Source organism: Equus przewalskii, chromosome 7, assembly GCF_037783145.1.
Source record: "Equus przewalskii isolate Varuska chromosome 7, EquPr2, whole genome shotgun sequence".
NCBI classification, from domain to species: Eukaryota; Metazoa; Chordata; class Mammalia; order Perissodactyla; family Equidae; genus Equus; species Equus przewalskii.
The window spans coordinates 81,727,502-81,856,061 of NC_091837.1; the positions used below are offsets into that span (position 1 = coordinate 81,727,502).

At 39.8% G+C, this 128,560-nt stretch overlaps 3 protein-coding genes across 10 annotated transcripts in view; 1 reads left to right on the plus strand and 2 right to left on the minus strand.

Moving 5' to 3' along the window:
• Window positions 1-871, minus strand: part of LOC103542279 (serpin B4-like) — an 8,831-nt gene extending 7,960 nt beyond the window's left edge. The window contains exon 1 of the mRNA XM_070627815.1: window positions 758-871. The gene's annotated coding sequence lies outside the window, so the exon portion shown is untranslated. The remainder of the gene's footprint in view (window positions 1-757) is intronic.
• A 20,913-nt stretch (window positions 872-21,784) lies between these two features.
• Window positions 21,785-85,685, minus strand: LOC103545418 (serpin B3-like). Of its 7 annotated transcripts, none has more exons than XM_070627823.1 (11): window positions 85,556-85,670; window positions 33,389-33,652; window positions 32,751-32,794; window positions 31,963-32,153; window positions 31,298-31,354; window positions 29,927-30,055; window positions 29,047-29,164; window positions 27,797-27,936; window positions 27,344-27,499; window positions 25,517-25,756; window positions 21,785-22,429 (listed from the first exon to the last, which is right to left on the minus strand). In XM_070627823.1, the coding sequence occupies exons 2-11, from the start codon at window positions 33,469-33,471 to the stop codon at window positions 22,418-22,420; spliced, it is 1,170 nt and encodes a 389-aa protein (XP_070483924.1). In that variant the 5' UTR covers window positions 33,472-33,652; window positions 85,556-85,670; the 3' UTR covers window positions 21,785-22,417. The 7 variants fall into 7 exon arrangements, with proteins under 7 accessions (XP_070483924.1, XP_070483921.1, XP_070483919.1 ...); XM_070627820.1 differs by having other exon boundaries at window positions 21,785-22,432; XM_070627818.1 differs by lacking the exon at window positions 21,785-22,429 and adding an exon at window positions 40,986-41,112 and having other exon boundaries at window positions 25,014-25,756; window positions 85,556-85,672.
• Window positions 85,686-96,888: 11,203 nt separating this feature from the next.
• On the plus strand, window positions 96,889-119,419 carry SERPINB11 (serpin family B member 11). 2 transcript variants are annotated; one of them, XM_008523369.2, is made up of 9 exons: window positions 102,316-102,390; window positions 105,132-105,301; window positions 106,395-106,579; window positions 107,668-107,727; window positions 108,885-109,013; window positions 111,621-111,738; window positions 115,257-115,399; window positions 116,079-116,234; window positions 118,551-119,419. In XM_008523369.2, the coding sequence occupies exons 3-9, from the start codon at window positions 106,412-106,414 to the stop codon at window positions 118,953-118,955; spliced, it is 1,179 nt and encodes a 392-aa protein (XP_008521591.1). In that variant the 5' UTR covers window positions 102,316-102,390; window positions 105,132-105,301; window positions 106,395-106,411; the 3' UTR covers window positions 118,956-119,419. The 2 variants fall into 2 exon arrangements, with proteins under 2 accessions (XP_008521590.1, XP_008521591.1); XM_008523368.2 differs by lacking the exons at window positions 102,316-102,390; window positions 105,132-105,301 and adding an exon at window positions 96,889-97,361.
• The last annotated feature ends 9,141 nt before the right edge of the window (window positions 119,420-128,560 follow it).

Here is a 128,560-nt window from a genome sequence, read left to right on the forward strand (position 1 = left end):
ACAATTGATACCGACCCTATCAGTTCCCCTACATCAAACCGAGCACATATGGGGTTAAAGCCGAAAAGCGCTCAGCCCCCTCCCCTGCCTCTCTAAGTTACATAAACTTGTAAATATTAACTTTTATGTTAAACCTTTTTATCCCTGAGCTTCAGGAGGCCAACAGAAGTTACAAATTGTCAGAACCATGAAGGTGGCTTCATGCTAATGTTTTGGCTAGTTATGGGTCTTTTAAAGTTTTATTCCAGGGAAACTGATATCCAGAGAATATCAAGAAACGTAAGCTTCCCAGAGCCCAATTCCTCAGTTTCCTGATACTGGAATCCACCATCCATCATGGATGCAAACAACCAAAGACATCCTTCTGCAGATTCTCTTATCTCTGCCTCCTCCTACCTACAAGCAGCCTCACAAGGCCAAACACAGGCTGATGGGAAAGTGCCAACCAGCAAGGCCACATGCTCCCCCACCCCAAAACCCCAAACAAAACCCCTTGCTTATAGTTTCTCAGGGAGTTCAGGATTACAGCATTAGCTGCCCATTACCCTTGCTCAATGCTTTGCAATAAAACTCCTACTTTCTTCCACTACATCCAGTGTCAAAGATTGGTTTCCTGCATGATGGGTGAGTGAACTCACATGAGGTTCAATATCACAATCAGAATGAACAGAATGAACAGATTCATGATATACAAGACATCACTAATATTTTCAATAATGATTCATGTTGTTAAGTTGGAGCAGCGAGAAGTGCTTACCTGTGTTCCTGGAGGAAGCAGAGGTGGGCAGGGAGCCTGTAAGCCTGTGTGTGGTGACTGGTGAGATCCTGAATATATACCTCTCTCTTGCCACCTCCCATTGCTTGGTGCGGTTGGTATTTCAAGTAAATCAACTTTTGATTTCTTAACCAGGCTGTCAACTCCATGAATGTGAAATATTTATGAGGAAAAAAATGCTTATTGTTCTATTCCTGTACTTCCTTTTCACCTGCAGAAAAAATTGTGGACTTGCAGTCACTGGCAATCATTGACTCATATGAAATGCATGGAGACGCCTTTCTAACACCAATGAGAATAAAGGTAAAATCCAACTTTCTGCCCAGCTCCAAGTTCCACTCACCAGGAAATAATCCTTAAGGAAATCTTTCTTACCTAGATGTTGAATAGTCTTTAAGCCCCACTTAACACACAAACAATTAAAAAGCTTATATTTCTACTTAATGTTCTAAAACGACTTGTTCAACCTGTCGATTTCCTTAGCAATTATTGTGTATAACTAGGAAAAGAGCTCAAATTCTCAGTCTAGAGAGACACTGACGAGGTGTCACAGCAGTACATGGAGAACAGGAATCTGTTGCTTTCCCCTAAAGGCTGTACCTTGACATTGGTCCTCCTTGTTAGATCCCCTGCATCTTTGCAGCCAATCCCAGACTTCCCCCGTTTTTGAATGAGTGGGAAACTATTCACCTTGCAGTGTTAACCAGCTCACAATGAGAACAACAATTGATTCAGATAGTGACATTTTGCATGGCCACATTGTATTTTTGGTGTAAATATGAATTAAAAAATAAATTGTTCCAGCTCCAGAATCATGGCGTTTCTCTGCCACCCTGCTCTTTAGCACAACATCCCCAGATTCATGGAATGGACACTATAGTCAAATGTCTGTGAGAAACAGTAGAACCAGGTGTGGTTTGAATGCCATGGTTAATTCTGCTATCCCTGTGGCCTCATTCTCTTCATGGGCATAGTGTTCCCACAGGCAGAATAATATTAAAAAATATTTAAAAAAATATTAAAAACACTTTTATTGAGCAGGGATATGTATTCACCCAATTCCACTATTAACATCTCATTGAGGCAGGTCTCTTTGTTATCCCCATTTCACAGATGACAGAAGTGAAGCACAATACAGTTGGACAGAAGCCCAGGTTTCTACTGTGGTGAATTGCACCGTGAGATATCCAGGCAGACAGTCTGGCTCAGGACCCTGCAGTGTGGATCCACCACCCCAACTGTGTCAGACAGACTCTGGGTTTACAAAGACACATCTCCTTATGTTTAAATGCAGAGAACTGTTTTCTGCTGCTCTCTCAGTAGAGATGATTCCTGGACAGAATCCAAAGGGGTGGGAATGGGTCAAATGCTCAGCCCCCCAAACTCTCCTCTGTGGGTCCCACTGTCACCAGGACGGAAGGCTGGCCTTTCAGGTACCATCTTGGGTTCCATCCTGAGAAAAACAAGAACTGTGATTGGGAGTGAATTTGGGCTGATTTCCTCTGAGTGTGGGGCTCAGAGAGAGTGTGAAATCATGCCCAATCCTCCATTCTCCCAAACAGCTCTATCAAGCTGGGGTTGAGTAAATGAGAAACTCTGAGAGGGAACGGAGGTGGACAGAGGAGGTGTCTTTCCTCACATTGCACTGTCCCTTGAGGCCTAGCTGTGGCTGGGGAGAGGGCTGTTGTTCCAGGGCATCCATCCTATTATCTCCCCTACCACAGGGGTAGGGGTGTGTGCACTGGGGACCGAATTTCTAACTGAGATATAATTCATACACCATAAGGTTCACCTTTTAAAAATGTACCAGTAACTAGTTTTTAGTCCATTGACAAAGTTGTGCAACCGTCACCATGGTCTTATTCCAGAACAATTTCATCGCTCCCCCAAAAAGCCCCCTCCACAGTCCTGCCCTCCACCCAGTCCCTGGAAACCACTGATCTAATTCTTGTCTCTCTGGGTTTGTATCTCTGGACATGTCATACAAATGGATTTGCACAGTATGTGGCCTTTTGTATCAGGCTCTTTTCACTCAGCATAATATTTTCAAGGTTCACTCATTTTTCAGCATGTGTCCATGCTTTGTTTCTTTATGTGGCTAAATAATATTCCCTTGTATGATATATCACTTTGTTTTTATCCATTCATGTGTGGATGTACATTTAGGTTGTGACTACTCTTCGGCTATTGTGAAAATGCTGACATGAACTCTCATGTAGGAATTTCAGTGTGGGCATAAGTTTTAATTTCTTAAGTGCATACCTGGGAGTGAAATCACTGTATCATATGGTAAGTCTATGTTTGATTTTGAAGAACTGCCCAGCTGTTCTCCACAGTGGCTGGGCCATTTTAAGTTCCCTCCAGCATATTATGGGAAAATGTATGAAAGTCTGATTTCTCTACCCCTTCCAGCTCTTGTTACTCTTTTGGGTCTTTTGACACCTGTCATGAGTACGGTCTCTTGTCTTAGCACATCATGTGTTCACAGGAAGATTCACCTACTGCAAGTTCCTGGAAGCACAGAGGATGGAGGTAAGAGGTGGACGGTGAAGGAGATCTTTCTAAGTAAAACTGAAGATATTTTCTGTCTGATAACTCACCCGCCAGCCATGCTGCTGTTAGATCTCTTCTATCAATATATGTATTGTGAATCCCTGAATGAGATTGGTATGTGAAAGATCCTTGAGTTGAGACGAGGTGGGGGTAAGGCAGGACGTAGACTACTGGAGATTTGATGAAGGAATACATCCAAAGGTAGAAGAGCACAACAAGAGAAAAGATGCAGGACGAAAAATGAGAAACAAAAGGAATAGGAGCTTCTCAGTCTAGGTTACATCACAGGCCATGGCAACAAGATAGAAGTGGAAGTCCCTAGAGCAGTGGCAGGATGAGTTTCTTTGGACTCAAAGAGAGAGGGACCTGACCCCTATAGGACTGAAGCAAGAAGCTTAGCCTGGGCACAGAAAGAAGACATTTAGTGAGAAATTAGGCTAAATTGGCCTTCAAAGGAACTTCTGACTAAGGCTGAATTCTCCTGAGACTATGCTACCAAGATTTCTCATGCTTAAATTGATTGACTTTGAGTAAAATGCACTCATTGATAAAGACCAGGAGTTTGCTAAAATTTAGAGAGAGCTTGAGTTAGTTCCAATGAGAAATCATTTCATAGTTCTTTTCTGTTTCTGAAAAGTGCTCCTGGCATGTAATAGGCAGGATTATGACATCCTGATGTCATACAGTGTCACAGAAGACTCAGAATTTTGAGAAATTTTTGCTAGTGAATCCTTGCCAATTTATGTCTTTGGGTATTGCTAAATATACACCAACATCAATTTTTCTGGGAATCCAGACACCCAATAAAACTCAAGAGGAAATTGCACTTTCAGGAACCATCCTGCTACTGGTTAAGAAATATCTCCTTGGTTTCCCCAAACCATACTTCCTTGTGAGTGTGTGAGGATCTGTCAGCACTTGAGTTGCGAATCCTAGGGGGCATTTTATTCCTTCCTTCTTACAAAGTATGTGGTTGTATCTGTGTACAAGGAAACTGCTTGGTTCAGAAGATCCTTCAAGCATCCAATAATAGAATATCATCCAATTACCGTATTTCCTGCAAGTATGGATGTAGATATAGGTATGCATGCATTGAATAATGTGAGAATGGGGTTAATTAGTATTTCTTTTTAATTTTCACAGGGGGAAGCCATTCCATGAAGATTTAAAAAGATGTTAGTAAATTGGTCTCGTATGTAGGTATATCATGGAAGAATGAGACAAATTCATATTACCTACTCCCTTCCCCCATTCCTTGCCTCTACTACCAGGCAGGACAGTTGTACTTGATGCTCTCAACCAAATCCAACGCTGTTCCTTACTGATTTTTTATAACTGCTTCCCGACCTCAATTGATCCACGTTGGCATTTCTGTTCTTTTGCTGAGAAAGACCACTGTTGGCTATCTCTTTTCCTAGAACTCTCCCTCTTTCTCTTTGCCTTATCTGAAATACGGATTTTCCCCATGACTGTGTGTCTGTTGATTTGTTCTCAGGGGAAGCAACTCACTCCCACATTTTCACACTGTGAAGCCGGAGAACTGGCTTTCTCTTTCTTTTATTCCCACTGACTTTTCTTACCGTTGTTCTTTCCCTGTCTTCAGTGCCCTGCTTTAAGTTTGGGGCCATGGGAGTATACTACATGTGCCTACTTACCATCTTGTGTGTTGCTTCTTAATATTCACTAGGTAATCTGTTGTCTCTCCATCCTTTTATGGTTTTCCTCTTTATCCTAACTGCTTCCAGTATGCTGGGTGGCTTCAAACTTTCATTTCATAGGAAACAAATAGACTCAATTCTTGTTTTATTTTACATCTCTATTTTAGTTGAATCTCTTCCTTTGTGAAAATCTTGTCAGGTCTCTTCCTTGTTGTTCCCTGGATCCATGATGTTTCCTTATCTATTTGAATATGCCCTTTATATAAAGGTAATATTAGTTATTGTGGATGCCTGTCTCTGGAGTGTCAGTGGAGATGCAAAGTTCTAGAGGGATAAAGAAATTTGATTACATGGGTGTGGATTTGCTGTGGACCACTTCTGACCCAGCCCCATTGGTCAGATGGTGTGTGTGTGGTTATATATATAGAGAGAGGCGGGGAGGAAGACTAGGAAGAAGGATGAGGGTAGGGAGGTAGAGAGGGAAGGAAAGACAGAGAGAGGAAAGTTAGGAGGGTAGCTAGAGATAAAGAGAGTGTGATAGAGTGTGGAAGAGAGGAAGACAGAGAGAGACAGGAACAGAGAGAAAGAGAACATGAATGCCACTTAAGTGGATGGTGGGTCATGGAACCATTATAGCTGAGTGTATCTGGGGAAGGGAAGCTTCTTCTAACCTAAACATCTTCTAAGAAAACGGTTGTCTTGGACTGGCCCCAGTGGCCTAGTTCTTAAGTTTGGTGTGCTCTACTTCAGCGATCTAGGTTCAGTCCCCTGGTGTGGACCCATAACACTCATCTGTCAGTGACCATGCTGTGGCAATGGCTTACATAAAAAGAAGAAGAAGATCGGCAACAGATGTTAGCTCAAGGCAAATCTTCCTCAGCAGAAAAAAAGATAAGACAGTAAAACAGTGACCTTCAAATTAGATTAAAGCTAAAGGTGTCCACAGAGACTGTCCCATTGTATGAGAATATCTAAATCTCAAACGCATATGCTCTCTTCTCCAAAATTTATCTGCCTGAAAATATCCAGTGTTCACAGTGGCAGGTTTCCCAATTCTTCCACATTTCAGGAAAGAAAAGCAAATTTGTCACCCACCTCATCTTATTTCAGTGAGATGCCCAGGAGCAACAAAGACAAACTCACATTTAATGATTAGTCAAGATACTACAGGTCCACCTAGAAGACTTCTGTGTTCTCCCATTTTATACTGATTCTTGTAAACTGTGAAGGATGGAATTTCAGGTGGGAATTTTTTTTTTTAGCTCATATTAAGTTGTCCTGAATTACAAATATATATAAGTCAAGTGAATGTGGTAATGAGAATAATGACAACTTTTCAGTAATAACATAGCCTCTTTGAAGATTTGACTATTGTAAAGATTTCGTTTTTCTGGAGATTAGATCAGAAAAGCATCTCAAAGGCTACTGAACACTATGATTTTTCTGCTCATGAATTTACATGTGACAAATTCTTTTCCGGTACTCCTAATACTTATCCCAGGCACAAGGAGACATGAAATCACTGGGATGTTTTAGTGAGTTGTATATTTTTAAGGTACATTGAATAACACCTATGAAATTTTTCAGATTTGATGTACTTGACTCAATTAATTTATAAAATCTATTTGATCAAATCTCGTCATGAATATATCCTCCTGTGAAAGTGACTCCTCATTTTATTTCATCTCTAAAAGTGTTTAATGGTGCTATTAACAAAATCCAAACAAATTCTATGTTACACGCAGAACCCATGAACTTTTAGTAGTATACATTTATCTTAATTAAAAAAACACAGAGAAAATTTACTCTGATTCCTCTTATTAAGAAATGCTTCTCCAATAAAAAATTAGCTTTTGAGTTTAATAATTACTTATCAAATTTTTAATGTATTTATTTTGATTTTTTTTCAATTTTATTCTAACGGTAAGTATAGTGATAACTCAATCCAAAAGAGGCTTTAAACATGTAGAGCAATATGTTGATGGGAAATAAGAATATTTCATATTTTAAATTTATAAACACTTTCTGGAGCAAAGGATGACAAAATTATCAATAAAAGGCTTTCATATATAAAAATAGTGAATTATGGTGAAATTCCTGGAGAAAGTGGAAAGGAAATATAATTTACATGTAAAAAGGAATGCTGTAAAATATCCAAAAGTTGAAGGGCTTGTTTGCGTGTTTTAAAAAGGGATGATAATGTGTATCATATTGTTATTTTCACAGGATACATTTAAAAGAGTGATGTAACAGCTTATTTGAACATAGCAACACTCATGACATAAATTATATCCTTTATAACTAATTATCTTATGGACAAAATTTTAGACGTCAACTGAAAAACGTGTTAGGTTTAAACAAAAGTTAGGAGTTATAGTTGAGCAAAGGGTTTGGAGATCCCTATTTCATGGGTCCAGATCCAGGCCACGGTGTTGCTGCGTGCTACCAAGTGCAGCACATCCAGGCCACAGCGCTAGTGACACTGTGTGGCCAAGGCTGCAACAGCAATTGGTAGTACAAGATTTCCTGGGGACAAAATAGATGGCTGGCTTTTCCTCGTTAAAGCAAGTCGAAGGCTGACTATCTCTCTCCACACCCAAACTGGATAAATATCCTGGGTTCTTGTATTTATTAAGAGAGGGAGGGCCCAGGAAGAGAATACCATCTTTGATAGACAGGGTGGTGAATAGATTTCATTTCATCTGATTGTGAAAAGGAATGTGGTATTCTTTTGTATTCACTAAAAAGTCATGACTTCTCCTCCACCAAAAAAGTCCTGTTAGAATGGCTTCACTGTTGATTTCTACCAGATATGTAAAAAATTGACACCAGTCTTTCCAAAGTCTTCCAAAAACTGAAGAGGAATATGAATGAATGAAGAGTAATAGGGATGAATAATTCATTCTGTGAGGACAGCATTACCCTGATGTCAAAGGAAGATTAGACACTATAAGAAGAAAACTACACACCCATGTCTCTTATAAATATGACAGAAAATTCCTCATGAAATACCAGCAAATTGAATTCAGCAGCATATTAAAAGGATTATATTTCATGACCTAGGTTTTATTTCTGGAGTACGAGGATAGATCAGCATAGGAAAATCAATCAATGTACTATACCGCAGTAACAGAATGAAGGGCCAAAAACCATGTGATCATCTCAAGTGATGTAGTTAATCATTAGACAAAATTAAACTTCTTTTTAAATAAAAACATTCAACGAATTTGGAATAGAAGGATATTTCCTCAACATGACAAAGCATATCTATGAAATATCCCAGGCAACTTCACACTCCATAGTGAAAGACTGAAAGCAGTTACCCTAAGAACAGATGCCTGCATTTCCCACTTCTGCTCAACATAGTACTGGAAGTTCTAGCCGGAGAAATTAGACAAGAAAAAGAAATAAAACGAATTCAAGATGGAAAGGAAGAAGTAAAATGATGTCTATTCACAGATGACATGTTCTCATATGTAGCAAATCCTAAAGATTCCACAAAAAATCTCCTAGAAATGATAAATAATTCAGGAAGTTTCTAAGGTGGGAAATCAACAAACAAAAATTAGTTGTATTTTAATACCTAAACCAGAAAAATCTGAAAAAGAGATTAAGAAAAACACATCTGTTCACAATAACATCAGAAGGCATTAAATACCAAGGATAAACTTAACTAGTAGCCAAAATATCTGTAGATGGAAAACTTCGAAAAAACGTTGATGAATGAAATTAAAGAAGACATGAAGAAATGGAAGGATATTTTGTGTTCATGGATTGGAAACATAACGTTGCTAATACGACAATGCTTTTCAAATCCATGTACAGATTCAATGCCATCTCTGTCAGAATGTCAATGATTTCATTTTTTAGAATAGAAAAAAGCCATCAAAACATCATGTGTAGTCTCAAGGCATCCCCAGTGGCCAAAACAATGCTGATAAAGAAGAGCAAATTTGGAAGTTTACATTTTCTGACTTCAAAGCTTCCTACACACTTACAGTAATTCAAACAGTGTGGCATAGAGATAGACTATATACCTATGCAACAGGATACAAAACCTGATAATAAACTCTTACATACATGGTTACATGATTTTTGACAAGGAAGCCAAGACCATTCAATGGGGGAAAGGACAGTCTTTTCAATAAATGGTGCTGGTAACACTGGATTTCTACATGGAAAAGCATCAGCTTGGACCTTTACCTTACACCATATTCAAACTCTAGGTCAGAATGGATGGAAAGCCTAAATGTAAGAGCTGAAACAGTAAAGTCTTTAGAAGAACACATAGTGGAAAAACATGACATTGGATTTGGCAGTGATTTCTTTGATATGCCACCCAAAAGAGGGAAACAAAGAGGAATTGATACTTGATCAAAATTAGAAACTTTTGTGCATCAAAGGGCACTATCTAGAAAGCATAAAACAACCCACAGAATGGGAAAATACATTTGCAAGTCAGGTATCTGATGAGAGATTAATATCCATGATATATCAAGTACTCCTTCAGCTCAACAACAACAAAGCAAAACTGAATTGAAAAATTGCAAAGGACTTGAATAGACATTTTTCCAAAGAAGATTTACAAATTCCTAGAAAAGAAAATAAGTGTGGCAAAGATGTGTAGAAAACAGAACCCTTGTGCATTGCTAATAGGAATGTAAAATGGTGTAGCAGCTGTGGAAAGCAGTTTGAGGAACCACCGTATTGACGATGGCTGCACAGCCCGTGAATGTACTTAATGCCACTGAATTGCAGAGTTAAACGTGATTAACATGGTAAATTTCATCTTGTGTATATTTTAGCACTCTCACACACACACAGCCATGCTTTTTGACTTAAACTCTTCTTTTTATTATGTTAGGTCAACTCTCTTTTACATTCCCCTTAAAGATTCTTTAAATTTTCTTTTCCTTTCTCAAAATCTCTTCTGATGCTGTGGCTTTATCACTTTCAATTAATGTCTTTTCCTTATTTAATTAAAGAAAAACAGAAAAATTTTTTCTACTTCAACTTTTCACCATCCTCTAAACTTCAGACTTACATGCCCTTTCACCCTTCCTTCTTTTCCCTGTCCTCTTATTTCCAGCTTCTATTTTTTCTAGAACCTTACTTTCATTAATGCCACACTTTTTCCAAATGAACCTCTCTAACTGTAGTGGAGCACTCTCCTGGCGTAAATACACTGAAACTCTCTCTCATTCTTAAGCAAGCAAGCAAATCACTTTCTGCTAGTCACTCCATACATATAATCTTCTTTTGACATTCAAATTTCTGAGAGCCTATATTCCATATTTCTCCTTGTTCACCCACTGCAAACTGACTTCTTCCTCAATATTTTCAGGGCATAGTTTTTGCTTAAGTTCCCTATCGACTTTCTGAATTCCTAATCCAGTAGACTCTTCCAGGGATCATATCTGAACAAAGGATTCTTCTTGAGTCATCTGCAGACCCCGGGTGGTGCCAGACCACAGGGTCAGAACCAGTTCCATAATAACCCAAGACATTATTTGCTTTTCCCACTATGTTGAGATAGACATTGTGATGCAAAAGCAATGATTTCTAAAACTTCTGGAAATTTAGCATGAATCAAGGTTGTGGCCCCCAATCATATCTGTATATGGATTCTCCACTACCCACCCCCACCACACACACCATTTTCAACTAACGTCCTTTATGAATTAGTAAAAACATTTAATTGAAGATTTATTTGAATCTCTCCTTTGAGTACACATCATTTAAAATTAGGTGAGTTGAAATGGGAATGATACATAATGCAATAATACATCTTTTCAAATTTTTTCCTAAGTATGGGATTATTCTTAAAAATAGATTTTAATAAACAATGTTTCCCCTCCACATTGTTTCAAAGACAATAGGTACTGTGTGTGCTTTATGCAAATCTTCTCCTCTTCCTGATTCTTTATCAATTTGATTGAGGTGTAATTTACATGAAAGCATAAAGTGCTTGTCTGGGGCCCCATCTTCCTCTATGTTCTGCTCCAAGCAAGTCAGTGCTTGCGTCTCTCCTCTGGAGGCACTTGTCTTCCACACATTGCATTATAAAAGTGCAATGACTTTTGAGAAATATAAGCAGCTCTGTGACCGCCACTCATTCAAGTTGTCAAGCATTCATTGCAACAAGCAATTTTCCTTGGACTCTTTTACCATCAATTTCCTCCCCAAATCCAGCCTTGGGAAATCACTAATCAGCTTCCTGTTATCACAAGTTTTGTTACCACAAGCTAGTTTTGCCTGTTCTAGGACATTATATAAGTGGCGTTGCCTAATATGGACTCTTTCTGTCCAGCTCCTTTTGCGCAGCGTAAAGAGGCACCATCTTCTGCTCTGCAATTAGTGTGGGATACAGAGTCATTCTAGATGGGATTTGAGCTGTGTTTGGATTTTGTTGTTGTGATGGTTGCCTTCAATGTGGTCCTGGCTTTAACTCCTTAGCGTTACCTCGTGTAGGGTAGAGGCCTGATTGCTGGACGGTTTTCCCCATGTTCTTGCTCCACCCTCAACTATCAGCCTTCCTTATGCACTTTGACCTCAGAGGGGCCCTTTCTGCCTGCTTGGAGCTTTTGGGGTTAGCCTGGGCTGAGGGAAGGGGAGTTGTTCTGTCTCTCTTCTCAGGGTTGGGGCCTGGGAGAGTTTCATGCCAGTCTCCAAGGAGAAGAGGGTGTTTAGTTTGTCCCTTACTCGGTCACGTGTTATCACCTCTGCCTTGGGAGAGAGGGTTACTACCATGTCTCAGCATTTAAGGACATTTGTTTCTTGTGGAGAAGAATCTCGTGGGGCTTCTTGCCTTTTCTGCCTTGGCCACCCCTTCTCTCCTCCAGACTCATACCACTGAGGATGTCTTGCCCCCAGTCTTTCTCTTGAGCACCCAAGGAACCTGTGTGGAGAAGACTCAGTGTGTATAACCTCCCCCTGTGTCTGCAGCTCCCAGGGTTCTCTACGCTTGTGCTACCCTCACTTGACCTTCAGCACTGGTCTGGGGTCCTGTCTTCCTCCATGTTCTGCCCCAGATAAGTCAGTGCTCAATCTGTCTCCTCTTGGAGGGCCTTGTCTTTCCTTAGATTTCAGGCTGGGTGGTGTCCCTGGAACCATGGCCTTCTGATGGCATCAAGAATCTGCGTGTTATCCAGATTTTTCTGTTAGTGGAGCAGCACTCTTCCAGCTTTCTCCATCACAGCAGAAGCTGGAAGTTGTGTGACCCCTTGCGTGACTCACCCCTCTGTGCCCCTGAGGTCCCGGAAGCTGCCTGATGCTGACCTGGTGTGCCCAGGTCCAGTTATTTCCAGAGAAGACGTGCTGTTTTCTGTATTCAGGGTGAAGTTCTTTCCTGTGAGACATGTAATTTTGCTGAGCCTTCTGAAATCTCTGCTGCTGAGCCCTCCTGTCTCTTCTTGCTTTTCTCCTCTCTTCCTCCAGGGCCTCCTGCTCACCCCCAGCTGCTTTCACCTTTGGCAGCCTTGCCATGAATCATGAGACCATGAATTATACCAGCCTCCAAACTTTCCTGAAAAAGGAAGGCACAGAGATATTTTTATTTGCTTATTATGACTTGCAAAGGAGAATGAGGAGAAAGATACTGAGAACAGAGCCATTTTCATGTGGGAAATCCCTCTTTAATTTTTTTCTTGTCCTTAATTGACCAAGGAAGTTTCTCATCTACAGCTTGATCTGTGAACTTCAGCAACAGGAAGGAGTTCCCAGGTACAGTTAGACACAGTTTATGGTATGATTCAATTTATAAACAAATACATTGACATCATTGATTTGAAATACATAAATGAGACACTTCTGGGTTTGGGTCACATGAAACCCCTTTCAGGAAGTACTTTCTGCCCTTCCCAATATGTCTCACCCAGTCCAGTCATCCCAGAGTGCTTGGTGAATTTCATTCATACTTAACTATGTTGTAATGATGTTTTCTGTTTATATGAGTCTCCCCCACTAACTATAGTCATCTTTGCATGCTCAGCATCTACATCAATGTCTGGAAATGCAAGTGCTCAAAAGTCTGATTAGTTCCTCATTCCACTGCATCTTATATCCAGTGTTTTATCCACCAACTTATTGGAGGAGCAAGGAGATAGCATCTAATGGCAAGTTATCAATGAAGAATAAAACTGTCCTAAGGGAAGTGGAAATGTGTAGCTCCCACATCATCAGTGAGTCATGAACTGCGGTGCAATCAGCAGTGGGTCTGTTGACAATGGCCAAAGGGCAGTGATCGGCGAATGGGTACCCCCGGCCTCTGCAGTCAGAGCTTTCTGAGGATGACAGATCATTGCCTGAGTGGGCAGCATCACATGCAACATTAAATTCATCAACCTGGTGGAGGGAAGGAAGCAAAGTGAAGAACAGCAGGCCTGGAGTCAGGAAGCTGGAGTTTCTATCCCAGCTCTGCCTTGACCTAACTGTGATTGAGAAGACGATACTTAATTTTTTGGGAATTTTGTTTTATTGCTGCTTAAATGAGCACAGAATTGTATAAACGATCTCTACTATCACTTCTAACATTCTATTGGTGGCTACTCCCTATGAAATGATCCACTATCTAATTATAATGGAAAATAATTGATTCAGAAATAAAGAGGGAATTACAGTCCAAAACGTAAGCAAGAAAAACCAATTTTGTTCATTTCCATGTCTAAAGCCTCCTCCTGTGTGCCAACTTTAGAGTTTGACAAACTGAATATCAATCTGGGCTTTGGGAATAGATATATGGTTTTGAGTAGTTCATCTTTCTGAGTCTTGGTTTCTGTTTTTGTTTTTTTGTTAGGAAGATTTGTCCTGAGCAGACCTCTGTTGTCAATCTTCCTCTTTTTGCTTGAGGAAGACTGTTACTGAGCTAACATCTGTCCCAATCTTCCTCTGTTTTATGTGGGATGCCACCACAGTGTGGCTTGACGAGCAGTGCTGTGTCCTCACCTGGGATCCGAACCTGCAAGACCCAGGCCACCAAAGCGGAGCATGCCAACTTAAACACTACATCAGTGGGCTGGCCCTATGGTTTCTTCATTTTAAAAGTGGGTTTTATAAGAGTTACTTCTTTACTGAGCTATGTGAGGATAAATAGAGTATGTGGTTATTAAAGAATCGGAACAAGGTATGTATCCAAGAGGTTATCTGCTGTTTTCTTTGCCATCACTATCATATCACCACCACCACCACCACCACCACCATCAATATCATCGTCATCATCATCGTCATCGTTATCAACAGCATCATTCTCTAACTTTGCTTGGAAACCAAATCGTGGCCATTCTGTCCTTAGCCACCATATTAGAATCTAAGCTGTCATTTTATCAGTTCTAAAATGTTGGTGGATTCCAGGTCAGAGAGGCATTTTTCTCCCTTTTTGATTTATGTCTCGTGTCAGTATTTGGACTGAGTGCTCAAGGAAGTTGTACACCAATGTGTGCATTAAGCCCATCAAAGGTGTTCAAAAGTTCTGGCTCCTAAGCTTGTGCACACCAATCTTCTGGGGTTTGAAAATAATCACTTATGATGCTATATTTGTGAGGCAGTCTGCACTCATTGCTGCACCCTAAGTCTGTCACTGCAGGAGGTGTCAGCAGAATAAGTGGTTTTAAACTTGACATATGTACAAACTTCCCCTCAATGTCCCCCTCTGGGGGTCAACAGAAGGTCCCAGGACCTCTGAGCACTTATCTCACTCTCTGTATTTCTGCAGATGTGCATTAGGAAGATGGGGCCTTGAGATGGAGAGCTTGACCTCCCCAGCATCACCATTTGTGTAATCGGGGATTTGCTCTGGAGATTAAGGAATCAGGGCTGTTGGGATGCATGGATCTTGGGTGTTGGGATGCAGAGATCCCCAGTGGCAGAAGTAGAGAGATGCTAGGATCCTGTGCAATAGCTGCTTTGGCATGGCCTTTGAGGTCATTGATGTGCCACCCTGGGAATGGACATGAACATCACTTCCAGGAGGTGAAAATGCAGACATCGCTCCACCTGTCATGTGAAGTTTATCTAACCTTGAACTTCACCTTAGTGTGATCAATGTTTAACTCAGAGCATACTAAAAAAATGGCTGCTTTTGTTTTTCTTAAAATTAGTGTTAGACAAAAAATGTAGGTAAAAAAGTTCTTCCTGGGGAGGAAGCATTTGCATTCTTAGTCTCAAGTGAAACATGAATTATTTGGGGCAATATTTTGTATTATGAGTGTTTCTGGTTTCCATACATCTGGGCAGATAATTATCAGCAACAGAGACAGGATAGTCTTAGATGTTAAGATTCTAGAAGGGAAGGGCTTGGCCCTGGGTTCCTATGTCCTGAGATAGCTTTATCCTCTGCAGAATCACACACACACACACACACACACACACACATACACACAGCCTCCTAGTTGGGCAGGACCCTCAGTGAGTTCTGGTCTGTTTCAAATGTCTAGCAAGATTTCTGAGTTGGCCTCTTTTATGGTATCCTCAAGTTTTGTGGATTTCTACTTTTCTGATTGCCTACCAGCTCAGCTGTTTTCTGACTGATCTCAGGCACTTCCTTGTATATATTGCATCCATACTGCTACTCTTGTTCCAGATGTTGAAGTCTGCCTTGAGCATGAACATTAGCACATTTTTCCAAGTTCTGGCCTGCTTGTGTTCTGAATTCAGTTCCCCTCTTCTGGTCTTCACGATGCTTGGTTTATTTATCCTTTTTCGTCACCCTGTTTCTGAGAACCCACTGCCTAATCCAGCATTGCACATAGAAGATGCAGAATAAATGTTCTTTGAATGACCTAAATTAAACCACATACAGTGAAGCCAATTATGTATTTTATGCATGTTTTTGATGTCTTGTGTAATACAAATGCAAATGAATTCTTATAAAACAAATGATAGCCCCTGTGTCACTTACAGAGAATGACTCAATCATTCATTCGTCATATAGTTGCTGGCCACCTGTGTGTGATGTAGGTATACAATGCAAATGATTCTGACAGAGCCAGATGGAGCCAAGAGAGTATCCGCTGAGAGCTTTCCCCAGAAGAGGAGGATATTGTTTCCTAAGGAAAGAAGGCGTGTATCCTTCCACTTATATGACATAAGTGGTTTGGCTTTCATCTTTGACTATTGAGAATTGTATCAAAAAACTGATATAAAGATAGGTTTAAATACCATACCTTATCCAATGACAATTAATGGAAAAATATCTGGACATGAATTTCTTGTTAAACTCTTTCTAATCTCAAACTAAATTTTAAATATAGTCATTTTCAAACCCTTGATCAGTAAAGACAACTTGGTAGATCACAACTCACAAAACTTTATTTTTTAACGTGTGGTTTCGTGATGCTTCTTGCTCCATATTACAAGGATTTTGGTGTATTATTCAATGTATTTAAACGTATGTGAATAAATTGAAGATTGGCTACAAGTTGACCAAAACGAAGTTGTTCTTACAAACGTATTTAATTAAGAAACATGTTTGCTCAAATATTTCCAGAGGCAAAGTAACTATGTGTGATTTGTCCAGTTTGCTTCCTCTTCCTCCCCTTCCTCCATCCCCACCCTCTTTATTGAGGTATAATTTATATAGAACAAAATTCACACATTTTAAGTGTACATGTCAATGATTTTTGAAAAATGTAAGCAGCTGTGTAACTACCACTCAATCAAGTTGTAGAGCATTCGTCTCAACCAGAAATTTCCCTTGGACTCTGTTATAATCCATGTCTTCCCAAACTCCAGACCCAGGAGAGCACTAATCAGCTTGCTGTCACCACAGGTTGAACCTCTTGTATGTGGAACTATATAATCCGTGCTCTTTCTGTCCAGCTTCTTTTGCACAGAGAAGTGTTTGAGAGGTTTCTCCATGTTGCTGCAGGATTCAGTAGTTTCTTCCTTTTTATCACTCAGTCCTATTCCACTGTTTCTCTATCCATTCACCTGCTGATGCAAATATGAGTTATTTCCAATGTTGGCCATTGTGAATAAACCTACTACGAATTTTTGTATACAAGTCCTTCTGGACACACGTATTTTCAATTCTCTTGGGTAAATATGGGAGAGGCATTGCTGGTGAGCAATATGGTAAGCAAAGGTTTAATTTTATAGAAATTACCAAAGTGATTTCCCAGCCTATGAATTTCATAGTCCCACCAGTAATGCATCAGATTTCTCCTTGCTCCACAATCTCTTCAGCAGTTAATATGGCCAGTTTATCAATTTTAATTTTGGCCACTCTAATAGGTGTGAAGTATTCTGTGGGGAGGGACTTTGAAAGTACATAAATATCGATTCCTTTTAAAACTTTTCATTTAGTCATTTAGTTATTTTACATCAGTATGGACTCGTGATCTGTTTTATTCAACGAATTATAATCTATTGTTTTACAAAACAAGATCCTAGATTTGAGTTTCTCTTCAATTTCTCTTACATGTGGCCACAGTGCAGGAGTAGTTGGTTCTCTGACTGGCCCAAAATATACGGAAGTTTTCAGGTCTCAGAGCGGGATGTCAACCATTTCCTCTACCTGATATGACTCAAATTCCTGTGAGTCTTTGTCTTAACTTGTTTGCTTTTATAAAGTTCCTTTTGAAAACCCAACTAAAATAACGAGTAGTTGAAAATTATGGTCTAAAGGCATTCTAACCATCAGTTCTTCAAACCCCCAAATCTCTATACCAGTGTCAACTTCATTGAATCATTGGAAATTAATTCTCACCCATAGCCACACTCTGAGCTTATTTATTACCTACAATTTTCTATTTTAAGATACACTTCAAAATCCCAGGTCCTGGATCAAACTTCTGAACCTCTGATTGTTCTCACAACCTCATTCCCATCATTTCTGTTCTTCAGCCTTGTTAACTACTCCACTGCCTCTCAGTTTATCAAGGTACCCGCCTCCTGCCTTGCCTTCCCTTCCCAGCCTGTTCACTGCATGGTTTACTCATGTTACCCACTCTCTTGCCAGTCTGTCGGTTCCCTTGACCAAGTCTCACACTTAACGGTGAAACGTCTTCCTTTGCTCTGTTCTTGGGCTGCTGCATTCTGCTGAAGAAAATTTAGAGCTTTCTCAAGTTTATGACTTGCAAAGGAGAATGAGGAGAAAGATACTGAGAACAGAGCCATTTTCATGCTGGGAACTCCCTCTTTAATTTTTTCTTTTCCTTAATTGCCCAAGGAAGTTTCTCATCTACAGCTTGATCTGCGAACTTCAGCAACAGGAAGGAGTTCCCAGGTACAATTAGACACAGTTTATGGTATGATTCCATTTATAAACAAATACATTGACATCATTGATTTGAAATACATAAATGAGACACTTCTGGGTTTGGGTCACATGAAACCCCCTTTCAGGAAGTCCTTTCTGCCCTTCCCAATATGTCTCACCCAGTCCAGTCATCCCAGAGTGCTTGGTGAATTTCATTCATACTTAACTATGTTGTAATGATGTTTTCTGTTTAATACCAGTCTCCCCCACTAACTATAGTCATCTTTGCATGCTCAGCATCCACATCAATGTCTGGAAATGCAAGTGCTCCAAAGTCTCATTAGTTCCTCATTCCACCGCATCTTATATCCAGTGTTTTATCCACCAACTTATTGGAGGAGCAAGGAGATAGCATCTAATGGCAAGTTATCAATGAAGAATAAAACTGTCCTAAGGGAAGTGGAAATGTGTAGCTCCCACATCATCAGTGAGTCATGAACTGCAGTGCAATCAGCAGTGGGTCTGTTGACAATGGCCAAAGGGCAGTGATCGGCGAATGGGTACCCCCGGCCTCTGCAGTCAGAGCTTTCTGAGGATGACAGATCATTGCCTGAGTGGGCAGCATCACATGCAACATTAAATTCATCAACCTGGTGGAGGGAAGGAAAAGCAAAGTGAAGAACAGCAGGCCTGGAGTCAGGAAGCTGAAAGTAACCCATCCGAGCTCTGCCTTGACCTAACTGTGATTGAGAAGACGATACTTAATTTTTTGGGAATTTTGTTTTATTGCTGCTTAAATGAGCACAGAATTGTATAAACGATGTCTACTATCACTTCTAACATTCTATTGGTGGCTACTCCCTATGAAATGATCCACTATCTAATTATAATGGAAAATAATTGATTCAGAAATAAAGAGGGAATTACAGTCCCAAACGTAAGCAAGAAAAACCAATTTTGTTCATTTCCATGTCTAAAGCCTCCTCCTGTGTGCCAACTTTGGAGTCTGACAAACTGAATATCAATCTGGGCTTTGGGAATAGATATATGGTTTTGAGTAGTTCATCTTTCGAGTCTTGGTTTCTGTTTTTGTTTTTTTGTTAGGAAGATTGGCCCTGAGCAGACCTCTGTTGTCAATCTTCCTCTTTTTGCTCGAGGAAGACTGTTACTGAGCTAACATCTGTCCCAATCTTCCTCTGTTTTATGTGGGATGCCACCACAGTGTGGCTTGACGAGCAGTGCTATGTCCTCACCTGGGATCCGAACCTGGAGACCCAGGCCACCAAAGTGGAGCATGCCAACTTAAACTTAAAACGTAGTCATCAGTGGGCTGGCCCTATGGTTTCTTCATTTTAAAAGCTGGGTTTTATAAGAGTTACTTCTTTACTGAGCTATGTGAGGATAAATAGAGTATGTGGTTATTAAAGAATCGGAACAAGGTATGTATCCAAGAGGTTATCTGCTGTTTTCTTTGCCATCACTATCATATCACCACCACCACCACCACCACCACCATCAATATCATCGTCATCATCATCGTCATCGTTATCAACAGCATCGTTCTCTAACTTTGCTTGGAAACCAAATCGTGGCCATTCTGTCCTTAGCCACCATATTAGAATCTAAGCTGTCATTTTATCAGTTCTAAAATGTTGGTGGATTCCAGGTCAGAGAGGCATTTTTCTCCCTTTTTGATTTATGTCTCGTGTCAGTATTTGGACTGAGTGCTCAAGGAAGTTGTACACCAATGTGTGCATTAAGCCCATCAAAGGTGTTCAAAAGTTCTGGCTCCTAAGCTTGTGCACACCAATCTTCTGGGGTTTGAAAATAATCACTTATGACTGCTATATTTGTGAGGCAGTCTGCACCTCATTGCTGCACCCTAAGTCTGTCACTGCAGGAGGTGTCAGCAGAATAAGTGGTTTTAAACTTGACATATGTACAAACTTCCCCTCAATGTCCCCCTCTGGGGGTCAACAGAAGGTCCCAGGACCTCTGAGCACTTATCTCACTCTCTCGTATTTCTGCAGATGTGCATTAGGAAGATGGGGCCTTGAGATGGAGAGTCTGACCTCCCCAGCATCACCATTTGTGTAATCGGGGATTTGCTCTGGAGATTAAGGAATCAGGGCTGTTGGGATGCATGGATCTTGGGTGTTGGGATGCAGAGATCCCCAGTGGCAGAAGTAGAGAGATGCTAGGATCCTGTGCAATAGCTGCTTTGGCATGGCCTTTGAGGTCATTGATGTGCCACCCTGGGAATGGACATGAACATCACTTCCAGGAGGTGAAAATGCAGACATCGCTCCACCTGTCATGTGAAGTTTATCTAACCTTGAACTTCACCTTAGTGTGATCAATGTTTAACTCAGAGCATACTAAAAAAATGGCTGCTTTTGTTTTTCTTAAAATTAGTGTTAGACAAAAAATGTAGGTAAAAAAGTTCTTCCTGGGGAGGAAGCATTTGCATTCTTAGTCTCAAGTGAAACATGAATTATTTGGGGCAATATTTTGTATTATGAGTGTTTCTGGTTTCCATACATCTGGGCAGATAATTATCAGCAACAGAGACAGGATAGTCTTAGATGTTAAGATTCTAGAAGGGAAGGGCTTGGCCCTGGGTTCCTATGTCCTGAGATAGCTTTATCCTCTGCAGACATCACACACACACACACACACACACACACACCTACACACAGCCTCCTAGTTGGGCAGGACCCTCAGTGAGTTCTGGTCTGTTTCAAATGTCTAGCAAGATTTCTGAGTTGGCCTCTTTTATGGTATCCTCAAGTTTTGTGGATTTCTACTTTTCTGATTGCCTACCAGCTCAGCTGTTTTCTGACTGATCTCAGGCACTTCCTTGTATATATTGCATCCATACTGCTACTCTTGTTCCAGATGTTGAAGTCTGCCTTGAGCATGAACATTAGCACATTTTTCCAAGTTCTGGCCTGCTTGTGTTCTGAATTCAGTTCCCCTCTTCTGGTCTTCACGATGCTTGGTTTATTTATCCTTTTTCGTCACCCTGTTTCTGAGAACCCACTGCCTAATCCAGCATTGCACATAGAAGATGCAGAATAAATGTTCTTTGAATGACCTAAATTAAACCACATACAGTGAAGCCAATTATGTATTTTATGCATGTTTTTGATGTCTTGTGTAATACAAATGCAAATGAATTCTTATAAAACAAATGATAGCCCCTGTGTCACTTACAGAGAATGACTCAATCATTCATTCGTCATATAGTTGCTGGCCACCTGTGTGTGATGTAGGTATACAACGAAATGATTCTGACAGAGCCAGATGGAGCCAAGAGAGTATCCGCTGAGAGCTTTCCCCAGAAGAGGAGGATATTGTTTCCTAAGGAAAGAAGGCGTGTATCCTTCCACTTATATGACATAAGTGGTTTGGCTTTCATCTTTGACTATTGAGAATTGTATCAAAAAACTGATATAAAGATAGGTTTAAATACCATACCTTATCCAATGAGAATTAATGGAAAAATATCTGGACATGAATTTCTTGTTAAACTCTTTCTAATCTCAAACTAAATTTTAAATATAGTCATTTTCAAACCCTTGATCAGTAAAGACAACTTGGTAGATCACAACTCACAAAACTTTATTTTTTAACGTGTGGTTTCGTGATGCTTCTTGCTCCATATTACAAGGATTTTGGTGTATTATTCAATGTATTTAAACGTATGTGAATAAATTGAAGATTGGCTACAAGTTGACCAAAACGAAGTTGTTCTTACAAACGTATTTAATTAAGAAACATGTTTGCTCAAATATTTCCAGAGGCAAAGTAACTATGTGTGATTTGTCCAGTTTGCTTCCTCTTCCTCCCCTTCCTCCATCCCCACCCTCTTTATTGAGGTATAATTTATATAGAACAAAATTCACACATTTTAAGTGTACATGTCAATGATTTTTGAAAAATGTAAGCAGCTGTGTAACTACCACTCAATCAAGTTGTAGAGCATTCGTCTCAACCAGAAATTTCCCTTGGACTCTGTTATAATCCATGTCTTCCCAAACTCCAGACCCAGGAGAGCACTAATCAGCTTGCTGTCACCACAGGTTGAACCTCTTGTATGTGGAACTATATAATCCTGTGCTCTTTCTGTCCAGCTTCTTTTCGCACAGAGAAGTGTTTGAGAGGTTTCTCCATGTTGCTGCAGGATTCAGTAGTTTCTTCCTTTTTATCACTCAGTCCTATTCCACTGTTTCTCTATCCATTCACCTGCTGATGCAAATATGAGTTATTTCCAATGTTGGCCATTGTGAATAAACCTACTACGAATTTTTGTATACAAGTCCTTCTGGACACACGTATTTTCAATTCTCTTGGGTAAATATGAAGGACAGGCATTGCTGAATAATATGGTAAGCAAAGGTTTAATTTTATAAGAAATTACCAAAGTGATTTCCCTAGTGGTTGCATCCTTCATAGTCCCACCAGTAGTGTATCAGATTTCTCCTTGCTCCACAATCTCTTCAGCAGTTAATATGGCCAGTTTATCAATTTTAATTTTGGCCACTCTAATAGGTGTGAAGTATTCTGTGGGGAGGGACTTTGAAAGTACATAAATATCCATTCCTTTTAAAACTTTTCATTCAGTCATTTAGTTATTTTACATCAGTATGGACTCGTGTTCTGTTTTATTCAATGAATTATAATCTATTGTTTCAAAAAACAAGATCCTAGATTTGAATTTCTCTTCAATTTCTCTTACATGTGGCCACAGTGCAGGGGTAGTTGGTTCTCTGACTTGCCTGGAATATATGGGAAGTTTTCAGGTCTCAGAGCGGGATGTCAACCATCTCCTCTACCTGATATGACTCAAATTCCTGTGAGTCTTTGTCTTAACTAGTTTGCTTTTATAAAGGAACTGTTGAAAACCCAACTAAAATAACTAGTAGTTGAAAATTATGGTCTAAAGGCATTCTAACAATCAGTTCTTCAAACCCCCAAATCTCTATACCAGTGTCAACTTCACTGAATCATTGGAAATTAATTCACACCCATAGCCACACTCTGAGCTTATTTATTACCTACAATTTTCTATTTTAAGATACACTTCAAAATCCCAGGTCCTAGATCAAACTTCTGAACCTCTGATCGTTCTCACAAACTCATTCCCATCATTTCTGTTCTTCAGCCTTGTTAACTACTCCACTGCCTCTCAGTTTATCAAGGTACCCGCCTCCTGCCTTGCCTTCCCTTCGTAGCCTGTTCACTGCATGGTTTACTCATGTTACCCACTCTCTTGCCAGTCTGTCAGTTCCCTTGACCAAGTCTCACTCTTAACGGTGAAACATCTTCCTCTGCTCTGTTCTCGGGCAGCTGGATTCTGCTGAAGAAAATTTAGAGCTATCTCAAGTCCTCCAAAATCCTTGGTTTGTGTAATCAGCTGGGATTCCGTATTGACTGGGAAGGATTTGGAATGAATACAGTCCCCTAAAAAAATCTGTGTTCCAGAAAATAAAAATTGTCAATTCCCAGCCTTTATATATTGATGTACTTCAATCAATACTTTGGCTGAGGAAAATTGGCCCTGAGCTAATATCTGTTCCAATCTTCTTCTATTTTATAAATGAGACGCCTGCCACAGCATGGCTTGATAAATGGTGTGAACGTCCGTACCCAGGACTTCAAGGTCAGTTTTAAGCCCTCCTTTCTTATCACCTTATACTCTCTCCCTAGGATCTCATTTTTGCCTTTAGTCACCTTTTAAAAAGTTATTTACTCATTAACTCTAAAACTTTTGTGTTGAGCATCACAAGTTTAGAGCTTCAGATCATATCCTGCGTTTGCGCTAGATTCATATATTCATGTGATTACTAGACAACTCCATTTGGATGTCTCAAAAGAGGTTAAAATTCCACAAACACAAACCTAAACCAGGGATCTGATCATCTCTCCAAAACAAAATCTTCTCCCAACAAACTGGTTGGTTAGGCATGCTTGAAAATATAGGCATCATTCTTGGCTTCTGTCTCTCATTTCTGTCATATATAATGTGTTGCCAGAATTCTGTGGATTTTTCCTTCCTAAGCAATTCTCACAGGAATCTGTTTCTCTCAGTCTCCACTCCTGACACTCTAATGGTTTGCTAATTAATTTCACAGTATCCACAATCTTGCTCCTTCTCATCCATTTACATATTAATAACCAGAGATACATTTTAAAGATGCAGGTATGATGATCTCACTCTCTTCTTTGGACAAGAAATGAACAAAAGCTGTAATGGCTTTCCCTTTATTTTAGGATAAAATTGAATGTTCTTAACGTGTGCTACAAAGCCTTTCATGTTCTGGTAGCAGCCTACACTTCAGCCTAATCATTCCTTTTCGTATTTGGAATTTTCTTTTCTTTTCTTTTTTTTTTGTTGAGGAAGATTAGCCCTGAGCTAACATCTGCCACCAGTCCTCCTCTTTTGGCTGAGGAAGATTGGCCCTGAGCTAATATCTGTTCCAATCTTCTTCTATTTTATAAATGAGACGCCTGCCACAGCATGGCTTGATAAATGGTGTGAACGTCCGTACCCAGGATCTCAACCAGCGAACCCTGGGCCACTGAAGTGAAGTGCACGAACTTAACTGCTATGCCACTGAGCCAGCTGCTGAGTTTTCTTTTTGTATGTGATAATATATTCATGAATTATCTTTCCTATTTGGGGTGGGCTACTTGCACTTTGTTAAAAAGAAAAAGAAAAGGGAAGAGCAACAAATAATATGATTGTCACTGTTTTATGATCATGTGTTTCATAAAACCAAAAAATTTAGATATTTAAGTTCACAAATAACACCTATACTTTAATAAATGTGGGTGCTAGCATAATAAGTTTTATTAGTAGAAATGATTTTGAAATTGGAGATATGCTATTTCCAAATTAGGAGAAGATATAGTATTGAAATATCCCATCATCTTATCTTGAACATTTTGTCCAAAGGGAATCATCATGAGGAAATAAAGTAGGTTTACAGGTGTTTGTAGAAAGAGAGAGATAGTCAGTCATGCTATTTCAACCATTATGCTCTTAGTGATGACTATGAGATTGGAAAGGACAAAGAATTAAAGAGAACCTGTTATTTCTAGCTATCAACATATTAGAATAAATGTGAACTTCCCCTTAAAGTAGTAGCAGCCTAATTGCATCTAAGGAGAAGAGACTCTGCCCATGAAGAGGATGCTGTTGGTGTTATTGTGCTTGATGAAGAACAGGAAAGGGTGATCACAGTGGAAACTTCCATAAATTAGTGCTGATGTTCTACCACTAACTACGATGCCTGTAGCAGCTGTGGCCTCTGTGCCCTCCTCATTCACCTCCAAGAAGGACTTGTGTGCAACTTTTGTCACCAGGAGATCCCGGCTCTTTGCCATGCCCAAGAAGTTGGCATCCCATTCACTGAAGGCGTCCACTATCCCCATGGACATCAGCATGTCCTTGAGGTCATAGCTCTCTTCCACTTTGAACCGAGGTAAATGTAAGTCCACTTGTTTCTCCCTCATATTCTGTGAGCTTGTCCACTCTATTAGTTTCTCAGTGGTGAGTTTATCTTCAAGCTGTAACAATGGACAAAAGGAACAATGAAGTGATTCTCAGTGGACATTGAACATACCTTAACATTGGACTGAATCATGTGGAAACCTTTATTTTAACAGTAAATGTAAGTACAGAAGTTACATAGATATATAAATAATAATAAAGTGAATCTTCTATATTATACCTGTAAAATAAATGGTAGCTTCTGCAATATACACATACAATATATATGAAACATATATATAAAACAAAAGAAACTTTAAATAAAAATATTTTGTAAAAGATGAACTATATGTCCCCATTTCTTAAGCTGCCAGCGCACTTCATGTTTCACTTTTTAATAGTCTATTCTTGTTAATGTCCTTCTGTACACAGTTTTTTACATACTGCAATTATACCATACCACCTATTTTTATTCATTTTTCTTGCTTGGCCTATTTGTAAACTTTCACCATACAGATATATATTTCTCTAATCAAGTTTAAATTATTACATAATGCTACCATTAAATTGACGTTCATGTATATGTCTTTCCTTGATATTTTTAAAACATGTACGGTGTGTCAGTCCCTAAGCTAAACTATTGGCAACACAAAGATGCAGCATTGTTCTTTGTTTAGAATTTTTCATTATTTTGAGCCACTTCTGTCCAAAGGCTGTTGCCTTGTTTACATTAGTTAGTTTAGGATCAAATCCCAGGACTGTGATGTCATTGACAACGATGGCTGAGCTACAGGATGAATACCGTAATGTTCCTTCACATATGATTGCCATGTTACTTTCCCTGAGGATCTCCAATTTCTAGGCTTACCACAATATATATTTTGAGTGCACTCAAAGTTCACTGCAACTTCAGCATCATCATAAACTATTATAGTAATTGCAGATGGCTATTTTTGGAATGTTCTTAATATTCCAGATATTCTTATTGTTATTTTTCATGTTAACTTCAACCATTATAACAGTGCTAAGAGGAAAATTTCTTTTTTTTTTACTTACAGAAATGAGGCGCTGAATGACTTTTGAGCTCCTAGGGACAGAGTACTTCTAAACTGAGAAGTAGGCATCAAGGTAAATCTATTTGTCCACTGTCCCCAAACCAATGTGATTTAATGTGCAAAATGGTGCCCAGTGTTGTTTTAATTTGCTTGGTTTTGTTTATGAGTGAACTTGTATATATTTTCCATGTGTGACGTTCACCTGAGTCTTAGTTTCCTTGTCTTCAAATGAATACACTGGAATATATCAGAGGTTCTTCTGGTTGCAAAATAGTATAGGTGTGTGCCTAGGTGTATTTTATTCTGAACAGACATTTCATATTTTCATCAGAATATTAATGAGACCTCTGATATTAAGATTTTCTATATATTCTTCCGTATCACACTGTGATACTTAAGATATTTGTTCTATGGAATGCAGTATGATGCCAGGTTCTCCTTAACAATTCTCCTTTAGACTGCATGCAGAGAAGAAGAGTAGTCTATTCCTGAGCTCTGTTAGACATCACCAACAATCTGTGAGCACCACTTCAATGGACAGCCCGTACAAGCAGAGTGCTACTAGGAAATCAGGCAATAGTATGAAGAATTGGAGGTAGAAGCTGTTACCCTCTGCAGACCATCCACTTCATTTGGCAGCATCAACATCATGCTTAGATCTTTGCCTTTGTATGGTATTTCCAGGATCTTGGCTTGCATGTCCTGGACTTCAGTGAAATTAAAGGAACCAATTTGTTTCATCATCTGCACGGATTTGCTGGTATCCTGCAGCAATTAATGTGGGAAAGAAATGCGAAGTGAGCTGTGAGTCAAACAAACATAATACTGTTGAGATGCCAAACACATCCTCTTTCTAAGAGATGATCTGGGAAATCTTTGAATTATGAGAAGAGTTTCTTCAAGTATTCCTGACTAAATAAAGTCCAAAAAATGAAACAGGAAAATACAGCCATGTAAATTTCATTGCAACCTGCAGTTGTACATTCTATCAGATATGAGTTTAAATTGAACATTCCATAGGTAACTAACTATATTATTATCATGAAAAGTTATAAACAATACCTTGTTCGGCCAAAATTTTTCCTCCACAGTAGATTCTTTATCAAATTTCTTATCCCACTGCCCTTTGAAATAGACTGCATTCACCAGAACCAGAATGGCAAAATCAAGAGAGTCACGGGGAAGCAGATCCTTGATTTTTCCTGAAACAGAAAGGAAAACAAAATTCCATCATAAAAGTACAAGTGGTTTGTCTGAAAGATGCTTTGAAAGTTACTACTGATCATTCACTATTCACATGAGTCACCACTCTACAGACTGTCACTAATAGTTCACGAGCTGCAGCTTTCCTCTTGGCACCAGCCTGATGGACTTACCCCTGATGGGGTGGCCATTCTTTTCACTAGACATGTGTTCAGAGTCTCTGTCTGTGGGCGACTTCAGTCCTCTCACAATGAATATTGATAAACGGATTTCAGCTACTGTGTGAACAAATCCGTTCCCTCCCTCCCTCCCTCCCTCTGTCAGTTCTTCCAAACCTGCAGTCATCACCCCGTACTCCCTTTGTCCTTTTATCTTTTTTTAAATTTAGGTTCACTACTCAGAGGAAGAAGCCCTTGGTTTTTCTTTGGGAAAAATGGCATGAACTCTATTATCTGAAACACATGCCCTGTGCCATCAGACCCCACTCCCTGGGGTGTCTTCCTTTTCATTCTCCACTTTGAATAGCTGTTACGTTTGGCCTATTATGCGAGTGGGAGGTATGATAGGGGTTCACAGAATGAGAGTGTGTCAAGCTCTCTGCCCTGGATGGGGAAGACAGCTGGGAAAGTCCCTGCAGGATGGGGGGATGGAGAAGTGGGCAGGCAGCTCCAGCTGCAGGTGGCAAGGAGGGGAGTTTACAGGAGCGCTGCTTGTTTGCCAATTAACAAAGGACATGGGAATCATTTCTGACGTTTCCCTTATGGAACCATATATAGAAGTTAAGGCTCTGATTTAAAGTAAAGGATATGAACTCAAGATGGGGTCTGAGCAGAGACTTGGGGTCCACAAAGATCCTGTCATCCACTGCCATGAGCAAACACAGATTCCCAGCTGTGTTTTCACAAAGCTGGTCCTGTGACTCCTCCTGAGTTCTTCTTGCTTCTCTCTGCATTGACCTGGAACATTCCACCATCTGCAGTGCCCTCCTCCACCCTCTCTGCCACCTCATCTCAGCTGTCTCTCCTGACACCCTATGCAGTGTCCAGCACAGGGTTCAAGCAGAGCGGGGACTCTCTGTGTTCCTTTATGGGTGATCACTCATACTCTACCATTTGTTAGGTTTTCCACCCAGGAATTAATCTTCTTGCGACTTTCTTCTGCAGCAGTTATAAAATCAGCAGATTCCACACTGGCGAGGTAAAATTTCTTAACATTATCCATGTATTCCTTTGACATGGGAAGGAAGAAAGGAGGAATTAAGAGTTATTTATTATAACTGTGTATTCCCAAGTCGGTTATTTTCAATCTTAACAAAGTATAGCATAGGAATCCAGACTCTGAAGAAATCTGCATTTTCTTGATGATGCCTGTTTTTATACAGCTCTCTTGTGGGTAATGTGAAAAGGATGCAAAGGCTGGCATAAGAATGACATCTCTTAAGGGCAATACCATCTGACAAAGGCAGGAGCAGAAGAGGCTGTGGGTTGCAAACGGCAAAGCTTGTTGCTCCAAAGGAGATGGTGTGCTTCTGGGACTCCTCTCCATTGATATCAACTCTTAAGGTTCTCACCTTTGCTTATATCTTCCATTATGAGCAATCAATATCCCCTAGTACTTGCCCAGACACACATCAAGTTGGCCCAGTCCATCAATATCCCATCAACCATACATTTCCTTGGTCATTGCCTACCATGATTCACACTGTGTGACTGAATAGAGTGATATTGTTAGGGATATTTCATGGTTTACCCTGCTACTGTCCCTGCTCTATTGTCACAAAGTAATCCCTAAACCCACACTTTCTTGGAGGATTTCCAGGCTCCAGAACACTCCATTGGGTGTAGTTATGGCAAGGGAGTCTTGCAACCTGGGTAAATGCTCCCCATGGGGGTCAGCCAGGCTCATCTGCTCACTCTACTCCCTTTGTTCATTGGAGACAGAGGACCTAGGATGCAGATTAAAGGTGTGGCAGGCCAGTGAAAATTTTACCTGACGAAACTGAAACTTCTTTTCTCCATAGAGCCTGTTGGCAATACTCAGCTCATAGGCATCAGTGGGTTTCTTTAATTCAGTTAGAAGCTGTTGAAATTGGTGATGCACATTTCCCAACTTTTCAACCTTCAAACATCAAAATCAAAAAGTGAGCTCATTGCATTCTCTGCCAATGTAAATATTAAATCCATGTCAGTCTGTTAGATCCATACCTAAATTTGGTAACCCCACAGATGACGTTTGTCATTATTCCCTGATATTGGTGTACTTTCTCTCAAATATTCTTTAAAAGTTTTACATTCAATCTCTTCCAGAAAATTCATTGTTTCTTCTCTAAATATTCTGGTCTTTTCTCTTTTGAACTGCAGATGCAACACCATCCCACCACTGGGTTGTCTTCCAATTGGTACAAATGGTTAGGTCAAGCTTGCCAGCAAAACTTAAGTGTGTTAAGGGCTAGAACCATTTTCATTTTGACTGCAATCAATGGTATGAGAATATTGAATTCGTGTGTTTCAATGATCTTATGACATGAAGCCTTGTATACTCCTAGGTGGTATTCTCAGGTGAGACCTGTTGCCTGTGATGTATGTCTCTTCCTCATGATGGTTATACTCCAAGTATAGAAAAAACATGTGCCTGCTAAGGCTTTACATCAATATCTCCATGTCTTTAGTCGAATTCAGATGAAAACAAGAAAGCTCAGAGAATTAAATAACCTCTCCAAAGAGACACAAGGTAGTAGAAACAATATTTGAACCTAGGCTGTCTGAATCCGGAAGCTTCTGCCTGCTAGCTAACATTTTTGGACTATTAAGGCTATAACCTATATAGTTCATACACGTATTTTCCAAAATATACTTGGATGTATGCTTATTCCTATTAATCTCATCTATGAGTTATTTGAAGTTATATTAATTTATCATTATTTGGATTACTATAATTATTGTTATTTTATAATAATGACACATAACATTTATCAGGGCTTCCTGTAATCCAGGCATGGTTGTAATGTTTGCATGTATTTGCATGAATTGAGGCAGATATTTTACTACTGCCAGGTTACTGGCATGAGGTCCGTGTGTCTCAGAGTGGTTGTGCATGCTCGCCTTTCCTGTTTGTGAACAGCAGGGCAGGAATTTGAAGATAGTCTTTCAGTTCCAGACCCCATGCTCTTAAGCAAATGCTGATCTCCTCTCAAGAAAGAAAAATATGAAACAAATAAGTATGTAATATGAGATGAGAAACAACTCTGCTTGTCCTGTGTATTTAGCCCAAAATTTCTGCTAAAAATAGACTTTTCCCAGTTTGAACTCTGACCCTCTTGGATATGTTTCTCCTTCTAGATCCAAGTGCTCTGTGACTCACCTGAGCTGTTGTAGGTCTTTCTCTCGTGTTGTCTGTGACTTCATTAAAGTGAAGGACCTGGAAGAGAAAGGAAGTGGGACAAGAATATTTTGCTGAAAAGATCTGTCCAACTTAGGAAATTTTAAAGAAAGAAAGAAAGGAAGGAAGGAAGAAAAAAACAGAAATGGACCCAAACTAAGAAACAGAAGAAACTTCCAAACAGATCCAAAATAAAAAGAACAATAAAGAAGCAAAGTAAAAAGAAGAAAGGAAACTTCAGTGTAAGCATTTGCTCCTTGAAAAGCTACAGCTGAGTTGGTTGATCACCGGCCACTTCAAAGAATCCTGATTCATCATTCATTCATGGCTGAGGAATCATGTGAAGATGTTTCCCATGGATTTAAGTCAGTGCATCACTTTTGCAGGTGCTGTGGCATTCAAGCCTCTGCTTGCTGGGCAATTGTAGGAGCTGATCCCAGCTCCCAAAGAAAATCTAGGCACAGGGAAGCAGAGAGGGCAGAGCACTGGGAGAGGGCACATGCCCCCCACAGCCAAGTGCTCACCGGGTCATGGGAATGCTTGCCCAGCCTCCTGTGCTACCCCTGGGGACATCCAGATCTGTGAGCATCGGCACCCAAGCCAACAATCAGTCTAAATAGGTGAACATAAAGGGAGCTGAGACCTACCTTGCCCATTTCGAGCGCAGTGTTTCCTTGGGCCCCTAAGTACGTCATGGCTAATGCTGATGTGATGCTGAGAGGGGAATAGAAGATGTTGTCCTTCTTTGACTTTTTGAACTGTTGGAACAGATCAAGTGCGAAGTGGGTGTTTGCTTCACTGAGTGAATTCATGGCGGCCTTGGTGTGATCTGGAACTCCTGCAGAAGCATCAGGTTCATTGGATAATGAATTTAATGAAGAGAAGATTAGTCTGTAATAATTTTCTTAGAAGAAATGACTTATATTGGGGTTGTGGGATTCTGGCAGCTAAACTTTTTCATGTTTTTTACTTTTCAAGCCTTTTTCAATGTACATGTATAAATTTCGTCATTAGAAGATTATCAAAATTACTATTTAAAGACTTTTGTGAAAAATTAACGGAACTTCGTTGTCTTTCCTTCATCACTGGCTGTCCTAGGCGTGGGTAGAAAATGTTTTATAACAAGACCGTGATCCATGCAGATCACATCCAGCCAGCTCCCATGAGCCACCTCTCTTCTTTCTCCTTTGAGGCTCCATGGGGGCCAGACACCCTCCCCTCCATACACATGCTCCTAAGGGAGCATTTGCTTCATCAGAAGTAAGTACATTAGCTAAAGGATAAATCAGATGAAGAATGTGTTTCAATTTTGCCTTGGCAGAAAAAGTAAAATACAATTATGCAGAATAAATACATGCATGATATTAAAGACATCATTGTTATTATTTTCAAAAATGATTCATGCTGTTAAGCTGGAGCAGCTGGAAGCACTTACCTGTGCTCCTGGAGGAAGCAGAGGTGGGCAGGGAGCCTGCAAGCCTGTGTGTGGTGAATGGTGAAATCCTGAATATGTACCTCTCTCTCGCCACACCCCCTTGCTCAGTGCTGTTGGTATCCGAGTAAATGAACTTTTGATTTCTTAACCAGGCTAAACGTCACCTTCATGAATATGACATATTCATGAGTAAAAAATGCTTATTGTTTTATTCCTATACTTCCTTATCACCCACAGAAATAATCGTGGGCCTGCAATCATTGTCTCATATGAAATGCATGTAGGTGCTTTTCTAACATCAGCGAGAATTAATTTAAAGTCAAACTTTCTCTCGTTCTATGAGCTACACCTACCCAGAAATAACCCCTAAAATAACCCCCTTTCTTCTGTTGGATGTTGAACAGTCTCTAAGACCCCCTCCAAACCCAAATAGTTAAAAAGCTTACATTTTCTATTTAGTGTTCTAAAAGGGCTTGTCCAACCTGTTGATTTCCTTAGTAATTATTCTGTATAACCAGGAAAATACTTCAAATTCTCAGTCTAGAGAGAGACTGCTGAGGTGTCGCAGCAGTACACGGAGAACAGGAATCCATTGCCTTCCCCTAAAGGCTGTACCTAGACAGAAGTCCCCCTGTTACCTCCCAGTCTCCTTGCAGCCAGTCCCTGATTTTTCCTGCTTTTTTAAGGTCAGTGGGAAGGATTCATCTTGCCATGTTAACATGCTCACAATGAGAAGAACAATCGATACAGACAGGGACCATTTGCGTGGCAGCAGTCTAAATTTTGTTTCAAGATGAGAAAGAAAGAAATCGTTTGCTCTTCAGAATCATGACATTTCTTTGTCACCCTGTCCTTTAGCACACCACCTCCAGATTCATTGAATGAACGTCTGGGTCAAATGCCTATTAAAAAAAAAAGAAAACAAGGTATTATTTGAAGGCTATTTGTTTATTTTTAAATTTTATTGAGGTCACATTGGTTTATAACATTTGGTAAATTTCGGGTGCACAGGTGATCAGGTGTTCAGACTTCTGTGTGGACTGCAATGTATTCACCACCAAAAGTCTGGTTGTCATCCATCATCAGACATATGTGCCCCTTCTCTCCTTTCACCTTCCCACACTTTCTTCCCTTCTGGTAACCACCAATCAGTTCTGCATGTCTATGTGTTTGTGTGTTTACCTTTCACATAAGAGCAAAGGCAGATGGGAATTGTCTTTCTCCATTTGACTTATTTTGCTTAGCATTTTGCCCTCAAGGTCCATCCATGTTGTTGCATGGCATGATTCTGTCATTTTTTTATGGCTGAGTAGCGTTCTATTGTTATATGTACCACATCTTCTTTATCCATTCATCTGTTGATGGGCATTAAGGTTGCTTCCAAGTCTTGGATATTGTGAATATTGCTGCAATGAACATAGGAGTGAATTTTCTTTTCGAATTAGTGTTTTCATGTTCTTTGCATAAATATATGGTTATGTTTCTTATCACAGGAGTCATATTGCCTTTATGGGCACGGTGTTCCAATAGAGAGAACAATATGAAAAACTGTTGACATTTATTGAGTGGAGATATGTATTCATGCATTTTCACCTTTAACAACGCATTGATGCAGGTCTCTTTGTTGTCCCCATTTCACAGATGACAGAAATGACAGAAGTGAGCCACACAGTGGTTGAACAGAAGCCCAGGTTTCTACTGTCGTGAATTGCACTGTGAGATATCCAGGCAGACAGTCTGACTCCGGACCCTGCAATGTGGATCCACCACTCCAACTGCGTCAGACAGACTCTGGGTTTACAAAGACGCATTTCCGTATGTTTAAACTCAGAGAACTGTTTTCTTCTGCACTCTCAGCAGGGATGATTCCTCGACAGAATCTGAAGGGGCAGGAATGGGTCAAATGCTCAGCCCCCAAACACTCCTCTGTGGGCCCCACAGTCACCAGGAGGGAAGGCTCCCTTCCAGGCACCGTCTTAGGGCTCCATCCTGAGACACCCAAGAACTGTGAGTGGGAGTGGATTTGGGATGATTTCCTCTGAGTGTGGGGCTCAGAGAGAGTGTGAAATCATGCCCAACCCTCCATTTCCACAAACAGCTCTATCAAGCTGGGATTGTGTAAATGAGAACCTCTGAGAGGGAACAGAGCCAGACAGAGGAAGTGTCTTTCCTCAGATTGCACTGTCCCTAGGGGCCTGGCTGTGGCTGGGGAGAGGCCTGTTGTTTCAGGGCATGCAGCCTCTCATCTCCCCTACCGCATGGGTAGGGGTGTATGTACCGGGAACTGACTTTTTAGTTGAGATTTAATTCATACACCATAAGGTTCACCTTTTTAAAATGTACCAGTCACTTGTTTTTAGTCCACTGACAAAGTTGTGCAACCATCACCATGATCTAATTCCAGAACAATTTCATCGCTCCCCAAAGAAACCCCCTCCACAGTTCTGCCCTCACTCCAGTCCCTGGAAAGCACTAATTTATTTCTTGTCTCTCTGGATTTATCTCTCTAGACTATTGTTATAAATGGATTTACACAATATGTTGCCTTTGTACCAGGCTCCTTTCACTCAGCATGATATTTTCAAGGTTCATCTATATTATAGCATGTATCGGTACTCTATTTATTTTCATGGCTAAATAATATTCTTTTGCATGATATAACACATTGTTTTTAACCCATTCATGTGTCAATGAAGATTTTAGTTACATCCAATTTTTGGATATGTGAATAATGCTGATATGAACTCTTGTGTACCAATTTCTTTTGCTTATTTTTATTTTTTAAATTGATATATAATTGCCATATATCATTGTATTAGTTTAAGGAGTACAACATAATGATTTGACATATATTTTGCTAAATGATTACCACAATAAGTTTAGTTAATATTCATCACCACACATTGTTTAAGTTTTGTTTCTTCTGACGGGAACTTTAAGATCTACTCTCCTGGCAACTTTCAAATATACAATACAGTATAGGTTAAGGATAATCATTGTGCTGCACGTTATATCCCAGATCTTATTTATCTTATAACTGGAAGTTTGTACCTTTGACCACCTTTACCCATTTCACCTACCCTTCACCACCTACCTCTGGCAAGCCTTAATCTCTTCTGTGTGTCTCTAAGTTCAATTTTTGGAGTTTTAATTTATTTTTTAAATTTTTTGTTACTATTTCTTTTAGATTGCATTTGCGTGGACACATTTCCAGACCATTTTGCATTCCCACCAGAATATGGGGGCAATATATGTATAAGAGTTCTGATTTCTCTACACTTCTCCACAACTAGTTATCATTGTGGGTCTTTTTTACAATCAGCCGTGAGCAGGGTCTCTAGTCCCAGCACATCAAGAATTCACAGGAAGATTCACGTACAACAAGGTCCCAGATGGGAGGTAGGCAGAAGAGAGATGATCTGGGTTTCTCAAACTGAAAGATTTTCCCTGCCAGATCCCCCTCCCCAGGCCATGCTGCTCTTAGTGTCCTCCAACAATATATGCATAGTGATCCCTGAATGGGGTTGTCATGCAAAAGATCCTTGAGTTGAGACTAAATGGAGTGAGGGGCTTGTGGACTAATGGAGTTTTGATCAACTAAGGGGTATGATGTCAAGAGGTAGAAGAAAATGCCAAGGGAAAAGACGCAGGATGAAAAATTACAGACATGAGGAATAGGAGCTCCTCAGCCAAGGTTGCATCACAGGTCACTGTCACTAGATAGGGCTGAAGTTCCTGGAATAGCATCCAGATGAGTTTCTTTGGGCTCAAATGGCAAAGCACCTAATCCCCATAGACAGAAGCAAGAAGCTCAGGCTGGCATGAAAAAAATAGGGTGACAAAGTAGGATATATGGCCTTCAAGGAGACAGATCTATGGAAGGAAACTTTTGACTAAGGCTGATTTCTCCTGAGACTAAACTGCCAATATTTGTAACTCAAAGGTTGAGTTTGAGGAAAAGGCACTACTTGATAAGGATCACGAGTTTGCTTATATTTAAATAGAGCTTGGGTTAGTTCAAATGAGAAACCATTTCATGCCTTTTTTCTGTTTCTGAAAAGTGCTCCTGGCATTTAATAGAGAGCATTGTGACATCCTGATGCCATATAGTGTCATTGAAGTCTCGGCAATTTTCAAAAGTTTTACATGTAAATACTTGCCAGCTTATGTCTTTGGGTATTTCTAAATATGCGCCAACATCATTAGCTTCAGGAATCCAGACACCCAATAAAACTCAAGAGGAAATTACATTTTCAGGAACCACCCTGGTATTTCCATTCCCTTTATGGGTTGTTTAAGAAATATCTCCTTGGTTTTCCTGAACTATACTTCCTTGTGAAGATTTCTCAGCATTGTTAAGTTGCAAATCTTAGGGGATATTTTATTTCTTCCTTCTTACCAGGTATGTGGTTCTGTCTGTCTACAGGGAAACTGGTTAGCAGGGAAGATTTTTCAATCATCAATAATAGAATATGTGCCAATTACTGTATTCCCTAGAGATATGGATGTAGGTATAGATATGTATAATTTCAATAATTTGAGAACAGGTTTAATTAATTTTGCTTTAATTTTCACAGAGGAGAACTCATTCCATGATGATTTGAAAAGATGTTAGTTAGGGAAATGGTCTCATATGTAGGTATATCATGGAAGACCGAGACAAATTCATATTACCTCCTCCCTTTCCTCCTTCTCTGACTCAAATATCAGCCCAGACAGTCCTACTGGGTGCATTCAGCAATCCAACCCTGTCCCTCACTGATTTCTTATAACTACACCCACCCCTCCCCGCCAACACACAGACACCGATTCATCTTGGCATTTCTGTTCTGCTGCCAAGAAATACCCATGCTGGCTCTCCATTTTCCTAGAACTTCCCCTCTTCCTCCTTCGTTTATCTGAAATAGGGATTTTCCCCAAGACTGCATATTCCTTGATCGGTTCTCAGGGGCGGCTCCTCCCTCCCCCATCTTCCCCCCATAAAGGCAGGATACTGGCCTTTTCTTTCTTTTATTCCCACCCACGTTTCTAGCTTTGTTCTTTCCCTGTCATCAACACTTTGCTTCAAGTTTTGGGCCATGCAGGTACATCATTATGTTCCCACCTACCATCTTGTATGTCACTCCTTAATATTCACTAAGTAATCTGTTGTCTCTACACCCTTTCATGATTTCCTCTTCATCCTAACTGCTTCCAGTATTCTGGGTGACTTCAAAGCTTTCATTTCATAGGCAACAAATGGACTCAATTTTTGTTTTATTGTACATCTCTATTCTAGTCAAATTTTCTCCTTTGTGAAAAAAGTCATTGTACCTGCCCTTTTGTTCGTTGGATCCATCATGTTTCCTTATCTATTTGCATATGCCTTCTGTACAAAAGTAATATTACTTATTATGGATGCCTGTCTCTGGAGTACCAGTGGAGATCCAAATTTCTGGAGGGATAAAGAAATTTGATTATATGGGATATGGATTTGCTAGGGACTTTATTTTGCTTCTCCAGTTCCATCCTTCACTCTTTCAACCTCCTATGGACCCCAAGAGCTTGTAGGGAGACATAATCAGAGTCTTGTCCTCTGACAAATGTTTGCATTTGTCCTGTGGAAGGCAACAGGAGTAGATCTGTAGCTCAGGGAGATCAGGGTGCTGAGTCATCCAGCTCACTCTGAGCTTGGTTGCCAAGGGGTGACTGCGTTTCCTTACCAAATGCCACAGGTCCTATTTGGCTGCCTTTTCCATAGCTATGGCTAATTTCTCTGGATTTTGGTAACCATTCTTCTCCTTGCCATTTAGGTCTGGGGTGGCAATGTATTCCCACTGTTGCTAGCCCTGGGATAATCACTAGCTTTTCTTGGTTTCTCTTAACCCTGACCATACATTGTGTAGTCCCTGTATTAAACTTTCCTTAATTCCCCATTTTGACTGTGTCATTTGTTTTTTTGCGAGGCCCTTGACTAATACATAAGTAACTGGCTTTAGCAAAAACATCTTCAAATGGAATTCTGGAATGAGGTTGCTCACATATTGAGAAGCACTTGCTGAGAGGAAATGGGGCGCTAGTATCAGCATACAGCAGCATCAGATTATCAGGGATGGAGGCAAAACATGCAGTGAGGGTGGAAGACAAGGTGTTGGAGCATCAAATGGCTGTGGTGTTTACTTGCTGTAGTACAGCAATGATTATGAAAATAGTGGGATCTGGTGATTACTTCTGACAGGACTTGGAAATTAAATTCCAACTGAAATTTGGAAAATATTTATCATGAATCTTGACAAATAAGTCCTAAAATACTTATATACGTTTACAGTGATAAGATGCTTGATCTTTTTACATCAGGAAAGTGGCATTAAAACAACCAGGAGATTAACACCAGTAATGCTGACAATTCTTCAATACTTAGGACAGATTGTATGTGGAAGAAGAGCATTACTGATAAAACGCTAATGAAACTGTTAGTACAACTAATTTTAGAATATTTGGCAGTGTGTGGTTAAGATTCAGCAATTCTCTATTCAAATATACACCCTTGATATACTTACATGCCATTTTCAAGGAGACTTAAGCATTAATTGCGTTATAGGCCATTAATTGCAGTATAAGGGTGTTAATCGCAGTATAGTCGGCAATGGCAAGAAGTAGAAACAACTTAGATGTGTATTATAGATGGATGTGGAGAATGAATTACACTAGGTTCACACAATACAATATCCTACAGTGGTGAACATAAATGACCCCCATATTCACATATCAGAAAGCACAGATCTCCAAACGTAATGTCCAGTGGAGAAAAACATGTTGAAATAATACGTGTAAATATCATTTGTGCAGTGTTCGTGTGGAAATTAGGGAGACTGATGATTGAAATGTAATTCTGGGGAACTAGGGTGCATGCTAACTTGAGAAATGTAGACATGTTGCTGAGTATTCTATGGTGCCTGTCTGTGATTGATGACAATGAGTATCGAGAACCATCTGTTCTATGTATGATTTGTCTGAAGAAACACTGAGCCACATCAAGAATGTGTGTGGTTTACCCTTTTGGCCTTGAGGTTCTGCCAGATGAGTGCAGATTCCACATCTATTTCTGCATGCATTGTGGTCTAACCCCATTATACCTCAAACAATCCTGTTAAAGCCCATTGGTGACTTCCTAATAGCCTCCTGGTAACCCCTTCTTCAGTCCTTGACTGTGACTTTTCTGAATTATCTGTCATTGTTGACTTGTCTTCATGGAATTCTATCTTCAGTTCTCCTCTACATCTCTGACTTCCTGTCTTCAACTCCCTTTCCACTACCACCTTGTAATGCAGGCTTTTGCTTTTCCTAGGGTCTCCCACAGGCATTCTTCTCTCTACATTCTTCCTGGTCATCCATCCACTGGTACAGCTCCAATCCAGGAGTTCCCTGGTCCTGTTCTCTCAGCTTAGGGCTCTTCCCTTCCTTCTCTCCCGGCTGTGTGCTCCATCCCTCCTCTGACATCTCCCATCTCTAGGGTTGTTCATATAATCCTCTTGTCCATTAGTTTGGATTGGTATTTAACATTTTGACGGTTGATATTTTACATTGTTTTAATCAATCCTTAGTTAAAATTTTTTCTATAACTTCTCATGTTGTCCAAAAAATTATACTGCCTTTTGCATTTTCTGTTATGGAGCTGTGTTAATATTTCAGTAGAATGAGCATCCTTGGGACACAAAGAGAGATATTTTTCTCTATGCACCAAGCCTGGCAGTAACCAGGAATAATTGACAGTTGGCTGCTTACATTTGAATGAATGCTTCTTGAAGATTCACTTTGAATTTAGTGATGCTTACATAATATGTTTGATAACCATATTTTAAGGATTCTTCAGCGATCCATTCTCCATCCAATGGATTCTTTCCTATTTTCTATGACTTAGTACTGGGCTAAGTGTGTAGTCTCCAGCAGAGTGCCAGAAGCAGGGACTTATGGACAAGGGGGTTTGTCAAAGTTCCTTTACTTTTAGTTAACAAGTCGTTACTGGAAACAAACACAGGTTCTTTACCTGCCACACAAGAGGGCCCAAATCAAAACTGGAAAGCCAGGTTCATGGCAAGGAAAGGGTTTTTATTTTGGGTGACGTCAGCCAGGAGGCGAGAGTTAGACTTCAAATTCATCTCATCATCCTGAAAGATGGGAGGCAAGGGGTTTAAAGGTTTTGAGGAATGATGCTGCTTGTAGGGAGCAGTAGCCTGTGGCTTTGCAAGTGGGTACCTTTCCACCAGCATTTGGCCCTGTGAGGCTGCCTTCAGGGAGGTGGATGGTGAGATAAGGAAATCTCCAGGTGGGTGTCCTTAGTTGTCTGCCCCAGTGATGGGTGATGGATTCTGGCACCAGGAAGCTGAGAAGTAAGCAGAGAAATGGGATGGGTGCTTTTGGTTTTAACCCTGTATATGCTGGGTGTAATGTAGGGGAACTGATATCAGGGCTGGTATCAAAGTAACTTGCTAAGCTTTACCCACTGAACAAAGTTCTGGGCACATCTCATCACCATACATTTCCCATCTCATTGCCTCTGGACCCAGCTTCTATATTCCTAGAAATGATCCTGCCTTTAGCACATGTCTCCCCAGGACAGCCAGGTGCATTTATCATCACCTCCTTCAGACTCCCAGTTGCCCAAGCCTGATAAAGTCTACTCCCATCAGTACAGTAAATTATCTGTTAGGGCACAAGAAATTCCTGACCTTGAAATTGTGCCGGTAATGTCTTCCCTACACTAGGAGGATCATTTGACAAAACATATTAACTAACTGTACTTTATGTAAAAGAATTGTTCCTGAAATTCAGGGCATTTAATTGAATATTTGGTCAATATTCATTTTGATTTGCTATATGATTTCTACGATGCTTATCTTTACCTTTCGAAAGTATTTTTTTGAAAAAATTTCTGGAATGCTCTATGATTTATTTAGTAAATTAAGATAATTCAGAAATGTAGGCAGGACAGTATGAGAGGGAACGCCTCCTCCCTCTCAAGCAGTGTGTTAGATTCCCAGGACTGCCATCATAAAATACCAAAAACTGGGGCTTCACATGGCTGAAATTTATTCTCTCACACTCCTGGAAGCTAGAAGTCTGAAATCAAGGTGTCATCAAGACCGCCCTCCCTCCGAAGGCGCTAGGAGAGAATCGTTTCTTGCTTCTTTCAGCTTCTGGTGTTTCCTAGTGTTCCTTGGCTTGTGCATTCAGTCTCGGCCTCCATCTTTACATGATCTTCTCTGTGTGTCTCTTCTCTTCTTTTAAGGGCAGAAATCATTGGATTAGGACCCACCCTAAGCCACTGTGACCTTATCTTAACCAATTATGTCTATGATCTATTTCTAAACAAGGTCGCACTCTGAGATTCTTGGTGGACACGAATATTTGAGGGGTACTATTCAAGCCACTAGAATAAGCAATCCCATTAGCCAAAACGACTCACTTTTAACAGTTTGAGGAGAAACCATCCAAATAATTTTCCATAACCATAAGACATGTATTTGTATCCATGTGATCATGAACAAGCCTGAGCAGCCCAGAATTAGGAAGTCCATTGACACCAGACTGAACTTCTTCATGATTATCTATTGAGTGTGATGGGGCTAAGATAGCAGGTACAGACATACCTCCTTTGATTATGCATCACAGATATTGTATTTTTTACAAATTAAAGATTTGTGGCTCCCCTGCATCAAGCAAATCTATTGGCACCATTTTTCCAACAGCATTTGCTCGCTTGGTGTCTCTTTGTCACATTTTGCTAATTCTCACCGTATTTCAAAATTTTCATTATTGTTATATTTGTTATAGTGATCTGTGATCAGTGATCTTTGATGTTACCATTGTCATTTTTGGGGGGCACCATAAAACCGTGCACATATAAAACGACGAACTTAATTGATAAATGTTGCATGTGTTCTGACTGCTCCACTGGCTGGCCTTTCCTTTGTCTCTCTCCCTCTCCTCAGGCATTCCTATTCCCTGAGACACAACAACATTGAGATTAGGCCAATTAGTAACCCTACATTGGCCCCTATGTGTTCAAGTGAAAGGATGAGTCACACTTCCCTCACTTTAAATCAAAAGCTAGAAATGATTAAGCTTAGTGAGGAAGGCATGTTGAAAGCTGATAAAGGCTGAAAGCTAGGCCTCTTGTGCCTAACAGTTAGCCAAGTTGTGAGTGCAAAGGAAAAGTTCTTGAATGAAATTAAAAGTGCTACTGCAGTGAGCAGTGAATGATAAGAAAGTGAAGCAGCCCTATCGCTGATATGGAGAAAGTTTTACTGGTCTGGATGGAAGATCAAACCAGTCACAATATTCCCTTAAGCCAAAGTCTAATCCAGAGCAAGGCCCTAAGTCTTCAATTCTATGAAGGCTGAGAGAGGACGCTACAGAAGAAAAGGTTCAGGTTAGCAGAGGTTGGTTCATGAGGTTCAAGGAAAGAAGCCGTCTCCATAGCGTAGAAGAGCAAGGGGAAGCAGCAAGTGCTGATGTAGAAGCTGCAGCAAGCAAGCTATCCAGAAGATTTAGTTAAGATAATGAAGTGGCTATATTAAATGACAGATTTTTTTCTTTTTTTTTTGAGGAAGATTAGCCCTGAGCTAACTACTGCCAATCCTCCTCTTTTTGCTGAGGAAGACTGGCCCTGAGCTAACATCCATGCCCATCTTCCTCTACTTTATATGTGGGACACCTACCACAGCATGGCTTTTGCCAAGCAGTGCCATATCCACACCTGGGATCCGAACTGGTGAACGCTGGGCTGCCGAGAAGCGGAATGTGAGAACTTAACTGCTGCGCCACTGGGCCAGCCCCATAAATGACAGATTTTCAAGGCAGATGAAAACAATCTTATATTGGAAGAATATGCCATCTAGGACTTTCGTAGCTAGAGAGGAGAAGTCAATACCTGGCTTCAAAGCTTCAAAGGACAGGCTGTCTCTATTGTTAGGGGCTAATGCAGCTGGTGACTTTAACCTGAAGCCAATGCTCATTTACCTTTCTGAAAATCCTAGGGCCTTGAAGAATTATGCTAAATCTATGCTGCCTCTGCTCAATAAATGGAGTAACAAAACCTGGATGACAGCACATCTCTTCACAGGCATGGTTTATGAAATATTTTAAATGCACTGTTGAGACCTACTGCTCAGAAAAAAGGTTTCTTTCAAAATGTTACTGCTCAGTGACAATGCACCTGATCACCCAAGAGCACGGATGGAGATGTACAATGAGATTAATGTTGTTTCCATGCCTGCTAACACAACGTCCATTCTGTAGTCCATTGATCAAGGAGTAATTTTGACTTTCAAGTCTTATTCTTTAAGAAATATATCTGCCATAGAGAGTGATTCGTTTGATAGATCTGGGCAAAGTAAATTGAAAACCTCTGGAAAGGATTCACTATTCTACGTGTCATTAAGAACATTCAGGATTCATGGAAAGAGGTCAAAATAAACATGTTAACAGGAGTTTGGAAGAAGTTGATTCCAACACTAATGGATGACTTTGAGGGGTTCAAGACTTCAATGGAGGAAGTAACTGCAGATATGGTAGAAACAGCAAGAGAACTAGAATTAAAAATGCAGCCTGAAGATGTGACTGAATTGCTGCAATCTCATGATAAAACTTTAATGGATGAAGAGTTGTTTCTTATGGGTAAGCAAAGAAAATAGTCTCTTGAGATAGAAACTACTCCTGATGAAGATGCTATGAAGATTGTTGAAGTGACAAGAAAGAATTTAGAATACTACATAAACTAGGTTGATAAAGCAGCGGCGGGTTTTGAGAAGATTGAACCCAATTTTGGAAGAAGCTCTACTGGGGGTAAAATGCTATCAAACAGCATTGCATGCTACAGAGAAATCGTTCATGAAAGAAATAGTCAAATGTCATTGTTGTCTTCTTTTAAGAAATTGCCACAGCCACCCCAGCTTTCAGCAACCACCACCCTGATCAGCCAGCAGCCCTCAAAATTGAGGCAGGACCCTCCACCACCAAGAAGATTATGACTCACTGAAAGCTCAGATGATAGTTAGCACTTTTTAGCAATAAAGTATTTTTTAAATTAAGGTATGTATATTGTTTTTTAGACATAATGCTGTTGCACACTTTATGATAGACTACTCTATACTGTAAACATAACTTTTATATGTGCTGGGAAACGAAAAAACTCCTGTGACTCACTTTACGGTGATATTTGCTTTATTTTAGCTCTAGAACCAAACCCACAATATCTCTGGGATATGCCTGTATTAGGACTGCCAATCATTCTGGAGCAGCAAATGGGCAGGCCATGGCTCTGGCAGTAGGTGGGACATTCAGCAGCCTTGAAGGGTCAGCCAGAATGGTATAGAGTGACAGAGGTTGTGGCTCCTCATGATGCTTCTCCACCCTGTACCTCATGAAATGAGCTTAAAGAGAGCTGCGTTCTTGCTTCTTCATTGTTTATGGATCATTTCTGGGGGAAGCAGTTGAGAGACCATGGATGTTAAGTCCTAGTTTCAAGGGTGTAGATTGAGAGGACAGTACAGGAAATTGGCAGGTCATATGAATGGCCCTTCTCAAGACCTTATAGGAGGACTAGTTCCAAAGGCAAGATGTGGTTAACGACAGGCTGCTTCTGACCCAGTCCCCTCGGTCAGATGGTGTGAGTGTGTGTGGTTAGTGAAAAAGAGAGGGAGATGGGGGAGGGAGACAGTGGGAAGGATGAGAGTAGGGAGGTGGGCGTGGGGGGGGGAAGGAAAGACAGAAAGGGAAGTGAGGAGGGAAAGAGAGAGAGAAAGAGAGTGTGAGAGAGTGTAGAAAGGAGGAAGACAGAGAGAGACAGGGAGAGAGAGGAAGAGGGCATGAATGCCACTTAAGTGGATAATGGGTCATGGGACCATTAAAGCTGACTATCTGGGGGAAAAGAGGCTTCCTCTAACCCAAACATCTTCTAAAACAGTGATCTTCAAGTTAGAGTAAAGCTAAACGTGTCCACAGAGACTTTTCCATTGTACAAAAATTTCTAAATCTCAAATGCAAGTGTTCCTTTCTCTAAAAGTTATTTGCCTGAAGATGTCCTGTGTTCACTGTGGCAGGATTTCCCGATTCTTCCACATTTCAGGAAAGAAAAGTAAACTTGTCACCTACCTTAAATCTTACTACAGTGAGATGCTCGGGAGAAACAAAGATAAAACCTCATTTAGTAATTAATCAAGATACTACAGGCCCCCCCCCCCAGGGCTTCTGCGTTCCCTGTTTTGTACCGACTGTTATAAACTGTGAAGAAGGCAAAGTCAGAAGTATTTTAGTGCATATTGAGTTGTTCTGAGTTAAGAATGTATATAAATTAAGGCAGGGTGATGGTGGAAGTAATGAAAATTTTTCAACAATAACACAGCCTCTTTGAAGCTTTGACTATTGTCAAGATTGCATTCTTCTGGAGACCAGAGCAGAAGAGCATCTCAAGAGCTACTGAACACTAAATATGATTTCTCTACTCATGAATTTACATGTGACAAATTCTTATCTGCTATTCCTAATGCTGATCTCAGGCGCAAGAAAATACTAACCCAACTGGAATGTTTTACTGGTTTATATATTTTTAAGATACATTGGATAAAACCTATGAAATTTCTTTCAGATTTGGTATGCATTGTTCAATTATTACATAAAATCTATTTCATTAAATATCATCATGAATATTTTCTCCTATGAAACTGACTCCTTATTTTATTTCATCTCTAAAAATGATTAATGTTTCAATCACTTATTAACAAAGTCCCAGACTGTATGCTAGAGTAGAACCCACGAGTTTTTAGCAGTATACATTTTTATCTTAAATGAAATAGCACAGAGAAATTTCTGATCCATCTCATTAGGAGATGCTGCTCTAACAAAAAAAATTAACTTTCGTGTTTAATAATTATTTATCAAATTGTTAATGTATTTATTATTTTTTTTCAATTTTATACTAACAGCAAGGGTAGTGATAACTCAAAGACGTTTTAAACATTTAGAGTAATATGATCAAGGGAAATAGCATATCATATTTTAAACTTGTAAACATATTCTTTGGAGAGAAAGATGACAAAATTATCAATAAAAGACTTCGAATTGGGCCACTGGTAGCCTACTGGTTAAGTTCAACACACTCTGCTTCAGTGGCCCGTGTTCAATTCCCCAGTGCAGACCTACACCACTCATCTCTCAGTGGACATGCTGTGGTGGTGCCTCACATACAAAAAGAGGAAGATTGGCTGTGGATGTTAGCTCAGGGAAAATCTTCCTCAGCAAAAATAACCGACAAAAACCAAATTATAATATTATTAAATTAGGATGAAATTCTTCAGAGGAAGTGGAATGGAAATATAATTTCCATATAAAAAGGAATGATGTAAAATATTGAGAAGTTAACGGGCTTGTTCATACATTTTAAGAATGGATGATAGTGGGTATCATATGGTTATTTTCAATTGATGCATCTAAAAGAGTGATGTAACAGTTTTATCTGAAAATAGGAACACTCGTAATATGACATAAATTATATTCTTTGTAACTGTTTATATTATGGACAACATTTTAGATGTCAACTAAAAAATGTGTGAGGGTTTAAACAAATGTTATAAGTTGCTCTTGAGCAAAGGTTTTCTTTTTGCTTTTTTTTAAAGTCACTTACTTTAGTCACTTTATTGGCTGGGGCAAGCCCCAACATGGCTGGCCGCAAGGTCTAATAGCACACACCTGCTGCTGCTCTGCTGTTAAGTGAGTCAGGGCCAGTGTGGCTGGTTTCTAGGCTCAGGGGCTCACAATTGCTGTAGGCCTCCAGCCTGCCAGGCTATTGTCATCTCTCTCAGGAGCACAGTTAGGTGGAGCTGGCACCAGACATGGCAGCACACAATTGTTTCTGGTATTAGAAGGCGGGGCAGATACCCTGTGTGGCTATTTCAGATGGCCAGTGGCACAAGTCTGCTGTGGCCAACACACCCAACTGTGCATGGGCCCACACACCCTGCTAGTGCAGGCCCACCCTGCAAGCATGCCCCATCCCGCCTAGGCAGACCCACTTGCTTTGCTGCAGAGGTCCCACACACCCTGCCTATGCAGGCCCACTAGTTCACTGCGGGCTTGCTGGTGGCTGGGTCCAGTCCCTAGGGCAGGATGTCTCCCCTGACTGAGCTGGATTAAATCGGTACTCCAGTGGGTGGGGGAAACCACTGTGCTAACAGGCCAGGGGAGAAATCCAATGACATCTGCCAGAGTCTGTGTCAGCACACCTGCACTAAGTCACAATACTGGCTGCCGCCAGTGTCTCAGTTCTGGGGAGGTGGGCCCAGCCACGTCCTGTCTCTCTGAGATGTGCTCACAGCTTGTTAGGTGAATCTGTTTTACCAAAGGACCATGAACCTTTCTTTCTGGTGATTTTGTGTTGGTTTCTGGAATGAACAAATCTGTGCCTGGGTCTTTTAAGAGCAGGCTTTTCTTTCTCTAAAGTTTGATACTTTTTTGGGTATATTCCCCACTGGTTTTAAAAGCCAGCAAAGCCAGGTTTTAAGGGCACTCAACTCAGTTAAGCTGGATTTAAAGCCTGGGATGTTTATGGTGGCGTAGATCTCCCACTCACATCCCCCCACTCAATGGGAAAAGCTTCATGTCTTAAGATTGCTCCTGGCTGTGAGGCACTGTATGTAGGATGTGGTTCTTTCCTCAGCAGAGGGATATTTCTGCCTCTTCCACCCCTGTCAGTGTTGTCCCTTGTTGTGAGGGTTCTTTTCAACTAGTTTCCAGGTCTCTCTCAAAGGAAATTATTCCATAGGTAGTTGTAGATTGATTGTGTCCATGGGAGGAGATGAGTTCAGAGTCCTACACTACCATCTTCCCAAGAACCCTGAGCAAAGGTTTGGAGATTATCGGATTCAGGACAGGCCACCTCAAGGTGCACCAGTCTGCTATGCAGATTATCTTGAGCTGAAGACAATAAAGGCTCCGGAGACTCAGGAAGAACATTTGGCTTTCCCCCAAATTGCCTAAAAGAATTTAAGATAGAAAGCCTGATCCAGGAAGGAGCTAATACCATGAAGTAACTATAGTATGATGTAAAATAGCTGTGATAAGAAAGCCACCAACAAGACCATCTTATTGAAATTCTGTGTCTCGGGCCACATTCTCTATAGGCAGCCCAGTAAACAGTTGTCTAACAAACATTGCTTTTCCATCTCCGTGTGAACTGCCTTCCTCCCCTTTAAAGTCCCAATCCATTACCCCCGACATTCTCCTTGTCTTTCGTTGAGATAATATTTAATGGGGCAACTTTGGCCATTGTGTTAAGTTGCTCAGTTTTCCTGGCTTTCTCCCACGTATACAGGTTATTAAACTTTCTTTTATTTTCTCCTGCTAATCTGCCTTTCTAATTAGTTGACCAGCCATAATAACCTTAGGAGAAAGAGGTGAGGGGAATTCTCGCTCTTCTCCTACAGTTTTAATATAGCTGCCAGGATCTCCACTGGCTGGCAAGCTGCTTTCTCGGCTGGAAGAACTGCTTCCTCCCTGGGACCACTGCAGATGAGGAGATCCTGGGTCACCTGACAAAAGCTGGCAAAAGGTAAGATTTCTTACCACATCAGCCTCCCAGAATCTCTACTTGCGGGGTCCTGTGGAAGCAAGTGGTAAGAATGTTTTTCTCTTTCTATGTTTAGATTGGCAGGAGAAAATATTTGGGAAAATAGTTTCTTGTGCTGGTAATTTTGGTAAATTTGGTAGAGTACTCTTGGCTTTATTGATCATTTTCCTCCCAGAGATAACAACTGTTTTTTCTTTTGTCTCTGTCTTTTGTGACATGTCATAAGAAGGAAATACCATAGGGTAGGATGCAGGCATAGGCCCTATAATCCTGTTCTCTGGGCAAGCCCCACAGGCTGGTGAGTTTGCAGTCTCACAAGACCAGTGTCTATTGAGACAAACCTTTCTGTGGGTTAATATGCACATCAAGTGAAAGCTATTGCTAATGGCATCTTGGAAGCCAAAAAAGCCACAAATTTGCTGGGCACAGCTCGAACAGTTAAGAACCATTAAGGCACTTACTACCTCAAGAAGTCTCTGGTGGAAGGATAAGTTGGGTCACGGAATGGGGAAGATGACACAGGTACCCCACTATCTTCAAGAAAATGTCCATGCAATGACAAGGTACTCTGTAAAGCACACATGATCTTCAACCCTGTGGCACCTACCTCCTAGGTATTATTCTGGCTCCAAGAGACCCAATCTGTCATTGTGCATATAAGAAAAAAAAAAGATGAAGTTTTCCCTTCCCTCTTGTTCTATGTCCTGAGAACTTGGCTTCTTAACCAGTGAGAATATTCTCCTTGGTCTCTACCATACAGAAGGTGCATTTACCAGGGTGCACCTTGGTGTCCAGTCAAAAAGACTGGGATTCTGAGCTCTCTGCCCAGTGGTGCCAAGCTCTCAGGGGTTTGTCATAAAGGGCCCAGTCCATAACAGCATCTTTCGTCTCAACATTTGTTGCTTGATAGCGCTGGAAAAATCCCATTCCAGTAGCACTTGCCCAGTGTCACAGATCAGTGGGTCTGTGACTAGAGGCATCCCACTCTCTCATGGGAGATTGGAGACACCTTTTTCACTGCTCAATCCTTACCACCTGTGCAATGAAAGTCTTTACTTTCTCTGACTATCTTTGGGAGTGAAGCTTTGGATCATGGGGGCTACGTCATCTGTGCCCTCTCCAGGGACACGTCTTGCATCCATGGTAAAGATTTATTCTAAGCCTGGAAAGTTACATCTGGATCTTTCCTTACAAAGGCTTATTGGTTTGAATCACTATTGGAATGGATATACAGGTATACAAATGGAGATCCTACTCGTCAATGGCCAGGTGACGGATCTTTTGAATTGGAAAAACTTGTATATTTGAAAATATTTTTGAGAGGTCTCATCACCAGCAGCTGCCTTATTGGTATTTATGGGAAGATCAAATTGAAAAAAAAAACAATCCAAAAATATAATGGCTAGCCTTAGGGAATCTCTTAATAAAATGAAAGAACAGAAGTCAGACTTAGAGCAATTTTAACAAAAGTTCCCCTTCTCCCCACTTCTATGATCCCCCATATCCCCAACTCACTGTCCCTGATTCCCCAGAAGGTGTCTTGGATCTTTGGGTGCCTGGTTCAAACCCTCCCCCTCAGGACTTTGCTCCTCAGCCAGCTCCTCAGTGAGTTCCCTTAGATCCTAGAACTCCAACTTCTCCAAAGGGCATTCAGCTGCCTGTTTTAACTTCTCTCTCTTGAGAAGACTTGCAGGGGGCACTCAGGCCTGACTTCCAAGAGAGAGGTATACAGGTTACTTGTGTAAATGCTGAAAGCCAGGAAGTGAATTTAGTAGAAGCGGCCAGGAAAGGCAGGAAGTTTCACTTTGTTGTCCCTTACAACTCCTCTTACTTTCCAGGGCTCTATAATCAGGCTATGCCAGCTTCAGAGGTTTCTATACAGTGTCCATTGTGGACACATCCTGGGTCTCCGCTGCAGAGAATTCATGTCCCCTGGACAGCAGCTGATCTATTAAACTATAAAACTCTCCTGCCTCCATTGTCAGAAGATCCTACTACATTTAGAGAGGAATTAGAAAGATTAGTGGCCGTTCATATCCCCACCCACAGAGATCTTGACTGGCTGCTAAGGGGCCTTCTTCAGACCCATGATTATGCTGTAGTTATCAGATAGGCCAGACAAACCCCTGGAGAAAACCCCCCCCACAGGAGAAATAGATGGCCAGACCCTCTCCCAGATCCTCCTGCAAATGACCAGGAAGTCCCGCTTCTAGAGGCTGATACTCAAGGTTTAATAGGAGGGATTTTAGAGATATTTCCTCCTAAAGTTAATTGGTCAAAACTTGAGTTGAAGGGGAACATACAAAAGCCTTTGTTGAATGTTTTATACAAACTTTTCAAAGGCACACTGCAGTAAACCTGGAAGCCCCAGAACATGGGAATCTCCCAATTTCTGCTTTAGTTGGAAATTTTCTTCCTGATATAAAAAAAAACCCTCAAAATAGTGTGGTTCGTTGGTTAGGGAAACCATTAAGTGTAATAATGGAGGCTGCTACACAATTCTTTGAAAATAGCAGGAAAGCAAAAGAAAAAGAGAATTAAAGACAATCTTCTCATTTTACAAGTAGAATCTTTTGAGAAGCAAAAAGGCAACTCTGAAAGTAAACTAAAGCCCACTCAAAGGCCTCCCTATTGGCCCCCAGACTATTGCAGGTATTGCAAGAAACCAGGGCATTGAAAAAGAGATTGCCTTGCTCTTAAGAGAAGGGAAAATTTAAAAAATGTCCCCACTTGGCTCCAGCACCCCCAGAAGACTCATTTTCTCCTCCTGAGGGGCATTTCCCCCTAAAATGATGGGGTCAGCCCATCCTCAGTCATACCCCTGAGCCAACATTAGCCTTAAAATAGAGGTTGGGGAACTGGATTTTTTAGTTGATACTGGTGCGACTTTCTCTACTATCCATTCGAAGGATTTCTCTCTACCTGTCATCTCTGATTCTAGTCAATCTGTTGGAGTCTCTGGGCAGCCTATTTCATGGCCCATATCTCAGTCCACTCCAGCATCTTTAGGCCCCCTTAACACTCATCATGACTTTCTAGTCTCCCACTGTTCACCAGCAAACCTTTTTGGCAGAGATTTGTTATGTAAATTTAATGCCACTATAAATTGTAATGAAAAGGTGTTTTTACTTCCCTGCCCTCTAACCAAAACCCAGGTCTCCTACTTTTCTTGATAGAAACTCATCCTGATTTAAATCCTTCTGAAGAGGGTGAGTCTTTAAAAGATGTCCCAGTTAGTCTCTGAGCTACACATGCAAATGAAGTAGGATTGTTGCTTAGTGCAGAACCCTGGCACATTACTTGGAACAAGAATAAATGGTTTCCATCAGTAGTCCAATATCCACTCTCCAGAAATGCAGAGTGGGGAATAGAACCCATAGTAAACTCCCTTTTGCAACAGGGTGTACTAGTTTTCACTTCCTCGCCCTGTAACACTTCAATCTTGCCAGTAAAAGAAGACAAATTTGACTCAGATGGGAACCAAATCTGTAGATTTGTACAAGACCTTGGAACTATAGACTCTTTTGTAATTCCTTGGCATCCTGTAGCCCCTAATCCAGCTGTGATCCTGCTGATGCAGCCTGGTTTACTCACCTTTCTTTTCAATACCATTGCACACTGACTCACAATTTCTTTTTGCATTTACCTTTAAAGGGAGATAATTAATGTGGACTTGCATGCTCAGGGATATCGAGTGAGATCGCCCCAATATTTTCCCAAGTCCTTAAAACTCACTTAGATTCTGTAGCCTTTACTCAAGGCTCCACTCTTGTTCAAACTGTGGATGACCTTCTACTCTGTAATCAAACTGAGCAGGGACCCCTTACAGACTCCCTCATTCTCCTGAAAGCACTCGCTGAATGAGGCCATAGAGCCTCCAGATCTAAACTTCAGTGCATGCAAATGACTGTTACCTACTTAGGGCATGGATATCACAAGGCCTTCAAAAGCTCACCCCAAAATGCCTTGAGTAGATTTTGTCCATCCCTCTCCCCAAAATGAAAAAACAGTTACGTAAATTTCTGGGAGCAACTGGTTACTGCCACCAATAGATTCCTAATTTTGTGGCCCTTGCTAAACCTCTATATGCTCTTCTCCCAGAGACCATCCCAGAGCCTATTTCCTGGCCTTCAGAGGCATTAACCTCCTTTGAAGCCTTAAGATTAACTCTGTCCATGTCTCTGGCTCTCAGATTCTATAATTTTGACAAGTCTTTTCATCTATACTGTAATGAAAATAATAGAACTGCTGCAGGCATTCTAGGACAATCTTGCCTCTCAAATACATCCTATAGCATATTTCTCATGCCAACTAGACCCTGTGGCATCAGGTATGGCCTATGCCTATGTGCAGTGGCCGCAGCTGCCACCCTGATTGACAAAGCCAGTACTCTAGGTTCTCTCACTTATCTCTATGTTCCCCATGCTGTGTCTGCTATTTTGAAAGTTCACAGGACACAACAACTTTCTACAGGGCAACAGACAACCTATGAGCAGGCTCTTTTAACCAACCCTTCCATCATCTTACATCCTTGTAACACTTTAAATTCAGCTACTTTACTGCCCCTCCCTGATGATGGAAAGCTCCATTCCATTCCACATGATTGCTTTGCAACTACAGAAATGGTCTCAAAGCCATGGGAGGATCTCTTGGACATCCCTTTAGACAAACCAGACTGACTTCTGTTTTGTGATGGTTTCTGTAAATGAAATTTCCAGGGAAACATAATAACTAGTTACACCACAGTTTCCCCACATGAAACGCTTGAAGCTTATTCTTAGCCCACTGTAAAAGCAGCCCAAGCTGCTGGACACATAGCTCTTACTAGAGCTTGCACATTAGCAGAAGGAAAAACTGCCACTATTTACACAAACTCCAGATATGCTTTGGGAGTCTGCCACGCTATTGGCACATTTTGGAAATCCCATGGATTCTTAACTTCCACTGGAACTCCTATTGCTAATGTACACTTAATTGCTGCCTTATTACAAGCTATTCACCTCCCTTCTAAAATTGCTATTGTTCACTGCTCAGCCCATACTAAGGAGACTGATGTCATATATTTAAGAAATGACAGGGCTGACAGAGCTGTTAAACATGCAGCTCACAAAGGACACCTTTATCCTTTTTCCACCTAAGTTTTAAACCTGCTTTTATCCCTGACTGATACTATTAACTATCAGGCAATGCCCCATCATCTGAAAAAGACAATTGGATAAAAAAGGGTGCCAAACAATTATCTGATGGATTGTATATTGGGCCAAATGGACTTCCTGTAGTCCCTTTTCTTGTGACTTTCTGGCTTGCACTTATCTCCCACCAAATGGGAGATGTGTGCCAATGCAAAATAGTTAAGGAACTTAAAGACAACTGGTTTTGCCCTGGCATCCATAAAATTTCTGACCAAATTATTTCCCAGTGCACTACTTGCAAATCTTACCAAGTTTCTGGGAGAAATCAGCATACCCCAGGAAGCCCTCCCAGGCCCACACTGCCCTTTGTGGCCCTCCAAATGGACTTTCTAGACTTGCCTCCAGCTTCAGGTTACCTTCACTGTTTGGTTATCATCTGCATGGTTAGTGGATGGACTGAATGCTATCCAACTAGACATGCAGATACCACAACAGTGGTAATGAAATTAATAATGATGTTATTCCTCATTTTGACACTCATTTACGGATTGAGTCAGATCAAGGAACTCATTTTACAGCAGAGATAAATCACTTGCTTGCAAAAACTTGGGGGTACTCTTAAAATTTCATAGCCCATATTGCCCTCAGTCATCAGGGCAAGTGGAATGTAAAAATCTAGACATAAAAATGACTTTAGGAAAGATCTATCAAGAAACTGGACTGAAATGGTCAGAAGCTCTGTCCTTGATCCTTATAAAGATTCTAAATACTCCAAATAGGAGGCATGGATTGACTCCTTTTGATATAGTTTTTGGATTCCTGATACCTACTTGCATCTCTAAACTTTTCATTCCTAGATTAAGTGAATATTATGGGAACTTAAGTAAACAATTTGATGCTATGACTAGTTATATACAAAAATTAACAAGTATACTTAAAGCATATCATCAACAGGTAAAAGAGACATGGCACTCACCTTCTGACAAGGCTTGCCATCCCTTTCAACCAGATCAGGTGTACATCAAGGTCTTTAGAAGAAAACACGCGCTGTCACCTCACTAGGACGGACCTTATGAAGTGGTACTGACCACCTACAGTGCCATTAAAATAAAGGGAAAATATTCCTGGATCCATGCAAGCCATGCCAAAATAGACCCAGGACATCACTCCCAAGACAACTGAGAGAAGTCCTCACAGGTGAGCTTAAACTAAGGATTTTCAGGGCCAATTCCCAGCCCTAGAAGCAGCCAACTTGATGAAGTAACAGCTTTTCCCAAGATCACGTTCACCTATTTTCTCCCCCTGACTTTTAAAACTCCCCCACACACAAACTATCAATGAATATATATATGTATATATATATATATATACATATATATATTCCTTTTAATCATAAAAGGAATGATTTTACTAGATTTGACATTTAGATTTTCGTTTTTTTTTTTTTTTTAAAGATTGGCACCTGAGCTAACAACTGTTGCCAATTTTTTTTCTTTTCTTTCTGCTTTTTGTCCCCATATCCCCACAGTACATAGTTGTATACTTTAGTTGTGGGTATGTTTTCTTTTCTTAGAAAGCTGACTGGACAGTGTTAGTCTCTATCTGTCCTACTTCCCCTCTCTTAATTTACAATATGGGCTCTTTTCCAATCTGTCTTGTTTTTGCTAGCTGTCTTTTTTTCAACAGGTTTAGCACAGACAAAATGCCCCCTTATGCCAGTTTACCAAACCTGACCATGCTAACTAATCAATCTGCCTTTTGGTTATGTCAACAGCTGGATAGTGCAAAAGAACCTGAACTAGTCTTTGTTTTCGCTGATGAGAACACCTGGTGGACAAAGTTTGGAAGATGGATGAATGACAGGGTATGGTACCCATGACAAGGAAAACTTCTCTCTGCCTCTTCCCCTGGTGAGTTACTTGGGCCCCAGAAAACCTCTATAGAAGCTCCAGGACTGTCCCTTGTCAGGTAAAAACAATAGATGAAAATTTTCTCCTTTACATTGACAGTAAACATAACATTGGATCTTTCCTGGGTGACATACAAGACAATGTTACAATCAAACTCTGCAGTTTGAGTCCACAGGTGACATCTTCAAACCTCTCAAAAGAATTGTAAGTGACTCTAACACTACTCCCTTTGGCACAAACATTTGCCAAATGATCAAATGTTCAGGATGGCTTATGGGCCACCCTTGTACAATTGGGGTATTGCAGCTGCCAGCATGGTTAAGCTGCCCAACATCACAAATTATACATGGGTGGATCAAAAATCTGGACTCACTTGGTCAGGTGACAGGACCAGGCTTTATAGTTGCCAAAATCAGACTGCAGGCCTCCTGTGCCCGCTATCCCTCAATCTGTTCTGTTCTCACAGATTGACAGGAGCATATGAAAAATGGAGATGTTTAGGCAGTAACAGTATCAGTGGCATGGAATACTCCAGACCCTGGGAACTACACATTCAGTTCTAACCTTGTCTGTAAACCGCACTGGTCTTTTTATTTTATGTGGTAACAAAGTATATAAAAGATTTCCACCTAATTGGTCAGGGGGATGTGGACTTGGATACCTGGCCTTTTCTGTCACTAAATACTCTACTCTAAATGCTAGCCAAATTGCAAACTTAGGTTCCTTTGTTCATAAGATTGTTCCACATAAATGTGCCAGTCAAGCAATTGTGGAGAATCCACTTATGTATCACAACTCCAAGTTCTTTTCAGCATTGAAAGTCTTATTCCTCAGTTTTGGAGATTACGAGTTGGAAAAGGTGATCCTAAATGTCTCCATGGGAATGGAACAACAGTTCAATACCACCATGGAACTTTAAAAATACTCCAGTTAGAGAGTGACGTCAGTGTCATGGTGGACTGAGCTTGCCCAGGACTCTCTGCCCTCTAACATACAGCAAAAAGGAGCAACCATATTCCAACAAAAAAATCGTAATAGCATAGGAATCATCGGAGACCCATAGCAGCCAAATGACAGAGGGCAGAGAGGCTGGAGCCCTCCTCCGAGGAGCTGGAATGGGGTAAGAGAGAACTTTGCTCCCTCCCCTAAAGACTGGGATCACTGCTGCAGGAGGGTCTGTGAGGGAAGGAGTGGGGGAGGGGTCACACAGCTGCAGGATCACCCAGGACTCCCTAGCACCCTTGCAGCCTAGAGGGAAGCCCTCTAAGGGGCCGAGAGCTTTTGCATGAGGTGACCTCATCAAGCCAAGAGCCCAGGAGACCAGATAGCGAGACCTGATCAGAACCCCTGGTCTGTGCGAAAGACAAAGTGCCCCCATCCCCTCAACCTGCGCTGTGCTGCACCATCTCCACTGAAGGCGGAGGGATCAGAATACTCAGCTCTCAGCCTCCATCTAGTGGTGACAGGCTGTAACTGCCACAGAATAATATCACTATGTGGAAAAATTGTTCTTCTAGCATCAAACAGTTCATAAAAGCTCCAGACCAGTAGGCAAACGATAATTACACAGAATTATGTCCTGAGGACTTGGAAATAAGTAAACAAAATGACAATGAATTCAGAACAGCTATTGTCAAAAAACTCAATGAGGTAAAAGAAAATATATAGAAACAACTCAACAAGTTCTGGAGTTACTTCACAAAAGAGATTGAAACTATAAAGAAGAATCGATTAGAAATACTGGAGATGAAAAATACAATGGGACAGATAAAACAAAATACAGATTCCTTGAATGCTCATGTGGACACCATAGAAGAGAAAATCAGCATAATCGAAGATAGACAGGTTGAATGGCTCCAGACAGAGGATGAGAGAGAACTAAGACTAAAAAGAAATGAAGAAAATCTCTGAGAAATAGCTGACTCAAAGAAGAAATGCAACATAAGAATTATAAGTATCCAAGAAGGTGAAGAGAAGGAGAATGGAGCAGAAAATGTGCTCAAAGAAATAATAGCAGAGAACTTCCCAAACCTAGGGAATGAAAGAGAAATGTGTGTGGAGGAAGCTTTCAGATCTCTTATATATGTCAATGTAAAAAGACCTACTGCAAAGCATATAGTAGTAAAACTGGCAAAAAAAAGAATACTCAGGGCAGCAAGGCAGAAGATAATAACCTACAAAGGAACCCCTATCAGACTTCCAGCAGATTTGTCTGCACAAGCCTTACAAGCTAGGAGAGATTCGAATGACATATTCAAAACTTTAAAAGATAAATATCTTCAGCCAGGAATACTCTATCCAGCAAAAATATCCTTCAGATATGAGGGAGAAATTAAATCTTTCCCAGACAAACAAAAGCTAAGGGACTTCGTAGCCATGAGACTCCCCCCCACCACAAGAAATCCTCAAGAAGCCCCTCATACCTGAAAAAAGAGAAAAAAGGAGAAAGGGGTCACAAAACACAGAGTAAGGAGACAAATAGATAGAATCAGAATAGGATAGCAAATATTCAACTATAGCATTAAGATAAAGAGAAGGAAAACACCAAAAACAAAGACAAAGACAATCTTGTCACTTTAACCACAAACTCACAACACAAGTTGGAATAAGAGATGAAAATAATAACTTAGGAGGGGAGGAGGCAAGAGGCTGAATCAGTTTAGGCTAAGGAAATAAGAGGCCATAAGAAAATGGACTATGTTATTCACGAGATTCTGAATACAAACTTCAGGGCAGCCACTAAACTAAAAAACAGACGAGAGATACAAAAAATAAATAAGAAAAAAACTAAGAAACACAGCATAAGGAACTGCAGAAGTCAATGGGTAGAACAAAACACACAGGACAAGAAACAAAGGAAATGCAGGAAAACCGGAAAATGAGTGACAGAATGACAGCATTAAGCCCTCATACATCAATAATCACCTTCAATGTAAACGGATTGAACTCTCCAATAAAAAGACGCAGAGTGGCAAGATGGATTAAAGAAGAAGATCCAACAATTTGTTGCCTCCAGGAAACACACCTCAGCCCCAATGACAAATACAGGCTCAGAGTGAAGGGGTGGAAGATGATACTCCAAGCTAATGGCAAACAAAAGGAAGCAGGTGTCATAATACTTATATCAGACAAAGTAGATTTCAAGGTAAGGCAGGTAAAGAGAAACATAGTGGGTCAGTATATAATGATCAGAGGGACACTACATCAAGAAGAAATAACACTTATAAATATCTATGCCCAACACAGGAGCACCAAAGTTCATAAAGCAACTATTAACAAACATAAAAGAAGATATCAGAAATAACACAATAATAGTAGGGGACCTCAACACCCCACTCACATCATTGGACAGATCATCCAGACAGAAAATCAACAAGGAAACAGTGGAATTAAATGAAAAGCTAAAACAGTTGGGCTTAAAAGACACATATAGTACACTCCATCCATAAACAGCAGAATACACATTCTTCTCAAGTGTGCATGGAACATTCTCAAGGATAGACCATATGTTGGGAAACAAAACAAGCCTCTACAAATTTAAAAAAATTGAAATAATAACAAGCATCTTCTCCAATCATAACGCTGTAAGGCTAGAAATTAATTACAAGAAAAAAGCTGAGAAAGGGACAAAGATATGGAGACTAAACAATGTGCTATTGAACAAGCAATGGATCATTGAAGAAATTAAAGAAGAAATCAAAAAATATTTGGAGACAAATGAAAATGATAACATGCCATACCAACTCATATGGAATACAGCAAAAGCTATATTAAGAGGGAAATTCATCACAATACAGGCAACCTTAACAAACAAGAAAAATCCCAAATAAGCAATCTCAAATTACACCTAACTGAATTAGAGAAAGAAGAACAAACACAGCCCAAATTCAACAGAAGGAGAGAAATAATAAATATCAGAGCGGAAATAAATGCTATTGAAACAAAAAAGGCAATAGAAAGGATCAATGAAACAAAGAGCTGGTTGTTTGAGAAGATGAATAAAATTGACAAACCCCTAGCCAGACTTTCAAAGAAAAACAAGAGAAAGCTCAAATAAACAAAATCAGAAATGAAAGAGCAGAAATAACAACAGACTCCACAGAGATACAATGGATTATAAGAAAATACTACGAAAAACTATATGCCAAGAAAAAAGATAACCTAGAGGAAAGGGGTAGATTCTTAGACTCTTGCAATCTCCCAAAGCTAAGTCAAGACGAAGCAGAAATCTGAACAGACCAATCACAAGGAAAAAGATTGAAACAGCAATCAAAAGCATCCCAAAGAATAAAGCCCCAGGTCCAGAGAGCTTTCCTGAGGAATTCTACCAAACTTTCAGAGATGATTTAATACCTATCCTTTTCAAGCTATTCCAAAAAATGAAGGAGGATGGAACACTTCCCAACACATTCTACAAGGCTAACATCATTCTGATACCAAAGCCTGACAAGGATAGCATGAAAAAGGAGAAGTACAGGCCAATATCGCTGATGAATATAGATGCAAACATCCTCAACAAAATTTTGGCAACATGAATTCAGCAATACATCAAAAGGATCATACATCGCGATCAAATGGGATTCATTCCAGGGACACAGGGATGGTTCAACATCCGCAAATCAATCAACGTGATACACCCCATCAACAAATTGAGAAATAAAATCCACATGATCATCTCAATAGATGCAGAGAAAGCATTTGACATGATCCAACAGCATTTATGATAAAAACTTTGAACAAAATGGGATAGACGGAAATGACCTCAACATAATAAAGCCCATATATGACAAATCCACAGCCAATATCATACTCAATGGGCAAAAACTGAAGGCCATCCCCCTGAGAACAGGAACGAGACAGGGATGCCCTCTACCACCACTCTTATTCAACATGGTACTGGAGGTTTTGGCCAGAGCAATTAGGCAAGAGAAAGGAATACAAGGGATCCAAATAGGGAGGGAAGAAGTGAAACTCTTGCTGTTTGTAGACAACATGATCTTATATATAGAAAACCCCAAAGAATCCATTGGAAAACTTTTAGAAATAATCAACAACTACAGCAAAGTTGCAGGGTATAAAATCAACTTACATAAATCAGAAGCATTTCTATACTCTAATAACAAACTAACAGAAAAAGAACTCAAGAACACAATACCATTCACAATTGCAACATAAAGAATAAAATATCTTGGGGTGAATTTAACTAATGACGTGCAAGACCTATACGACGAAAACTACAAGACTTTCCTGAAAGAAATTGATGATGACACAAAGAGATGGAAAGATATTCCATGCATGTGGATTAGAGGAATAAACATAGTTAAAATGTCCATACTACCTAAAGCAATCTACAGATTCAATGCAATCCCAATCAGAATCCCAATGACATACTTTACAGAAATAGAACAAAGAATCCTAAAATTCATATGGGGTAACAAAAGACCCCATATTGCTAAAGTAATCCTGAGGAAAAAGAACTAAGCTGGAGCCATCACAATCCCTGAGTTCAAAACATACTACAAAGCTACAGTAATCAAAACAGCATGGTACTGGTACAAAAACAGGTGCACAGTTCAATGGAACAGAATGGAAAGCCCAGAAATAAAACAACACATCTATGGACAGCTAATCTTCGACAAAGGAGCTGAGGGCATACAATGGAGGAAAGAAAGTCTTTTCAACAAATGGTGCTGGGAAAACTGGAAAGCCAGATGTAAAAGAATGAAAATTGACCATTCTTTTTCATTATTCACAAAAATAAACTCAAAGTGTATCAAAGACCTAAAGGTAAGACCTGAAACCATAAGGCTTCTAGAAGAAAATGTAGGCAGTACACTCTTTGACATCAGTATTAAAAGGATCTTTTCAGACACAATGTCTTCTCAGACAAGGGAAATAATAGAAAGAATAAACAAATGGGACTTCATCAGACTAAAGAGCTTCTTCAAGGTAAAAGAAAACAGGATTGAAACAAAAAAAGCCACTAACTTGGAAAAAAATGTTTGCAAGTCATATATCCAACAAAGGGTTAATATCCATAACATGCAAAGGACCCACACAACTAGACCACAAAAATTCAAACAACCCAATCAAAAAATGGGCAGGAGACATGAACAGACATTTCTCCAAAGAAGATATACAGATGACCAATAGGCACATGAAAAGATGCTCATCATCACTGATCATCAGGGAAATGCAAATCAAAACTACACTAAGATATCACCTTACATCCATTAGAATGGCAAAAATAACCAAAACAAAAAATAACAAATGTTGGAGTGGTTGTGGAGAAAAAGGAACCCTCATACACTGCTGGTGGGAATGCAAATTGGTGCAGCCACTATGGAAAACAGTATGGAAATTTCTCAAAAAATTAAAAATAGTAATACCATATGACCCAGGCATCCCACTACTGGCTATTTATCCAAAGAACTTGAAGTCAGCAATTCCAAAAGTCTCATGCACCCCAGTGTTCATTGCAGCATTATTTACAGTAGCCCATAACCCTAAGTGCCCAACAACTGATGATTGGATAAAGAAGATATGGTGTATATATATACAATGGAATACTAGTCAGCCATAAAAAAGAATAAAATCATCCCATTCGCAACAACATGGATGGACCTTGAGGGAATTATGTTAAGTGAAATAAGCCAGATAGAGAAGGACAATCTCTGTATGACTCCACTCGTATGAGGACGTTAAACATATAGACAAAGAGAACAGATTAGTGGTTACCAGGGGAAAGATGGGGTTGGGGGTGGACACAAAGGTTGAAGGGGTGCACCTACAACATGACTGACAGACAATAATGTACAACTGAAATTTCACAAGGTTGTAAACTATCATAATCTCAATAAAAATTAACTTAAAAAAGTACTCCAGTGAGATTAACAGCTTAGCCTCCAGAATGAATGTGCTCTGGATACACTGACATTTCATCTGAATGAAACAGGAACCAGACTAATGAGACAAGGCCATCAGCAAGGCCCCAGGCCTAACAAGATAAGGCCCTAACAAGATTGGCCCTAACCAATCTGGCAGGCTAGGAGAATCACATAGAGGCCACGAAGAATCACATTCCACAGCCTCAGGACTTTCCTGGCCTTATGCATGTGCTCTAGCACCCAGGAGTCCACTGAAGGTGACTCTAGCCCCACTAGCATAGTAAAAATCACACCCAGGGGTGGAGAGATAGCATGCTAAAGATACATGGGTCACATGAGGTGGCATGTTGAACACCAGTGTAGGCACAAGGAAAGCCCTGCTTCTACGTGCCCTGACAAGGTGCTCCTCCCCAGCCTTTGCCTGATAAAAGCCCACAATCCCTCTCCCTAATGAGCTGGTCACCTGCCCCTTCCATTTGCTCACTGGCTTCCTTGTGCATCTTCTGTGCACAAGCTAATAAACTTTTACTTTTCTACTCCTGTTTGTTGTCTCACTTGATATCTATCCTGAGGGACAATAAGCACCCAATGTGCTGGTAACATTCTTGGAGACCACGAAGGGACAAGACAGGGTGGAACGTTCTCAAGTCCTGGTTGAAGACTGGATGGGCTGGCACTGGACTGGCCTGGCTGCCTGACTGTGGACATAAGCAGCCACAGCTGAACCCTTGTTTCATCCTCCAGCGTTTGGTAAGTCAGATCAAGGCCTGGGAGCAGACACCTTCCAGTCCAACCAACTTTCTTAAAGTCTCCTCCTTTTCCTTCTCTCTCTTTCATCCTCTTTAGGAGAATCTTCTCTCCTCCGTTTTCAGGGGCACTGTGAGCCCTTGGGTCAGTCATTAGCCCGACAATCTGTTTATTTTTTTTATTTCGGAGAGTCCACGTTCCACCCCTGGGAGCTCTTGTCTGGTTTTTGGGCACTTGGTGTGATTCTAGGTGGCCTCCTAGGTCAGTCCTTTGACTGACAAGTCTGCAGCCTCTGGCCTTGGAGAGTCCACCTTCCATCCCTGGGATCTCTCCTTCTGCTGGTTTTGGAGAATCTGTGTTCCACCCCTGGGAGCTCTCTGGAATCCAGTTTTGTCTCCTGTCAAGAACCCGTTGAGTATTTTAGGTGCCTACTGAGTCAGTTATGGGGACAGGAGATCTGTAAGTTATTCTGTAAACTCTCTTGCCTGGGAATTGTTTGCATGACTCTTATCTTGATAACTCTTGGGAAGAGGCCATGAGGATGAGGCCTTACTACCTCTTTCTCTTCTTTGTCTGTTTCATTTGTTACCTCCTCTGTTGTCACCGAGTCAAAATTAAGCTCGGGCTGGACCTGAGCAGAACCTGGACCTTCTGTAAAATCAAAAACTTGAAAAAACTTTCCTCCAGAGACTTAACTCTCAACCCTGGTGCTGGGAGCCCTGGGCCCTGGCCTACTCCAGCCCTTTGCCTTTTGCCTCCCTGGCTTGCCTTGTGCTGGCTCAGTGCCTAAGTGCCTAGGCTGAGTGGGATTTGACTAAATCTTATCACTATATTGATGCCTGCAGTCAGGCTCTGCACTCTTCTTGGGCTGCTGTCAGTTGGACATGAGCTTTACTGCCATGGGGAATGCCCCAAGCATCCCTGGAGACTCACCCCTTAGGTGCATTTTAACCAACTGGAAACACTTTCAATTGGATGGGTTATGCCCCAGAAACTCCATCTTGCAGAAAACTTGGGTGGTTTCTCTGTGCCTTTATGATATAGTTGGACAGGTAGATCAACCTATAATGTCAATTGAGTTACAACCCAATTTCTAAGAAATCAAGAGCAATTGTCCTTAGGAAATACTTTTAAGACTGGAAAAGCAACTCTAGGGTCTGTTCAGATTCCACTAAGTTCCTTTATCTCAAAAAGGATTACCATCTTGCCTCTCCAGGAACTGTTATCTAGCTCATCATTAATTCCTAGGACTGAAGGAAAAAAAAAAAAAGAACAAAGCAAGAAAAACAGCCATAAGAGTGCCCTTGGGAAGAAATCTAGCATCTTAAATGTCTTCTCCACAAGTATTTGTAAAAAGTCTTAAAACACAATTTTTATTCATAACTAGTGCATTACTGTACATGATTCATGACAGTAATTTTAAAACAAATGCTGTGGAGTCTCTATGTATGTATGTATGTGTGTCTTTGTGTGTGTTATATGTGTGTGATATTTTTATCTCAGGGTGGTATGGCCAAAAATTAAGAGCTCTGTTTAATTCACTTAAAATAAGCACTTACCTAAATTATTTCTAAATGGAAATATTAACCCAAATGTCTTTTAAGTTAGCATGATATAAATTAATCTTTGGTAACTGAAAGCTTATTTAAGTTTGTTGGTTTCGTTAAAATGGACATGTCCTTAGAGTTATCAGCACTGATATGATGCAGGCATACAGCCTGAGTTTACTAGTCAAAGAAACCCATGTTATCCCTTTTACAAACTAGTCAGCAAAATAATAGCACAGAATGATAACTGATTTTATCTAGTGTCTCATGAAGTTCTGTAGGCAATCTAAATAATTATTGGAAATGAGTAAACTAAATAGATGTGAAAAGATAAAAGTGTTGGGCGAATTTTTTAACAATAATTATGGGGGGCTGGCCTGGTGGCGCAGCAGTTAAATTCGCATGTTCCGCTTCTCAGTGGCCTGGGGTTCGCTGGTTTGGATCCCGGGTGCGGACATGGCACCACTTGGCATGCCATGCTGTGGTAGGCATCCCACGTATAAAGTAGAGGAAGATGGGCACGATGTTAGCTCAGGGCCAGGCTTCCTCAGCAAAAAGAGGAGGACTGGAAGTAGTTAGCTCAGGGCTAATCTTCCTCAAAAAAAAAAAACATTAATTATGTGTTATGCCATATGTATTTTAAAATAACTTCCAAAATCTTTCTGGTAACTTGAAACTTCGAAATTTTCTTAGGAAAAATTAAGTAATAAAAATTCACTGAGTATCTAGGTCACTGAAACATTATTGCTAAATATGTCTTAGTTTATCTACTTTTGGCTTATTACAGAGAAACAAAAAGTTGTTTGGACCTATTAGTAAATATGCCTTGTATTTTATTAAAGGATTCTTCTGTGAAGTAGCATGTTTCTAGAAATTATAAAAAGTATTTATAAATTTGCCAAACTACAGAATGCTAATGTAAAAGATAGTTCATAATTGCTTGGTTTTTAGTTTTCACTAAGGTTTGTAAGGGTTAAAAATTCTAATTAATATATGTAAATAAGAGTTAACATAAAAAATAAGCTATCACAGAAATTAAAATTTGGCTTACTTTCTTTTAAAAGGGATAATTTTCTTAAACTCTTAGTCTGCTCTTGATAAAGAGGTTATAAAAGATTTTACTTTTGAGTAGGTTTACCTGTCACTTTGAATGAATCGATAACTGAGCATTGCTTCACAGTGAGCACTGTTTCTTACTTGACCAAGTGTTTTAAAACCTTTTGATATTTTTAACAAGCTTCTCCCTCACCCCCAAAATATTCAAATCCTGAATAAAATCTCTTTTGACCTGGAAGAAGGAAGACAATTTCTCTGAGGATTTTAAGAGGGCCCCCGAGACTTCTCAAAGAAATTTGTTCTCTCTTTCTCTTCCTATAAGGAGGAAGATACTAAACTTATTAGGCTTACTTAGTATGTTAAATTACATGGGAAGCATTGTCAAATAAGTGATGATAAACCTTCTTAGGTGGTATTAAGTGGATAAATGCTATTGATGTAAACGTTTTAAAACTATATAACATTCCTAAAATTCTCTGTCCGGGCTGTGAACCATAATTCCAGTTATTATCTTGAAGTGTTGTAAGTCACAGAAGTAACCAAGTTTCTTTGTCAATTGCCCTTCTGAGTCTTTTGTCATTTGTAGGTAGTTGCTGTTTTACTCTGCTGCTTTTTGCTTTTGCAAATATGTTTCATCTTCAGAGAGATTCATGGAAAGGACTCTGATACTTACTCTAGCATACAGGTTTATGATAAACGTTCAGATTATAAAACTGAACTGGATAAGAAATTACAGAACTCTAACACAAAAACTGATGACTTCATGAAACTGCTACCAGAAAATTAAGATCAAGAATCTATTATACAGGACTAAGTGAACTGATGAGGATGATTGTAATTTACATGACTTTTTGTTTGAGATATTGCTGATTCTGTTGATATTTTGTTTTGTTTTTTCATATTTAAAGAAAACTTTCTCTTTTCTCTTAAGTTGTGACTTACAACAATTTAGTAAATTATACCTTTGAGCAGAATTGAAGCATTTATCTTTTTGTCCCTACTTGATCTCTCCAGAACTTGGAAACTCGAGTGAGTGAGCATTGTTTTCATGTCAATATAGTTATTTGCATAAGTTTGATAAGAACCTGTTCTCTTATAACAGGACACAATTGGAAACATTGGTTATATTACCAAGGCTTTGACTAGAATGTCATATTTCAGAGAAACACACAGACTCAGATATGACAAGACAGATTTTGAGGAATAAAGCTTGATTTTATGGAATGAAACCACTTGGAAATATTGGCCTGGTACCTTGTTTACAGAGTTCCAGCAAACCGGATAAGTAAGGAAGGTCACTTATCTAGCAGGTGCCTGGAACCTTGAAATATTTTGGGAAACTTCAAGAGAAGGGAGGAATTCACCCAAATCTAAGGTATTGCAGGTGAAGCCTGATGACAAACACTTGGCTTGGCTTTCCTGGCCTCAAGGGGGCTTTAAATTTCAATCTGAGATTCCTTAAAAAAAAGTTCCTGCAAAGCAGATTTAAAAGAGCCTATATGATCAATTGCTATTCTTGCTGTACTTATGTAAATTTTGGGGCCAAATGTATTGAAACTAGACTTATTTTGTAAGCCAGTTAGTTTTAATTTGGCTATCTTTGGTAAAAATGAGGGTGATTTTAGAGAAAAATTATATTTCAATAGAAACTATAGTATCCATTGATGGATATTGTGTTCTAGTTCTGATAATTGTCTTTGAGGTTTTTGTTTTATATCTGTTAACTGAACTCAATCCTGAATTCTTCTAGTCTCCTGAAACATCTGGCTACAAATCCCCAAACTAATGTTTTCAATTTTTTTCCCCATCATTTTCATTTGAAATCATTGAGAACTGAACCTGCCCTTTTTGTGAAGCCCTGCAGAGTGAAGATGGGCAACTTGATGCAAACTTAAGAGAGAGTCATGTCTGTTGCTGTATAAGTCACTCAGAAAGATACCTGGACACTAGATGACATCATGAGAGACATTTCAAACTACAAAAAATGCTTCCACTCTTTTTGGCTGGCTGTTCCCTGGACTCAGAAACTGGTTTACAATTTGCTGCCACCATTAACCTGACTTTTCCTTTTTTCTTTCTCTAAAAATGACTTGTGTTAATAATTCAGGAAAAGATGAGACCAACATTCAGGCAATCTATGAACAAACATCCTCGCTTCACTGATATAACCAAGGAACAGACCCCAATCAGGCATGGACACTGATCAAGGGTACTCTCGCATCCCTCACCTGGTTCCTTCCCTTGTTGGGACCCCTGGTAATCATGCTGCTCCTATTAATTTTTGGTCCCTGTCTTTTTTACCTTATTGTCCTCTAGGATCCAACAATCCCACATTAAACTGATGGTCATACAAGGATTCCAGCCACTTCCAATGGCCGACCCACCTGGTCCTCACTCTCATTCCTACTGGACCCTGCAACAAGCTAAAAATGATTTTTACTTCTCCTGGATATAGGACTCCCTTCTCAATGGCCCCTGTCAGCAGGAAGTAGCTTCAGAAGAAGAGATCTTCACCCATGATCCTTAAAATTAAGGAGGACAAAATTTCCAGGAGGGAATGAGACAGGAACCAGCCTAATGAGACGAGGCCATCTGCAAGTCCTCGGGCCTGAAAAGATAAAGCACTAACAAGATTGGCCCTAACCAATCTGGGGCTAGGAGAATCAAATAGAGTCTACCAAGATCCACATTCCACAGCCTCGGGACTTTCCTGGGCTCATGCATGTGCCCCAGCACCCAGGAGTCCACTGAAGGTGACCCTGGCCCCATTAGCATAGTAAAAATCACACCCAGGGGTGGAGAGCTAGCATACTAATAATAAACACATCACAAGAGGTGGCATGTTGGACAACAGCACAGGCACAAGGAAAGTCTCCCCTCTACGTGCCGTGACAAGGCGCTCCTCCCCAGCCTTTGCCTAATAAAAGCCTCCCAATCCCGCTCCCTAGTGAGTCAGTCACCTGCCCCTTTCCTTTATGCCCCTGCTCCCTTGTGCCTCTCCTGTGCACAAGCTAATAAACTTACTTTTCTACTCTTGTTTGTTGTCTATGTTGATTTCTATCCTGGGGGACAATAAGAACCCAATGTTCCGGTAACGTGATTGCAAAAAGGAATGTGGTCTTATATCATATTCACTAAAATGTCATGGTTTCTCCCAACAAAGAAAAGCTCTGGGTCATAGCTTCACTGGTGAATTCTATCACACATTTAAAAACTTAGCACCAGACCTTCTCAAACGCTTCAAAAAATTGGAGAGGAGGGGGCACTTCCTAACTCATTTCTATGAGGACAGCGTTACCGTGATATCAAAGCCAGATAGATGCTACAAAAAGAAAACTGCAGACCTGCATCTCTTTAAATATTGATACAAAATTCCTCATTAAAAAAACAAACTGAATTTAGTAGCATACTAAAAGGATTATACATCATGACCTAGCAGGATTTATTTCTGAAATGCAAGGATAGATCAACATATGAAAATCAATGTACTAAGAAATTAAGAGTAATTTACCAGTAACTATGTACTACCAAGTTAAATTATTTTCGATCATGACCAAATATAGTATAGGATTCCTGGTCCTGAAGAAATCTGCTTTTTCCTGCCTGTGCATATTTTTTGTATAGGTGCTTGTGGGTCATGTGAAATGGAAGTGCACATTGGCACAAGAATGAGATCTCTAAAGAGCAATAACATCTGGATAAAAGCACGGGCAGAAGAGGCTGTGGGTTGCAAACTGCAAAGCTTGTTGTCCTGAAGGAGATCATGTGCTTCCAGGACTCCTCACTGGTAACATCCACTCTTAAGGTTCTGACCTTCCTTATATCTTCCATCCTGGGCATTCAGTATTCCCTGGTACTTCCCTCAGCTTTCCTCAGAGACTCATCAAGTCTGCCCATACCATCAGTATCCCACTAACTGTTTCCTGGGTCACCGCCCTTCAAAATTCACACTATGTGACTGAGTGGTGTCAGATTATGTGTGGCATCTCATGACTTACTCTGCTACTCAATCTCCTCTTTGATCATAAAGTAATCCCTAAACCCACACTTCACTGGTGGATTGTCAGGCTCTGGGACACTCCAGTGGGTAGAGTCATGGTAAAGGAGCCTGATGCACCGTGAGTAAATACTCCCCTTGTGGTTCAGCCAGGCTCATCTGCTTCACTTTTCCCCATTTGGTCATTGGAGACAGAGGACCCAAGATGCAGATTAAAGGTGTGGTAGGCCAGGTGAAACCTACCCGATGAAATTGATACTTGTTTTCTCCACAGAATGTGTTGGCGATGCTCAGCTTACAGGCATCAGGAGGTTTATTTAGTTCAGTCAGAAGCTTTTGAAATTGTTTATACACATTTCCTGGCCTTTCAACCTTTAAACATTAAAAAGTGAGCTCATCTCATTCTCTGTTAATGTAAGTATTAAACCCAAATTAAATCTGTTAGATCCATACCTAAAGCTTGGGAGGTTAACAGATGACCTTCGTGCTTCTTCCCTGATATTGATGTTTTTACCTCAAATATACTTAAACATCTATTTTATGTTCAACCTTCTCTGGGAAATTCTTCCTCCTGCTCAAACCCACCCCTGTCCTTTTATTTGAACTACAGATGCATCGTCATTCTTCCATTGGATTGTCCTCTAATAGTTCAATTGAATAGGTTTAGTTTCCCAGTTAAACTTAAGTTTCTTAAAGGCAAGATTCATACGTCATTTTGAACAGCCATCGAGATGTGGTTATTGCCAAAGTGTATTGTGACCTGAAGCCCTGTCACACTCCTTGGTGGCATAGTCATGTAAGATATGATCTCTGTGATCAATGGCTCCTGCCTTGTGATGGTCAAATATTTAGTGTAAGAAAAGGGTGTATGCAAGAAATGTTTGGTGAAGACTTCCCATATATCCAGACAGAAGTTTCTAAAGCTCTCCTTTAGAATAATATACCAAACCTTTCTTTGTTTTTTAGTTTGTTTAGTTTAGAGTAGGGTTTGTCAACCATAACATTGACATTTTGGACTTTTGATATTATAATTTATAATAAGAAATATATATTCGGTCTTCACTCATTTCTGGCACAGAGCTACTAGAACCCTTGGAATTTCCTAAGTGATGAAAGCTTTAAAGATATCTTCGTTATGTTAATGAGGTGACTTTTGGACTACTCCTAAGGATGGGGGCTGGTTGTCAGGGGAACCAACCATGTGATGAGAGGGTTGGAACTTTCTGGGGAGGGGAGAAGGGATGAAGGTTGAATCAATCACCTATGGCCAATGATTTAATCAATCATGCCTATGTAATAAAGCCACCATAAAAACTCAAAAGGACAGGGCTGGAGAACTTCCAGGTTGGTGAACACATTGGGGTGCTGGGAAAGTGGTGAGGGCATGGAAGCTTCATGCTCCTTCCCACATACCTTTCCCTATGCATCTCTTCCATCTGGATGTTCACATCTCTATCCTTTATCACATCATTTAATAAACTGGTAAATGTAAGTAACTGTTTCCTTGAGTTCTGTGAGCCACTCTAGCAAATTAATTGTGCTTGAGGAGGGGTTGTGAAAATGATTGATTCAAAGCCAATAAGTCAGAAGGACAGGTGACAACCTGGACTTTCAATTAGCTTCTGAAGTGGAATGGAGACAGTCTTGTAAGACTGAGCCCTTAACTTGTGGGCTAGACACTATCTCCAGGTAGACAGTTTCAGAATTGAGTTGAATTCTTAGACATCCTGCTGGTGTCCAAGAATTGCTTGTTGGTGTGGGGAAACCCACATATACAAACATTAGAATTAGTTCCAGGAACCCAAAAAGAGGCCTTGATGATTTTTTTTGCCTTGGGGGGCTGTCCTGTGCATCACAGAATGTTTAGCAGCATCCCTGACCTGTCTCCACCAACTGCTACTAGCACACTTCAACTTCAGTTGTGACAACCCAAAATGTCTCCGTATTGCCAAATGTCCATGGGGTGCAAAATGGCCCCCAGTAGAGGAACAGTACTTTGCAGAAGGCTTAGGAAAGAAAATTTTATGAAAATGAAATTATTTTGCCTCATAAAACTAGGTCATTACTATTTTCACTAGACTGTGAACTCCTAGAGTGTAGATTCCATATTTTATTTACATTTCTTCCTTGCGTAAATCTAATATACAAATATATCACATATTAGGTACTCAATAAATGTTCCCTGATTTGAAATGGATTGTAAAATTTTGTCAAACACATTTATAGAAGATATTTCTAAGAGTTCTAATTGAGTTAAAAATCAGGAGAGTTTTTTCTTTAAAAACTTGTTTCCACCACTATGTGCTACATATCGTACATTCTCCAGAGACACATTTATAAATATGTTTCTAAGAGTGCATGGTGTATGAGGGAATAAGGGCAGTAATATTTCTGAGAAACAATTCAGCTCAGTGCTGCATGTTATACTGTCTTGAAAGACACATTTATAAGGCTGATTCTAATTGTGCTGGTCAGGTAAATACATTAGTATAGGATTATTTTTCTTCAAAACACTACATTCCAAATTCTACGATGACTGTTAAACACTCTCCAAAGACACATTTGTAAAGGATCTTTCTAGGTGTGCTAGTTCATGAGTAAACCAGAGTTGAGTTATTTCTGTGAAGCACTGTATTCAGATTTCTATGCTATATATTATACAGTCTCTAAAGTCACATTTTTAAGAAATGTTTCTAAGAGTGCTAGTTTTGTGAATGAATCAAGGTAGCATTTTTAAGGAAATCATTGTGTTCAGAACTCTGCTCTCTGTTATGTATTCGCTAAAGACTTACAAATTGAAAATGTTCCTAAGCCTGCTAAACAACAACTTTATACAAAAATCTTTTCTGATGGTGGGCTCCCACCTATAAGCAGCTTACATTCCAGAATTTCTTTGTTGTTGTTTCAAATAGAAATATTTTTCCCCATGTGTACCTGAATCATCACTATGACTGTTTAGAAATTCAACTATCTCATGGGCCAATTCTTCTGTGAAGAAGAAAATATTGTGTGTGGAGTTGCAAATATGTTGATGGGGATGTGCTGATGCGATGAGAAAGTCTTTCTCTTCCTAACTCAGGCAGCTTCCCCATCTGTTCCTAGATTCCACTCTGGTCCAAGACCTGAGATATTTAACCAGTGCGTCTCAGACTTCAGCAGGCACCAGGATGTCCTGGGAGGCATGTTAAAATGTAGATTTCCTGGTCAGAGCCCAAGAGATTCAGATTTAGCAGAAGGATATGAATCTACAACTCTTATAAATACTCCAGGGGACGCTGACAGGTGATGCTTGGACCATTCGCACATCTCTATGAAGCAGATGAGTGAAGGTCCTCCTGCTCATGTGGCCTCTCAGAAACAGTTCTTATCCCAGGGCCATCCAGGAAATAAGACTTCTTTTGTTGCTAAAGTTACACGATGAGCAGAAATAAAACTTAGTTTCAGAGGAAAACCCAATCTCTTCTGGATAAATCAACAGAGCACACAGTGGATAGAGTTTGGACAAGGGCTCAGGGTGAAGAGAAGGAGAGAGTGAGTGAAGAGATCTTGTGGGGTCCGGCAACATCAGGGAACCCAACTTCAGAGTTGCAGAAAAGGGAGGTATATGCACAAAGGATTATCTTATCTCAGCCTCTGCTATCAGTCCTGGACCTGGCACCAGGAAGACTTTTTTTACCCTTAGGTGAGGTTAGTATCCAGCAAGAAAACCCCAAGTGGAGATGTTATGCAGGGAAGGGCCATTAGCCAGCCTGCCCCTGGTGGCAGGACCTGGTGTCTTTGATGAGTAGACAAGGGCAAGTGTCAGAGTTTGGCAGTAGTCAGGGGAACTGGGGTCCAACGAGGTTCTACTACTAACACCTGTGTGACCTTGGGCCAAGCATTTCACCTGCCTGAGCCTCTGTTTCCTTCTCTTCATTAAGAGCTTAGACTTGGATGCACTAAAACATTTCCCTGCTCTCAACTTCCATCAGCCCATCATTCCATACTTCTCTCCACCTCTGTAGCTTTTCAACAGAATCACAGATCCATAGAAAGTATTGCAGGAAAATCTTAAGCATCCACGACAAGCACTGCACGCTATTTGTTGAACCTGGCACCTCAGGATGAGGGAGGGAGCAGTTCATTGGCCCCTCAAAACAGGCTCAGAGGCAGGCAGTTGTTTGATTGGGTGAAGATTCCTACCATCAACTGCTTTTCAGCCCCATGTCTGTGCTTGGGTGAGTTCTGTCTGAAGACTGAAGGAGTCCATCTTGCACTAACATTTAACATAAAAAAAATGCTACACTGAGTGACATAGTTTTCCAGTTGTCTTTTAAGTGAGGCTGAGATGAATGGCGAACACAGAGATAAGCTTGTGAAGTTCTTAGCACAGTGCTGGGCACAGGAAGGGCGCTCACCCATGGTAAAGACAAGCAGGTTCATAGAATTAGGTCATCCATCCAAAGAGATCAACAAGTGTCAGAGCCAAGTGGTGACTCAGGTGTGCCTGAATCTAGAAGCTTCTACCTGCTAGCTACAAGTTTGAGATATCAAAGCACTAAACCAAACTATCTCACAGTAATCATTGTCCAAAATATGATTTGATTTATGCTTGTTTCTCTTAATCCCATTAAGTTAATTTAAATATGATTATTTTATCAGAATTAATATGACTATTACTATAATTATTTTATAATATAATAACAACCATTTATTAGGGCTGCATATGGAGGCCAGACATTTTTGTAATTACTTTTCATCTCTTTGCGTGTATTGAGGCAGATTCTTTTATCACTCTCAGTTTACCAATGGGGTCACTGTGGCTCAGAGCAACTGCGTCTTGCCCATGTTCTCCGTACATAGAAATCTCCATCTCAGAGCCAGTTTCCTGGAAAACCGACCTGAGAAGAATACCAATGTAGCCAGACCCATTCATAAAACTACTATTGACAGGCAATGTGTTGGGAATGCAAAACTGAATAAAGCATAGCCCTCGGGTAAGCCAGAGGGAAGAGAGACATCAAAACAAACCACTGCAGTATGCAGGGCAGTGTGATATGTGCACTAACAGAAGTGAAAGCAAAATGTAGAGAAGGGAGTTGTTTGGATGGGATGAAGAAGAGAAGACATCTGTTCAAGGTTCGAAGGATGAGTAGGAGCGCAAGAAATGGGTAAGTCTGGGAGGGGTCCAATACAGCAGAGGGAGGAGATATGCAGGTTGTGTCTTTGGAACAACATGTAATTCCATTTCACTAAAGCAAAAAAATGCAGGAAGGGGCACTCAGGTGGGAAATGAGATTAGGAAGGGAAAATTTCCCAGTGATGAGGGCCTCCTGTGCCATGATGAAGGGGCTGAGAAGAGTTTGAAGGGTTTTAAGCAGGTGAGTGAGTGATTACCAGATTTGTATTTCAGGATGATAACTACGGATGTTTTTTTTGAGGATGGAAAGCAGGAGGCCCTAATGGGGAGATTTGCAATAGTCTGAGTAAGAGATTATGAAGGGATAGACAATAAGAGAAATTCCAGAAATAGGTAAGAAGCAAAAATTATAAAGTTTGGTAATTGATAGGGGAGGTAGAGGAAAGAAAGGAATTTAGGATGACTCACACATTTCTGACTCAGGGAGCAGGACTTAGTGATGGTGCCATTCACTCACAGGCTCAGTTTGAGAATATTTGAGATCAGCTTTTCAGGGAACATCAAAGGTGTAGATAGTTTGTTTTGTTGGTGTGGAGTCTGGTGAGGTAAGCGGGTTACAGACACAAATTTTCATGTCATCTATTCAGGTGGTTGTTAAAATAATGTGAGTGGTTGAGGTCATTTTGGGAGATGTGATATAATAATAAGGGAACAAAGGACGGAAACTAGGAGAAAATCAGGTGGTGGAAAGGGGAAGAGGAATTGGGTTAGGGCACTGAGAAGGATGAGAGCGGAGAAGGGAAAACCAGGGGAGAACGGCCAGCATGTTAAATGCAGCACACATGCACAGCGCAGTGGTGCCTGCTTCTGTTTCAGTAGCCCTCACACTCTTCAGAATTACTCAATCTCAAAGAGCTTTCATTTATGTGCATTTCTCTAATGATATTCACCGTATTAGAAATTTAAACTGAAAAATTTTAAGTATATTTTCTAAGATACATAACATCTTAACAATAAAATAACAATAATGAAATCATTACATGCTAATATAAATAACATTTTTATGAAAAAAGAGATGTTTTCAAAACAAAAAATTAGTGTTAAAAGAAGCATTTTCTTGCATTTTTGCAAACCTCTTTGACGTCTGGTTTAATACAATTAATGTCTGGCTAGATATATATATCTGCATGTGCATTCAATCGGTTATAGTACGTTGTTTTGATTGAAGTGTATGAAGAAAATCTGGCCTCACAGAGGTGGGTAGCTGGAAAATAAAGGGGAATTTTCAAGGGCTTTTTAATTAACTGTGATTTTAGTTTACATTTCCCTGATGACTAATGATATTGAACATCTTTTCGTCTGCTTATTTGTCATCTGTATATCCTCTTCAGTAAAATTTTTGTTTCATGTCCATTTTCTGATGGAATTGTTTGGGGTTTTCACTGCTGAGTTTTGAGGATTTTTTAAAAAAAATACATTCTAGGTATTAGTCTTTTGTTGGATACGTGGTTTGGAAACACTTTCTCAGAGTCTGTAATCTGTCTTTTCATCCCCTTCACAGGGTCTCTGGCAGATCAAAAGTGTCCAGTTTGGACAAGATCCAGTGTATCAATTTTTCCTTTTACGGCTCTTGTTTCTTGTCTTAAGTCTAAGACCTCTTCCTCCTAGCTCTAGAGCCTGAACAATATTTTTCTTCTTTTTCTTAAAGTCTTCTAGTTTTACACTTTACATTCAGTGCATAATCCATTTTAAATTTATTTTTATATATGGTGTTAAGTTTAGATCTTGGTTCTCTTTTTGCGTAAGAATTTCCAGTTGCCCCAGCATGAACTGTTGAAAGGCTATTCTTCTTCCATTGAATATCTTTTGCTCTTTTGTCAGAAATCAGTTGAACCTTGTAGTGTAAGTGTTTGTCTTTAAGCTTTGGATTGCGAAGGCATCCTTTTCAAGACATCTATCTTGAATAAACATGTTGCCAACTGAAGGACACATCTAGTAGCAAAATAACCAGAGAAGGAATAAGGCCGCCCCCACCAATGAAGCTGCCTCTTTCAGAAAGCCCTGAGTAACCTAGACAACTGACAACTTGAGTGACCCCGCTTCTCCCTTTCCAGGCCCTAAATTCCCACTCTTATCCTTTAAATTAGCCAATAAAGAGTGAACACCCCACCCTCAGACCATAACCAAGGCAAAGCCCCAAGTCCATACTCTCTCTCTACCTGAAACCTTGCTGTGTGCCCATTGGGCATGTCACTCCAGGACTCCTCAAGAATTAATCTGGTTCCTCAAAGTTCCCTGATAGTTTTCTGAAGTGAGCCCTGCAATCATGATAAGAACTACAAGGGCCAGTCCAGCCACAGCATCACTATCAATAGACTGGGACTGACACAACAAGCTGATTTATGTGAATGAGTCTATTTTGGGGTTCTCTATCCTGTTCCATTGATCTATCCCTTTGCCAGTGCTATACATCTTTATGATGTTGAGTTTTCCAATCCATGAACACAGGGTATCTCTCTGTTTATTTAGGTCTTTTCTTTCGTTCATCATAATTTTGCAATTTTCAGCATACAGATTCTATATATACTTTTTTGGTTTTTTTGTTTTTTGCTGAGAAAGATTTGCCCAGAGCTAACATCCATTGGCAATCTTCCCCTTTTTATATTTTTTGCTGAGGAAGATTAGCCCTGAGCTAACTTCTGTGCCAATTTTCCTCTATTTTGTATGTGGGTTGCTGCTACAGTATGGCTGATGAGTGGTGTGGGTCCACGCATGGGATCAGAACCCACAAACCTGGCCACCAAAGTGGAGTATGCGGAACTTTAAGCACTCAGCCACAGGGCTGACCCCTATACATACGTTTTTTTTCCTATACATACTTTTTAAAGTGTATATCTTAAGTATTTTATTTTCTTTGAGCAATCACAAGTGATACATGTGTTTTAAATTTTGGTTTTCATGTGCTCGTTGTTAGTATAGAGAAATGTGGTTGATTTTTACGTGTTGATCTTGTATCCTACAGCCTTGCTGAACTCACTCAATTACAGGAATTCTTTTTGAGATTCCTTGGGATTTTCTATATAGATACTCATGTCATCTGAAAATAGGGGCAATTTTATTCCTTCTGTTCCACTATATTTGTCATTCTTTTTTCTTGCCTTATTGTAGTGGCTAGAATTTCTAGGACTATGTTGAGTAAGAGTGGTAAGAGGGACATCTTTTCCTTGTTCCTAATTTTAGGGGAAAGATTTAAGTCTCTCACCATTAAGTTTAATGTTAGCTGTAGTTTCTTTGTATGTGCTTTTTATCAAGTTGAGGCAATTTGCCTCTATTCCCGTTTTGCTGCAAGAGTTTTATCACGTATGGGTATTGGATTTTGTTAAGTGTTTTCTGAATCTTTTGCTACATGCATATGATTTTTCTTCTTTAAACTTTTGGTGTAGTGGAGATCTTTGAATATTGAAACAATTTTTCATACCTGGAATAAATTCCCCTTGGTAAAGGTATATAATTCTTTGTACACATTATTGGATTTGAGCTGCTAATGTATATTTTTTTAAATAACTCCATTACACTGATCTTCTTCCTTTTTTTTTTTTTAAGATTGGCCCTGAGCTAACATCTGATGCCAATCTTCCTCTATTTGTTTTTCTCCTTGAAAGCCCCAGTACATAGTTGTATATCCTAGCTGTAAGTCATTCTAGGTCGTCTATGTGGGATGCTGCCACAGCATGGCTTGATGAGTGGCATGTAGGTCTGCACCCAGCATCTGAACTGGCAAACCCCAGGCTACCAAAGCGGAGTGCACGAACTTAACTGCTTGGCCATGGGGCCAGCCCATGCTAATATTTTGTTGAGGGTTTTTGCATTTATATTCATGAAAGTTATTGATCTGTAGTTTTTAGATTTTTTATGCAGTCTTTGATTTTGGTAACAGTGTAATGCTGGCCTCATATAATGAATTGGGAAGTGTTCTTCCTCTTCTATTTTCCACAAGAGATTGTGTCAAGTTAGCTTTAATTTTTCTTTAAATACCTTGTAATATTTTATGAAACCATTTGGACCTGGAGATACAATGGTTATAGAACAATTCAGATGATCTATTTTGTCTTAGTTTACTAGCTTGTGGTTATTGTGGAATTGGATTATTTTTTCTAAATTGTCACAAACATCAATATAAAGTTGTTTGTGGTGTTCCTTTATTACACCTTAATAGCTGTAGGATCTGTTTAATATCTCATTTCATTATTGATATTGGTTATTTGTGTTCTCTCTTTTTGTTTCTGTTATTCTTGCAAGAGATTTTATCAATCTTACTTTTTTTAAAGAATCAGCTTTTATTTTCACTGATTTTCTCTATTGTTTCTTAGTCTCAGTTTCTTTGAGTTCTACTTTTGTCTTTGTTATTATTTCTTTCTGTTTGTTTGCTTTGGATTTATTTTTCTCATCTTTTTCTAGTTTCTTGGCATGTGAACTTAGATGATTGATTTGATACCTTTTCTCTTTTCTAATATAAGTACTTAGTACTATATATTTCCCTTAAAGTGCTGTAATTACCTTAAATGTGAATGTTCTAAATACACCAATCAAAAGACAGAGATTGGTAGAGTAGATTAAAAAAACCCTGACAATTATATGTTGTTTACAAATGACTCACTTCAGATTCAACAGCAAAAGTAGGTTTGAAAGTAAAATAATGGAAAAAAGATATACCATGCAAAAATTAATCAAAAATAAGCAAGAGTGGCTGTAATAATACCAGATAAAGTAGATTTAAGAGCAAAGAAAACTAGAGATATCAGGAAGACATAACAATCCTAAATGTATGCACCAAACAATAGAGCCTTAAAAGGCTTGAAGCAAAAACTTATAGAGCTGAAAGAAAAAATAGACAAATCCACATTTACACCTGAGGACTTCAACATCCCCCACTGAACAAGTGATACAGTGTTGATTAAACAGAAATTAGCAAGAATATAGAAGGCCTAAATAACAAAATCTGCCAAGAAAATCCAAGTGATATACATAAAATGATCCATCAAACAACAGCAGGATACACATTTTTTTCAAGCTTTCATGGAACCCATACCAAAATAGACAATATCCTGCACCATGAAACACAACTCAACAAATTTAAAAGAATTTAAATGCAGTGTATGTTCTCTGATCTTAAAGGAATAAAACCAGAAATCAATAATAGAAATACAATAGGAAAATCTCCAAGCACTTTTAAATTAAACAACACATTTCTAAGCAATCCATGGGTGAAAGAAAAAGTCTCAAAAGAAATTCAAAAGAAATACAAGCATATCTCGGAAATATTGCCGACTCGGTTCCAGACCACCAAAATAAATTGAATATCACAATAAAGTGAGGCATACAATTTTTTTGGTTTCTCAGTGCATACAAGAGTTACATTTACCCTATACTGTAGTCTACTAAGCGTGCAATAGCATTATGTCTAAAAAAACAGTGGACTTACAGTATTTTAAAATAAAATTAGCAAGGAGAAGGATATCTATCATATGTCCCCAAATTTCTCTTATTTCCATTGTTATTTCTTCTGGATGAGCCAAGATTTCTTCTTTTATCATTTTCTCTTTGAAGAACGTCCTTTAGCCACTCTTTTCTCTTTTTTTTTTGAGGAAGATTAGCCCTGAGCTAACTACTGCCAATCTTGCTCTTTTTGCTGAGGAAGACTGGCCCTGAGCTAACATCCATGCCCATCTTCCTCTACGTTATACGTGGGACGCCTACCACAGCATGGCTTGCCAAGTGGTGCCATGTCCGCACCTGGGATCCGAACAGGTGAACCCCAGGCCGCCGAGAAGCTGAACGTGCGAACTTGATTGCTGTGCCATCGGGCTGGCCCCCTTAGCCACTCTTTAAGGATAGGTCTGCTAGTGACAAATTCTCTTACTTCACCTTTGTCTGAGAATGTCTATTTGTCTTCCATTTCTGCAGTTTTCTGGGATATGGAACTAATAGTTGGTAGTTCTTTTCTTTCAGCACTTGAAAAAGGCGTGCTGCTCCCCCCTGGTCTCCATGGTTTCAGGTGAGAAATCTGCTGTCATTCAAATGAGTGTTTTCCTACAGCTAGTGTCGTTTTTTCTCTGGCTGATTTCAAGGGTTTTCTTTTTTTTCTTTTGCTTTACTTTTCAGAATTTAATTTTTATGTGTCTTCACATGTATTTCTTTGTGTTTATCTTATTTGGGATTTATTCAGTTTTTTTTACTCAGTAGGTTTATATCTTGCAAAATATGGGAAGCATTTAGCCATTATTTCTTAGAATGTTCTTTCATCTCTACTGTCCTTGTTCTCTCCCTCTGTGACTCTGATGACACAAATATTGGTTCTTATGTTATTGTCCCATTGGTTCCTGAAATTTGTTAATTTTTTTTCAGTTTATTTTCTGTTGGTAAATTGTGTAAATTCTATAAATCTGTTCAAATGGGTAAATTCTATTATTCTCTCCTTAAGTCCACTGACCCTATCCTGCGTCTTCTCCACTCGAACACTGAGCCTGTCCAGAAAGCTCTTTATTTTTGTTGTTGCATTTAAAAAATTTAAAATTTCCCTTTGGTTCTTTTATAATTTCCATTTCTTTGTTGAAATTTTCTATTTTTTCATTTGTTTCAAAAGAATTGGAATTGCTTGCTGAAGCATTTATATGATGGCTGATTTAAAATCCTTGTCAGACAATTCCAACACCTGATTCATCCGATGCTGCTGTCAGTTGATCGCTTTTTCTCATTCAGTTTTTATGTTTCTGGTTATTGGTATAACAGGTGTCTTGTTTTTAAATAATATCATAGATATTTTGACTATTATGTTAGGAAAGTCCGGGTCCTATTTAAGTCTTTTATTATAGCAGGCAGTCATCCTATTTAGATTTAGCACACAGGCCCTGGCCTAATTTTGTGGGCTGTGGTTTCAACGAAAATTTTATTTTCAGAGCTTTTGCTTTGCTATTTTGTTCTGCTTGATGCCTGTTGCAGCTGGGTGTCCCAATAGTCATGACTGGTGCCACCTGAGAGGGTGAAAGGAGATTCCCTAGGCAGGGCCACCTGGTGTCTCTGGGATGGGAGAAAGGAATCTCTGAATCCTATAGGATCATTCTATAGGGATGAAGGGCACTTCCCAGGCCTGGCCATTTGTTGTGGCAAGATCTTCCTTGCTGGTGCTCCCTGGCTATCTGGTGTCTTTGAAACAGGAGGTGAGTCACAAGCCCCATGGAGAAGAAGCACACTTTACCTAGATTGTTATTGTTTGCAGAGCTCCCAGTCAATCCTCATACTAGGGGTTCATCTGATGTTGTCAGAGGGACTCCTGTTCAATCAGGATGAAGAATGAGCCTATGTGGGCTGCTTTCTATTGTTAGGTTGGGGGTGAGGAATTGCTGGGTGTGGGTACATCATCAGCAGAATGGAGGGTTATAAGATGCTTTGCTGTTGTGCTGTTCCTTCAGTCCTGGGGTCACAAACTAGCTTGCTTTTTTCTTAGCAACTTTCAGAGTGTTCCTTTGGTTGTCTCTCCTCAGAGGGAGAGGTTATTATTTTTGGAGTATGCTGATCTATTTCAACGAGAAAGCCTATAGGATATTCCCCAGAATTTTGTACAGGGCTTCTTTGGTTGGACATAGGCAGCAGTTAAAAGAAAGGATTATTCAGACATCAACAGGTAAAGAGCTCTAATGGTCAAGGTGGAGATTGACTACTAACTGGTTCTAGTCTTAGTTGGACCCTAACCGAATATGTCAATTCTACACTTTCTTTTTTCTTTCTTCTGTAAGATGAGCAGTTTGGTCTAACTAAATTTTGGGGTCTCTTCCAGCTCTCATCTGTATAAGCTGAAATCTATCCTTTTTGTGTTTTGTTAAATGAGGGTGATGTGCCAGGTTTCCTCCAAAATTTCTCCCAGCGGTTCAGGCATTTGGGTTTGGGAAGACAGGACATGGAGACCAGTTCAGGTATATCTCTTTACACCACAACCACAGTTTGATCATTTGTTCATTAATTATTTATTTGTTCATTTGGTTCATGATCATTAATGAATCAAGTACGTTTTGTATGCTTACTTTGTGCCACTTTTGTCCTAGGTTCCATAAAAAATAAGAAGTAAAACAAGACAGATTCTACCCTCATGTTTCTCAGCCACTTATCTGGCAATATCTTCCAGTAAACAAACGTTAAATAATGTGAATAAGTAACCTGAGAGGCTAAGACGTAGAATGTGATTAGACTCACCGGACAAGGCAGGTGAAGGTGCCTCGGGAGTCTGAGACCTGCAAGCACAATAAATCTCAAAGCTTTAGCACTCTTTGGCCCCCATGAGCGTGCTCCGGTGATCCTGCAAGCTTTTGTTCCTTAATGAGTTCAAACATGAACTACAAGTGCTGTCACCACCTCTATTCATTGTGCTGTGTAATTGCAAGAAATAATTGTAGTTTGCCACTTCCCTATGAAGCAATTGTTTGGGCAACAGTCTTCTGACATTTTGTACCCAGGATGGTTACAGAGTCTCAGGATTGTGCTTTCTAGACTCTCTTACTTGGTTAATAACACAGTATCTCATTTCCTCAAAGCTATGGGCTGGCACTATAACCTCTGAGAAGCAGGTAATCACACAGCCCTTGGCTCCAGCATCATAGACTCCTAGAACTAAAAAGGACCTTAGAAGTAAAGTCAGCAGCAAGCATAAATTACAAAACATACTGAAAGGGTGAAAAATACACAAGAAAATTAAACATTTAGCAAAACAAACAGCAAGGTAAGTTCTTTAGGAGATCTGCTGAGCTGCAGCCACTGTGTGGAAGCCACCTCCTGGCCTCAGAGATGGGGCAAAGTACCAGGACAGGGAAGTGACTCCAGAAAATAATTTGATCTGTTTGATTTGCAAGTAAAGAAAAGAAGGCCAAGAGGATTTTCTCAAGATTGCCGAGAAAACAAGACGAGTTATTTGACCTCAATCTGAGGGACATGAGGGACATGGTCTCTATCTCCCAGAACCCCTCTGGAGCCTGTGGTCCAACTGTTCCTTTCCTCTTCTCCTTCAGCTCTCCCATCTTCTTCCTTGTCTTCCCTCCCCCCATTTATTTATTTATTTATTGAGGAAGATTAGCCCTGAGCTAACTACAGCCAATCCTCCTCATTTTCTGCTGAGGAAGACTGGCCCTGAGCTAACATCCATGCCCATCTTCCTCTACTTTATACGTGGGACGCCTACCACAGCATGGCTTTTGCCAAGCAGTGCCATGTCCACACCCAGGATCCGAACTGGAGAACCGCAGGCCACCAAGAAGCAGAACATTTGAACTTAACCGCTGTGCCACCGGGCCGCTCCCCCTCTAGATTCTTCCACATTGACTTCTAGCTCCTTTCACTTGTTTTTCTTTGGTATATTGCAGAAATTTTTAATATCCTTACACTTATTAAATCGAGTACTCTATTTTGACTCTTTATTTTATTTTATAAGTGGATATGTTGAATATTTTTATTTTTCTCTCTAAAAAAGAGCTCGTTAATTGAATTGCTTAGTGACCCTACATTTACTCTATGATTTGGATCCAACTTCCCTGCACCCTGTCCCCCCCACCCCCCAAAAGGACCTCTTTCTTTCCCTGCTCCAGGTGATCCCTCTTGGATCCTAGCCCTGGAAAAATTTCTTTTCTTTTCTTTTTAATTCTCTAATAAGCCTCTGTGGTATACACAAACCTCAGACAATAGCAGCAATATGGTTCACTCTTTTCGGCTCTCAGCATTACTCAGAACACAGGCGGAAAATCTAAAAATAACAACAGAACTCACAGCGACTCCCAAGTGTGAACCTGTGTGTTCTCCGGGTGAGCCTTCCTTTGGGAAGCTGGACTTTGCCTCCGCCTCCCCCTAGCACACATGCTGTGGAATGCAGTCTCCAAGGAACACAGAAAGAGAGGGCGGTGCCAAGCGAGGGTGGAGGGTTGAGGTTTTTTGAGAGATTGAGAAACCCAGGAAGCTGATTAGCCCCAGAAAGTCAAACTAGAAAGCATGTTGTCATTGCAGGGCCAGTAGCTGTCAGAGGAGGGGACTGATGGGGTTCCATAGATTGAGGATGAAGAAGGATCTTAAGCATTCATAAAATCCAAGAGAATAAAACTGACAACTGCTTCTGAGATACCAGCATGTTCTTGAATCTCTTCTGTCACCAAATTTGTATCCCTCAGTACATATATAGATAACATTTTCTTTAAATAATCTATTTATTCTTCCATTATCTACAATTTGTTGAAAGAATAAAGTCCAAAGTCAGAAAAAGAAAAAAGAAAAAAAAAAAAAGAGATACTGAGATGTGAGATATTCCTAGTTTTGGCACCAATGGGTGTTCCATTTTATTTCAGACCCAATCTCCCCCAGCTCTAACCAAAACATAGGCAGAAAGTCAGCTGAGTGAGATACTTCAGTTTCAAGACAGAAGCTGCTGGGTCTGTAGATCACAAGAGACGTGTTTTCTAGGATAAAGGATAATTAGCAGCAGACATTAGGCAGTTGTGGAAGAAAGAACTCATCTTTACAGTCAATGAAGACGTTGCACTGAAATCTGAATTACAGATAGAAACTCAGAATTTCTTGTAATTCGTAAGTAATAAGGGCTCTGTAGTATTATTTTTATTGTTCATTTAATTTTTGTAACATGAGCATTGGGAGCCATCTAGACTAAGGGTGGAGGAACATTTGCATAATCTGGGTATCTCAATAAGATCAATCTGGCTGAGCTCAGCCCACCCCACCTATTCCCACCCGGTCTCTGCAGGAAACATCCCTGACTGCAGGGGCTCTGTGGTCTTCCCTGTGCTGTGCAGCATGCTTGGACAGTGCCTGGCAAGTGGTAGTGCTCCATGAATATTGGTCGAATATCCAACTAAGGTTCTTTGACAAATTCCTAGTGAGGAAGAATTAGAAACGAAGGCTGGGAACACCTATCCATCACTCCTCCTTTATTGCATAGCATCATATGTGCCAACTGAACAAGTTCGTTCTGCAGAATGATATCAGCTAATCCTTGGCACCGCTCATAAAGTTCCAAGTTACAGGATTTTATAGTAGATAATTGAACCGGGTGCATCTCCCCTAATGACTGCAGCCAAGATTCTGATAGAAAAGACAGAACATGAAAGCAGGGTCCCTTAACAAGGTCTCTTGTTTTATGAATCAATTATGCTTTCCATTGGCATAGAGCTAAACACTACGGGGCTGAGAAGCAAACTAAAATGTCTGCTTTTTTTCAGTAACTTTTAATTTATTTCGTCTTTTTACTTATCAGTTGCTGAGTAGCAAATGACCTCAAAACTAAGTGGATTAAAATAACCATTTTATTTGCTTACAGTTATGTGGGCCAGGGATCCAAATAGGGCACTGTGGAGATGGCTTGTCTCTGCTCTGCATGGTATCTGCTGGGGCTGCAAAGTTCGAGATGACTCCTTCACTCACATGTCTGGTGCTTCTGCTAGGATGTCTGAAATGGCTTGGAGCTGGCTGTGATGGCTCAACTGGAGCAAATGTCTGGGCCTGGGATTTTGTAGTTGACTGGGTTCTTTGACTCTTCTCTGTGATCTCAGGGCGTCTTTCTCTCCACTTGACCCCTCCATGTCCCTCCACTTGGTCTCTCCAGAAACGTAGTGGGACTTTTTATATGGCAGGTAAAGAGTAAAGGCTCCTAAAAGCACAGAAGTCCAAGCTACCAGGTCTGCTTAAGGCTTATGCCCATTAGAGCCGCAGCACTGCAATTTTTTAAAAATTGTTAGTTTTACCAAAATTTGTACAGAAAGTACACAGGGTTCCCATATACATCCCCCTTCCCCCAGAGTTTCCCCTATTATTAACATCTTGCATTAGTGCAATATATTTGTTACATCAATGAAATCATGTTGATACATATTATTAACTGAAGTCTGTAGTTTACATTAGAGTTCACCCTGTGTTATATGGTTCTAAAGGCTTTGGCAAACGCATAACGTCATGTAGCGACCATTATAGTATCCTACAGAAAGAGTCACTGTGTGACAGTCCTCTGTTCTCCACCTGTTTATCTTTCCCCCCTACTAACCTCTGGAAACCGCTGATCTTTTTATTCTCTCTATAGTTTTGCCTTTTTCAAAATGTCGTGTAGTTGGAATCATACAAACTTTCAGATTGGATTCTTTCACTTAATATGCATTTAAGTTTCCTCCATGTCTTTTCATGGCTCGATAGCTCATTTGTTTTTAGCACTGAATAATATTCCATTGTATGGATGTACCACAGTTTGTTTATCCACTCACTTATTAAAGGGCATATTTGTTGCTTCAATTTTTGACAATTATGAATACAGCTTCTATAACACTTATGTGTAGGTGTTTATGTGGACATGTTTTTATTCATTTGGGTAAATACCAAGGAGAACGATTGGTGCCTTGCATGGTAACACCATGTTTAGCTATGTTAAAAAACTGCCAAACTGTCTTACAAAGTGGTTGTATCATTTTGCATTCCCAAGAACAAGTGAGAGCTCTTGTTGCACTATATTCTCACCAGCATTTGGTGTTGTCAGTGCTTTGGATTTTTGCCATTCTGATAGATGTGTAGTGGTATCTCGTTATTGTCTTAATTTGTAATTCCTTAATGGCATGTAATGTTGATTACCTTTCCATATGCTTATTTGTTATGTGTATATCTACTTTGGTGAGATATCTGTTCAGATCTTTTGCCCACTTTTTAATTGAGTTGTTTGTGTTTTTAATGTTGAGTTTTAAGTGTTCTTTGTATATTTTGGATACAAATCCTTTATCAAATGTGTGTTTTATAAATATTTTTTTCCTAGTCTGTGAGATTGTCTTTTCATTCTCTTAACAATGTCTTTTGCAGGGCTGAAGTTTTAAATTTTAATGAAATCCAACTTATCAATTTTTTCTTTCTTGGATCATGGTTTTGGTATTATATCTAAAAACTCACTGTTAAACCCAAGTTCACCTCAATTTTTTCCTATACTATTTTCTAGAAACTTTATAGCTTTGATTTTATATTTAAGTCTATGGTGAATTTTGGGTTAATTTCTGTGAGAAGTGTAAGGTTATTGTCTAAATTCATTTTTTAAAATGTGATTGTCCAGTTATTCCAGCATCGTTTGTGGAAAAGACTATTCTTTCTCCATTAAGTTGCTTTTGCTCCTTTGTCAAAGATCAGTTGATTTCGATTTGTCTATTTCTGGGATCTCTATTCTGTTCCATTGATCTATGTGACTATTCATTCACCATTAACACATTGTTTTAATTACTGTATTTTTTTTTTAAGATTTTATTTTTTTTCCTTTTTCTCCTCAAGGCCCCCGGTACACAGTTGTATATTCTTTGCTGTGGGTCCTTCCAGTTGTGGCATGTGGGACGCCGCCCCAGCGTGGCTCTGATGAGCAGTGCCATGTCCACACCCAGGACTTGAACCAACGAAACACTGGGCCGCCTGTTGCGGAGCGCGTGAACTTAACCACTCGGCCACGTGGCCAGCCCCTAATTACTGTAGTTTTATAGTAAGTTTTGAAGGCAGATAATGCCAGTCCTCTACCAAAGAAGACTTTGTTTTCTTCTTCAATATTGTGCTGGGGATATGTTGCTTAAGGGTACAAACTGGGAACTAGGAGATAAATAAGTCCTGGAGAGCTAACGTGCAACATAATGATTATAGTCAACAATACTGTATTACAAATTTCAAAGTTGCTAAGAGACTAGATCTTAATTTTTCCCACAACAAAAAACAAGTAATAATTATATGACATGTTAGCTAAAGCTATGTGATAATCTTATTGCAATATATAAACATGTCGAATCAACACATTGTGCACTTTAAACATACACAATGTTATAGGTCAATTATATTTCAATTAAAAAAATAAAAAACAAGCTTCCTATATCTATATTCTTATACTAAAAAAAATATCATGTTGGTTATTCTGGGTCTTTTGTGTCTCTACGTAAACTTTAGAATCAGTTTGCAGATGTCCACAAAGTAACTTGCTGGGATTTTGATTGAGAATGCTTTGAATCTATAGATTAAGTGGGAAAAACTGACATGTTAACAATATGGAGTCTTTTTATCCATGAACATGAATATCTCTCCATTTATTTAGATGTTTTATTTCTTTCATTGAAATGTTGTAATTTTCCTCATATGGGTCCTATACATATTTTGTTAGATTTATATCTAAGTATTTCACTTTTGGGGGTGCCAATGTCAGTTGGTGCTGTGTTTTTTATTTCAAATTCCAATTGTTCATTGCTTGTATATAGGAAAGCAAGAATTGATTTTTATATATTAGGAAAACATCATTTTTTTGACACATTCTAATGTTTAAAGCAAGTTATGGGGGGTAGACTGTATAAGGCATGAATATTGAGAGGTTCATTAGGGGCCCCCAATGTAAAAGATCACCACATTGGAGACGGAATTTCAGCTCATGGGCTACTAGAGAACCACAGGAGCCCCCTTCCATTCAAGTACAGGTGGAGTTCTACAGGAAATATTTGAAGTCGCTTTCTAGTGTGCGTAGAGGGTGGCTTTGCGGATGAGTCCACACAGACCAGTGCCGAGGCACAAACCCTCTCTGGTTGCGAGGAACCGGGATTTGCAATATATTTCCCTGGTTCTTCTTGACTGTGTCAGGGGTGACTTTCTCCTGTTTTGTAAATCCTGCCTGAAAGATCATTATTTTAAAAATTAACACCAAGCCTAATACCCTTTGCAGATGTTTTTAAACTAATTACTTTGAAGAAGAAGAATAATGTAGGACAAAAATCAATCTATTCTATTGCAAGAATTATTATATAGATAGAGCGTAATCAAGACTGTGTGGTATTGGTAAAGGGATGGTCACAAAGATACATGGAATAGAACTGAGAATCCAGAAATAGGCCCACATAAATATGCTTAGTAGATTTTTGACAAAGCTGCAGAAGCAATTCAATGGAGAAAGGACAGCTTTTTCAATAAATGGTGATGGAGAAATTGGACATGGATAGATTCCTATTCCCGTCAAAAAAAAAAAAGAAAGAAAAAAGAAAAAAAAGAACCTTGACCTAAACCTCATAGAAAAGTTAGTTCAAAACGGATCACAGTGTTAAACGTAAATGTAAAACTATAAAACTTTTAGCAAAAAGATAGGAGAAAATATTTGGCATCTAGGGCTAAGCAAAGAACAATTAGACTTGACCACAAAAGTATAATCCACAAAAGAAAAAACTGATAAATTCGACCTCTTCGAAATTAAAAACTTTTGCTCCGTGAAAGCCCCTGTGAAGAGGATGAAGACAAGGTCCCCAACAAAGTATTAGTATAATAGCTAGAATATATAAAGACTTCTCAAAACTCAACTTAGAAAACAAACCATCCAACTAGAAAATGGGCCAAGAGATGAAGAGAGATTTCAAGAAAGAGCATATACAGATGACAAATAAGCACAGGGAAAGATGTTCCATGTCATTAATTGTTAGGGAAATGCAAACTAATGCTACAATTAGGTATCACTGTTCACCTATCAGGATGGCTAAAATAAAAAATAGCGACAACACCAAATACTGGTAAGGATGTGGAGAACTAGAGCACTTATACATTGCTGGTGGAAGGCAAAATGGTACAGCCCTCTTGAAAAACAGTTGGCTGGTTTCTTAAAAAAAACCAATAACTGTGAACTAAACATGAAATTACCATATGACCCAGAAATTGGCCATTTATCCAAGAGAAATGAAAACTTATGTTCACATAAAATCTTGTACATACATATTTATAACATCTACAAACTGTAAACAGCCCAGATGTTCTTCAACCAATGAACGATTAAAGATACTGTGGTATATCCATACCATAGGTATTATTCAGAAATAGAAAGGAAGGAACTATTGATAAATGCAACATCTTGGAGGAAATTCCAGGGAATTACTTTGCGTAAAAAAACAACAATTCTAAAAGCTTACATACTGTATGATTCCATTTATATGCCATTGTTTAAATGACAAAACTATAGAAACGGAGAACAGATGAGTGGTTTCCAGGGTTTGAGGATGAGGCTGCAGTGGAGTAGGTGTGGTTGTGGAAGAGTCACATGAGGATTCCCTGTGGTGGTGGAATATTCTGTATCTTGACTTTGTTAACATCCATTTCCTGGTTATGACATTGAACTATAGTTTTGTAAGGAGTTATCACGAGAAACTGGGTAAAGGATACATGGGGTCTCTCTGTATTATTTCTTACAACTGCATGTGAGTGATCCTACAATGATTTCAAAATAAAAAGTTTAATTTAAAATAAAATAGTATTATTATGTATCATTTACATGTAGTGAAATACTCTAATTAGTCAGTTTCATCAGTTTTGACCAATGTGTGCATTCATGTAACCTATACCCGTATCAAGAAATGAAACATTTCTATTGCCCCAGAGAGTTTCTTCATGTCCCTTCCCAGTCAGTCCTCCCCCAAGAGGAATAGACACTATTCTAATTTTTGTTACCATATATGCTTGCCTATGTACTTGTTGTTACCATCTTCTGTCTCTCAGCATAATGCTTTTGAGATTGGTCTGATGTTGTTGTATATATTAGTAGTTTGTTCCTTTTAAATTCTGTGTAGTGTTCCAATGTATGGATGCACCATAGTTTGTTTATACTTTCTCCTCTTGATGGACATCTGTGTTTAGCTCTTATGCTCAATGCTACTTTCAACATTCTTGTACAAGCCTTATTGTGGACATATGCTTTCATTTATCTTGAATATGTACTTTGGGGAGGAATTGTTAGATCATAGGGTAAACGCACATTTAACTTTTTAAGAATTTGGCACTTTTCTCAAAGTGGTTGTACTGTTTTACATTTCCACCAGCAGCGTCACATCTTCATCAACATTTGGTATAGTCAATCTTTGTTATTTACTCATTTTAGGTGTTGTCAAGTGGTATGCGTTTGTGATTTGAATTTGCATTTTTCTGATGATTAATGATATCGAGCATTTCATAATGTGCTTCTTGGCCATTTGTACATATCCTTCAGTGAAGTGCCTGTACAAATATTTTGCCCATTTACTTATCTTCTAACTTTTGAAGTTGCTCTTTGTGTATTTCATATGCAAACACTTTTTCAGGTATATGCATTGTGAATATTTTCCCCCAACCTGTGGCTTGTCTAGTTTCTTAACAGCGTCTTTTGATGAAGCTTAAAGGATTTTTTAAAAGACCAGTTCTCTCTTGCTTTATGGGTCAAGTAGTGAATTCCTCTTGATTTACCTGACAAAATACTCCAAGTGTACAGACTAAAGTATTGAGGCCTTTCCAAGGCTTGAAGTATCCACCTTTCTAGTCCTTAGAGTTGCTTGTTATAGTTGAAAGGCTCTTTCTGTGCCTCCTGGAAAATAAAACAGTACCACTGTTGATTATTTTTCTTGGTCCTATTCTTCACACCCATTCTCTTTTGTTGCAACTGGGTCTTTGTCAAGAACTAACCTGAACAAGTGGAAAGTGCTCTAGGTGTTGTTTTCAAAACTCTTGATTTACACATGAGGTGATTTCTTTTGAAAGAGTTGCTTTATGCATGGGAGTTACAGTGTTTCATTGAGAAAGTCCTGTCTTTTAAAAATGTCTTGTCAGAAAACTGAAACCTTTGCAAAAAACAGAGGTTGGTTGTGGGATTACATTCCTAGGATTTAGGAAGCCCAGGAGGTGGGAATTTGGAAGTCACAGCAAAACACACTTGTTAGAATATCCTACTCACTTTATAGCATTAATCATGTGTGGATCCAGCCTCAATGGGCAGTCAGTGAGGAAGCCTTTTGCGTGTTCTTGATCAGGTCCTTCTCCAATTTTCCACATAGGCCATTCCACATCTTCATCTCTTGCCTCATCCCAACCTGAAGTGCACCCCCTCCACTCAATAAAAAGATGATCAGTTTAGTTTAACAAATAGTTAGTGAGTACTTACTAAATGGTTGGCATTTAGCAAAAACATAGTCCCTGTCCACAAAGAATTAACAATCTAGACAAAACTTTTAACTTATACATGCAAATTTATTTAAATATGTATCCTTCCTTCTCTACTCTACTCTCATGTTTGGGAAGGGCCGTCTCTCATTTTGTGTAAAGTCGGTTCTTCCACTTCATCGTGTCTTGCCCCCTTGCATCTCTTTGGGTGGCTTTTTTTCTATCAATTATTCTCTCTCTTCTCTAACAACAGCCACTTGTTGTCCATTTTTTTCTTTGCTTCAGTACATAAATTTAGTACCCAGCTTCATATCAAGCTGCCTTGTGGACCTTTCTTAATTCTGTGTCTAGTTCAAATAAACGTCAGTAAATAATTACAATCTCTCGGGAAAATGCCAAAGAGGTGGAGTTGCCAGATAAAATACAGAATATCCAGTTAAATTTAGATTTAAATTTCAGATAAACAATAATTTTTTTACTGTAAATACGTCCTATACATGGTGCAAACAGGTCCCATACAATATTTGGGATATACTTATACTCTAAAATAGTTCATTGTTTATCTGAAATTCAAATTTGACTGAGTATCCTATATTTTTACTTGCTAAATTTGGCCACCCTCCAAAGGAGGATGACATTCATAATGCAGATGGAAACCCCCAAAGTCAACATTCTCTGTCCGTCTCTACCTCCCACACACAGAGCAGATGTTCCCAAGGTCCTGTTCATTCTCACTCCCATTCTAAGCTCCCAAGAACAACTAACTCAGTCTATAGAGTTTTGTCTTTGTCCGATTCTATTGTTTTTTTTTTTTCTTTTTCATCCCACCAGAGGCTCACCACAGTCAATCTTTTGCTTCTCCATTTTCTACCCACGCCCACCCTTCACTTGTCATCCCCGTTGAAACCACAGAGGTGGATCAGACTCAACTGCTCCCATCACCTCCTTCTGGGAAGGCAGGGAGGGAATAAGGTTGTGAATGCATATCACTCATTGCTTTTCCCTGCCAGAATAGGCTGAAGTTGTAGATAACAAGATTCTTCAACTTTGCTTCCTCTAGCGTTGTTTTATGTCACAGCTTCACCTAAAGGACGTATTCTCCTTGAAAGTCTTCTGCAATACATTGCAACTGGGATTCTTCCCTTAGAACACCATTAAAGCAACGTCTGCTAAGATCAGTTATGCTTTCCTGGTTGCTTCCAGGTTCTTTGTTGAAATTCTCCTCCTTTAACTTCTGATGAAGGCCATCAGGTACAGGTGGTGCCAGTGGTGCCCCGCCCAAGGTGAGAGAGTTGCTGGGGTTAGAAATCCAGCCTTCACTCTGCTCTTCAGCCCATACTCACTGTTATAGCCCATGAGGCCCAATACCTAACACTTCTAACCTTACCTGAGTCCTTAAACATGTTGAGAGAAGCTCAAAGAATTCAGGTGGATGGAGAACAAAATATTTATGACAGATAAAGACAGATTGAAGGACTGGATTGGGTATGAGTCAACAATGGGTTTTCTAATTCTGGTCCTCAGAATTAGACAGATATGCAACCTGGTGACAGGGATTACTGGGCGCTCAGTGTGAAGTGCTGCCCTGGGGAAAACCTAGAGCAGGAGGAGTGGACCAGAAGGTGCTCTTCCTTTGGACAGCTCACTCCCGCATCAGGAAACTGGAGGGCAGCACTTCTCCCAAACACATCAACAGGCTATGTCACGGAGTAGATGTGATAGATACCTCTTGTGAGCCACTTCAAATTCTGTCACCCCACCTCCTAATCTAAGTGCTAATGAGGCCTCCAGTTCTGCACTGGCTTTAAATAACTTTGTGCACTGAAACCTGACAACACCTCTTGCTTCTAGCTCCAGGGCTTTGTCTGATGCTCTTTGTGGGATGTACATGCTTGACAGGCATACAAGTGCAACCTGGGTGAACACTCGTGGGGCCATCCTTGACCAATGGGGATGAAAGCCAACAGATAAATGCTTCCCTCATTTCTCCTCTGGGTGGACAGTTCTGAGATACATTTTATAAAGTTCCTTCGAAGATCCATGGGATTAGGTATCAGTGGACAACTTATAACAATTGTTGTATTAGCTTTCCCTCTTTCTCTGTTTCATTCCTCTTTTCTTTGCACTTCTATTTCCTGAGATAATTTCCCAAGTAAACTACATGCATGCAAGACTTTGTGTAAGGCTTTGTTTTCAGAAAATCTAAGCTAAGACACTAGGGGAGGAGGAGTGAATGAGAGAGTGAAGAGAGGCAAAGTGTTATCCTAATGGATGTCCTTCCACTTGGAAGGAAAAATCAAATGGAGTATAAGAACTTCCCCTCTGATAGGGAAGATAAGAGGGGTACAATCTATACCAAGGATGAAAAGAACTTCTTTGATCAACCAAATTCTTAGATAGCAAGAAAGCTAAGAAAATCAGTCCTTTTCTTGTTGGATCTCAAGGGAGATGAAAATAAAATGATTAGGTAGAGGATCAACCCTAACCATGGATATGAGGCTTTCAAGCTACAGAAACCACCAGCTCAAATTGGCTCATGTCAGAAAACACTTGATCTGAACAGAAAAAGACTGGACAAATTTGGGACTGTTTTTAGTTCTGTGTGGTTGATTGGATTCAACGATTCTTATAAGAACCTTATCTGCACAGGGGATATTAGGGACTTAATTTTAAACACAACTTCTCTAGTGTCTTATAGAATGTCTGTGTCTCATAGAATGATTTAATTTTGACTAAAGGAGGACATATTGCACACCGAGGATGAAGAGAAAAATCACTGGCCGTAAAGTACTTTCTCATAACTGCAGTGTAGTCTGCCATCATAAGTTTGGGCAGTGATGTCAACTTGGGAGACTGGGTTGTGTATTATGGGGGCAAGAAAGGGAAACTAGGCTTGTCTAGTGATGTTGATTCTGGACGCTGCACACCCCAAATATTTTTTCGTCTTCAGCTTTCATCCCTACCCCTAATCTATAATCTTTCTTGCATGTACTGAATCACACCTTAGAGCTCACTTTAAGGAGGGATGACATTGCTCCTACCAAGCCTTTAAACTGAAGCCACAGAATAACTCCTGCTTGAGCTCATTCTTGTCTTCTTTTTATGGGACAGGAATTTCCTGCTAGCACATTGCTGAAGCTCCACATAAAAACGTATGCTCCGTGCAGGAGAGCTCAGAAGGCCTCGGGATGAATGTGCCTCAGGCCAGGAAGCATCCCTCATGGCTGGAATCTTTCCTGTTGGGTAGCTTTGTGCCATGCACACTGGCACAGGGAATCCCTGGAATTTTGAATATGGTTCTGGCAACCTGAAATGTGTTCAAGTTATTCTTTTTAGAAAGTTTATTTTCTTGAGTAGAGGTTAGGCTTGTAAATTTTTCCCCATTAGCAAAGCAGAAGGAGGTTAAGAACTGGGTGCTTCTCCAGAAAGCACCAGCCATCCTGAGTCTCCGGGGATTCAGAGCAGCTCTGGGTGGCCTTTAGAGAGACTTCCTTCTCAGGGCTGTACTTTCCGCCCAGCGGGTGTAGAGCTGAATCACAAATGAAAAGGGAGGGGCAAAAAGTAAAGGCTTTATATTTCCTCCTGAGGGACACAGCTCCAGTCTCACCTGCCAAACTGTCCACGTCACCACTGGAAAGCAACAAAGGTAAAGAGAAGTGTCTCTGTATTTTGTCATTTCAGCTGTGCTTGTTGTCAAAGGGGAAGAGAGGAGAGCAGTAAAATATGGCTTTGGAGAGGTGTGCAGTGAGGCAGTTGAGGGGCAGCTGGTTCTTTAATTGAGTGTGGCTTTAGCTGACCCCTTAATGAAGACATTAACGTGTCTGAATGTCATTGGTAGTGTGCATTTCAAAATCCTTGAGGCAGGCTGACTTGATTTCAAATCTCTGATTGGATTAGCAAAAGGGAACTCGATATTTTCTACTTACCCTCTAACAACCCTTATTCAAAACAGAGCAAGTCACACGTGGCTGTGGCCTCTGTGTGATGAAACACTTCTTAGTTCCCTAGAAGATCTTAAAATTCCACTTGACTGGCCTTATTAATAACTTTATCTGTTGGGGAGAATTCTTTTATTTTCCCAGGCCTCAATTTCTTCTTATGGGTTCAAAATTAATCTCTGAAGTAATATGTGTATTCTGTAAATGGATGTGAAGTCTCATGGTTTGTGTGTGTGATAGGGTGACCATTCCGAAGTTCCTGCTACTTCTATGAAATGAGCACATTGTGAAACTTATGAAGTTTGAAGGACAGAACAAAAGAATGGCTCTGATTTGGGGAAGAGGAGAGGGCACTAGTAAGGTTAGGTCAGAAAGAAGAGTTTTGTGAAGTGAGTAAGAACATACCCAGGCTGTGTTCCAGGTCGTAAGATCTTGAGATCTTAACCGCCCTTGGAGATGTATTTCCCCAAAAGGACAGACCCAGACCCTCTGTCCTCTTGCAATCCTTCAGTATCACTATCCCCTTCTAAGACATGTTCCCTCCTCTCATTTCCTGACTAGAAGTCCCCCTTCTCAACCTAGAAGGGCTGCAGCCTTGGGCATATTTCTTTTTCTCTTTTTCTTCCATGACAGCTTCCAGATCACACATCTCTTTTGCATGGGAGGGATTTCTTTCACCCTAAAAGCAGGCAGAAAAGTACACTAAAGGAAAATTTCTGCAATTCTTTCCCACTTTGAGGGCTCAGTTTGAAGTCTTTCTATTTCTAGGGACACTTCCAACTTCCCTCACCACCTAGAGGGAGGCTTCTCTGGGGTCCGTGCATCTTGGTAGGAATTTATGGGCCTTGGGTCTCCTCTCTCCTGAAAATGACTGGGTAATATTAATTAGACTGGAAATTGTAAAATATTTAGAATGTTGTTTTCTCTAATACATGTTGATTGCTGGGTGGTTATGCAAGACACTGATCAATTTCACAGGTAAATTTTCCCTGCCCTCAATGAAGGTTAAATCTAGCAAGGAAGACTAACATACTTAATGTATAAAAATCTATAAATTCATCCCCATATACCTATGTACACATAAATACAATTGCCTAGATGTAGAGGAAATTGTCAGTTAAGGTTCCTGCATAAAATGAGTTGAATATAAGACTGATACAGACACCGTCTCACGAAAGAACTATGCTAACAGCTAGAAAGGTGGAATTTTGTAAAAAGAATGGAGAAAGTAGAGATCTTAAGTGCCAGGTTAGTGATAGTTTAAACTCTGTTTTACAAATGAATAGGCCAAATACCAAATTTCATGAATCAATTCTAATTATGTCTTCCCAAAAGTTTTTGAGAAAAACCAGAACCTAACATTTTCCTTCATGGTACTGTGAACTAAATACTTGAAGAATGGTAAGATCTCACTGTGAATGAGGCAAATAATGCTATCTTTATTTATTTATTTATTTATTTTTGAGGAAGATTAGCCCTGAGCTAACTACTGCCAATCCTCCTCTTTTTGCTGAGGAAGACTGGCCCTGAGCTAGCATCTGTGCCCATCTTCCTCGACTTTATATGTGGGACGCCTACCACAGCATGGCATGCCAAGCGGTGCCATGTCTGCACCTGGGATCCGAAACGGTGAACCCTGGGCCGCCAAGAAGCGGAACGTGCAAACTTAACTGCTGCACCACCGGGCCAGCCCCACTATCTTTATTAAACATTAACTGTCAGATTAAGTCTATCAGTGCTTTATATCTTGGACAAATTTCTTAATTTTTCTGTTAAAATGTTATTTCTATAAAATAGGGATAATAATCATAGTGCAATAAAAGTAAAATCATTTTATCTCAAAGAAAAGCTGATCTGAATAGTATATGGTGACAAGCGGAAAGAGCATAGGTTTCAGAAGAGGTAGACTGTGTTCACATCATGGCTCCCCCACTCACAGAGTGTGATTTCCTAAGCCCTCACTCTCTCAGCTGCAAAACTGGGGTAGTGTTGCCCATCCTGCAAGCCTTAACATTCTGAGTAACATACGTGTGGTGCCTGGCACATACATGAATGCTGTGATTCAGCCATCTCCTTTACAAAGAAATTCTCACACAGGTGTGTAAGGCGGTGTGTATGAGGAGTTTCACCATAGCACTGTGTGTAATGGTGTGGAGTAGGAGGCCACTTGGGTGTCTGTCACTGAGAAGTGGATAGGCAAAATGTGGTGAAAGCACAAAAAATAGTACTTAGAAGTAACAGTTTATGTTTCCAGAGTAAGATGGATGAATCTTAAAAATGTAGTTCTATGAAAAATAAACTATTCAATGTAAGCTCATTTATGAAAATGAAAAAATACATAAAGAAATCAATATGTTAAAAGAACACATATACAAAAAATGGGCAGAGGACATGAACAGACATTTCTCCAAAGAAGATATAACTATGGCCAATAGACACATGAAAAGTTGTTCATCATCACTAATCATCAGGGAAATGCAAATCAAAACTACACTAAGATATCACCTTATACCGTTAGGTTGGCAAAAATATCCAAAACCAAAAGTGACAAATGTTGGAGAGGTTGTGGAGAAAAAGGAACCCTCATACACTGTTGGTGGGAATGCAAACTAGTGCAGCCACTATGAAAAATAGTATGGAGATTTCTCAAAAAATTAAAAATAGAAATACCCTATGACCCAGCTATCCCACTACTGGGTATCTATCCTAAGAACCTGAAATCAGCAATCCCAAGAATCCCATGCACACCTATGTTCATCGCAGCATTATTTACAATAGCCAAGACGTGGAACCAACCTAAATGCCCAGAAACTGACGACTGGATAAAGAAGATATGGTATATATACACAATGGAATACTACTCAGCCATAGAAAGGACCAAATTGTTCCATTCTCATCAACATGGATGGACCTTGAGGGTATTATGTTAAGCGAAATAAGCCAGACAGAGAAAGACGAACTCTATATGACCCCACTTATAGGTGGAAGTTAACATATAAACATGGAGAACCGATAGGTGGTTACCAGGGAAAAGGGAGGGTGGGGGAGGGCGCAAAGGGTGAAGTGGTGTACCCACAACATTACTAACAATAATGTACAACTGAAATCTCGCAAGGTTGTAATCTATCATAATCTTAATAAAAGAAAAAAAGAACACATATAAATAAAAGAATATATTTTAAACAAATTACAAGTGTTGTCTGTGGGGATGGAGGAGAAAGGGAATGTGTGGGGTTGAAGGCAATAAGCGAAGAAGAGAATGACATCTGTAGCCCAGTGATGGCTTGTGCCAAGAACCAGGGGCTGTGAAGCCTCAATCTTCTATGCTTATGGTTCAAAGAGAAGACACAAACAGGGGCTGGCCTGGTGGCACAGTGGTTAAGTGCACTCGTTCCACTTCGACGACCCAGGGTTTGCTAGTTCAGATCCCTGGTGTGGATCTATGCACCACTTGTCAAGCCATGCTGTGGTAGGCGTTCCACATATAAAAGTAGAGGAAGATGGGCATGGATGTTAGCTCAGGACCAGTCTTCCTCAGCAAAAAGGGGAGGATTGGTAGCGGATGTTAGCTCAGGGCTAACCTTCCTCAAAAAAAAAGAAAACACAAACAAATAAATAGATTAATAAAATAAAATAAAAGTGCCTGGCACACAGCAAGTGGTCTATCAATGTATTCCAAACTCTTTTACTAGATGCCCCAGTAACTGTAGGGCTATGGTAGCTATGATCTGTAGGCAGGGGGTTTTATAACAACAATATGGCATAGTTTTAAGAAGAATAAATTTATATTTATTATTTATTATATATTTATTTATATTTATTATAAATCTGAAATTACATTCCAGAACTTGACATTCTCTAGAAGGCAGAATGCAATATGAAGAGTGTCTGACTTGGACATGCTTCATTATTGGACATGGTTTTATGATTAAAATAACTAAACAAAGGGCTTTCAAGTATACTGCCACTAGTAGACATGTTACAGAGAGCTGTATTAAAATGAACTTGAAGAACAGCATCCTGTTAAAGACACATACTAATATTTTCATTAAATAATATTAGCAAAACCTTTGTGTTATACCTTTAAAAAAGTTCAAGAGCAAAGAAAAATATGGTCCAGACTTGGTTATAATATAACTAACTGCTGGGCTCTATCATGCTCTGCTGGGTGGTCTGATGATTGGAATATATAGCATCTCCTCCTTAATGATTATTTCAGGACACCCAGTTTCGATGACGGGGCTGTGTGGTCATTATTTTACCACACAAATGACAGGGTCATTGTTTTGAAAGTCTACAAGTGACACACTTCCTTTCGTCTCTCTCGGCCTGGTAAGTGCTGAGCTGTGTTCTCTCCTCCCTGCCCCAGTTCTTAGGCCTTTGCCCTCACCTCTGTTTGGCTCTCAGTGCACGAAGCACTATGTTTTAGTGAGAAGCATGACGCAAATGCCTAAGTGGGTAACCAACAGGGTCACACCCCAGAGAATGCACTTCCAGTGAGCTCAGCTCAGATGTGGACTGGCTGAAAACAAGATGACTTAGTAACTAAAATAAATATAGATAGGCAGAGATATAGACTGATCACCTGTCATAATAGCCTAGAGAATATAGGCCTAGACTAGGATTCTAAAAGAGTAATCTAGAAGTTGAGAAGGAAAAGAAGAAGACAGTTCCAGATCCCTAGGGCACTGAATAAAGGGGAAAGATGTAACTATGCTAGAAAAGAGTGAATGTGAGGTAAGTGGGCTAATTGGTCCTGGTAGACAAGGGTGTATAAAGAAATCCCTGCAAGTAATAGAAGACTCAACCAAAATGGCTTATAAAATAAGGAAACAATGGCTTAAACAATAAGGAAAAGTTATTGTCTTAGATGACAAGAAATCCCATGGGAAGCCAGAGGCAGGGTAGGTTAATCCATCCACTCAATGTGTGTCATCAAAACTCACATTCTTTCCTTTGTCTTCTCTGACATCCTGGCTTATCCTCTTAGTCTGGCTGCATCAGGATCACAAACTAGCTAGTGCAATAGTACTCGTATGAAGACAAAACAACTCTGAGAGGAAGAAGAGGGCTGGTTTCCTCCTGTGGGTCTCTTTATATCAAACAAAAGTCTTTTTCAGAAGCCCTGGAACAACTTCCTTCTTATTGACAAAAATTGTGGCACCTTCTGATTTTTAAAATTTTATTTATTTTTCCTTCAATTTTATTGAGGAATAATTATCAGATATAATTGTATATATTTAAAGTGTACAATGTGATGATTTGATATGCATCTATATTGTAGAATGATTACCAAGATCAAGATAATTAACACATCCATCACCTCACATAGTTAACTCCTTTTCTGTGTATGTGGTGAGAATGCTTAAGATCTACTCTGAGCAACTTTCAAGCATTCAATACCGTATTGTTAACTATAGTCACCATGATGTACATTAGATCCTTAGAACTTCTTCTTATAACTGAAAGTTTGTACTAACTAGTCACTGACATAGGATACAGAATACCTAAATTGGCTTAAACCAATCAAGGCTTGTTCCTGAGGCTTAGGGAGTGTGATGCCTTCTCTGAAGAACATGGCCACATGAAATCTGGGTTCTCTCATCACAGTAGACAGGAATAGAAAGGAAGGGTTGAATAGTAGACAATCAACAATTTTTTTAAATGTACTTTCTGGGGAGAATTTGAAGGTATTCGAAAAGAGAAAAGGTGTGCTCAATGGAGTAATCATGGGAGACCATTTCAATGGTGGCTTATAGAGCAGTTTGAGAACATGAGAGAGGGAGACCATTGAGAAGGGAATCAGATAAAGTCAGGAGAAAGAGAGAAAAGAAGAGGGAGGAGGAAGAGAGAGACAGAGAGAGAGAGACAGGGAGAGAGAGGGAGAAGAGGATATATCATGAAGATTATACGAATTCTTGACTAGATGGATGGATGGCATGGAAACCCAACTCCATCGTGACCTCTCTAGGGTTCTCTCTAATTTCTCCTCAGTGATGCATGCAAGACTTCCAAGGACACAGTTCTGCCTCTTTACAGACTTACTACCCACCACCTTTGGCCTCCTACTTCATGCTCTTGTAATATACTTTCTCTTTTGGGTTTTTGAGTCTCTGTTCATGCTATTCCTTTTGTTGGTAATGATTTTCCTACGTGCATATACTTGGATGACTCATTTCATTCTTCAAGAAGCAGCAGGGACACCACCTCCTCCAGGAAGTCTTGCTGTATCTCTCAGGTTGGCTCTCTATTTCTCCTCTATGCTTTCACAGTATTCTGTGTACACCTGTGTATCATAGAACTGATTGGATTGAAACTTCTTCCTTCATTTCTCCCTTCCACAGATGTTTAGTGAGTGGCTACTCTATGGCCAGGGTTAGTCTAGATGCTAGAATAAAGCATAAAAAAGAAAGCCCTTGCTTTAATGGAGATTGTACTCTAGAGAGAGGGGGATAAGACAATAAATACATGTATGATATATATGTATTTAATTTATATAAATAAATATAAATGTTGTTTATTTATATTTATATAAATACATATATATTATATATAGGACAAATAAAAATATGTGTCTATAATATATAGGGCAAATAAATGAATATAAATTTATTTAATTTATATAAATATACATATATATAATATATATAAACTAGGGAAATGGAATGGAGGGTAGCTGGAGGGATGCGGGCTGATATTTCAAGTAGAATGGTCAGTGAAAGTCTTATTGGTGATATGCATCTGATCAGAGAGAGGCAAATAAACTGCTGGAGTGAACCACTTGAGTGTTTTTGAGAAGAGCATCCCAGAAGAGGGATAGAAAGTGCAAAGGCCTTGAGGTGGGATCTGCTTGGCATGTTGAAGGAATGCAAGGAGGTGACATGGCAAGAACATAGTGAGCTGGTGGGAGACTGGTCATGGGAAGGAGTTTGGCTTCTGCTCTGAGAGAAAGAGAAGCCACTGGAATTTTTGAGCAGAGGCCAAAAGTAGTTCTTATGCAGTTAATACATAACTAACTAATATTTTAAAAATATCACTCTATCTTCTCTAGAAAATATAACAGAGGAGGGTAAGAACTGAAGTAGGAAAATGTAGTTAGGAGACTATTTCAATAATCCAGGAGTGGGACAATGATAGCTTTGACCTGGGTGGTAGTTGGAGATGGTGAGAAATGGGCAGATGGTGAATATTTCTGAACGTAGAGAAAACAGGATTTTTTGATAGACTCAATGTGATATGAGTGAAAAAGGCTTATAAGGATGATCCAAAGATTTTTGACCTGAGCGAATGGAGGAATGGAACTGCCATTTATGGAGATGAAGAAAGCTGCTGGTGGAGCAGGCTGGAGAGAGGGTTAGAAGTCAAAAGTCTGTTTTTAGACATGTTAAGTTTGAGACACATATTCAACACTCAAGTGGAGATGTTGAGTCAGCAGTTGGATATATGAATCCGGAATTCAGAGGCAATATAAATTCCAGTGCTAATAGCATATCAGTGACATTTAAAGCTTGAAGTTGGATGAGATCACCTGTATGACTGTAAATGGAGAAGATGCCCAAGATTTGAATCCTGATGTGTTCTGATGTATAGAGGTTGAGAATGTGAGAAAGATCCTGCAACCAAGACTGAGAAAGAGTGGCCCAATGAGGTAGGTAATGAACCAAGAGAGAATGATGACCTAGAAGTTAAAAGAAGAAAGTGTTTGACGGCAATGGAGGCTTCTGAAGAATGAAACCTCCCTAGGGCCAGAGCTACTCTTGATCATTTTTATAGCTACAGCCCCCTGCAGTTAGTGGTGCTCAGTGAGTGTCTGTGGGACTGAGTAAAATAGACTCTTCCTTCCTGACATGCCATTGTCCTTAGATAACACACATCCCAGCATCACCATTTTTTCTCTCAGATTTTCTTCATCCAGTCCTCCATTTTCACTGACATCCTGCTGTGGCCCTGGGCTGAGGGCTTTGGCCACCTTCTCATGGCATGACCTATTTTCTGGTGTTGCCTCACTTTCATGGAGGATAAAGGAAATGAGCAGAATGTTGCCCAGGTTTACTTTATTTATTATTCATCTTGTTTGTGCACGAATGACCAGGATGGAAGTGTTCTCCTCCTGTGAGGCTGTGAAGGCGAGCAGTCTAGTGGGAAGGTATCTCATTTGGCTGAGCTTGTGTTGCTCAAGAATTTTTCTGTACAAATTTCAGGATGAGGAATGTCTTAAAGCATTGAAACCCAAACTTGCAATTCCTTCTGCTCTTTTGCTCTAGAACAATTATATCTCATTTTTTTTGTGTGTGAGGAAGATTGGCCCTGAGCTAACACCTGTACCAATCTTCCCCCAATTTATTTGGGATGCCACCACAGGATGGCTTGACAAGTGGTGCTAGGTCTGTGCCTGGGATCCAAATCTGTGAACCATGGGCCAGAGAAGCAGAGCATGAAAACTTAACCACTATGCCACCAGGCCAGCCCCTACATCTGATTTTTAAATGTACACAAATGATAGTGAGATAGCTTTGAACTACTGGTTGGAAAGAAGAGTAAATCTTCTATTCATTAAAATTTAAAACTCCTTTGAATTCCTCCTTTAGCATTCACTCATTTCTCAGAAGTTGCGATGACTGTGTAATTTTTCACAAGCAGTGTGCTCAGACTCTTGAATTCATATTTAAGAGTAACTGAACTCTAGATATTATCTGTACCTCCAAGTGATATTCTGAGCTTTCTTTCCTTTCTGTTCACAGGTAGTGCTTGGCATAAAATGGATTCCCTCAGCAGAGCAAATGTTGAATTTTGCCTTGATATGTTCAAAGAGCTGAACAGTAACAATGCAGGAGATAACATCTTCTTTTCCCCACTGAGTCTGCTTTATGCGCTGAGTATGATCCTCCTTGGTGCCAGAGGAAACAGTGCAGAGCAGATGGAAAAGGTATGGAATGTAGCAAAGACTTCCCCATAGCCTGAAAGTCTTACATGCGCCCCCTCTGGGTCTGCCAAATTACTTACATCTTATACCAAGAAAACTCCACCATCTTGCGAAAGAAAAAACACATTTAGACAAATCATATTTCTTAAAAATAGACAATGGCTTAAATAATGCAATACATTATAATGCAAATAACACAAAACACGCAATATCTAGTCTCTTCCTTACTATCAGTGTTAGCACAAATAAATCTCTGCAGTTTACTTTTAGAGTTCCTTCCTTTAATGATGTAGATATGATAGAGAATGCATGGATCGTTTTATTCTTGCCTTCTAGAAGTTTAACTTATAATAAAACTTAATGACACTTTAAAAGTTATCAAGGTTTTAAAAATATTCATTAGTACATTTGAACATCACAACAACCTCATTTGGAAGGTAAAAATTGTTATCTCCATTTTACAGATGGGGAAACTGAGACTAAGAGAGAAAGGGTGACTTTTCAGTTTATATAGCTAATCTGCAGTCATTTTTCCATTATATATATTTATTTTTTATTGCTGTAGGAAGTGTAGAAGAATGTCACTTAACAACTCTGAGGATATTTGCACATATTGTTGTTTGTCTTTTATTTCTTTATTCTATATTTTGATGGACTTTCATGATTTTCTTGTACTTAAGATAGGTATTGTGCTGGGAAACCACGTAATGTCTTATGTGGCTCTGGATGGGCACTGTCACAGTGAAGGAATGGAATGCATGACTGGAGAACAGTAGGAGGGGGACAGAAGAACCTAGTGCATAAGAGCTCTGTCCCTGTGGCCTACAGACAATGGTCTGGGGAGAGTTGCTTCTCTTCCCTGAACTCAATTTCCCTAATGAAATGGGGATAGTAGATCTATTCACAAAGTAGTTAGGAGGGTTAAGTAAGGCATATAAAGGCTTAGTTCAGGGTTTGGAATACAACATCATTAGATGTTAGCTTTTACAATTGGTCTTTATCTGAAATGGAAAACCAGATACTTGTAACTGTTAACCTTTATGGACTGTATGTTGCTTTTTATGCCAATCAGTCCCTCTTTCTTTTTGTAGGTGCTTCACTTTAACCATATTGCAGGATCGTTAAAACCAAGGTTTACGGGTTCATCTAAGGTATGATGCTGAGCTGTCAAATGCTCTTTAATGTAAGAGCACCAAGAAATAACAGTCCAGGGGTTGAGTGGTAGAGCCCCCTTGGGCCATAAGAACTGTAATGTCTCCCTTGGTCTCTTCCTTTAATCTTCCTGATAATCACTGTGGACTATAGCGTTTAACATAATGATAATAGCAACCATAATAAAGTCCCGCAGACTTACCATGTGGTTTATTGTCATCCTTACTCAAACTTTTCTGTTCTTTTATGGGCTATGCCTCATATTGAGTCTGCCTGTCTCATCTCTGCAATGCTAGACTCTTTCAGTCCAGTGAGGGGATTGAGAAATGACCCTGATGCCTCGCCATATAATTATATACCAGGAAACCAGGGCCTGATGTTGCCCAAATCACATGCCCTGGGATTATGATCCCTGTTTCTTTCTAGTAGGAGGATTCCTTTTGACATAAAAATTATTTAGAACTCCCACATGAAAATAGTTATGTATTTGATTGTGCTTGGTTAAGAAAATATATAAACGTGTATAGATTCACAGAATGCTTGCTTCACAGAATCCAACTTGTTGTTAGGAGATTAAAGCCCATAGCTTGGGAAGCTTGCTTTAGGGAATATAGGCATAACTCCTATAATGTCCATGAATTCAGATGCATCATAGCTGCAGGCTTAACTGAATTGCTCCTGTGAGGGACAGATGGGTGTGTGAGGTCAATTCAGTGAAGGGCTGAAGTGTTTGATTAAATGGTCACACAGAAAATGAAGACATTGATAGGAGCGTGATAGAGAACAGAAAGGATGCTATACATACAAAGGCAGCAACAAAACTTGGATCATTGCCCTGAATACTCTGCTGAGATCTCTTTAATGAAAACTTCTGCTTTTGATTTAAACCACTGGGGCCAAGTGCATGTGTGTTTTGCAATGGCTTACAATTCTGCCCACAATCTGTAACCAAAGTCACAGTGTTGAGATTATTGTGCTAGAGGAAATCTAGAGAAGGAAGATGCCTTAAACTCTTCAATTCCTTGTTTGTTAGTATTCACTGCCCTTTTATTCAAAGACCTTATTCTCTAGCTATTGTTTTCACATTATTTGTAACTCTCTAATAGTAAGAAATCAAGCAATTTAATACTCCATTCTTTGTTTCCTGGGGCTTCAGTGCAGCCAAACTGGAAATATTCATTCAGAGTTTGGAGTCCTATTCTCTCAAATCAACCAGCCAGACTCCAACTACACCCTCAGCATTGCCAACAGACTCTATGGGACAAAGGCAATGGCGTTCCATCAGGTAAGTCCATCTGGAATGGTGGTCAACAGCTTTCTTGGCATCCTTTGATTTTCACACCATAAAATAAATGAAGAGTGAGAAGAATCACATGGCATTCATCTTTAAGAGATTATATTTGAGCTGACTTAGAGTTTCAGTGAATGGTTTTACCAAACTCTCATTTAAAGTTGTGAAATATCACATAAAAACTTTACTTCTGCAAAATCACCAAAGTTGTTCAAGAACCAAGGTCAGGGATGAAGCACAGAACAAAGCAGGTAAGAGTTATCCCTTATGTATCAGAAGAAAACCAAAATACGTTTCTCATCTCTTCTTCAAAGGTCCTTAATGGCAGAGTATCTGGAGTTAGTGGAAAGTACCCTGGATTGAGTGCCGAGAGATCTGAGTTCTGTTCCCATTTAAACAAATGAGTTTGGGCAAGTCACATCAGTCTTTAAAATGGGAGGATTAGACTAAGTTCTTTCTAGCTCCCAAATTCCGACACTATTTAAGCCATTTCCTAACAGCATTGTAATCAATAGTTTTATCGAGTATTTACTATGTTCACTCTACTTACTATATTATAGGCATTATCTCATATAATCCTTATGTAGTCCTAAGATATAGGGACAAAATTGCCATTAATTCTACAGTTGTGAAGCAGATTCTAAAAAGTCAGGTTTGCAAAGATCACAAAGATAATTAGGTGGCAAAGGTTGGATTGACCCCTGTTCAAATCTGTCTTCCTGTTTTTAATTGTTACATCATCCTGCTGTGATTGAGGATTAAATGCTAGCTTTGGTGATACAGCTTTTGTTTGACTGGTGTTATTTAAATGCCAGCTGGGTAAAGCAGAATGCAGCCCTGAATTTCTAATGTTCTCCCCTAGCTGATGTTGCAGGCTTTGTCTTATATGGGACAAGTTTTTGACTGTCAGAATTTTTGCAACTTGGGGTAGCCCACCATGGTACTGTAGATACTTCAGAGATATTTCCTTCTACTGCCTTAGAAGCATATAGGGAATGTTTTGTGGCAGGTGCCTGAAGTGCTGGGGATTAACAATCGTGGTCCTTGGAGTTGGAACACACTCTCTCTCATCTCTTTGTCTCTCCAAACAGTGATCTGGACATAATAGTGGATAAATGTTGATTTGGGATCATAACAACTGCATCTGTTCCCAAAGCAAGAAGCTCCTCATTAGTATCATGAAGACTGTTGCGATCTGTGTCCTAAGATATTATTATCCCAGGATTCTGCATGGAGAAACTCCCATCTCATGGGTTATGGGCAGTCACTTAATCTTGTTCCAGCCACAATTGGACCCAGCTTAGGACAAGAATCATGCTGAGGCCCAGATCTTCCTCTTAATTGAGCTTTCCTTTTGTTCCACACAGAGTTTAGGTACAAAAGAACCCAGTTAAGCAAACGACAAGCCAAATCCCAGGCAGCCACTTTCTTACTTACCATATTTCCAAGTCTTATATCATCCCACTCAGTTCATGGTGGGGCACTGGGTCCTGCTGGACTGTACAGGTATGTCCCCAAGGTCTCAAGAATGGAATCGCAGGCAATTTCATTTAAGTCCATGTAGATTTGTTTGCTGCCTTGGCAGTAAAGTACTGGAAAGTTCTCAGTTCTAGGAATCAAGGGCCATGGGTGGTAATCAGTGGTGGCTCCAGAATGCTACATGGGGGTCACTTTTGGGGTGGGGAATTTGGTTAAAAGAAAGGGCTAGGTTCTTCATACTGAATTTGTACACATTTTCACTTGGATAATAGATTATAGGTGAATAAAATGGTGAATTCCTTAAAAGAGAGATATATATATTTTTTGGTGAGGAAGATTGGCCATGAGCTAACATCTGCTGCCAATCTTCTTCTTTTAGTTTGAGGGACATTGTCCTTGAGCTAATATCGGTGCCAATCTTCCTCTATTTTGCATGTGGGGCGTGGCCACAGCATGGCTGGATGAGGGGTAGGTATGTAGGTCCATGCCCAGGATCAGAACCTGCAAACCTCGGGCCACTAATGCAGAGTGCGTGAACCTAAGCACTATGCCACTGGCCAGCCCCTAGATGTTTTTGTTCACATTTTACATAAAGTTGACAAAAGTGTCAATTGTTTACATCAGAGAATATTTTTATTAATTATATTTATGATGGCTTGTAGGGAGGTTGAAATGTACCACCAAGAGACCTAACTTTCAGTTAAACCTCAAACAAACAAGTCACTTCATCACTTGGGACCTCAGTTTTCCTATCTAGAATGTTAGGACAGTAGCTTCCTTTCATTTGTCAGCTTTGAAGAGGAAAGAGTAGGGATAGAGTGACAAGGTCTGCACTGTACAGCAATTTGTCATTTTGCTTTGAACATTTTGAAACTAAGAATGCCAATGTATGACAGAAGTAACAATCAAACATTTCTGAACATTACTTTTGGAAAGCTTTTGGATCTGGTTAAATTTCTATGTTTTATTAAGAATAAGTAAGTATGGATTCCACTTCCGTCAGACATATATACACAAGCTGCTTTTGTCTGCGTGTTGTGATTTTAGAAGACATCAAGCTGTAGGTTTTTGTTTTCCTGACATTATTTTTGTGTTGTTGTGCAATTGTCCTTTCTTTTACAGCAATATTTAAGCTGTTCTGAAAAATTATATCAAGCCACGCCGCAAACTGTTGATTTTGAACGGTCTACAGAAGAAACGAGGAAAACGATTAACGCTTGGGTGGAAAGTAAAACTAATGGTAAGGATATGTCAGACAAGTCTCCACCCTTTGTGCTGTGTTGGTAAACCCTGAGTCAATGCTAACGAGGAAGGTAGGTGAGGTCCAGAACCTGACATAGGTGGATCAACCATGGAGGAAATGGGGGAATATTGTGCAGTATCCCTTAAAATCATTTGTCCTAGAGGATCTATGTGAAGTGACTCTGAGAATGAGAATATCATTTCTACTTGATAGAAGTGTTGTATATTATGCAATTAAATTTAAATCTATCTTTCACAATTTTAAAATAAACTCTATATATTGTTAAATATTTCCTTTTAAAAATGTCAGATTAAATATTTAGTGCCAAAGATACGTTCGTTTCTTTTTTTAAAAAAAATCTAGTTAATGAAAAATGTAAAGAGAATGATATAATGAATCCTTATTTACCCATCACTCAGCTGTAATATTTATTACTTAAGGCCAACTGTGTTTATTTATACCCTAACCCTTTTCCCACCACCTCTTCCAAATTATTTTGGAGCCAATTCCAGATATCACATATATTTTTCTATATATGTCTGAATTTGTTCCTCTCAAAAACATAGGCTGTTTTGTAATATGACCACTGCACCATTATTACACGTAGAAAATTTAAAATCATTTAATATTAACAAATATTCAGTGAGTTTGTTTATTTCCCCAATTGCCTCTTTTTTCTTTTAATTGGGATCCAAATAATGTTTGTACATTGCAATTGATTGCTAAGTCCCTTGAATCTTGATTTTTAGAATAAACTTTTTTGATTGAAATATACATACTTACGGAAAAGCTCATACATTACATGTTCGCTGTTCAGTGAATTACCACAAAGTAGGGATTATCACAAAGATGAATACCCTTATGTACCACCACCTAGGTCAGGGAAATAAAACAGTAGTTACCGGGAAGGGCACTCCAAGGCCACCCTTATGTCTCCTCCCAGAAACTAACTCACCTCATTACCAGGTGTTAAGACCTCTGTGACTTCTATTGCTATATATTAGTTCTGCCTGTTTTAAAATTTCATGTAATCAAAATTGATGATTATTGACTTAGGTCCGTTATTTCACTCAACCATAAAGTTGCAGTGTTCCAATTCTTGCATTCCTTCTTCCTTTATAAGCTGAGATATTTTCATATGAGAAACATCCTCATAAAGTATTTGGTTACCCTAAGTATAGTTCATGTAAGAAAAATAAAACAACAAAAGGATGCTGGACTCTTTCTCTTCAATATCAGTTTTCAAAATAATGTTTTTTCCCCTCAGCATCCTCTAAAGTAGTCAATGAGTTTTTTAAAAAATTATTATTATGAATTCATACTTGTAAACGTTTGAGATGTTTCAATCTATTGAAGCTCAAATTGTTCCCTTTTAGTCAAGGGACACATTCATATTGGCCCCTGAGTTTCTTTGACAACCCTTGTAGAATTGATAGCTTCCTTGCTTTCTTATTTGACCAAAAGTTCCAGGCTCATCTTGTTCTTTCCTGTCCCTGACCTAGACTTGCCTACTTCTCCAAGTCACCCTGGATCCTTTTAGTGAGAAATGATCTTTAGAAACCATAATCTAGGTATAAGAGTGCTCTGTGCTACTTGTTTGATCATTGTTTCTACACCTTCTCAATGGACATAACTAGGAAATACATATATTTAGATGAAATATATTTAGAAATTTTAGTTTCTTACTGATATGGCCAATTCAAATTCAGATTCACAGGATTTTTACCTAACATCCCACTTTTTTACATCTATTTCTCCTTTATCTTATGTTGAAAATCCCAGTTTCCATGTCACCAATATTATTGCACAATGACCTCATCCAAAAGTACCCATTAGTCTAAAAGTAACAATACTAATAAAATAGTCAACAATAGTAGCTTAAGATCTTTTTTGCAGTTCTTTTTGTCCTTAGAGTATACCCCACTAGAGATGTACAGTCAAATTATCATGTTGAAATAATCCTTCTCTGTGTGGTTATGCCACCAACCATTAGTACCATTAGTTTATGAAGTCTTGCAATGTGTACAATCATATTTCCTGATATGGGAGAGAGTCAAGTTTATTAAATAACAAATTAAGATTAGGATGAAATAACATAAAAGTATTAAATTAGAGCTAGTTGCATTTATGAAGAACATGTCAGTAATATAAAATAAATACTTCTCTGAGCATAAAAACCATGTTTTCTAACATATTTGTATCTTATTATATCACTTAGTGATGAGATCTCAACAGTATTTTGCTGATTGATGGACTGATGGATATTATTCAAATTTAGTAATAGGTGATCACATTAAAATATGTATCTACTCAATTCTTTGTATTCAGTTAGAAAATGCTTGGAAAGGTCTATACATTTTTCAGATCCATTAATTTACTTAGTATAGTAGAGTAAAAGTGTGTTTTATGTCACATGCCAACTCTGACCACTGCTAGTGGCTGCCTGGTAACTCTGTGTTGAGAAAAAGTCTGAGGCTTAAACTAAGGTTACCTGACAAAGCCCACAATTGAGTCACTAGGATGTTCACTCCATGATGGTTGGAAGTTTTGTCTGTTTAGTGTTCCAGCCTCAGTTTAGTGCTCCAGTGCCTAGAACATTGCCTGGCAATAGAAGTCGCCTAAAATTTTTAGCATAAATGAATAGATTGATTAGTGTTGTCTGCCATGGGTGTGCATTAGGAATCTATATGCTGTGTATTTACTTAGAATATTACTGTTATTTTGTAATTCATTTATATGTTTATCCACTCATTCAAAATATTTATATTGAGCACTTAATGTTAGCTATTGTTATTGCATGCTAGGTATTGTGGTAGGCCCAGAAGTTCAATGAAAATTAAAACTCTCATCAAGCTTAGAGTCTGATGTTCCAGACATCCCTGTGTTTCATACTGTATGACAGATTATATTCCAAAAAGGCTTTCTAAAGGGCAATGCACCAATATGCACCAAGAAGGCTTGGTGTTCAATTTTGATCAGTATAGTTACAAAGTAAGCAACTCCAGGTATATTTTTATAAATCCTAATTTTCAGATACATGTTTACTTCAAGTGTTGATATATGCTTGTAACACATTAATGAAGGAATGAGTGAATCTTTTGAATACTTAACATATTTGCATGTGGTGAGGTCCTGGTAAGTATAAAGCCTGATAAATGTTAAAGGTAAGCCATTAGAAATTATTAAAGAATTTTCTAAATAAGCAATAATGTATAAGAAAGCATTGGATATGACTAGGGATAAGACAAGTTGATCCATAGCTAATATACTAGTTATTCCCTGGATGCTATCTTCTGATTAGAAATAACAGAGCATTCAATATTCTTTGAAATAAACTTCACTTGACAAGGACAGGCTTTACGGCAAGGGGATGAGGGAGTTCTTCTGGCATCTCAAATTTACAATTAGCCTTAAAGAAGAAATGGGTCCAAATTTCTTGTGACTGTTCAACTCTCTATTGTCAATACGTTCAAATCCAAACACATTATGTATTATTATTTTTTTTTTACTGCAAGGAAAAATCACAAACCTCTTTGGAAAGGGCACAATTGACCCTTCCTGTGTAATGGTTCTGGTGAATGCTATATATTTCAAAGGACAATGGCAAAATAAATTTCAGGAAAGAGAGACAGTGAAAACTCCTTTTCGGCTAAGTGAGGTACGTATTTCCTTTCCAGGTTGATGATAAATTTTGGAGAGTGCAATAATCATTTAAAGACAACTTAAAAACTTTAGTGAAAATATTGGTCCTGGTTTCCATAGGTTCTTTTAATTGTGTTTTCTGTGAATTTTATTCTCATCTTTCCTTATGAAATGACCGTAAACTTTCTCACAGGACACCTAACTGGAGCCTCCGGACACCAGGATGCCCTGGCAGAGAAGAAAATCTGTTCTTTCCTTACTGTTCTCCTATCTGTGCATCCTTTCCATTTATGCTGTGGTTATTTTTTCTAGCAGCACAACAAAATTATCTGTATTATTTTTCTCCTATAGTATTTCATTGGATTAAAAAAGGAAAAGATCCTATGATATCATTTTTTCCACATGAATCATATTAGCTGGAAACCCTGACTTTGTTTTTGGCAAACATATATATTATTGTTTTTATTACTATATATATTATTCAAACTATTCAGGCTCTAACAAGGACTCATTGTAAAATAAAAAAATTTGTAAACTTTGCAAAGGAAAATAATAAAGGGTGTATTTTGTAGTTTTACCCATGCCTTTAGAGTATTAATGCAGATATTCATGTTATGCAAGAAAATTGGTATACATATATGTGCATGCACATATGTAACTGTACCATCTAATTACAACCTTTTTTTTGAAAATAGGGTAAAAGCGTAATTGTGGAAATGATGTATCAAACTGGAACATTTAAACTGGCCTTTATAAAGGAGCCACAGATACAAGTTCTTGAGTTGCCCTACGTTAACAACAAACTAAGCATGATTATTCTGCTTCCAGTAGGCACGGCTAATCTAGAACAGGTAAAGTTACAAGAACGCTAACGTGTAGCAAAAGCATGCATGTGTGTGCACATGTGCACACACATCCACACTCTCCCTCCATCACCTATATGTATCCCATGATGTTAGTGCAGTCAGTCACTAATTCCCTTGCAGAACATTTGCTCCCGTCCAAAACATCCATAAGATGTTTGGTCCATCCCAAAAGGTCCTTGATATTTGGTCCTGTCCAAAACCATTTTATGTGGACTAAATATGCTTATGGATGTTTTGGACAGGACCAAATATCTGCTAATCACTAATTCAGTCACACCCTAGGTTTAGAAGTATTGCCCCAGGGGCTGTGAGAGGAAAGGGGGAACACCTGGTCCCTGCCTTCAGGATAAAGTATTTAGGGAGAACAGTCTATTCTTACACAAAAAAAGGCATATGGAGGCAAAGTGCCATGTTTACAAATACACACACATAGTGGTCATTTGACACTTGGGAAACAGCTTTCTGTAGTAATGAAATTATAATGCTGGTTGGGCTCCCAGTGCACAGAAATCTGATAAAGCCGTCTTCTTCTCAGGAGTAGTATTTCTGATCCAAATGTAACATACTGTCATGGGTTACCCATCATTTTTAGTGTCCTGGTTTTGTGGAGAAATGAGTGCCACAACCACTGAGAAGACGTCATGGTGGTGGAGGGAATTTGGGTCTAACTTCCTCTCCCCAAAGCTGCCTAGTAGACGGCAGGCAAGCGACTGATATAGAGTGACCACGCCCCCTCCCCAGCCTTGCTGGGACCTCCCAGTGCTAGACATGACAGACAGCTTCTTAGGAGACCAGCTGAGCTTCTGGGATCTTGGGGAAGCTCATATACACACACGGATGGGATAGCCACAGTCAGGGAATGCCTGCTAACGGTAATAACAATGTGGCACAGATGGGTCAGGGGTAGGGCAAGCTTCTTGAAAGACCTGTGCTGGGATGTATGCATTTGGACCTTTAGGAAGAGCAGCACAGCCCTGGCCATGAGAGCAGGTGTGGGAGAGGTGTGGTCCATTTGGAGGTGCTCAGCCTCCTGTGGCTTGTGGTGGGCTGCGGTGGAAGATGTTGGGAGGCAGATAGCATTCTGGAAGCGGTGTAGAAGGTCTTTATGCACTTGCGATTCCTTCGTTTATTTGTTCATTTACTCATTCATACACCAAACACTGAGTGTCTACTGTGTGCTGAGAACTTTGCTGGGTTCTGGAAACACAGACAAATACGTGGTTCCAACATAGAGTTATAAATGTCATGTAACAAGAGCCATGATAGACTCTTCAGAAAGTCCTATGGAAGCAGGGGGGCTCTAAATTAGCATGAGGGGATCAGAAAGGTTTCCTAGCAGAGTAATCGAAGCAAGTCTCACTGGATGAGTAGAAGATGACTAGGCGGAACAAGGGCACCCTGTTCTAACCGGAGCAAAGAGCCCGTGTGAATGCCTTGGAAGGATGAGGCATGAGATGGGTTCGTGTCATGATGTCATGGTAACTTGGATCAGGGCAGAAAAGGACGAAAGGAAAAGATGCTCAGAAAGAAAAACCACCTTTACTTTACGTCTGATTTTATATTGTCAGGATGGGAAGAAGGTGACAAAAAGTTTTCAACTCTTGTAGTAAAAGAATGATGGAGTTTGACATCCCGCTTTGGAGCTGTGGGGAGGGCTCCAAATGCCCGGGGGGAGAAGTTTGAAGGGTGTGTAAAAACTTATGAAACTGGATGGAGAATATGAGGCTGCTGTCGGAAATCTGAGCACAGACGTAGGAGTGGAATTGCTAGGTGGAAGCATAAAGGGCGTCCAAAGTTCAGCTTTGGGAGGAGCCAAGAGAGACAATGAGGGAGAAGGACGTGAGGGGATTGAAGCAGGTGGAAGCAAGGCGTCCTGGTGTCAGAGAAGCCGCGTGAGAAACCAGTTCATAAAGGAAGCTATGATGAAATGCTTCAGATATGAGAACCAAGAATAAATGGTTGACTTCATCCAGGAAAGGGGAACATGGTGACTTCAGAGGCAAGAGAGAGATTTGGTGAAACCTACACGCTGAGGGAATTAAGGCAAACGATTGTAAGATACACATTTGAGGAGTTTAATTATGAAATATGGATGAGAAGAATAGAAAGAATAGAAAAGGGAAGGTGTGGCTGAGTGCAAGATGCTGTCTTTTTTCCCAGATAGGACTTAGGCACATTTTAAAGATAGAAAAGAAAGCGATGATATTGAATCACTCACGCTGAGAATTATAAAGCAAACAGCATTTAATGCAGAGGATGTACGCTTGGCTCATGTGGGCTCATCTGTGTTTTGTCTCTTAGATAGAAAAGCAGCTGAATGTGAAGACATTTTATGAGTGGACCAGCTCTTCTAACATGATGGAAAGGGAAGTTGAAGTCCACATCCCCCGATTCAAACTGGAAATCAAGTACGAGCTAAATTCCCTCTTAAAATCCCTCGGGATGACAGATATCTTCAACCAGATCAAAGCCGATCTTTCCGGAATATCACCAGCCAAGGGCCTATATTTATCAAAGGTCATCCACAAGTCGTATGTGGATGTCAACGAAGAGGGCACTGAGGCAGCAGCAGCCACTGGCGACAGCTTCATCGTAAAAAGACTCCCCATCCGAGCTAAGTTCGTGGCAAATCACCCCTTCCTGTTCTTCATAAGGCACATTCAAACCAACACGATTCTCTTCTGTGGCAAGCTTGCCTCTCCCTAAACCAATGGGGTTAGGCAAAGCTCAGAATCACAGAGGAGGTGCAGGGACAACCCTGTGACCAAAGCAGTTCATACCTCACACACCTCTGTGCCTCAGTTTGTTTGTCTGCAAAATGGGTCTAGGATCTCTCTGAACTTGTTCAATGAGTTGGTAATCATGGAAGAAGGTATATATTTACAAAAAAGCTTTTCTGGCTCTCTTATCTTTGGGGCCTCATCTGCGTGCTGTCTGGGTAACATGATCAAGTCAATGAGAAGAATGTTAAAGGATTGGATTTTCTTGACTTGTATTTATCAGTGAGCTCGTGAATAAGTGACTACTGTACTTTCAGAAAACCAATTTAAGGGCTGCAACTTTGATTGACTTTTTAAATATAATTTTCTTCGCATGTGTAAATATAATATTGTGACTTTAGTTCAAAATTCTGTGTTGACTATAATAAATAAACGAAATGCTTTATGTTCTTTGAAGACTTTTAATGCTCTGCAGCAATTAAATGACTTAGGAAAAGAGACTGAATAAGGAGTCGTCGAATCCAGTGAACATTTTAGTGGAGTTTTTGGCCAATTCTTTATCGGGCCCTAAATTGAACAATGAGTTTCTTTCTTTCTTTCCTCTTTCCTCTCTCCTTCCTTCCCTCCATCTTTCTTTGTTTCTTTGTTTCTTTCTTTCTTTTCAGTAATGCTGTGTGTAAACGTTCAGAATAGCAAAAGACAGAAATTGGTCAGAGAACTTTTATTTAAAATTTTTCTAAATTTTAAAAAAACCACCTGATTTCCTCTTCAGGATAACAGGAAGCAATAATCAGATAGATGTGGCCGTAATGCATTGACTGCCTCCTCCGTGTCTCTTGGTGGATGCTTTTTTCCTGAACTCTCTCAGAGTCTGAACTGAGCAGAGGAGCCCCTCAGTTCTCCTTCCCTAACCCCATCTTAGAAGATGCAGTCCAAGGTCAGCCACTGCTTCCCTCCTCAGGGGATGGGCCATCCTCTTTTATTATTGACAGTGGTGGCAGCTGATGACAGCTTTTCCTTTCCCATGGGGCACTGAAGGATGGGACTTACTTTACTCTTTAATAATAAAGATATTATAAAGTAACAAGCAAGCAACAATTTCAGCAAAGTATAAAACCTAAGAATATCCCTTAAAATAACATATAAAATTGCCTTGTGGCACTGGAATGGCTATCTTGTGCACAAACTTTCCTAATGATCCTTTACCAAGCCCATTTGTCACAGGGCCTAAAGCCAAGAATCCATCTTGGCTTACTTCACAGGATTCTCCAAGAGTCCCCGGCACAGTGGGTTTATTGTGGTACAATACAGAGATGTGAAGCAACTATGATGAGTGTAGAAAAAGTAAGAGTTGTGTCTTGGCATCTGCTGTTCACTTTAAATATCCTGAAGAGATAACGAATGAAGTCTGCCCAGTGATCGCTGGGTCCTTCTACATGGCACTGGGCATGTGCTGTGTGGGAGTTCAGAGGCATCGAACAGACTGGGCAGACTGGGCACATGAGCATGGCAGAGCTGCATGGCACTCGCTTTGCTTGGCCTCCATCCATTCAAGAGACTCAGCATGAGTGCCCAGTCACATGCTGCCGTCCCAGAACCCCAAAGTCTCCTTGAAGGGCTGGGAATTGAGCTGACAGTCATCATTTAGGGTCAAAGCTAAAACTGATTCTCAGAGAGGGGCCTTCGAAAGCAACAGTGCAGGTGCTGGGCAATGATACAGGACTTAGAGAGACCCTGACTAAAGCAGCCTCTAAGTGCAAAAGTGGGAGGCGAGCTGGGGCATTGCTCCTGAGGCTCTTTGTAGCGTGGAGGCAGGACCTTTTCGGGCACTAGGTACTGAGGTGGAGAGAACACAGCTATTTTCACTCTTTCAAAGAGCTAATGTTATATGTCAATTAGATCTCAGTAAAAAATTGGTCAAAGTACCTGGACAGACACTTCTCCAAAGAAGACATACAACTGACCAACAGGCACATGAAGCAGTGCTCAGCATCACTAATCATCAGGGAAATGCAAATCCAAAGCACAGTATCACCTCACACCTCTTAGGATGGCTATGTCAAAAAGAAAAGAGATAAGTGTTGGTGAGAATATGAAAAAAAGGATACCCTTGTACACGGTTGATGGGAATGTAAATTGGTTTAACCATTATGGACAACGGTATGGAGGTTCCTCAAAAAATTAAAAATAGAGCTACCATATGATCCAGTGATCTACTTCTAAGTATATATTCAAAGGAAACAAAATCAGTATCTCAAAGAAGTGTCTGCACCCCCATGTTCATTGTAGCATTATCCACAATAACCAAGACTATTTTGAAACAACCTAAGTGTCTATCACTTAGAGCTGTGAAACTATTCTGCATGATGCTGGTATGGAAGATACATGTCATTAAACATTTGTCAAGACCCATAGAGGGTACAACACAAAAAGTGAGCCCTAATGTAAACTATGGAATTTACTTAATAATAATGTATTTAATTAACTACTAATTTAATAAATGATAACAATATTGACTCATCAGTTGTAATATATGTATCACATTAAAGCCAGATATTAATAATAGGGGAAATTGGGGGAGTAAGGGATATATATGGGAAATCCGTACTCTGCTCAATTTTTCTGTAAACCTAAAACTGCTCCAAAAAACTCAAAGATGATTCATTTTAAAAAAAGGAATTAGGGGAGAAAGTAGGGAGGAAGATCTCCTTTATCTGGATTTCAAAAAACAAAAAAAAGTCTCTACTCTTTTCTCAGATGTTCGCTGACAGGATTTTGTTTTCATTTCTTCTGCTCCTTAGAAGTTCTTCCGAACCTATCAATGATCTTTTTTCCCCTTCTTATTGCAAGAACACTGAGCTTCCAGATCTGTATTTGGCACTTACGATGTCATGGTGACCCAGACGAAATTACTGCTTTCCTAACAGCATTCACATCCACACCTTAATGGACAGGGAAGCCTCGTGCTCCCCCATGGGCAGTAAATAGTGTCAAACCAGATTCTGAGTCACATTGCATCAATGGGGTGTAGAAGGTCAACTTTTATAGGGTTTCTCTGCTCAGGGTGGTTCCTCCATGTTAAATTATTACAAATTTATGACAAAGTTAAAAAAAAATCACCTTTGGGGCAGTGGTACAGTGAGAGATTTGTTTGTGTACTTACCAATGAGTCTAGTTTCTTTCCCTTTATGTATTCTACATCTGTCATTTTTTTGTCTCAGAAATTTTCAGGAACAGAATGGAATGGTAGAAATGAAGACTTAATGGAAACAACTTTTGGGGGGAATAATACCCCCCCCACAAAAAATCCCTCCTGCATTTGAGGAATCGAGCTCCTTCTCCACATGCTGCCCCTTGAGGTGTCTGGCTTAATAGGGTAACTATAATCCTGGTGTGATTGGCTCAGGCCTGGCTGATTCCAACTGTCCTTGACTAATAAGCAATAGTTTCCCATTTCACTCTCCAAAGCATCCTGGTTTGGATGATCAGTTATATGGTTTCTCTACCTTAATACTACTGGATATTATGCTGTGATCTGAGGTCATCCTAATTACTGGCCATCAGTTACCAAAGGCAGCAGGAAAAGGGCTGCCAGTGGGAGGCCCCAGTTCTCTGTAATGCTCTACCAAACCCCAGTCTTTGCTCTCATGTCTCCATACTACTTTGACTCCCTTCCTGAAGGCGCCATCCGTCTTATTCCTCTGGGACCTTTCTGGGAAAAGCTTCTCCTTTGATCTCTTTCCACTGGGGATGCTTGTTTCTTCTCTCCATCAATAGAGAAAGTGGAGCTCAGTATGGCAGTCTCAACTAGATCCAAAAAGGCACATACACCTCCAGCCAACAACAGATTTGCTGCCCTAGAGTGAATGACTTTAAAAGGTTCTTGCTATTTCATTATTCATTGATACCTGGTTCATTTCTTCAAGAAACATTTCTTGAGCACATACTAAGTCCCAAGCACCAGGTTAAGCCATAGATGAATGTAGTGAATAACAAACAGCCTCAGTCCTTCTCTTCATAAGCTTATATTTTAGCACTGAAGACAGACTTTAGACTAGTCATGACAGTTGGGTGATTGTGCTGTGAGAAGACTGTTATGGGAAAGGACAAGCGATGAGGATGGAGTGATGGGTGGGATCCTTTCAGTGGTGAGCCTTGTACTCCATTTCAGGGAGTGAGGGCTGTCTTCTGAGGAAAGTGACTTGATCAGATTTGAATTCTAGAAAGATCACTTGGGCTTCCAAATGGCCATCTTTATGATGGGAAAGATACATTATAAGCTATAGGAAATAAATCACAAATGAGCATGTTCCATGTTAATAATCACCTTGACAGGACTAGGACAATTTATAGGTGGGGATAGAATGCCTGTTTTTGGTTTATTTCAGTTATATGTAGATAGTATCTCTGACAATTTGGGTGTAACAGTGAAAGGCGCCATTATGATGCTTCTTTGCGTGATGGAATTGTCCAGTAATGTGGATGTGAGTCAGAGTCACCCATAACAGCTCTGATGCATCTACGCCAAAAATTTCCCAGTCTAGTCCCCAAGCATCTTTGACCATCAATGTTGAAAAGATCCTTTGTTAAGAGGTAGCAAGGCTATTGTCTGACATTTACCAGACTGGGATTTGTCAGGGTTTCAGGGTTCTTGATGCAATCTATACATTTATTTTTTTAAGTACTGCTTTTGTTATTTAAATCTTTGTATGACCTTATACAGCCTGTGTCTCCCAGACTACATGGAACTAATAGTCTCTTTCCGCATTGGATCTCATTGGTTGTTGTTGGTCCTTCAGAATCCCACTCCTCACTTCCCCAGGTCCCCTAAATCCTCTCTGGGATTCCCCACTCTTCCCTTTCTCATGGTTGGCTCAACGTGGACTCGGCTCATCTTGTGTCACAGAATAGTGGCAAAGCCTGCGACTTCAACAACAGGTCTATGAAAGTGCCACCCTCTGTTGGTGCATCCAGAACTGCATTGGTCAAGTCTCCCTGAGTTCCTGGAGCTGCAGCTCCTGCCCAAAGGGCCCAAGGATTTGCTGTGAGGAGGTATTTCAGAGCTCACAGTGGAAACTGGGATGTAAAGACTCTCGCTGCCTGTTGGCTGTATCCCATCCTATCGTTGGTCTCCCAGTCTTGTTCAGAGATGGTTCAGCGGCTGTTTGAATTGTCCCTTGAAGCTTTTTCCTCTCTGGGACTCATGTTCAAGTATGGGGAGGAATGTGACCCGAGCACACAGATCAGCTTCTTGCACAAATGCCCTTTGTCTCCAAGCCTGAGTCACTGTCCTTGCATCATGGACACCCTAACTCTTCTCCTGAGCATGAATTCTTTCCAGGATGCTCCTCAGTTCCTCATGCAAACAGGCTCCATGGGCTCCCTCACCACTTCTTCATACTTGTCCACACACCTGAATTCCTGCATGACCACAGGAGTCCATCTGGGACTCTGGCCACATTCCTAATTTTCATTTACAGATGTCAGCCCCTAACCTTCTATCTAAATTGAAATGTCAGTACACACTTACAATCTCTCTTTCCTGTTTTGCTTTTCTTATTAGTGCTTACGAGTCTCATTACATTTTTATTTATTTATCTTGTTTACTGACAATCTCTTCCCATGTAAGATTCATGAGGGCAGGTTTTATTTTTTTCAGTCTTTTTTTGTTGTCCCAGTACCAGCAATGGCTGCAGCATAGTAGATGCTCAATGAATCTCAGTTGAAAGATTGAAAGAATTCATTCCTTAAATATTTTGATGTTTTGAGTGCCTACTATGTTCTAGAGTTGGAAAGTGAAGGACATTGGTCTGAATGAGATAAGCTGGATGGGGGCTAATGCAATGAACTTGGCCCATGGCAGAGCTCAGCTGACAATTTTAATAGGATTGTTCTATAATTAAATCAAGATGGCCCCAGGCTGCAGTGTAGAAAAACGTTTTATTTCTACATACACGGTCACTTCTGATAAAGGAGATGAAAGAGCCTGTTTGCTCCCACAAGGATCAGATGGTTTAAGATACACCTTCTGTTGAGCTGGGTTCCCCAGAACATCTAAGCTACAGGTTAGGAGAGTCAGTGGCCCCTGAGGTCAGCTGACCATCACAGTGATGCTCACAAGCGAAAGGGGAGTTTCAGCCTAATGAGTGCAAGGTGTTGATAACAGGGAGCTGAGCTGTTTAGTGGTTGCTGGTTTGTTAGGGCACCCTTCAAATCAAGTAAAATTGTTAGGGATGGTCAAGGGTCTTCTGGCACTTTAAAACAAAGCTTTATAACGTTAATAATGTAACTAGTTTTGCCAATTATTCAGCTAACTTTTATTGAGCTTTTACGCTAAAATTGCAACCTCTTTGTCAATCAGTGTGTCTTGGGCTCCTCCTAGTGGGAGAGACAACACTATGAGATGCATATAAGACATAATGTGTGCTTGTGGGAGACCATGATGACAGACAGCAAGGAGAGATAACATTTATTGAGGTATTGAGGTACCATTTTAAATATTTTTTATCAATCTGATCCCCATAATTCTGTATGATGTCGGGTTACTCAGTCATTTGGACTGAGACTTAGAGAATGTCAATAACTTGAAAAGGGAAAAAAATTTGCCCCCATCATGTGTCTCTTTAAAATGAGAATTATTTTAGGTTAATTATTTTTAAGAAACAGAAGACTCAGAAAGTTTTATTTTACCTCTCTCTTAACTGGCTAAAAGAATTTAGATAAATGGCCTATAACAGGAACAGAGCTATCACCAGGGACATCTATAAAGACTATGGGCTGAGTGTGATGAGGAAACCCGCAGGGCCTAGAGATCAGAGTCCTCTCCATGGCCCACTGTCTGTGCGTGGCATAGCACACATTTGTTTACCAAACATTTGCTTTTCCATCTCCATGTGAATTACCTTCCTCCCCTTTGAAGTCCCAAACCACTGCCCCCAACTTCTTCTTTTGTCTTTAGCTGAAGATGGTAGTTAAGGTGGTGGCTTTGGCCATTTTGGTGAATTACTCAGTTTTCTTGGGTTTCTCTCATCTATACATGTCATTAAACTTTGTTTGACTTTCTCCTGTTTATCTGCCTCCCGTCAATTTAATCCTTAGACCAGCCAGAAGAACCTAGAAGGGTAGAGGAAAATTTCTTCCTCCTCTGCACTTGCTTAAAAGGTCACACTCTTAGTTGTAGAGCAAAGATTTGAGCCCAAGCAGCTTGGCTTCAGAGTCCACATTCTGTCCTCTGCACTGTTGCTTTAATACTACTATAAATGCTACTCTGTGCATTTGGTTATATTGGAGGAGGGATGAGACTGGCAATTTAGACACCTGGGTTCTGACTCTGCTTCTGCCACAGATCCTCTTGAAATCCTGTGATCCCCAAACATTTTGAGCTGGTGCTAGTTTAGAGGCTGTAGATGGATTCCTGCAATTCCCTCTTTTATCACTAGATGGCAGACTTGGTCATAGGAGAGAGCAGAGGGCGCGGTAGACCTATGGTATTTAATTTGTAAATCTCGTGTTGAGTCCTACTGGTAAAATAGTTTATGGGCTATTTCAATCAGGCATTATTAATATTTATTAAATTTCGACTCATTAAATTTCTTTCAGTTTGTATTTAATAGCTCCACTTTTCCTCTTTATTTGTTCAATGTAATAGTATCTGCAAAAGGAGTATAAAGCAGACAGTGGGGAATTTGGCTGCCTCATTTATGACTACATCGAGAGCGGTATCTGGCTTATGGCAGGGACTCAAAAGTATTTGAGATGTTCTTTTCTTTTTTTCATGTTCTAAGCACTTCATTTTTTAAGACTCTTTTTATTTTGAATGAATTTTAGTCTTACAGAAAAGTCTCAAACACAGTACAAAGAGTTCCCTTATATCTCTCCTCCCATTTCCCATAATGTTAACATCTTACGTAACCGTATTACAGCTATCAAGAATAGAAAATTAACCTTGGTACAGACTTACTCACTAAATTACAAACCTTATTTGAATGTTACTGGTTTTTTCCACTAGTGTCCTCTTTCTGTTCTGGCACTGTACCCAGGGTGTCACATTGCATTTAGTTATTATTTCTTCATAGACAAATAGACCAACAGAGCAGAACAGAGAAGCCAGAAACAGATCAACCAGTTTGATCTTGATTTAAAACAGAGGTACCATCAAGTGGAGGAAGAAGAAGGAGAGAGTCTTTTGTCAATTAAGGCATGAGAATTAAATTTGTGTTTTCAAACCTCATCTTTTCTCACAGCCTTAAATTTGTTGTACTAGTCAGTGCATTAGAATATAGTGAGCCATAACTTCAAAAACTGTTCCGCCAACTTCTGAAGTTGAAATCCTTTAAGCAGGGACAAGTTCTTCATTTTGGAATGAAAGGGACAACCATATACAAGTTTCTCTGGGGGAGTATTGCTGATAAACTGATTCAGATTAAGAAATAATGACAAATATCACTGCTTTTGTGGTAAGAGCATGTTTTGTTAGCAGTGAAAGGGTCAAAACGGAAGGGAGCTTTGGGGTGCACTGGGCATTTGAGTGAGAAGGATGAGAAGGGACGCATGTTTCATTGTTTCCTAAGTCTAGTCTTGGCAATGAATCTGACTTTTCCTGGATCTATAGGTGAATGTATGGTGGGAGGATATAGGAGGCATTGCTTCTATAAAGGACTAGTGACCATCCAATAGCTTGTTATATTATGCCGTGCTACCATTCTCACCCTTTCTAACCTGGCACTTAACCCACAGACCACGGCACCCAGTAAGAGGAAGACTGAGTATCCCTCAACCAAGATAAATAGAAATAAAGAATAGAAGTGGTTCCATAAATCAGTGATGCTGGCTGGCTTTATTTAACATGATCAGGGATGTCTCCCTGTTCCACTGTCACCAGGACCATGACTGTGTTTAACAACAAAGGTAAAGTGACAATAATTTTGTGAGGTAGATAGGATTTTCACTTTCCATACAGATTATGGTGCAATGCAGAAACAAAATATCCTTTGCCAAAAGACAATTTGGGAAATGTCCAGGTGTTTATAAAGGATGTTTATGGTCATGGCTGACGAAAAATTGGCCCACAATTAATTAAGTACAGTCGAGAACCACAAAAAGACATTTTGGTCAAAGGTGGACTGCATATACGATAATGGTCCCACAAGATTAGTATCAGAGAGCCTAGGTGTGTAGTAAGCTATGCCATACAGGTTTGTGTAAGTGCACTCTGTGATGTTCACACAACGACAAAATTGTCTAACAGTGCATTTCTCAGAACATATCCCCATCATTAAGCGACACATGACTGTAGATATTTTTCAAGTGCTTGCCAGGTTTCTTACAGTGTGTTAAATATAAAGAGAATTTACAACAGCACAGCTTGCACTCCGTGCCCAGGAAAAGATCTTGTAGGAGTGACAATGTAAATTTACATATAGTAAACAGAAAATTCGGTAAAATATATGATAAGGCATATTATCAAGAAAGAGATCAATATGGGCTCGTGATAATATAGAAGGCAACACAAATGGTGAGACTCGAGGTAGAACTTGAGTAATAGCTAATATATAAATGCAGGAGTATTATAGGCAGAATTCTCATGCATCC

Coding starts and splice junctions, on each gene's coding strand:
- SERPINB11 (XM_008523368.2), top strand. CDS start 97,256: ATGAAAAGGGAGGGGCAAAAAGTAAAGGCTTTATATTTCCTCCTGAGG. Junction 107,728..108,884: donor GGTTTACGGGTTCATCTAAG/GTATGATGCTGA, acceptor CTGGGGCTTCAG/TGCAGCCAAACTGGAAATAT. Junction 116,235..118,550: donor GCACGGCTAATCTAGAACAG/GTAAAGTTACAA, acceptor TTTGTCTCTTAG/ATAGAAAAGCAGCTGAATGT.
- LOC103545418 (XM_070627816.1), bottom strand. CDS start 33,471: ATGTTAACATGGCAAGATGAATCCTTCCCACTGACCTTAAAAAAGCAG. Junction 32,795..33,388: donor GGCTGCAAGGAGACTGGGAG/GTAACAGGGGGA, acceptor CACCACACACAG/GCTTGCAGGCTCCCTGCCCA. Junction 25,757..27,343: donor AAGTGGATGGTCTGCAGAGG/GTAACAGCTTCT, acceptor CCATTGTTACAG/CTTGAAGATAAACTCACCAC.